This window comes from Oncorhynchus mykiss, chromosome 13 (genome assembly GCF_013265735.2).
Source record: "Oncorhynchus mykiss isolate Arlee chromosome 13, USDA_OmykA_1.1, whole genome shotgun sequence".
In the NCBI taxonomy this organism is placed as follows: Eukaryota; Metazoa; Chordata; class Actinopteri; order Salmoniformes; family Salmonidae; genus Oncorhynchus; species Oncorhynchus mykiss.
Window position 1 is genome coordinate 27222360 of NC_048577.1, and position 144179 is coordinate 27366538.

General features: G+C 41.5%; 4 protein-coding genes across 9 annotated transcripts; 2 read left to right on the forward strand and 2 right to left on the reverse strand.

Annotated features, from left to right (window-relative positions):
* Positions 1 to 23316: 23316 nt before the first annotated feature.
* LOC110487391 (zinc finger protein 189) lies at positions 23317 to 35421 on the forward strand. The gene is made up of 2 exons (XM_021559321.2): positions 23317 to 23951; positions 34753 to 35421. Exons 1-2 carry the CDS (start codon positions 23567 to 23569, stop codon positions 35217 to 35219), a joined length of 852 nt encoding a protein of 283 aa, XP_021414996.2. The 5' UTR covers positions 23317 to 23566; the 3' UTR covers positions 35220 to 35421.
* A 27651-nt stretch (positions 35422 to 63072) lies between these two features.
* On the forward strand, positions 63073 to 69045 carry LOC110485126 (zinc finger protein 883-like). Its single transcript, XM_021556197.2, has 2 exons — positions 63073 to 64403; positions 67645 to 69045. Exons 1-2 carry the CDS (start codon positions 64073 to 64075, stop codon positions 68883 to 68885), a joined length of 1572 nt encoding a protein of 523 aa, XP_021411872.2. The 5' UTR covers positions 63073 to 64072; the 3' UTR covers positions 68886 to 69045.
* A 30675-nt stretch (positions 69046 to 99720) lies between these two features.
* On the reverse strand, positions 99721 to 115936 carry LOC110487353 (zinc finger protein 2 homolog). 5 transcript variants are annotated; one of them, XM_036942377.1, is made up of 3 exons: positions 115253 to 115936; positions 113048 to 113098; positions 111873 to 112883 (listed from the first exon to the last, which is right to left on the reverse strand). In XM_036942377.1, the coding sequence occupies exons 1-3, from the start codon at positions 115623 to 115625 to the stop codon at positions 112828 to 112830; spliced, it is 480 nt and encodes a 159-aa protein (XP_036798272.1). In that variant the 5' UTR covers positions 115626 to 115936; the 3' UTR covers positions 111873 to 112827. The 5 variants fall into 5 exon arrangements, with proteins under 5 accessions (XP_021414953.1, XP_021414954.1, XP_036798272.1 ...); XM_021559278.2 differs by lacking the exons at positions 111873 to 112883; positions 113048 to 113098 and adding an exon at positions 99721 to 101800 and having other exon boundaries at positions 115244 to 115910; XM_021559279.2 differs by lacking the exons at positions 111873 to 112883; positions 113048 to 113098 and adding an exon at positions 99721 to 101800 and having other exon boundaries at positions 115253 to 115907.
* Positions 115937 to 127993: 12057 nt separating this feature from the next.
* On the reverse strand, positions 127994 to 137993 carry LOC118938437 (zinc finger protein 239-like). Of its 2 annotated transcripts, none has more exons than XM_036942394.1 (2): positions 137451 to 137993; positions 127994 to 131146 (listed from the first exon to the last, which is right to left on the reverse strand). In XM_036942394.1, exons 1-2 carry the CDS (start codon positions 137752 to 137754, stop codon positions 130074 to 130076), a joined length of 1377 nt encoding a protein of 458 aa, XP_036798289.1. In that variant the 5' UTR covers positions 137755 to 137993; the 3' UTR covers positions 127994 to 130073. The 2 variants fall into 2 exon arrangements, with proteins under 2 accessions (XP_036798289.1, XP_036798290.1); XM_036942395.1 differs by lacking the exon at positions 137451 to 137993 and adding an exon at positions 136605 to 137440.
* Between the last annotated feature and the right edge of the window lie 6186 nt (positions 137994 to 144179).

Sequence of the window (144179 nt, forward strand, 5' to 3'; positions counted from 1 at the left end):
ACATGATTGGTTATGTATTTAGAAATGATCATTGATTACAGGGTTTTAAAAAAATACTGTTGTAATTCACTTTCAAATTCTGTATACTGATTATTTCCATTCAAAAATGTGTACCTGATGTAGAATGTAACAGGTATATTTAATTCTGAAAGGACTCCAATCTAGCTTGGGGCCCTCTTTCTTTTTGGCATTCTGATAAGTATGGAGATGACACATAGGACAAGTTTTCCAGACAGTTACAGGCTAATACCAAAAAGAAAGAGGGCCCCAACTTTTGATGACATTGCCTCAGTTGTTAAAAGGCTAGGCCTCTCACCAGACAAAGTTAGAGCAGCGTGCTACCATCAGGAAAATTATTATTTTCTGTGCTGGTCATTGAACTGGAAAGGTCTAACACCCTCAGCTATCATCGTCACCTCTACGACGTGTGGAGGAAGGGAAGGATAGCCAATGCACAACCCCCCTCCGTCTCCCAGATTGCCCCTATACTACGCCAGGTCCCTTAATCAATACCTTAATCAATGCCCCTGTCTGGTAGAGTAGTGGTTATGGTGTTTTCTCCCCAAACCAGATTTTGAGAGTTCAAATCTGAGGAGAGCAAATTTTAGAAAGACATTTTTGATGGTGCCTTTTGTTGGCATGAAAAAGCTAACTTGAGGTGTGTTAGGGGGGTAGGGGCTAGTTCCCATCAAATAGAAGGGCTGAAGTGACACCTTGTATAGAATATCCTTTTAATAGAGTTGTGATAACATACTATGTTGTGGAGTAACAATAAAATCCTTGTCTGCAAAAAGCCAACTTTGACCTGGGGGCATGCTTTGTAGACCATTCAAAAGTGTTCCGATACCTTGTCCCCAAGAAAAAACCCACATGTTATGATAGCTTATAGACAGTAGTAGGCAAATGAAGGGACAAAGTTCCAATATTAAGATGATGGAATAACATTTCTAGGGTCTATTTGCTGGTAATTGGAAACACGTCCCTTTCGAATTTCGTCCCCCGTTCCTAAACACATCCATTCTATAGTGTAGGTTTTGAAGATTCATAATCTATGCTTGTAGTCATCAGAAGAAGATTGAGGAACGGTTGGTGGATCCAAGAAGTACAAGCCCCCACACCATTCTCCAACCTCTGAAATGTTGTCTTTGAAATGTGCATTTTCAAGTACCCCTTAATGGTTATTCTCTGTCTGTCTGGTAGAGTAGTGGTTATGGTGGTTGCTCCCCAAAACAGAGTTTGAGAGTTCAAATCCCAGAGAAACAGTTAATGTAGCAACTTCTTTTTTGTTGCCTTTGTGGACTCTGAAAGAGCAAACAAGAGGTATGTTGGGGAAAAGGGGCTAGTTCCCGCGAAATAGCAAGAATGAAGTGACACCTTGTTTCAAATGTCATTTCAATAGAGTTGTGATAACATACTATGCTGTGGAGTAACACTACAACCATACTCTGCAACAGCCAACTTTTACCTGGGGCCATTCTTTGTAGACCATTCAAAGGTGTTCCTAGTCTTGGTCCCCCTGAAGAAAGCCACATGTTAAGATAGTTTATAAATAGTTGTTGTAGTAGTTATGGTGGTGAATTCCCAAAGGAGAGGTTGTGAGTTAAATTCCTTTCAAGAGCATGCCAACTTGCTTTTGTTGCCTTGACAGAAACAATGTTGAGGTGGGGTTCCGGAAGGACATAGACAGCAAGGGAAATTGGATTATAAAATGTTAGGGTACAGCAACTGGTGTTAAGTAAAAGTGGTGAGCTACGATCAAACCCACCCCTGTCCATATAATCTTATTCCAGAGACAACTGATTCAGAATGATCTAGGCAAAGCTGATTGTAGAAAAGTACTCCTCTGTACGCATTTATGAAATGTCTCAGGCTAAGAATGCTGACCCCCCCCCCCCCCCCCCCCGTCAAAGTAATGTTATTCATTCTACTCACAAATGCTAAACAGATCCTAGTTCAGCACTCCTACTTCAAGCCACCAAGTGAATGTTGGGTATTGGGTGCTAAACGTCTTGAACAGTGGTTGAAAAAGTACCCAATTGTCATACTTTAGTAAAAGTAAAGATATGTTAATAGAAAATGTGTCAAGTAAAAGTGAACCAGTAAAATACTAAGTAAACCGCATTGCTAAAAGATACTTAAGTATCAGTGGTAAAAGTATAAATTATTTGACCTTCCATATATTAAGCAAACCAGACAGCACAATTCTCTTGTATTTTTATTTATGAAATAGCCATGGGAACACTCAGACATAAGTTACACACGAAGCATGTGTTTAGTGAGTCTGCTGGATCAGAGGCAGTAGGGAGGACCAGGGATGTTCTCTGTCATTGCAAACAAAGGGTATATAACAAAGTATTGAGATAAACTTTTGTTTTTGACCAAATACTTATTTTCCACCATAATTTGCAAATAAATTCATTAAAAATCCTACAATATGATTTTCTGGATTTTTTTTCTCATTTTGTCTGTCATAGTTGAAGTGTACCTATGATGAAAATGATATCTTTTTAAGTGGGAGAACTTGCACAATTGGTGGCTAACTAAATACTTTTTTGCCCCACTGTATATAATGAACGAACTAGGTCTATACTACTCCTACATGGTGTAACAATACATCATGTAGATGTATATAATGAACAGACTAGGTCTATACTGCTCCTACATGGTGTAACAATACATCATGTAGATGTATATAATGAACGGACTAGGTCTATACTGCTCCTACATGGTGTAACAATACATTACTGTTCAAAAGTTTGGGGTCACTTAGAAATGTCCTTGTTTTTGAAAGAAAAACACATTTTTCGTAAACAGTATGCAGGCCTTCTTGTTCTTTAACAAAGCTTTTGTAAACAGTGTTTTTGCATGCAGCAATTCAACCAACCATGAAGGCCTGATTCACGCAGCCTCTGAACAGTTAATGTTGAGATGTGTCTGTTAATCTGTGAAGCATTTATTTGGGCTGCAATCTGAGGTGCAGTTAACTCTAATGAACGTATCTTCTGCAGCAGAGGTATCTCTGGGTCTTCCTTTCCTGTGGCAATCCTCATGAGAGCCACCCATACCTTTGTCACAACACAACTGATTGTCTCAAACTCAAACTTAAGAAGGAAAGAAATTCCACAAGTTAACATTTCACTAGGCACACCTGTTACTTGAAATTAATTCCAGGTGACTACCTCATGAAGCTGGTAGAGAGAATGCCAAGAGTGTGCAAAGCTGTCATCAAGGCAAAGGGTGACTACTTTGAGGAATCTCAAATCTCAAATATATTTTGATTTTTTTAACCTTTTATCGTTACTACACGATTCAATATGTGTCATTACATAGTTTTGATGTCTTCACTATTATTCTACAATGTAGAAAATAGTAAAATAAAAACCCTTGAATGAGTAGGTGTGTCCAAACTTTTGACTGGTACTGTATGTAAATGTAATGGAGATGGAGGTGTGTTCTAGTGGGTCTGGGCAGGTGTGATGTAGTTGATGGAGATGGGGGTGTGTTCTAGTGGTTCTGGGCAGGTGTGATGTAGTTATTGGAGATGGGGGTGTGTTCTAGTGCGTCTGGGCAGGTGTGATGTAGTTAATGGAGATGGAGGTGTGTTCTAGTGGTTCTGGGCAGGTGTGATGTAGTTAATGGAGATGGAGGTGTGTGCTAGTGGGTCTGGGCAGGTGTGATGTAGTTAATGTTTTTATGATGGTGTCATTTGTATGTGTATGTTTTGTATTGTTTATAAAATATCAAATTAAATATAGGTTTTAAGTCCCAATGCAAAGTTACACCTTATTACATAAAACCATGTTATATGGTGATGTAATATAGATGACCAGCCTATTCCCTATGATGTAAACTACAACAGAAATAACTTAACATGTATGACATCAAATCCATGCTGCATTGTGGGTAAATGGTGACTGGCTGACTGATTTATAAATAATAACGAGTAGTTATTTATGATGCAAGGTGATTTGTAGATCATTCCGTGGCAGTCGCCTGCAATGTCGAACAAGCCCAATGCCAAATACCACAGCAAGTCACCAGAGTCTACCGTGCTAACAGGTTCCCTCTAGATAACACAACCACACAGTATATGAAAGCATGAGGTGTGGTTAACGTTTGCAAGCTTGAGCTAGATACCGAGTTAACACACAAACTCTGTAGCACAGAGTTGATCATCCATATGACGTTGAGAAATAGTGCATTGTGGGTAGTTTAGAAGATATCTGGAAATAAGTAAAATATGTAACAACGCAAAAACATAACTGTTTGTACTCATAGGTAACCAGATCATGACTACAGCTAAGTTACAAAGTCTTTAACCACACTGTGTTGTTACACTGGTGAGTAAAAACTCATGCTTCCTACACTTTCACTTTTTTCTCTGAAAATTAGATATACATTTTACTCAACTGCGTTACCCACTCCAGTCAACAGATGACGATGTGGGACTTTAAGGCAATGCTGCTAGTTTGACGTATAATGTAGTGGTCGGAACGCTTCTTTCAACAGCAGCAACAGTTAGTCAGCCACTTCGGTAGCTTGTTAGACAAAATAGCCAAACCAATAAAGCTCTTTAGACGCTTTAGTGTTTATTAGCCACTGTGTTTCTGCCGTCTAGTTAGTTATCTGATTTAATTTCATATTTACTGTGTTGTTATTAGTCAGCTAGCGGGCTGGTTAAGTTAGCTTTAGCCTAGCTAGCTAACATCTCTGACCATGCGGTCACTAAGCTACTCTCCTCCTGCTAAAGAAGAAGAGGCCTGCTGGACGAAGGACATCACAGTAAAACAAGAAGTAGAGGGTGAGGCTGTTACTGTGAAAGAAGAAGAGAAATACGTTACAGTTAAAGAAGAAAATGACGCGTACAGAGTGAAAGAAGAGGAAGATGTTACTGTAAAAGGATTCTGTTTTTGGAGTGAAAGAGGAGGAGGGGGAGATGACTGCCACATCGAAAAAGGAAGGGGAGGAATCTGGATATCTGGGCCCGTTTTCCCAAACGCATCTTAAGGCATCCAATGGTTCTAACAATGAACTTAGCCATAAGATGGTTTTGAGAAACCGTTCCCTGATTAACACTAGTAAGTATTGTCTTAAAAACAGAGGCACAAACTCTGCAGTTGTTGAACTGATGTTTGGTGTTAAAGCGGAAATCTGCAATTGCTACATCCATATTGTGACTTTTAAATTATTTATTTATAGCCATTGATTCTTGAAGAATATAACACATGCCTCATAGTTCAACTGTTGTACCCCATCAGAACCCAAAATAAGCTTTTTTTTACTCCAATGTTTAGAAACAATGTAAATCAACACTGTATAGCCTCAACATGGTTAAAATTATAATGTTGATATCATGGATGGTCAGTCCTTGCATCCATAGGTCTGTCAATGAATTTGAGAGTAGTTACATTTCTCCAGCCCCATCATCATCTTATTACCAAAACAGTGGTGGAATGACAGCTTTGTTACTGTTTCAACTGCAGATTAGTTGTGTGTTTTTTTTAATCAGCAACAAAATGACTGCCCAGAGACTTGGTTTGGTAAACAGCTGAGGGTTGGGGGCTGGAGAAGTGTAACCACTCTCAAATTCATAGAGAAAGCTATTGTAGCAACCGTAACCCAACACCTAGCGACCTCGTCAAGAAGTTCAGACATCTTGGCGTAACAGTTATAAGGTGTTGGCTTGACAGTCACTGGACCCAGGTTTGAGTTCAGTTCAGGGCTACCCCCTGAATTCACCAAACTATAAATACAAAGACTGGCCATCCATGAGGTCAAAATTATAGTTTTAAACAGATTGAGGCTATATAGCATATATAGTATAGTAACACAAAGTTACACATGGAGTAAAAAATAAACAAGTCAATAGCACAGTAGAAAAAAGGAAAAAGAGTCTATATACATTGTGTGCAAAAGGCATGAGGAGGTAGGCGAATAATTACAATTTAGCTGATTAACACTGGAGTGATAAATTATCAAATGGTCATGTGCAGGTAGAGATACTGGTGTTCAAAAGAGCAGAAAAGTAAATAAATAAAAACAGAATGGGGATGAGGTAGGGAAATTGGGTGGGCTATTTACCGATGGACTAATACAGTAGAACAAAATAAATAAAAAGTCTATATACAGTGACTGCAAATGAGATAAGTTAAGGAAATAAATAGGCCATGGTGGCGAAGTAATTACAATATACAGTGCCTTGCGAAAGTATTCGGCCCCCTTGAACTTTGCGACCTTTTGCCACATTTCAGGCTTCAAACATAAAGATATAAAACTGTATTTTTTTGTGAAGAATCAACAACAAGTGGGACACAATCATGAAGTGGAACGACATTTATTGGATATTTCAAACTTTTTTAACAAATCAAAAACTGAAAAATTGGGCGTGCAAAATTATTCAGCCCCTTTACTTTCAGTGCAGCAAACTCTCTCCAGAAGTTCAGTGAGGATCTCTGAATGATCCAATGTTGACCTAAATGACTAATGATGATAAATACAATCCACCTGTGTGTAATCAAGTCTCCTTATAAATGCACCTGCACTGTGATAGTCTCAGAGGTCCGTTAAAAGCGCAGAGAGCATCATGAAGAACAAGGAACACACCAGGCAGGTCCGAGATACTGTTGTGAAGAAGTTTAAAGACTGATTTGGATACAAAAAGATTTCCCAAGCTTTAAACATCCCAAGGAGCACTGTGCAAGCGATAATATTGAAATGGAAGGAGTATCAGACCACTGCAAATCTACCAAGACCTGGCCGTCCCTCTAAACTTTCAGCTCATACAAGGAGAAGACTGATCAGAGATGCAGCCAAGAGGCCCATGATCACTCTGGATGAACTGCAGAGATCTACAGCTGAGGTGGGAGACTCTGTCCATAGGACAACAATCAGTCGTATATTGCACAAATCTGGCCTTTATGGAAGAGTGGCAAGAAAGCCATTTCTTAAAGATATCCATAAAAAGTGTCGTTTAAAGTTTGCCACAAGCCACCTGGGAGACACACCAAACATGTGGAAGAAGGTGCTCTGGTCAGATGAAACCAAAATTGAACTTTTTGGCAACAATGCAAAACGTTATGTTTGGCGTAAAAGCAACACAGCTGAACACACCATCCCCACTGTCAAACATGGTGGTGGCAGCATCATGGTTTGGGCCTGCTTTTCTTCAGCAGGGACAGGGAAGATGGTTAAAATTGATGGGAAGATGGATGGAGCCAAATACAGGACCATTCTGGAAAAACCTGATGGAGTCTGCAAAAGACCTGAGACTGGGACGGAGATTTGTCTTCCAACAAGACAATGATCCAAAACATAAAGCAAAATCTACAATGGAATGGTTCAAAAATAAACATATCCAGGTGTTAGAATGGCCAAGTCAAAGTCCAGACCTGAATCCAATCGAGAATCTGTGGAAAGAACTGAAAACTGCTGTTCACAAATGCTCTCCATCCAACCTCACTGAGCTCGAGCTGTTTTGCAAGGAGGAATGGGAAAAAATTTCAGTCTCTCGATGTGCAAAACTGATAGAGACATACCCCAAGCGACTTACAGCTGTAATCGCAGCAAAAGGTGGCGCTACAAAGTATTAACTTAAAGGGGCTGAATAATTTTGCACGCCCAATTTTTCAGTTTTTGATTTGTTAAAAAAGTTTGAAATATCCAATAAATGTCGTTTCACTTCATGATTGTGTCCCACTTGTTGTTGATTCTTCACAAAAAAATACAGTTTCATGTCTTTATGTTTGAAGCCTGAAATGTGGCAAAAGCTCGCAAAGTTCAAGGGGGCCGAATACTTTCGCAAGGCACTGTAGCTATGGTGACCAGTGAGCTGAGATAAGGCGGGGCTTTACCTAGCAGAGACTTGTATATAACCTGTAGCCAGTGGGTTTGGTGACGAGTATGAAGCGAGGGCCAACCAACGAGAGCGTACACGTCGCAATGGTGGGTAGTGTATGGGGATTTGGTGACAAAGAGGATGGCACTGTGATAGACTGCATCCAGTTTGTTGAGTAGAGTATTGGAGGCTATTTTATAGATGACATCACCGAAGTCGAGGATCGGTAGGATGGTCAGTTTAACGAGGGTATGTTTGGCAGCATGCTTTGTTGCAATATAGTTTTGGATTGGAAATGCTTTTAGTTTTACTTGCGTTTAAAAGCAGTTGGAGGCCACAGAAGGAGAGTTGTATGGCATTGAAGCTCGTCTGGAGGTAAGTTAACAGTGGCCAAATAGGGGCCAGAATTACACAGAATGGTGTCATCTGCGTAGAGGTGGTTCAGAGAATCACCAGCAGCAAGAGCAACATCATTGATGTATACAGAAAAGAGAGTCGGCCCGAGAATTGAACCCTGTGGCACACCCATAGAGACTGTCAGAGGTCCAGAAAACAGGCCCTCCGATTTGACACACTGAACTCTATCAGAGAAGTAGTTGGTAAACCAGGCGAGGCAATCATTTGAGAAACCAAGGCTGTCGAGTCTGCCAAACCCCCTTGGGTTGTGCCGTGGCGGAGGTCTTTGTGGGCTATACTCGGCCTTGTCTCAGGATGGTAAGTTGGTGGTTGAAGATATCCCTCTAGTGGTGTGGGGGCTGTGTTTTGACAAAGTGGGTGGGATTATATCCTTCCTGTTTGGCCCTGTCCGGGGGTATCATCGGATGGGGCCACAGTGTCTCCTGACCCCTCCTGTCTCAGCCTCCAGTATTTATGTTGCAGTAGTTTATGTGTCGCGGGGCTAGGGTCAGTTTGTTATATCTGGAGTACTTCTCCTGTCTTATCCGATGTCCTGTGTGAATTTAAGTATGCTCTCTCTAATTCTCTCTTTCTCTCTTTCTTTCTCTCTCTCGGAGGACCTGAGCCCTAGGACCATGCCTCAGGACTACCTGGCATGATGACTCCTTGCTGTCCCCAGTCCACCTGGCCGTGCTGCTGCTCCAGTTTCAACTGTTCTGCCTGCAGCTATGGAATCCTGACCAGTTCACCGGACGTGCTACCTGTCCCAGACCTATGATTTGACCATGCTGGTCATTTATGAACATTTGAACATCTTGGCCATGTTCTGTTGTAATCTCCACCCGGCACAGCCAGAAGAGGACTGGCCACCCTTCATAGCCTGGTTCCTCTCTAGGTTTCTTCCTAGGTTTTGGCCTTTCTAGGGAGTTTTTCCAAGCCAACGTGCTTCAACACCTACATTGCTTGCTGTTTGGGGTTTTAGGCTGGGTTTCTGTACAGCACTTTGAGATATCAACTGATGTACGAAGGGCTATATAAATACATTTGATTTGATTTGAATAAGAATGTTGTGATTGACAGAGTCGAAAGCCTTGGCCAGGTCGATGAATACGGCTGCACAGGAATGTCTCTTATCGATGGCGGTTATGATGTCGTTTAGGACCTTGAGCGTGGCTGAGGTGCACCTATGACCAGCTCTGAAACATGATTGCATAGCGGAGAAGGTACAGTGGGATTCGAAATTATCAGTAATCTGTTTGTTAACTTGGCTTTCGAAGATCTTAGAAAGACAGGGTAGGATAGATCTGTTGCAGTTTGGGTCTAGAGTGTCACCCCCTTTACAGGCTAGTAATAGGGGTAGCAACAATTTCGGCAGATAATTTTAGAAAGAGGGGGTCCAGATTGATCCATGATGTCATAATGATAGTTTAACCAGGTTTCTAGGCTATATAGTATATTCTAGAATTCATCTATGATGTCATAGTGATAGTTTAACCAGGTTTCTAGGTTATATAGTATATTCTAGAATTCATCCATGATGTCATAATGATAGTTTAACCAGGTTTCTAGGATATATAGTATATTCTATAATTACCAGTGTAGATTTCCTGTGGAGGTCGAATTGTTACAGCTGTTGATAAGTCATTGTATAATATATTATATATAATATTTTCTTGCTATTACATTAAAGGCGAAACATACCTAGATTCAATTACATTTATGATTTGGTTTCAAACTTTTGTTTTAAAATCTTCTCAAAGTTGGTGCCTTGATTGATTTGTAGAAAATGGTTTGTCAGAAAACTATTTTTTATTTACATGTAACCTTTATTTAACTAGGCAAGTCATTTAAGAACAATGTGTCTAGTGATGCCTCAAGCACTGAGATGCAGTGTCTTAGACCACTGTGCCACTCGGGAGCCTCAAAATCATGTTCCAGTGCTGTCACCAACTAAAATAAATATTGGTCAACCAAGAGTCATCTGTTCTTTCTACCAATCACCCCATGTTTAAAATAAATCAACTATATGTGCATAACTTGTCTGATGCTTTAAGCACGCTGTTTGATTAAATAATTACAGATACACAAATTACTCAAGGGAGCCATTCATCAATATAACCTAACCAGAAGTAGAAAAACTCTCCTCCTCCCTCTGCTGCTGGACTTCGTAAATTCTGTCGTTATGCTCCTGAAGTTTTCAGTAATACACGACACCAGCGGTCGTCAAACTTTTTCCATTTGGAGTGCCAATTTATCTTACAATTTCTACCAATCTGCATGCAAGTTATGATTTTCATATGCTCATTTTTGTGGAACAGATTAATTTAATTTATAATAGTATCTCAAAATCATTGTCTGTGATTAATCTATATTCTATCTAAATCTAAATGAAAATTATACAAATCTAAAAGTAACTTTTATTGCCACTGCCAACTATGTAAAAATAGCCGACATAAAGCCAACAAATAAAAACATTGCAGCCTGTAGGTAGAAAATATCCTGATAAAAATAAATATCCTATAAATCACATTGGCTGCACATGATCTGTCTACAACGAACTTTAAACATTGTATCAACTGGGTTGGCCCGAAACTCATGATAGCAAGCTTGCAACATTGTATAAAATATTCTGGGCCCTCAGAGTTTCCCGGCCAGTGAGTTTGGGACCGACACAGCTGTCGGCTATTTGTGTAAAGGATAAGAAGTAATCAGGTATTTTATGACATTTCCACTGGATCAGAGCATTACATTTTTCCCTTTTATGCCGAGTGGTTATCGAAGGGGCGAGACCTGGGAATATTTTACGAAAATACTTTGAGGAACTATTGTCCTTCACAACTGATTTTGATTAGACTTTGTTTACTTGCTGTTTGAGATTAAGAAAAAAATACTTTGAGAAGCTCCAACTCATTAGTGGTGGTGCGTTAAGACAATCAGAAATACTATCAGACATCCCCAAATGTAACTTTGACTATAATTACTCTTCCCTGAAGGAGGGAAATGAGGTACAACACCTGTTTGAATCCACCCTTTCCTGGGATGGTGAAGAGCGGTATTAAATTTAAGGAATAAATCAGAGCCTCATGCTCATTACCTGTGGAAGGCGTGGCTTTCAGCGAGGCATGGATTTAATAGTATGTTGTACCTAGTTTCCCTCTTTCAGGGAACAGTAGTTATAGTCATAACGTGTGGATTTAATAGTATGTTGTACCTAGTTTCCCTCTTTCAGGGAACAGTAGTTATAGTCATAACGTTAAGCTTGTCAAATGATGAACTTCAACTTAAATACTGGATCTTGCTATGGGACAGTTTTTTTGTATTCAGATCTCTGAAATGCACTCTAACTACGAAACATTTAGTGTCTCCTTATGTTACGCTGTCAAAACAGTTTTCATGGGCACAGAAATCCTAAATCATTTCAGAGTTTGCTAAATCCAATGGTTCTAACCAAGAGTCACCTTAACTTTATTGACAACACCCAAATGGATACTGTCATTAACGCGGTTCTTCAATAATTACACATCAGTCTTAATACTGTAGCAATTTAGTTACAGTCACATGTTCAACTATCATCAGCTGATCCAGGAAATAATTTTCTGAATGACAAACATCACGACATGCAACAATAACCAAAGTGCTTCTTCATTCATTACTCGGGTAAATACAGTTATGCCGTGCTCCACGTTGGATCCAACATCCCTAACAAATTGATGTTTATAGTTTATTGTCTGCTTGATTTACAGTAGAGGCTCGTTAGTCAGTTTGCACACAGAGATACTTAGCTCTTAATGTCTGGAGAACTGTTCCTTGATGGATAGGCTATTGTTTAACACACAGAGCTATTTTCCTTTTTTCAGGACATTTAGAATGACAACACATTACAGAGTAGCCTAGTGGGATTATTCACAAAATTATCTGGTGATCAGGTTATGAAATGTCATGACAAAGACATTTTAGTTTCCATGTTTCACCTGAAATATTAAATGATTTATAGTCCTCGGTCTATGTTGTTGTTAGGTGAAGTTATTGGTCCTACAGTAGGTCTATGCTGCTGTTAGGTGAAGTTATGGGCAAATTTGGCAAACACTTAGTGTACAAACCCTTTTTGTCAGGCTGATGGAAAATCTAGCAAAAAGAGCATTTTACTGGTTGAAGTGTTTTTTAAATACAAAGTGGTTGATTTGTGATGATGACACAAACATTATATTAAGCAGAACATTCAAATGAGCCTTACAATTATAATCCAAAGTAGTGTGAAATACTCTCATAAGCAACCTGGAAATGGAGGTTACTCCCCTGAGTTTTCCCCAATTCACATTCAGAATACATTGTGAAAAACTCAAATCTTTGATCACCATTTTTGCTCCAGGCATATATACTACATCCATAACTATCGGTTCCCCTTTAACCATCTGCCTGACTTTGGTGTTCACGTAGAAGTGACTATCGTGGATCCTCTGGGGAGCCTCAACAACCTCATGATTGTGACGAGGCAGAGAAAAGTCTCTCCACATTAGAACACTTCAATAAACACCAGCAGAGACCCATAGGGAAAGTATCCCACTGCTGTTCTGACTGTGGGAAGAGTTTTGTTTCTTCAGGACATTTAAAAGCACACCAGAGAATACACACTTTCTTTCTCTCTCTCGGAGGACCTGAGCCCTAGGACCATGCCTCAGGACTACCTGGCATGATGACTCCTTACTGTCCCCAGTCCACCTGGCCGTGCTGCTGCTCCAGTTTCAACTGTTCCGCCTGCAGCTATGGAACCCTGACCTGTTTACCGGACATGCTACCTGTCCCAGACCTATGATTTGACCATGCTGGTCATTTATGAACATTTGAACATCTTGGCCATGTTCTGTTGTAATCTCCACCCGGCACAGCCAGAAGAGGACTGGCCACCCTTCATAGCCTGGTTCCTCTCTAGGTTTCTTCCTAGGTTTTGGCCTTTCTAGGGAGTTTTTCCAAGCCAACGTGCTTCAACACCTACATTGCTTGCTGTTTGGGGTTTTAGGCTGGGTTTCTGTACAGCACTTTGAGATATCAACTGATGTACGAAGGGCTATATAAATACATTTGATTTGATTTGAATAAGAATGTTGTGATTGACAGAGTCGAAAGCCTTGGCCAGGTCGATGAATACGGCTGCACAGGAATGTCTCTTATCGATGGCGGTTATGATGTCGTTTAGGACCTTGAGCGTGGCTGAGGTGCACCTATGACCAGCTCTGAAACATGATTGCATAGCGGAGAAGGTACAGTGGGATTCGAAATTATCAGTAATCTGTTTGTTAACTTGGCTTTCGAAGATCTTAGAAAGACAGGGTAGGATAGATCTGTTGCAGTTTGGGTCTAGAGTGTCACCCCCTTTAGAGGCTAGTAATAGGGGTAGCAACAATTTCGGCAGATAATTTTAGAAAGAGGGGGTCCAGATTGATCCATGATGTCATAATGATAGTTTAACCAGGTTTCTAGGCTATATAGTATATTCTAGAATTCATCTATGATGTCATAGTGATAGTTTAACCAGGTTTCTAGGTTATATAGTATATTCTAGAATTCATCCATGATGTCATAATGATAGTTTAACCAGGTTTCTAGGATATATAGTATATTCTATAATTACCAGTGTAGATTTCCTGTGGAGGTCGAATTGTTACAGCTGTTGATAAGTCATTGTATAATATATTATATATAATATTTTCTTGCTATTACATTAAAGGCGAAACATACCTAGATTCAATTACATTTATGATTTGGTTTCAAACTTTTGTTTTAAAATCTTCTCAAAGTTGGTGCCTTGATTGATTTGTAGAAAATGGTTTGTCAGAAAACTATTTTTTATTTACATGTAACCTTTATTTAACTAGGCAAGTCATTTAAGAACAATGTGTCTAGTGATGCCTCAAGCACTGAGATGCAGTGTCTTAGACCACTGTGCCACTCGGGAGCCTCAAAATCATGTTCCAGTGCTGTCACCAACTAAAATAAATATTGGTCAACCAAGAGTCATCTGTTCTTTCTACCAATCACCCCATGTTTAAAATACATCAACTATATGTGCATAACTTGTCTGATGCTTTAAGCACGCTGTTTGATTAAATAATTACAGATACACAAATTACTCAAGGGAGCCATTCATCAATATAACCTAACCAGAAGTAGAAAAACTCTCCTCCTCCCTCTGCTGCTGGACTTCGTAAATTCTGTCGTTATGCTCCTGAAGTTTTCAGTAATACACGACACCAGCGGTCGTCAAACTTTTTCCATTTGGAGTGCCAATTTATCTTACAATTTCTACCAATCTGCATGCAAGTTATGATTTTCATATGCTCATTTTTGTGGAACAGATTAATTTAATTTATAATAGTATCTCAAAATCATTGTCTGTGATTAATCTATATTCTATCTAAATCTAAATGAAAATTATACAAATCTAAAAGTAACTTTTATTGCCACTGCCAACTATGTAAAAATAGCCGACATAAAGCCAACAAATAAAAACATTGCAGCCTGTAGGTAGAAAATATCCTGATAAAAATAAATATCCTATAAATCACATTGGCTGCACATGATCTGTCTACAACTAACTTTAAACATTGTATCAACTGGGTTGGCCCGAAACTCATGATAGCAAGCTTGCAACATTGTATAAAATATTCTGGGCCCTCAGAGTTTCCCGGCCAGTGAGTTTGGGACCGACACAGCTGTCGGCTATTTGTGTAAAGGATAAGAAGTAATCAGGTATTTTATGACATTTCCACTGGATCAGAGCATTACATTTTTCCCTTTTATGCCGAGTGGTTATCGAAGGGGCGAGACCTGGGAATATTTTACGAAAATACTTTGAGGAACTATTGTCCTTCACAACTGATTTTGATTAGACTTTGTTTACTTGCTGTTTGAGATTAAGAAAAAAATACTTTGAGAAGCTCCAACTCATTAGTGGTGGTGCGTTAAGACAATCAGAAATACTATCAGACATCCCCAAATGTAACTTTGACTATAATTACTCTTCCCTGAAGGAGGGAAATGAGGTACAACACCTGTTTGAATCCACCCTTTCCTGGGATGGTGAAGAGCGGTATTAAATTTAAGGAATAAATCAGAGCCTCATGCTCATTACCTGTGGAAGGCGTGGCTTTCAGCGAGGCATGGATTTAATAGTATGTTGTACCTAGTTTCCCTCTTTCAGGGAACAGTAGTTATAGTCATAACGTGTGGATTTAATAGTATGTTGTACCTAGTTTCCCTCTTTCAGGGAACAGTAGTTATAGTCATAACGTTAAGCTTGTCAAATGATGAACTTCAACTTAAATACTGGATCTTGCTATGGGACAGTTTTTTTTGTATTCAGATCTCTGAAATGCACTCTAACTACGAAACATTTAGTGTCTCCTTATGTTACGCTGTCAAAACAGTTTTCATGGGCACAGAAATCCTAAATCATTTCAAAATTTGCTAAATCCAATGGTTCTAACCAAGAGTCACCTTAACTTTATTGACAACACCCAAATGGATACTGTCATTAACGCGGTTCTTCAATAATTACACATCAGTCTTAATACTGTAGCAATTTAGTTACAGTCACATGTTCAACTATCATCAGCTGATCCAGGAAATAATTTTCTGAATGACAAACATCACGACATGCAACAATAACCAAAGTGCTTCTTCATTCATTACTCGGGTAAATACAGTTATGCTGTGCTCCACGTTGGATCCAACATCCCTAACAAATTGATGTTTATAGTTTATTGTCTGCTTGATTTACAGTAGAGGCTCGTTAGTCAGTTTGCACACAGAGATACTTAGCTCTTAATGTCTGGAGAACTGTTCCTTGATGGATAGGCTATTGTTTAACACACAGAGCTATTTTCCTTTTTTCAGGACATTTAGAATGACAACACATTACAGAGTAGCCTAGTGGGATTATTCACAAAATGATCTGGTGATCAGGTTATGAAATGTCATGACAAAGACATTTTAGTTTCCATGTTTCACCTGAAATATTAAATGATTTATAGTCCTCGGTCTATGTTGTTGTTAGGTGAAGTTATTGGTCCTACAGTAAGTCTATGCTGCTGTTAGGTGAAGTTATGGGCAAATTTGGCAAACACTTAGTGTACAAACCCTTTTTGTCAGGCTGATGGAAAATCTAGCAAAAAGAGCATTTTACTGGTTGAAGTGTTTTTTAAATACAAAGTGGTTGATTTGTGATGATGACACAAACATTATATTAAGCAGAACATTCAAATGAGCCTTACAATTATAATCCAAAGTAGTGTGAAATACTCTCATAAGCAACCTGGAAATGGAGGTTACTCCCCTGAGTTTTCCCCCATTTCACATTCAGAATACATTGTGAAAAACTAAAATCTTTGATCACCATTTTTGCTCCAGGCATATATACTACATCCATAACTAGTGGTTTCCTCATTAGCAGATATACTACATCCATAACTATCGGTTCCCCTTTAACCATCTGCCTGACTTTGGTGTTCACGTAGAAGTGACTATCGTGGATCCTCTGGGGAGCCTCAACAACCTCATGATTGTGACGAGGCAGAGAAAAGTCTCTCCACATTAGAACACTTCAAGAAACACCAGCAGAGACCCATAGGGAAAATATCCCACTGCTGTTCTGACTGTGGGAAGAGTTTTGTTTCTTCAGGACATTTAAAAGCACACCAGAGAATACACACAGGAGAGAAACCTTTTAGCTTTTAGTTTTTCTCAGTCAGCCACCCTGATATCACACCAGGGAACACACACAGAAGAGAAACCTTTTAGCTGTACTCAATGTGGGAAGAGTTTTACTCATTCAACCGACCTGATATCACACCAGAGAACACACACAGGAGAGAAGTCTTATAGCTGTACTCAGTGTAGGAAGAGTTTTACTCATTGAATCTTGAATCAAAATGCAACACTTCAAAATGTAGCTAGCTGTTTTCTTCAAATTGTCCTCTAACCAGTGATGTACACATTTTTCCCAAATTCCATGTGATTTTTGAGCTGTTAGTTTTAACAGAACGTGCACCCTCATCTCCCTCCTCTTGCACACCTGATATCAACATGATATCGATGAGTTATGACAAATAAGTGTTGTGTTCCTTTGTTTAGCGACCCCTACATTTAAATGCATCACTCCAAAATGTAGCTGACTGTCTTCTGCAGGTTGTCCTCTAATCAGTGAGGTAAGAGATCTCCACTTTCCATGTGTTTTTTAAAGTTAGGTTGTCCGTGCTGTTGAAACTAATCCCCCCCCCCCCCCCCCCCCCCCCCCATCGATATCAGTGATTTATTGCTACTTGTCAAAACAACAGTGTTTTTGGTGTTGTGCAGTTTATAAGGAGCTTGTTTGAAATATCCAAGTAATATGATTATTGTGGCAGATGTTTGTGTACATAGCCCATTTTATGTTTAGGTTTTCAATTTTCCCCAAAAATGTTTTAAGTCCAATTGCAAAGTTACTGTTACGGTGCGTGAATGAGGACCCAAAAGCGAATTAACTTAGACAGAGCTTCTTTAATTACCAAACATAGGTAGGCTCAGACGGACCGGCAGATTCCGACAGGACAAGACAAGGTTACAGCAAACATGACGACAGTCTGGTTCAGGCATGAAACACAACAAACAAGAATCCGACAAGGACAGGAACAAAAACAGAGAGAGATATAGGGACCTAATCAGAGGGAAAAAAGGGAACAGGTGGGAAACGGGGTGAATGGGTAGTTAGGAGGAGACAAGGCACAGCTGGGGGAAAGAGGAGGAGAAAAGGTAACCTAACAACGACCAGCAGAGGGAGACAGGGTGAAGGGAAAGGACAGAGACAAGACACAACATGACAGTACATGACAGTACCCCCCCACTCACCGAGCGCCTCCTGGCGCACTCGAGGAGGAAACCTGGCGGCAACGGAGGAAATCCTCGATCAGCGCACGGTCCAGCACGTCCCGAGAGGGAACCCAACTCCTCTCCTCAGGACCGTACCCCTCCCAATCTACGAGGTACTGGTGACCACGGCCCCGAGGACGCATGTCCAAAATTCTACGGACCCTGTAGATGGGTGCGCCCTCGACAAGGATGGGGGGGGGGGGGGAAAGACGAGCGGGGGCGCGAAGGACGGGCTTGATGCAGGAGACATGGAAGACCGGGTGGACGCGACGAAGGTATCGCGGAAGAAGAAGTCGAACTGCGACAGGATTAATGACCCGAGAAATACGGAACGGACCAATGAACCGCGGTGTCAACTTGCGAGAAGCCGTCTTAAGGGGAAGGTTCTGAGTGGAGAGCCAAACTCTCTGACCGCGACAATATCTAGGACTCTTAGTTCTACGCTTATTAGCAGCCCTCACAGTCTGCGTCCTATAACGGCAAAGTGCAGACCTGACCCTCTTCCAGGTGCGCTCGCAACGTTGGACAAAAGCCTGAGCGGAGGGGACGCTGGACTCGGCGAACTGAGATGAGAACAGCGGAGGCTGGTACCCGAGGCTACTCTGAAAAGGAGATAGCCCGGTCGCAGACGAAGGAAGCGAGTTGTGGGCGTATTCTGCCCAGGGGAGCTGTTCTGACCAAGACGCAGGGTTACGAAAAGAAAGACTGCGTAAGATGCGACCGATAGTCTGATTGGCCCGTTCTGCTTGACCGTTAGACTGGGGGTGAAAGCCGGAAGAGAGACTGACGGAAGCCCCAATCAAACGGCAAAACTCCCTCCAAAATTGAGACGTGAATTGCGGACCTCTGTCCGAAACGACGTCTGACGGAAGGCCATGAATTCTGAAAACATTCTCGATGATGATTTGTGCCGTCTCTTTAGCAGAAGGAAGCTTAGCAAGGGGAATGAAATGAGCCGCCTTAGAGAACCTATCGACAACCGTAAGAATAACAGTCTTCCCCGCTGACGAAGGCAGTCCGGTGACAAAATCTAAGGCGATGTGAGACCACGGTCGAGAGGGAATAGGAAGCGGCCTGAGACGGCCGGCAGGAGGAGAGTTACCGGACTTAGTCTGCGCGCAGACCGAACAAGCAGCCACGAAACGACGCGTGTCATGCTCCCGGGTGGACCACCAAAAACGCTGGCGAATGGAAGCAAGCGTACCCCGAACGCCAGGGTGGCCGGCTAACTTGGCAGAGTGAGCCCACTGAAGAACGGCCAGACGAGTAGGAACGGGAACGAAAAGAAGGTTCCTAGGACAAGCGCGCGGCGACGGAGTGTGAGTGAGCGCTTGTTTTACCTGCCTCTCAATTCCCCAGACAGTCAACCCGACAACACGCCCCTCAGGGAGAATCCCCTCGGGGTCAGTGGAGGCTACTGAAGAACTGAAGAGACGAGACAAAGCATCAGGCTTGGTGTTCTTAGAGCCCGGACGATAAGAAATCACGAACTCGAAACGAGCGAAAAACAGCGCCCAACGCGCCTGACGCGCATTAAGTCGTTTGGCAGAACGGATGTACTCAAGGTTCCTATGGTCAGTCCAAACGACAAAAGGAACGGTCGCCCCCTCCAACCACTGTCGCCATTCGCCTAGGGCTAACCGGATGGCGAGCAGTTCGCGGTTACCCACATCATAGTTACGTTCCGACGGCGACAGGCGATGAGAAAAATACGCGCATGGGTGGACCTTGTCGTCAGAGAGGGAGCGCTGAGAAAGAATGGCTCCCACGCCCACCTCTGACGCGTCAACCTCGACAACGAACTGTCTAGAGACGTCAGGTGTAACAAGGATAGGAGCGGATGTAAAACGATTCTTGAGGAGATCAAAAGCTCCCTGGGCGGAAACGGACCACTTAAAGCACGTCTTGACAGAAGTAAGGGCTGTGAGAGGAGCTGCCACCTGACCGAAATTACGGATGAAACGACGATAGAAGTTCGCGAAGCCGAGAAAGCGCTGCAGCTCGACGCGTGACTTAGGGACGGGCCAATCAATGACAGCTTGGACCTTAGCGGGATCCATCTTAATGCCTTCAGCGGAAATAACAGAACCGAGAAATGTGACGGAGGAGGCATGAAAAGTGCACTTCTCAGCCTTCACAAAAAGACAATTCTCTAAAAGGCGCTGGAGGACACGTCGAACGTGCTGAACATGAATCTGGAGTGACGGTGAAAAAATCAGGATATCGTCAAGGTAAACGAAAACAAAGATGTTCAGCATGTCTCTCAGGACATCATTGACTAATGCCTGAAAGACAGCTGGAGCGTTAGCGAGGCCGAAAGGAAGAACCCGGTATTCAAAGTGCCCTAACGGAGTGTTAAACGCCGTCTTCCACTCGTCCCCCTCCCTGATGCGCACGAGATGGTAAGCGTTACGAAGGTCCAACTTAGTGAAAAACCTGGCTCCCTGCAGGATCTCGAAGGCTGAAGACATAAGAGGAAGCGGATAACGATTCTTCACTGTTATGTCATTCAGCCCTCGATAATCTATGCAGGGGCGCAGAGACCCGTCCTTCTTCTTGACAAAAAAAACCCCCGCTCCGGCGGGAGAGGAGGAGGGGACTATGGTACCGGCGTCAAGAGCTACAGACAAATAATCTTCGAGAGCCTTACGTTCGGGAGCCGACAGAGAGTATAGTCTACCCCGGGGGGGGGTGGTTCCCGGAAGGAGATCAATACTACAATCATACGACCGGTGTGGAGGAAGAGAGGTGGCCCTGGACCGACTGAACACCGTGCGCAGATCGTGATATTCCTCCGGCACCCCTGTCAAATCACCAGGCTCCTCCTGTGAAGAAGAGACAGAGGAAACAGGAGGGATAGCAGACATTAAACATTTCACATGACAAGAGACGTTCCAGGAGAGGATAGAATTACTAGACCAATTAATGGAAGGATTATGACAAACTAGCCAGGGATGGCCCAAAACAACAGGTGTAAAAGGTGAACGAAAAATTAAAAAAGAAATGGTTTCACTATGATTACCAGAAACAGTGAGGGTTAAAGGTAGCGTCTCACGCTGAATCCTGGGGAGAGGACTACCATCCAGGGCGAACAAGGCCGTGGGCTCCTTTAACTGTCTGAGAGGAATGTCATGTTCCCGAGCCCAGGTCTCGTCCATAAAACAGCCCTCCGCCCCAGAGTCTATTAAGGCACTGCAGGAAGCTGACGAACCGGTCCAGCGTAGATGGACCGACAAGGTAGTGCAGGATCTTGAAGGAGAGACAGGAGTAGTAGCGCTCACCAGTAGCCCTCCGCTTACTGACGAGCTCTGGCCTTTTACTGGACATGAAGTGACAAAATGACCAGCGGAACCGCAATAGAGACAGAGGCGGTTGGTGATTCTCCGTTCCCTCTCCTTAGTCGAGATGCGGATACCTCCCAGCTGCATGGGCTCAGCACCCGAGCCGGCAGAGGAAGATGGTAGTGATGCGGAGAGGGGGGCGACGGAGAGCGCGAGCTCCTTTCCACGAGCTCGGTGACGAAGATCAACCCGTCGCTCAATGCGAATAGCGAGTTCAATCAAGGAATCCACGCTGGAAGGAACCTCCCGGGAGAGAATCTCATCCTTTACCTCTGCGCGGAGACCCTCCAGAAGACGAGCGAGCAAGGCCGGCTCGTTCCAGCCACTGGAGACAGCAAGAGTGCGAAACTCAATAGAGTAGTCTGTTATGGATCGATTGCCTTGACATAGGGAAGACAGGGCCCTGGAAGCCTCCTCCCCAAAAACAGATCGATCAAAAACCCGTATCATCTCCTCCTTAAAGTCCTGATACTGGTTAGTACACTCAGCCCTTGCCTCCCAGATTGCCGTGCCCCACTCACGAGCCCGTCCAATAAGGAGAGATATGACGTAGGCGACACGAGCAGTGCTCCTGGAGTAAGTGTTGGGCTGGAGAGAAAACACAATATCACACTGGGTGAGGAACGAGCGGCATTCAGTGGGCTCCCCAGAGTAACACGGCGGGTTATTGATTCTGGGCTCCGGAGATTCGAAAGCCCTGGAAGTGGCCGGTGGATCGAGGCGGAGATGGTGAACCTGTTCTGTGAGGTTGGAGACTTGGGTGGCCAGGGTCTCAACGGCATGTCGAGCAGCAGACACTTCCTGCTCGTGTCTGCCTAGCATCGCTCCCTGGATCCCGACGGCTGAGTGGAGAGGATCCGAAGTGAATTAACTTAGACAGAGCTTCTTTAATTACCAAACATAGGTAGGCTCAGACGGACCGGCAGATTCCGACAGGACAAGACAAGGTTACAGCAAACATGACGACAGTCTGGTTCAGGCATGAAACACAACAAACAAGAATCCGACAAGGACAGGAACAAAAACAGAGAGAGATATAGGGACCTAATCAGAGGGAAAAAAGGGAACAGGTGGGAAACGGGGTGAATGGGTAGTTAGGAGGAGACAAGGCACAGCTGGGGGAAAGAGGAGGAGAAAAGGTAACCTAACAACGACCAGCAGAGGGAGACAGGGTGAAGGGAAAGGACAGAGACAAGACACAACATGACAGTACATGACAGTTACACCTCACAGTTCTATTTTTGGAGTTGTTACATAAAACCAATCAGAATTCAGAAGAATGATAATGTCAGGTGTGAAGTAATATGGAGGACCAGCCTATAGTTTACCTTTGATGTAAACTACAACAGAAATAACTTCAAATGTAGAGCTTCAAATTAAACCAATCGTTTCCACTCATGACTTGAGTGATTGAAGTAAAACAATGTTTTGGAAATACATAACGCCATCTAACCAAATATCAAAGAATGTTAGCTATATGCAGTTATCTTAGCCAGCCAGCTAACATTAGCTATTTAGCCAACTAGCTATGGTCAGTGAGCTGGAGCCCAACTAATGGAGACCAGTTAGAACCCAACTAAAACATGACTGCAGATGAAAAGAGCAGAGACATAGAATCATGGCAAAATCCCCCAAATCTATAATAGATTCCAGATGTCAGTCAGAATGACTACAATTCAGTTACTAAGTCTTTAACCACACTGTGTTGTTACACTGGTGAGTAAAAAACTCACTTTAACTTTTTGTCTGAAAATTAGACATACATTTTACTCAACTGCGTTACCCACTCCAGTCAGCAGATGGCGAAGTGTGACTTTAAGGCAATGCTGCTGGTGTGACGTATAATCTAGTGGACGGAACGCTTTTTTCAACATCAGCAACAGTTAGTCAGACACCTCGGTAGCTAGCTAGACAAAATAGCCGAACCAATAAAGCTCTTTAGATGCTTTCGTGAATATTAACAACTGTGTTTTAAACCCTCTTCTGTTGTCTAGTTAGTTATCCGATTTAATTTCATATTTACGGTGTTGTTATTAGTCAGCTAGCGGGCTGGTTAAGTTAGCATTAGCATAGCTAGCTAACATTCCCGACCATGAGCTCACTAAACTACTCTCGTCCTGCAAAAGAAGAGGACGTCTGCTGGACGGAGAAAGAGGGTCTGTGGCTAAACGTTGTCGTGAAAGAGGAGGAAGAGGATGTCACAATACAAAAACAAGTAGAGGATGAGGATGTTACAGTGAAAGAAGAAGAGAAAGACGTTTCAGTGAAAGAAGAGGAAGACGCTTTCAGAGTGAAAGAAGAGGATGTTACAGTAAAAGAAGAGGAGGAAGCCATTTTTGGAATGGAGGAGGGGGAGATGACTGTCACATTGGAAGAAGAATATGAAGAGGAGGACACTGGATATCTGGGCTCGGTTTCCCAAAGGCATGTTAAGGCATCCTATGGTTCTAACGATGAACGGACCCTGGTTAACACTAGTAAGTACTGTCTTTTTTTAAATGTATTTGATTTATTTCACCTTTATTTAACCAGGTAGGCCAGTTGAGACCAAGTTCTCATTTACAACTGCAATCTGGTCAAGATAAAGCAAAGCTGTGCGACACAAACAACACAGAGTTACACATAAACAAACGTACAGTCAATAACACAATAGAAAAATGTATGTACAGTGTGTGCAAATGTAGAAGAGTAGGGAGGTAAGGCAATACATAGGCCAACAGGGGCAAAATAATAATGTATATAATAATTACTATTTAGCATTTTAACGCTGGAGTGACAGATGTGCAGATGATGATTTGCAAGTAGAGCTACTGGGGTGCAAGAGGATAAATAACAATATGGGGATGAGGTTGGGTGTGCTGTTTACAGATTGGTTTTGTACAGTGATCAGTAAGCTGTTCTGACAGCTGATGCTTAAAGTTACAGAGGGAGATGTAAAACTCCAGCTTCATTGATTTTTGCAATTCGTTCCAGTCATTGGCAGCAGAGGGCTGGAAGGCAAGGCGGCCAAAGTAAATGTTGGCTTTGGGGATGACCTGTGAAATATACCTGCTGGAGCGTGTGCTACGGGTGGGTGTTGCTATGGTGACCAGTGAGCTGAGATAAGGCGGGGCTTTACCTAGCAAGGACTTATAGATGACCTGGAGCCAGTGGGTTTGGCAACGAATATGTAGTGAGGGCCAGGCAACAAGAGCATACAGGTCGCAATGGTGGGTGGTACATGGGGCTTTGGTGACAAAACGGATGGCACTGTGATAGACTGCATCCAGTTTGCTGAGTGTTGGAGGCTATTTTGTAAATTACATCGCCAAAGTCAAGGATTGGTTGGATAGTCGGTTTTACGAGGGTATGTTTGGCAGCATGAGTGAAGGAGGCTTTGTTGCGAAATCGGTAACCGATTGTGGATTTAATTTTGGATTGTAGATGCTTAATGTGAGTCTGGAAGGAGAGTTTACAGTCTAATCAGACACCTAGGTATTTGCAGTTGTCAGAACTGTCTAGAGTAGTGATGCTGGGCGGGTGCGGGCAACAATCAGTTGAAGAGCATGCATTTAGTTTTACTAGCATTTAAAAGCAGTTGGAGGGAATTGATGTAAAATATATCACTAGCCACTTTAAACAATGCTTAATATAATTATAATTATAACTTAATATAATGTTTACATACCCTACATGATTTATCTCATATGTATACGTATATACTGTACTCTATATCATCTACTGCATCTTTATGTAATACATGTATCAATAGCCACTTTAAACTTTGCCACTTTGTTTACATACTCATCTCATATGTATATACTGTACTCTCGATACCATTACTGCATCTTGCCTATGCCGCTCTGTACCATCACTCATTCAATAATCTTTATGTACATATTCTTTATTCCTTTACACTTGTGTGTATAAGGTAGTAGTTTTGGAATTGTTAGTTAGATTACTCGTTGGTTATTACTGCATTGTCGGAACTTGAAGCACAAGCATTTCGCTACACTCGCATTAACATGTGCTAACCATGTGTATGTGACGAATAACATTTGATTTGATTTGGGGCTACAAGGGGGTGTTGTATGGCATTGAAGCTCGTTTGGAGGATTGTTAACTAGAGGTCGACAGATTATGATTTTTCAATACCGATACCAATTATTGGAGGACCAAAAAAGCCGATACCGCTAAAAATTTTTTTTGTGTTTTTGTAATAATGACAATTACAACAATACTGAATTAACACTTATTTGAACTTAATATAATACATCAATAAAATCAAGTAGATAAAAATCAAAATCAAGCCTCAAGTAGATAATGGATAATGAAACATGTTCAATTTGGTTTAAATAATGCAAAAACAGTGTTGGAGAAGAACGTAAAAGTGCAATATGTGCTATGTAAGAAAGCTAACGTTTCAGTTCCTTGCTCAGAACATGACAACATATGAAAGCTGGTGGTTCCTTTTAACATGAGTCTTCAATATTCCCAGGTAAGACGTTTTAGGTTGTAGTTATTATATAACTATTTCCTTCTATACCATTTGTATTTCATTAACCTTTGACTATTGGATGTTCTTATAGGCACTTTAATATTGCCAGTGTAACAGTATAGCTTCCGTCCCTCTCCTCGCTCCTCCCTGGGCTCGAACCAGCAACACAACGACAACAGCCACCACATCGAATTACCCATGCAGAGCAAGGGAAACAACCACGCCAAGGCTTGCGAGTGAAGTTTGAAACGCTATTAGCTAACTAGCCAGCCTTTCACTTCGGTCACACCAGCCTCATCTCGGGAGTTGATAGGTTTGAAGTCATAAACAGCGCAATGCTTGACGCACAACGAAGAGCTGCTGGCAAAACGCACGAAAGTGCTGTTTGAATTAATGTTTACACGCCTGCTTCTGCCTACCACCGCTCAGTCAGATACTTAGATACTTGTATGCTCAGTCAGATTATATGCAACACAGGACACGCTAGATAATATCTAGTAATATCATCAACCATGTGTAGTTAACTATTGATTATGATTGATTGTTTTTTTAAGATAAGTTTAATGCTAGCTAGCAACTTACCTTGGCTTACTGCATTTACGTAACAGGCAGTCTCCTTGTGGAGTGCATCGAGAGAGAGGCAGGTCGTTTTTGCGTTGGACTAGTTAACTGTAAGGTTGCAAGATTGGATCCCCCGAGCTGACAAGGTGAAAATCTGTCTGTCTTCCCCTGAACGAGGCAGTTAACCCAACGTTCCTAGGCCGTCATTGAAAATATGAATGTGTTCTTAACTGACTTGCCTAGTTAAATAAAGATTAAATAAAGGTGTTTAAAAAACGGCAAATCGGCGCCCAAAAATACCGATTTCCGATTGTTATGAAAACTTGAAATCGGCCCTAATTAATCGGCCATTCCGATTAATCGGTCGACCTCTATTGTTAACACAGTGTCCAAAGAAGGGCTAGATGTATACAGAATAGTGTCGTCTGCGTAGAGGTGGATCAGAGAATCACCAGCAGCAAGAGCGACATCATTGATATATACAGAGAAAAGTGTCGGCCCGAGAATTAAACCCTGTGGCACTCCCATAGAGACAGGCCCTCCGATTTGACACACTGAACTCTATCAGAGAAGGCGAGGAAGTAATTTGGAAACCAAGGCTATTGAGTCTGCCGATAAGAATGTGGTGATTATCAAATCAAATGTATTTATATAGCTCTTCTTACATCAGCTGATATCTCAAAGTGCTGTACAGAAACCCAGCCGAAAACCCCAAACAGCAAGCAATGCAGGTGTAGAAGCATGGTGACTAGGAAAAACACGGTGGCTAGCTAAAACCTAGGAAGAAACCTAGAGAGGAACCAGGGTATCCCCTTCTGGCTGTGCAGGGTGAAGATTATAACAGAACATGGCCAAGATGTTCAAATGTTCATAAATGGCCAACATGGTCAAATAATAATAATCACAGTAGTTGTCGAGGGTGCAACACAAGTCAGCACCTCAGGAGGAAATGTCAGTTGGCTGTTCATAGCCGATCATTAAGAGTATCTCTACCACTCCTGCTGTCTCTAGAGAGTTGGAAAACAGCAGGTCTGGGACAGGTAGCACGTCTGGTGAACAGGTCAGGTTTCCATAGCCGCAGGCAGAACAGCCAGATGGACTGGGGACAGCAAGGAGGTCCATTGCCAGGTAGTCCTGAGGCATGGTCCTAGGGCTTAGGTCCTCCGAGAGAGAAAGAGAGAATTAGAGAGAGCATACTTAAATTCACACAGGGCACCGGATAAGACAGGAGAAGTACTCCAAATATAACAAACTGACCCTAGCCCCCCGACAAAGAAACTACTGCAGCATAAATACTGGAGGCTGAGACAGGAGGGGTCAGGAGACACTGTGGCCCCATCCAATGATACCCCCGGACAGGGCCAAATAGGAGGAATATAACCCCTCCCACTTTGCCAAAGCACAGCCCCCACACCACTCGACAGAGTCGAAAGCCTTGGCCAGATCGATGAATACGGCTGCACAGTACTGTCTTTTATCGATGGCGGTTATGATATCATTTAGGACCTTGAGCGTGGCTGAGGTGCACTCATGACCAGCTCGGAAACCAGATTGGAGAAGTGGAAAAGGTACGGTGGGATTAGAAATAGTTGGTGAATTGTTTGTTAACTTGGCTTTTGAAGATTTTAGAAAAGCAGGGCAGGATGGATATAGCTCTGTAACAGTTTGGGTCTAGAGTGTCTCCCCCTTTGAAGAGGGGGATGACCGCGGCAGCTTTCCAATCTTTGGGGATCTCAGACGATACAAAAGAGAGGTTGAACAGGCTAGTAATAGGGGTTGCAACGATTTCGGAGTATAATTTTAGAAAGAGAGGGTCCAGATTGTCTTGCCCAGCTGATTTGTAGGGATCCAGATTTTGCAACTCTTTCAGAGCATCAGCTGTCTGGATTTGGGTGAAGGAGAAGCGGGGGGGGGGGGGGGGGGGGGGGGGGGGGGCTTGGGCAGGTTGCTGCAGGGGGTCCTGAGCTGTTGGCCGGGGTAGGGGTAGCCAGGTGGAAAGCATGGCCAGCCGTAGAAAAATGCTTATTGAAATGATCGATTATCGTAGATTTATCGGTGGGGACAGTGTTTCCTAACCTCAATGCAGTGGGCAGCTGGGAGGAGGTGCTCTTATTCTCCATGGACTTTACAGTGTCCCAAAACCTTTTGGAATTAGTGCTACAAGATGCAAATTTCTGTTTGAAAAAACTAGCCTTAGCTTTCCTAACTGACTGAGCATATTGGTTCATGACTTCCATGAAAAGTTGCATATCGCGGGAGCTATTCGATGCTAATACAGAACGCAGTCAAGTCTGGGGTGAACCAAGGGTTAAATCTGTTATTAGTTCTACATTTTTTGAATGGGGCATGCTTATTTAAGATGGCATGGAAAGCACTTTTGAAGAGCAACCAGGCATCCTCTACTGACAGGATGAGGTAATGTCCTCCCAGGATCCCCGGGCCAGATTGATTAGAAAGGCCTGTTCGTTGAAGTGTTTTAGGGAGCGTTTGCCAGTGATGAGGTGTGTTCGTTTAACTGCGGACCCATCACACATTCAGGCAGTGAGGCAGTGATTGCTAAGATCCTGGTTGAAGACAGCAGAGGTGTATTTAGAGGGCAACAAGTTGGTCAGGATGATATCTAAGAGGGTGCCCATGGTTACGGATTTAGGGTTGTACCTGGTAGGTCCCTTAATAATTTGTGTGAGATTGAGGGCATCTAGCTTAGATTGTAGGACGGCCGGGGTGTTAAGCACATCTCAGTTTAGGTCACCTAACAGTACTAACTCTGAAGATAGATGGGGGACAATCAATTCACGTATTGTTTCCAGGGCACAGATCGGGGCTGAAGGGGGTCAATAACAAGCGGCAATGGTGAGAGACTTGTTTCTGGAAAGGTGGATTATTAAAAGTAGAAGCTCGAATTGTTTGGGTACAGACCTGGATAGTATGACAGAACTCTTCAGGCTATCTCTGCAGTAGATTGCAACTTCGCCCCCTTTGGCAGTTCTATCTTGTCGGAAGATGTTGTAGTTGGGGATGGAAATTTCAGGAATTTGGTGGTCTTCGTAATTAATGATTCAGACACGACTAGGACATCAGGGTTGGTGGAGTGTGCTAAAGCAGTGAATAAAACAAACTTAGGGAGGAGGCTTTAAAAATAGAGGAGTCTTAAAAACAGAGGCACAAACTCTGCATATGGTGAACTAATGTGTGGTGTTAAAGGGGAAATCTGCAATAGCTACATTCATATTTACACTTTTTGTTTATTTATAGCCATCAATTCTTGAAGAATTGAACACATGCCTCATGAGCTTAGTTCAACTGTTCAACCCCCCCCCCCCCCCCCCCCCCGTTCAGCTGAAAAGGTGGCGCAGGGAATTCAAAAATATTATTTAGAAATATTTAACTTTCACACATTAACAAGTCCAATACCTCAAATGAAAGATAAACATCTTGTTCATCTATCCATCATGTCAGTTTTACAGCGAAAACACAACATATATATTTATGTTAGACCACCACCAAATCAAAGAAAAAACGTAGCCATTTTTTCCAGCCAAAGATAGTCACAAAAGCAGGATTAGAGATAAAAATGAATGAATGAATCACTAACCTTCTTCATCAGAAGACAGTCATATGACATGTTACATTTATGTTTTGTTCGATAATATGCATTTTTATATCCACAAATCTCGGTTTACATTGATGCCATGTTCAAAAATTCCTCCAAAATATCCGGAGGAATTATAGAAAGCTACTCCAGACAACAGAAATACTCATCATAAACTTTGACTAAAGATACATGTTCTACATATAATTAAAGATACACTGGTTCTTAATGCAAACGCTGTGTCAGATTTTTTTTAAACGTTACGGAAAAAGCCTAACATTGCAATAATCTGAGACGGCGCTCAGACGTAACCGCCATGTTGGAGTCAACAGAAATACGAAATTACAACTTAAATATTCCCTTACCTTTGATGATCTTTCATCAGAATGTAGTGCAAGGAGTCCTAGTTCCACAATAAATCGTTGTTTTGTTTCATATTGTCCAATACTAGTGTCCAAGTAGCTGCATTTGCTAGCACTTTCAGCTCACGTGTCCAAAAATTGACTGCTGGTCCAAGATAACTCGCACGAAAACTTCCAAAAGATATATTCCAGGTCGAATAAACTGGTCAAACTAAGTAGAGAATCAATCTTCAGGATGTTATTATCATATATATCCAATAACCTTCCAACCGGATCATACGTTTTCATCTGGAGCTAAATGGAACAGTGGTAGCACTCACAGCAAATGCTCCATTCCACTTTCTACTGAATGAGGACATCTAGTGGAAGGCGTAGGAAGTGCTTCCAGATCCATATCTTGTTGGGAAAGGAGGGGGCGATGACGTCAAAGTTGCCCCAATTTTCAGAATTTCACTTCTTGTTTGGAAGATTGCCTGCCCTATGAGTTATGTTATACTCACATACATAATTCAAACAGTTTTAGAAACTTCAGAGTGTTTTCTAATAATAATATGCATATATTAGCAATCTAGGACAGAGTTTGATGCAGTTCACTATGGGCACGCAATTCATCCAAAGTGAAAATACTGCCCCCTATCCTCAACAAGTTAAAACTATAATGTTGATATCATGGATGGTCAGTCCTTGCATCCATATGTCTGTCTATGAATTTGAGAGTAGTTACATTTCTCCAGCCCCATCATCGTTTTATGACCAAAACAGTGGTGGAATTACATCTTTGTTATTGTTTCAACTGCAGATTTTTCTGGGGAACTGTTACCGTTCTCAAATTCATAGAGAAAGCTATTGTAGCAACCGTAACCCAAAATCTAGCGACCTCGTCAAGAGGTTCAGACATCTTGGAGTAACAGTTTTAAGGTGTTGGCTTGACAGTCGCTGGACCCAGGTTTGAGTTCAGCTCTAAGGCTACCCCCTGAATTCACTACACTATGAATACAAGGACTGGCCATCCATAATGTCAAAATGATAGTTTAACTTCTTCGGTATAGGGGGCGCTCTTTTAATTTTTGGATGAAAAACGTTCCCGTTTTAAACAAGATATTTTGTCACGAAAAGATGCTAAACTATGCATATAATTGACAGCTTTGGAAAGAAAACACTCTGACGTTTCCAAAACTGCAAAGATATTATCTGTGAGTGCCACAGAACTGATGTTACAGAAAAAACCCAGATAAAAATACAATGAGGAAGTGACGCATTTTTTGAAACCGCCTCATGGCAATGACTCCTTATATGGCTGTGGAGGAGCTAGGAGTCAGCTTACCTTTTCCACATTTTCCCCAAGGTGTCTGCAGCATTGTGATGTATTTGTAGGCATATCATTGGAAGATTGACCATAAGAGACTACATTTACCAGGTGGTCGCTTGGTGTCCTCCGTCGCAATTATTGCGTAATCTCCAGCTACAGTATTTTTCCGTTTGGCTCTGATGAGAAACCGACTGCCAGGAATGATTTTTCATCGAATAGAATTGTGAAAAACACCTTGAGGATTGATTCTAAACAACGTTTGCCATGTTTCTGTCGATATTATGGAGCTAATTTGGAAAAAAGTTAGGCGTTGTAAGTGACTGCATTTTCGTTTTTTTTTTCTTAGCCAAACGTGATGAACAAAACGGAGCTATTTCTCTTACACAAATAATATTTTTGGAAAAAATGAACATTTGCTATCTAACTGAGAGTCTCGTCATTGAAAACATCCGAAGTTCTCGGCAGGGTAGCCTAGTGGTTAGAGCGTTGGACTAGTAACCGGAAGGTTGCAAGTTCAAACCCCCGAGCTGACAAGGTAGAAATCTGTCGTTCTGCCCCTGAACAGGCAGTTAACCCACTGTTCCTAGGCCGTCATTGAAAATAAGAATTTGTTCTTAACTGACTTGCCTAGTTAAATAAAGGTAAAATCATTTACCTTTTTTTTTTTTTTTGAAAGCTTTTCTTGTTTTTGTGAAAATGTTGCCTGCTGAATGTTAGGCTTAATGCTAGGCTATCAATACTCTTACACAAATGCTTGTGTAGCTTTGGTTAAAACATATTTTGAAAATCTGAGATGACAGTGTTGTTAACAAAAGGCTAAGCTTGTGTTTCAATATATTTATTTCATTTCATTTGCGATTTTCATGAATAGGAAACGTTGCGTTATGGTAATGAGCTTGAGGCTATGATTACGCTCCCGGATACGGGATTGCTCGATGCTAGAGGTTAACCAGGTTTCGAGGCTATACAGTGGAGTTATGCAATGTTTTGGTTTCTGATGGGGTAATACCGTTGAATATTTGAGGCATTTATAAGTTACACTACCGTTCAAAAGTTTGGCGTCACTTAGAAATGTCCTTGTTTTTGAAAGAAAAGTGCTCAACTGACAGCTTCATTAAATAGTACCCTCAAAACACCAGTCTCAACGTCAACAGTGAAGAGGCGACTCCGAGATGCTGCAAAGAAAAAGCCATATCTCAGACTGGCCAATAAAAATAAAAGATTAAGATGGGCAAAACAACACAGACACTGGACAGAAATATGTATTTTTCTTTGCAACTCTGCCTAGAAGGCCAGCATCCCTGAGTCTCCTCTTCACTGTTGACGTTGAGACTGGTGTTTTGCAAGTACTATTTGATAAAGCTGCCAGTTGATGACTTGAGGTGTCTGTTTCTCAAACTAGACACTCTAATGTACTTGTCCTCTTGCTCAGTTGTGCACCGGGGCCTCCCACTCCTCTTTCTATTCTGATGTTAGGTTCAAATGTTTCAGAGTAAATACCTCACGGACACCAGAAAAGCTTAACCAAGTTTAATTCTTCCCAAAGGGTCTTTACAGCTGTTATTCAGACAAAAAGTATATATACCCCACTTTGGACACTCCTCCTTCTCTCCAATCCTTACATCTTCTGGTTCCACAGGAAGAAGGTAATAGGATAATAAACCATTATTTCTCCCTTCAGGGGATCTGACCTCAACCCCTCTTTCGCCTAATCCACAGATGTCCTCTCGTATCATTTATCACACTCCTGTGACTCTCTCCTGTCCACCCAGCACATTCAACAGCCACTCTGTCTTTCTACAGATCTCACTCCTTTATATACTCTGTGTCTGATCTATCATGTCTTTAATATCTCAATGTTCAAAGTTTATCCTGAATACAACACTTCTTAGAGCTCGTTTGTGCTGTTCTCTGAAGGGAGTAGTTCACAGCGTTGTACAAGATCTTCAGCTTCTTGGCAATTTCTCCCATGGAATAGCCTTAATTTCTCAGAACAAGAATTGACTGACGAGTTCCAGAAGAAAGTTATTTGTTTCTGGACATTTTGAGCCTGTAATTGAACCCACTAATGCGGATGCTCCAGATACTCAACTAGGATTTTCTAATGATCAATTAGTCTTTTAAAATGATAAACTTGGATTAGCTAACACAACATGCCATTGGAACACAGGAGTGATGGTTGCTGATAATGGGCCTTTGTACGCCTATGTAGATATTCCATTTAAAAAAACAGCAGTTTCCAGCTACAATATTCATTTACAACATTAACAATGTCTACACTGTATCAATGGTTATATAGAAAATGGGTCTTTCTATAACTGCAGTGTAGATTTCCTGTGGGGTTCAAATTATTACAGCTGTTGATAAGTCGTTGTATTCAAAGACCTCAATGTCTTGCCAGGAGAGTGCAAGGTGCTGTGTTGTTGTCTGCTGCCAGGACTTGTGTGACGGCCTTTTCCTGCTCCAGGACTGTTTCCATTATCTGCAGTGGAGATCCCCACCTTGTCAGGGATTCTGTGATGAGCTTGTTGAGGTGCAGGCCCACCTTGTCGAGGATTCTGTGATGAGCTTGCTAAGGGGCAGGCCCACCTTGTCAGGGATTCTGTGATGAGCTTGTTGAGGGGCAGGCCCACCTTGTCAGGGATTCTGTGATGAGCTTGTTGAAGGGGCAGGCCCACCTTGTCAGGGATTCTGTGATGAGCGTGTTGAGGGGCAGGCTCAGTTTATCCTGTGCACTTGTCAGGGCCTTCTGCTTCTTCCAACTATAGGAACATGTGCTGACCACTTCCTTGCAATTAATCCATCTATATATTTACATACTACTGTTGTGATTAAGATAGCTATATTGCATTAGAAAACAGGATCATTTATATAGTAGGATGTATTCCACTTTAGGCATCACTTTTACCTTAAATAAACAGTGGATTTCTGCTGTTGTGGTCCTTTAACCATCTGTCTGACTTTGTATTTCACACAGGAGAGAGACGGGACTATCGTGGAACCTCTGGGGAGCCTCAACAACCTCATGATGCTGACGAGGCAGAGAAGAGTCTCTCCAGATCAGAACACGTCAAGAAACACCAGCGGAGATCCACAGGGAAGAGAACTCACTGCTGCTCTGACTGTGGGAAGAGATTCACCTCCTCATCAGGCATTAAAATTCATCAGAAAATCCACACCGGAGAGAAATCTTACGGCTGTGATCAATGTGGGAAGAGTTTTGTAAAATATAGACATCTGAAGATACACCAGAGAACACACACAGGAGAGAAATCATATAGCTGTGATCAATGTGGGAAGAGTTTTACTCAGCTAAGCAGCCTGATATCACACCAGAGAACACACACAGGCGAGAAACCTTATAGCTGTACTCAATGTGGGAAGAGTTTTACTCAGCTAGGCATCCTGATATCACACCAGAGAACTGTCGTGACGTTGCATTAGTTAATGTGACACCTGTTGCTCATCGAATGATTAAATGTTTCTAATTGTGTGATTAAATGAATCAAGCAATTATTAACTAATTAGCCTGGGGCACCATGGGAAAATAAGTTTTATTGAGTTTCTATTTCCCAAATTAACTCAAAGAACATCATAATATCGATTTTACAACAGTCGCTAATTAATTAATTAATTTCCTTTACAATCTCATTCTGAACGTTGTATAATCCGGGAATCTGCACGGACCCGGGTCTCACCAATGAGTTCGTACCACACCAATCTTAGTTGAGTATTTATTTACTAGAAAGCTAAAATGATGATAAAAGATACACATACACCAAAAACACATTCTAGGCTATTGATTAGAACTTAGTATAACGGGCCAACACACTATGGCACGTGTTACCCAAAATGGGCATTTAAAAGAGAGAGAAAAAAAGAAAGTACACGAGAGAAATATACATTTGGGTGCATTTGTCAGCTGTGCTTATTTTAACCCTAGCCTTGCCCCAAACTGCCGCTCTTATGGGTCAGAATATAATGATGTAATTACCTGTGGGGGGTCTCAGATGCGAAGCTCCGCGTGGGTCGTTTAGGCTTCTAAATGACGCACTTCTCCGGCGCAACTCTGGTCGTCCTCACGATGTCAGTGTCCATTTGGTCTGATTCCTCGCCATTGCTCTGGGAGGAGTCTTCTGAGGACAGACAGATCTGTAGCTCAGGGCTCACAGTGAAACAGTGTAGATACCACGATTTGATGGAGAGTGGAGGTTAGGTGGTCCGGCTTGAATTCACCCGCTGAGACACAGCTACTCATTAGTAGCATGGGTAGGAAAAGAACTTGGCTGCAGCTTGGGTCACTTAGTCTGATCTGTTCATTCTGCCTCACAGGTCTTATACCCTCGGGTCAGAAGTGGGCGTAACCGCCTTTAGGGCTATTCTCTGGGCGTACCAAGTCAAGAGGCATGGTCTAGATTTTACTCAAATCCAATTTTAGACAACTAACTTCACATTTCGTCTTTACCAAAACATTCTCTTTGATTTGGACATTTTCCACACTACGTCCAATGTATAAACATCAAGAGTATCCTAGGAAAACTCTTCCAGTTACAATGTTTTTGTAATAACGTAATCTATTAGCCTATAATAACAAAACAAAAATGACATATTTCCATATTCCATCTATCGTCATGACCACCATTGTGGCTGACGGAAATCATTGTTCCAAAGTCTTTTTATTGCATGTTTAATGTTCTGAGGCTGGTTCTCCATAGTGAGAGGACAAAGGAATGTTGTCTGTGGCCTAAGATTTACCATCGGCGTGAGGGGTCATAATACCCCCACATCTTCAGACCCCTAGATCTCTCCTCCTCTGTTGGGGGGTGAGAGATAAACTGTAGGGTTGTGGTCTCCTGTAACCTGACCACACCAGAGAACACACACAGGAGTGAAATCCTATAGCTGTGATCAATGTGGGAAGAGTTTTGTTCAATCTAGCCATCTGAAGATACACACAGGAGAGAAACCTTTTTTGCTGTACTCAATGTGGGAGGAGTTTTGTTCAATCTGGTGATCTGACAGTACACCAGAGAACACACACAGGAGAGAAATCGTACAGCTCTAATCTATGTGGGAAGAGTTTTACTCAGTCAAACAGCCTGGTACAACAACAGAGAACACACACAGGAGAGAAATCGTACAGCTCTAATCAATGTGGGAAGAGTTTTGTTTCATCTACGGGTCTGACAGTACACCAGAGAACACACACAGAAAGAAATCGTATAGCTCTAATCTATGTGGGAAGAGTTTTACTCAGTCAAACAGCCTGGTACAACAACAGAGAACACATACAGGAGAGAAATATCTTAGCTGTGACCAGAGATAATCTGATAAAAGATCACAGATCAAATATCAGAAAGTACATACATGAAGGAGTTGTTTCATGATATCAATGAATTAATGTCACAATGTAAAATGTTTGAACATTGTAGAAGATTTTAATATTGTCACAATGTTGAAGCATAAATGTTTGCCCCTTTATCAATTGATTACAACATGATATGGATATTAGCCTCAGGGGAAAATCCAGACTCTGATTTGATAGTTGTGTTGTGTTACACTTACCACGTTGGTGACCCACTGGAATCAAAATGTATCACTTCAAAATGTAGCTAGCTGTTTTCTACAAATTGTCCTCTAACCAGTGATGTTTACATTATTCCCAAATTCCGTGTGGTTTTTGAGCTGTTAGTTTTAACAGGACGTGCAACCTCATCTCCCTCCTTTTGCAGAGTTGATTTCAACGTGATATCGATGAGTGATGACAAATAAGTGTTGTTCCTTTGTTTAGTGACCCCTAAATTGAAATGCATCACTCCAAAATGTAGCTGATGGTCTTCTGCAGGTTGTCCTCTAACCAGTGAGGTTAAAGATATCTCCCATTTCCATGTGTTTTTTTAAGTTGTTAGTTTCAAGAACACATACAACCTAATCGACATCATTGATTTATTGCTACTTGTGCAGTTTGTACGGTGCTTGTTTAAACAAATACAAGTAATATGATTATTGTGGCAGATGTTTGTGTACATAGTACATTTTATGTTTAAGTTTTCAATTCATCCCAAACTGTTTCTGCATATTGGTTATTGATTTGGACACGTTAACACTGTGTTTTGATATTGCGCTATCCCACCTAGCAAAATGTAACTGAAAAAATGTTGAAAAGAAGACTATGCCCGACGTCCAATATACGTTCAGTGGAAAATATGTATTTTCTGGTAGTTTTTTCAGTGACTTGAAAATAACTTAATTTCAACTTACTTGCAGGTAGCCTAGTGGTTAGAGCGTTGGGCCGTCATTGTAAGCCAGAAGTTGTTCTTAACTGACTTATTTACAATGATGATCTACCGGGGAACAGTGGGTTAACTGACTTATTAACAATGATGATCTACCGGGGAACAGTGGGTTAACTGCCTTGTTCAGGTGCAGAATGACAGATTTTTACCTTGTCAGCTCGGGATTCAATCCAGCAACCTTTCGGTTCCTGTTAAATGAAGGTTAAAATAAATAAATAAATACACATGGATGCAGTATAATAAATTGGTCTATAATCAATTTTATTAACCATCATTCAAGTATTTCTTGACAACATTCAAGTGCTAATTGTCTTTATTCCACTACTGAAGAAGCATGTCTCAAATCACCTCATATTTCAAACATTCAGCCTGACAAAAGATACATGTTTTATTATTCCATGCCTCACCATTAAGTTAATTATTGCCAACACATATTAACAAAGGGGTGTATATTTGGTTTTGATAATTCATATTTACAGTTCATGTAACATGCAACAGAGTTCATGTAACATTTAGTAATTATTTATGCAACCAACTGACAATTTTTGGGTACAATTATATTGACATTGTTACCCTGCTTTTAGAATATCAGGGTTCATTCTCAGATGTACCAACCCAAATGTACTAGAGCATGACATTGGGGACTGGGCCCAGATCCAACAACATGCCTATCCAGTGAACCCTGAAAAGAGAGAGAAGCTCTGCAGTGATGTGGAAAGTTACTATGGATATCGCAGGAGTTTCCTCTTGAAATCAGACATGTCCGTGGTAAGGACAACTTGGTTGCTGATTTTCTCAAGGGTGGGCAGTCAAATAGTTTTGCGTTTAGCCAGTGGGTTGCCATGGATCACAATTTATTTTGACTGCATGTTTTTCTGTATTGGAGATGAGTTTTGTTTGGGCTCGTTCCAAGGGGAAGAGAGTTCCAGGAGCTAGTGAGTTTTAAGCTCGTGGGGGAATTTTTTTCTTCATGTTTTTAATTTTTGACAGCCAGTGGAAACCATGTTTATAATTGATTATAATGTGAAATATAGGATATATTTGTTGTCCTAAGGGGGAAGGTGTTACAGGCGTTTGGTTTTTAGCACGTATAGGACGCACTGATTGGTGTCACCTCATTAGTCAGTATGTGTTACACCTGTGCTCGCTTGTCCATCTCGTTAGTGGGAAGGTGTTTCACCTGAGCTGGTCCAGGTTCTATTTAAGAGTGTCTGGCCCAGTGTTCCAGTTGTTTTGATAGATATGGAGAGTCAACACCTTTTTGGTTTTCTTCCGGTCTTTAAGTTTGGTGTGGGTTTTTCTTTTGTTTGACTCTTCTTGGGCAGACTTGGTGGGTGTATTTTATGTCCCAGTTGTTGTTACTAGTCAACTTTCAGTGTACACCCCCATAGTCTTTCAGAACCCCTCCTAAAACCACACCTGTAGTTTTGGTTGTTGTCAATGACTCTTTGTTAGATCCCTCTTCTATGTAAAGGACATTTTTGGTTTTCTTGCTGAGAAACACAAACAATGGAGTAAAACAAGCTTCAAGATTGCATCCAATTCTTACTATTTTAATCAATGGTATTTCCATAGAATGCTCAGTCTTTCAGTTGTTAATCTTCTGTTTTTTTATCCACTTATGTTTAATTGGTAAATAATTGTTTATTTTCATTTTTTCCTGTGAAGCCATTGCATTGCATCCATGTCTGAAATGTGCTGTATAAATAAAGCTTGTTTTGATAACATATTACAGAACAAATTAACCCAATGACCGACCAACAGACTCTTGCTAAACCAATTTACAAATACGAAGAACAGTATATCTTCCACTTTGTCAATATAGTGCATGGTATGTACGTTAAGTATCACTTTTCAACCAACCCAGTTCATTTGTTGAAAAAAGTTTAAATCAACAATACGTCCAAAGGATTCAACTACTGAAAACAGAAACAAACAAATGGATCAACACCACCCCCGGCTCTACCAGGGGCTTGAGGTGGTCTCCCACAGCTCTGCTTATGTCATGTTCTGTGGCCTTGCTAATCCATGTCTTGACTGCCCCTGCAACACAGAAAGAAACACATTCAGTCATATTATATAAAACTCTCAAAGTAATGGATATGGAGCATCTATGGCCTCAGTTGCACCTGTCATCCGATCACTCTAAGCTGCATTAGGTTCAGATCTACCAGGATGGGCCTATGACAGTCTGGATGCAGTCAGGCCACTGAATATAAATATTCAATGTAAAGAGATGGGGTGAAAAGTACACTTGACACAAATTACCTTCATATCAAAGAACAAATGTTTGTGTCTGAGGGGAAATTAATTTTCATACAGCCAAAAGGGGTGAGAAATTACACCAATATCAGTGGATAATTTGCACTAATGTAAATAAACATAGATGATGGAACATATTCCCTTTTGCTGATGTGATGAACCGCTAAGGGGACATACAGTATATCGCAAAAGTGAGTACACCCCTCACATTTTTGTAAATATTTGAGTATATCTTATCATGTGACAACACTAAAGAAATGACACTTTGCTACAATGTAAAGTAGTGAGTGTACAGCTTGTATAACAGTGTAAATTTGCTGTGCCCTCAATAACTCAACACACAGCCATTAATGTCTCAATCGCTTGCAACAAAAGTGAGTACACCCCCTAAGTGAAAATGTCCAAATTGGGCCCAATTAGCCATTTTCTCTCCCCGGTGTCATGTGACTCGTTAGTGTTACAAGGTCTCAGGTGTGAATGGGGAGCAGGTGTGTTAAATTTGGTGTCATCTTTCTCACACTCCCTCATACTGACTGGTCACTGGAAGTTCAACATGGCACCTCATGGCAAAGAACTCTCTGAGGATCTGAAAAAAAGAATTGTTGCTCTACATAAAGATGGCCTGGGCTATAAGAAGATTGCCAAGACCCTGAAACTGAGCTGTAGCACGGTGGCCAAGACCATACAGCGGTTTAACTGGACAGGTTCCACTCAGAACAGGCCTCGCCATGGTCGACTAAAGAAGTTGAGTGCACGTGCTCAGCGTCATATCCAGAGGTTGTCTTTGGGAAATAGACATATGAGTACTGCCAGCATTGTTGAAGGGGTGGGGGGTCAGCCTGTCAGTGCTCAGACCATACGCCGTACCCTGCATCAAATTGGTCTGCATGGCTGTCATTCCAGAAGGAAGCCTCTTCTAAAGATGATACACAAGAAAGCCCGCAAACAGTTTGCTGAAGACAAGCAAGCAGACAACTATTACTGGAACCATGTCCTGTGGTCTGATGAGACCAAGAAACTTATTTGGTTCAGATGGTGTCAAGCGTGTGTGGCAGCAACCAGGTGAGGAGTATGTAACAGTATAAGTTTAAACCGTCCCCTCGCGCGAACCAGGGACCTTCTGCACACATCAACAACTGACACCTACGAAGCGTCGTTACCCATCGCACCACAAAAGCCGCGGCCCTTGCAGAGCAAGGGGAACTACTACTTCAAGGTCTCAGAGCAAGTGACGTCACTGATTGAAACGCTATTTAGCGCCCACGCTAACTAAGCTAGCCGTTTCACATCCGTTACACTCACCCCCCTTTTGACCTTCCTCCTTTTTCCGCAGCAACCAGTAATCCGGGTCAACAGCATCAATGTAACAGTACAAGTTTAAACCGTCCCCTCGCCCATACCCGGGCGCGAACCAGGGACCTTCTGCACACATCAACAACTGACGCCTACGAAGCGTCGTTACCCATCGCTCCACAAAAGCCGCGGCCCTTGCAGAGCAAGGGGAACTACTACTTCAAGGTCTCAGAGCAAGTGACGTCACTGATTGAAACGCTATTTAGCGCCCACGCTAACTAAGCTAGCCGTTTCACATCCGTTACAAGTACAAAGACAAGTTTCTTGCCTACAGTCAAGCATGGTGGTGGAAGTGTCATGGTCTGGGGCTGCATGAGTGCTGCCGGCACTGGGGAGCTACAGTTCATTGAGGGAACCATGAATGCCAACATGTACTGTGACATACTGAAGCAGAGCATGATCCCCTCTCTTCGGAGACTAGGCCGCAGGGCAGTATTCCAACATGATAACGACCCCAAACACACCTCCAAGACAACCACTGCCTTGCTAAAGAAGCTGAGGGTAAAGGTGATGGACTGGCCAAGCATGTCTCCAGACCTAAACCCTGTTGAGCATCTGTGGGGCATCTTCAAACAGAAGGTGGAGGAGTGCAAGGTCATCCAGACATTAATGGCTGTGTGTTGAGTTATTTTGAGGGGACAGCAAATTTACACTTATGCAAGCTGTACACTCACTACTTTACATTGTAGCAAAGTGTCATTTCTTCAGTGTTGTCACATGCAAAGGTATACTCAAATATTTACAAACATGTGAGGGGTGTACTCACTTTTGTGATATACTGTAAATATTTACCATCTTAACCATGTGTGACCTCTCACCTCTCTGGCTGTAGAAGTGTTCTTCCTCACCAGTCCCTCAACAGCTCTCTGACTGAGCTCCACCCTCACTGGGTCTTCAGAGGAAAGGAAGGCTGAGGGGGGATGAATGGATCAGTCAAAGTATAGAGCTGCTGTCTGACAAAATCACTATTTTAATAGTTTATTAAAGTAAATTAGGCTTTATGACCGCTGAATACCAACGATCAATCACTTAGATCATGTATTTTCAGGTAGAGATACATCCTTGGGATGTCCCTAGCCCGTCAAAATTGACATTCAAAAATGGTTACGGTAGGGGTTAGGGTAGGGATGTCCCAAGGATCCCAGATAGCATTGACCGTTGTGCATTCTTCTGTTTCTTTTACATAGCAGGTGATGGGTTCTGACTTCTGAAATTGAAAATATGAAATATCCTTATTTATGTCACTGTTTGAGAGAGGGGAATGTAGAACGTTTACATTCTGTCAAAGTGTCTGTCAGCCACAGTCTGGAACAAGTCAACAGGACTTGGGGGGAGGAATTTAGGCCACAACAGTTCTGCCTAGCAACAGAGGTGTAAGGAGGAGACTCAACATAAAGGGTTAAATAGCAGTAAGGAGGAGACTCAGCATAAAGGGTTAAATACCAGTAAGGAGGAGACTCAGCATAAAGGGTTAAATACCAGTAAGGAGGAGACTCAGCATAAAGGGTTAAATACCAGTAAGGAGGAGACTCATCATAAAGGGTTAAATACCAGTAAGGAGGAGACTCAGCATAAAGGGTTAAATACCAGTAAGGAGGAGACTCAGCATAAAGGGTTAAATACCAGTAAGGAGGAGACTCAGCATAAAGGGTTAAATACCAGTAAGGAGGAGACTCAGCATAAAGGGTTAAATACCAGTAAGGAGGAGACTCAGCATAAAGGGTTAAATACCAGTAAGGAGGAGACTCAGCATAAAGGGTTAAATACCAGTAAGGAGGAGACTCAGCATAAAGGGTTAAATACCAGTAAGGAGGAGACTCGGCATAAAGGGTTAAATACCAGTAGGGAGGAGACTCAGCATAAAGAGTTAAATACCAGTAAGGAGGAGACTCAGCATAAAGGGTTAAATAGCAGTAAGGAGGAGACTCAGCATAAAGGGTTAAATACCAGTAAGGAGGAGACTCAGCATAAATGGTTAAATACCAGTAAGGAGGAGACTCAGCATAAATGGTTAAATACCAGTAAAGTGGAGATTCAGCATAAAGGGTTAAATATCAGCGCTTGTGTGAATACGTCTTGGTCTTATGCAGCTGTGTGACCCAGTGGGTGAATAAACTTGGTTTGAGCTTTACTTATCGTCTGAGTTTTTACTCTTTATTTACAACTTAACTCAGGTGTAAAAGAAACACAGACAAGACAAGTAGGCGCGCAGTGGATTTTGGTTATTGTAGTTAATTACAACGACTTATGCGCTAAACTATGTAGAATATTGGCCTGTTGGAAACTACAACTCTACAACATCACACAGTTCATTCTGGGTCTGATTTATCTCTGTGCAATGTTGTGAGGGAAAAATCGATGTTAGCCTCTAAGTTTATATGAATTCTAATGTGTTGTTTGTCTGGGTGTGCAACCACACATCCTCTCGGCAGACAGGCCAAAGGAGCTTGCTTGCCCCAATTCCGGGAACCTTTGATCTACTTCAGAGGAACTGTGTCTAGAGTGATTTCCTGTTGTTTTGACACCTCACAGGTAAACTAGAATAACTAGCTGTTGCTACAGAACGAGACGAACAATTCACAGTTAATCTGTGTCTCGTTCTCCACACACGGACACATACCAAGATCACGTGTTTTCTATATGCACAAGATAGTTTGACTATATAAGACTTCTGAACTCCTTGTGTCATCAAGCTCTCTGCCTTCCACCTCAGAGTGTAGGGCTGACCAGCTACATTATTGAAATTCTTATCAAATAAAGGTAGATTGTTTAAAGAAATGACAAAATCTCTCCTGATTGGTTAGAATTTCCACCACAATGTGCAGTAGGCTTTTTCAATACCAACAACGATAGACCAGACTCGGAAGTACAGAATGAATGACTGACTGCCCAGATCAACATCAGTTCACCGTCTCACCTCATGCTGTATTGGAGCAGCAGCAGCTGACATGATCGTTGATGCTAATCATCATGTTTTGAATCCGAGAGTAAATAGAGCCGACTACAACTCTAAAAATGAAGGGTTCAACTGGAATTGTTCTCAGATCCCCTAAGAACCGTAGGGTTCTTGGTCAATGAAAACAGGCCCAAAAGGTTCTTCAAAGAACTTGTTTGAAGGTGGGTTCATCGAGGAACCTCTGTTGTTGCTGGACTTCTTCCGGGAACTTCGCAATTACAACTGAAAACGATGGTGACAAGTTTGGATGCGACAACAAGTTAAAGAGGTTAAGTTGGGTTAATGTTTGGCTCTGAATATGTCTAGAAATAATTTATATAATAATAATATAACATACTAATAATGAATAACGAAGACAATGATGGTTTTCTGTGAATATCTTCCATAACGTTACTATAGTTAATTACCGTAAATATTAGATTGCCAGGTTTGACCGTCGGCGTTGTATGAGCTACAGTACAGTACCGTTATCTAGCTAGATAACGTTATGTCCTAACTAGAAACAACTAGGTTTGGATTATTTCCCTTAACTATATTCTTTCCCATATATTGTATATCGTTTCCATAAAGCCAACATGGCTTTACACTTCATTAATGTAAGTTCACAATCTAGAGCCGTTCTCACTATTGTGAGAATAAACTAGCTAACATTAACTAACTAACTAACGACGGTGTCCTGTCCAGACGAGATGTTACAACGAACTGAATCGTCAATGGAGGTCTTCCTCTTTATATAGCCTGCTACAGCATGCAATACTATAAACTCACAAGGGGTCATAACGTTACATGGACAATACTATCCCATTTTGGAAACGTTACATGGACAATATTATCCCATTTTGGAAATGTTACATGAACAATACTATCCCATTTTGGAAACGTTACATGGACAATACTATCCCATTTTGGAAACGTTACATGGACAATACTATCCCATTTTGGAAACGTTACATGGACAATACTATCCCATTTTGGAAACGTTACATGGACGTCCCCTTGTGGAGGGAAATTAATATATTAGATGGAAGCTGTAGATGGGATTCAAATGCATGATGGTATTAATACAGTGTCTAGACTACCTCTATTGTATAAATGCCCTTCAGAATCCAAACACAGTATTGCCATGCAGCAAAATGGTGAGTATAAACTTTCAAGTGATAAAATATTGAACAATTTGTGTACAAAGATATCTTGAATTGTGATATTAGGCCTGTATGGCAGTACTGTATTAGCTAGTGCTTTCTACAATATGTTCTTCTATTTTGAATTCAATTGTATGTTGATGCCATTTATCTTTCAATATTTATTTAATATATAACATCAGTTCACCGTCTCACCTCATGCTGTATTGGAGCAGCAGTATATATATATATATATATATATATATATATATATATATATATTAATGCTTGTAAGACTATTCTTTGACACATTTTCTCTTCCTTTGAAATTCTTATAGGACAGAACATGGACACAATGCAATTGGGATCAAGAAGAAGGTACAGATATGTTGTAGGACAGCTGCATTTGAAGTGTACATTTAACCTACATAGTAGTCAATATAAACTGAAATCTATTAGCATACAAATGTGTGCATATTATCTTTTCAGATCTTCTCAGAAATGAATCAAGTCCATGGAATGGATATAGACAAAAAGAGAAATAAAGGACAATCAGAGGGAGAGGCGAGGCTGGGGTGAGGACACCATCCTGCTATTTTGACAGTCCCTGAAGGACAGTACAGAAGAGGTATTTGCTCTTATTTCTTCCCTTTCTCTAATGTTTTTTTAAAAATCAAATTAGCAACTGTAGTAAGATCATTGCTTTACTTTACTAGGACTGGAGACCACAGCAGTGATTCTGCTCTTGCCCAACCTCTTCAATGAGGACCTGCTTGGCCTTTATGTTCGTGACAAGGTATGCCTCTACCCCAATCATCTGTTTCTTCATAAACATAGGTGTGCCTGCTTATATAAAACTACAGCTGAACATTTATGTCCTTTGTTAATTCTATGTGTATTCATCTTTTCTTACTTTTGTTGGCATAGACCGCTCTTCACTCCTTTACTGCACATCGGTGGAAATCCATTTCACCATGAGAGTGAAATCCCGCTGGCCTTTGATGGGGAGAACATCCACGCCTCGAGGACGTCCCCATGGGACTTGGGGCTCTGCTAGGGCTGAATTTTTAATTTTCTCCAAAATGTCAGAAAAACACTTATGTTGATAAGTTACTGTGTTCTGGGGATAAGAGAAGTTGGGGTGAAGTTACCAGGGCCGGTCATAAAGATGGCAAACTTCCTAACACAACTAAGTGGATACGATATACACACTAAAGCTGAAAAATCTGTATTTAGCATCAAGTCTACAATATTGTTAGTTTTACCCACGATTCATTTTTAATGTATGTTGTTTTTATTATACATCATTTATATATATTTATCAAATGAGGAGACAAACTTATCACACAAGTCAGAGTTATTCTGAAACTAAATCTTTATTCACTTATTAATAAGGGAGCAGGTCAATACAACGCACACATATAAAGTTAATCAATTGAGTGTTCTACAATAATGATGATGGCTGGTCGACGAATCACCCCTAAATGATTCGTTGAGAGACACGAGACAAAAGTACAAAGGTCTTGACAAACAACAGATGTATAGAACGGGTCACAAGATTAAGATTTGTATGAAAGATACTTATAATTTTCCGCAGACAGTATCTGCTGTAAAAACAGGACTCTTTGTGTAGAGACCAGGGTCTGGCCCTGCGGTCATCTCCCCCTGGTACCATATAGAACAGAAACATTAACTCATGCTCTGGAATCCGGTCTCGTTAGGTTTTATCACCCAAAAGACATTGTAAATCTCCTGTCAGTGTTTTCTCCCAGAGGCCCATCCTCAGTAGAACACACAGACACAATAGTTATAAGAACCCTCTATTCTGTTGCATAAAACAACCATTTGATGCAATAAAAGTATTATAAATAATCTTGCAATTTTGCTCTCAGTATCCACTGAAAGTTGACTAGTAACAACAACTGAGACATAAAAGACACCCACCATGAGACCCACTAAATCTGCCCAAGAAGCGACAAACAAAAGAAAAACCCACAACAAACTTAAAGACGGGAAGTAAACCAAAAAGGTGGTTAAAATAATTTATTACAATCAATACCATTCATACTATTACAAAATCATAATTCTCATTCATTCTTAATTAATTCTATTTACAAAAACATCAAACAAAAACAAACCTCAGGGGAGCATCGTCCCTCCCCGTCATACCTAACCAATACCTAACCCTTTCCCTATCTCCCCTTCCCTAATCTATCCCCTTACCAAACTCACTCTAACACTCCCAGCCCTAAACCCCCTTTCCACCTCTCCCGTGCCGCATGCTTCCCCCACTTCCTCTCCTCCCTCTTCATCTTCCCCCTCAAATCACCTTCCACCCTTCTCACTATCCCTTCCACCCCCCAATCTCTCCCTGTCTTGACTAAATTCTGCCTGGCTTCCCACAGTCCCTTTTTAAAGAGACTCATGAGAAGCCAGAGCAGAAACCTGTCCCTATCCGTTCCCTTTGCTCTCCCTACGCCTCTCTCTAGCCTAGCCCATGTCAAAACAAAATCACTCCTAACCACACCTAGCATTACCCGTGCCCTAGCCCAGACTAGTCCGGCAAAGGCACAGTCCCAAAAGGCATGGCGCACAGTCTCCTCCCTGCCACAAGAGGATCTTGGACAGATGGGGGATTGCACCAAACTATACCGGTACAAGATGGCACGTACCGGCAAGCGCTTATGGAGGCCCAACCAATTCAGGTCCTTGAGCCTATTGTCCAGGCCCCGCGCCTGCACTCCCTCCCAGACCACTGACGAGATGCCCGCTACAGGCGCAGGACTCCCTGCCTGCCTGACCTCCTCGTACAGGTGCCTGTGGTCTAAACCTACTCGGGCAACTTCAACCTCGGGGTGCGCACGCAGCCACTTGGCCGCATGGCCAAAATGCCACGGCAGCTGTTCCGCCCGAGGACCCGCGTTAGACCACACCATTACGCTTCTCGCCTTATACGAGAAGAACACCCGCAGGAGGTAACCGGACGGGTGTATAACCGGACGAGCAAGCTCCGTCAACAAGAAAGAAACAAAAATGGCGTCCAGCTTGAGGGGGAAATGTGGTACCCCCCTACCTCCCTCCCCGATGGGACAGATCATGCGTGCCCTGGCGACCCACTCGCACCTGCCACTCCACATAAACTGAAACACAAGCCTCACTAGAGGCCTCCTCAGACAAGCCGGCAATGGGTAGATGTATGCCACATACAAAAGAGACGGCAACACATCCACCTTTAGGACCAGGACTTTGCCCATAAAAGACAAATACCTAGCCTTCCACATTGCTAGCTTCCTCTGTACCACTGCGATACGCATGTTCCAGTTTAGCGTCGCTGAGCCGGAGGTCTCAAAATGAACCCCGAGAATCCTCAGGGCCCCTTCACAGAGAGATAACCCCCCAGGCACATCCGTTCTACCGCGCCATCTTCCGAAAAACTTGACGGAAGACTTTGCATGGTTCAGAACTGCTCCCGACGCTCGGGTGAAATCCCCAAAGATGGCAAGGGACCTTGTCAGGCACGAGTCCTTGCACAACAGCAAGGAAGTGTCGTCGGCGTACTGCGTCATCTTAACACGCAGCCCACCGCTTCCAGGGATCAACAAGCCTTCCACCCCTGTGTCTGCCCTAATGGCAGCCCCCAGAGGCTCCATGTACAGAACGAAGAGGAGAGCCGAGAGTGGGCATCCCTGCCTGACCCCAGACGAGAGGTCAAAAACGTCACCTAAGTGACTATTTACACTAACTCGACACCCCGCTCCGACATATAAAGTACGGATCCATCCTATAAACTTCTCCCCAAATCCTAATCTACCTAACACCCTGAATAGAAAAGATCTATTCACGCGATCAAAAGCTTTCGCCTGATCTAGCGCTGCTACCATTAAAGGCAGCCCTCTATCTTCAACCCAAGCGATGGAATCCCTGATCAACTGTAGGTTCCATCTTATAGAGCGGCCCTCTACCCCGCACGTCTAATCCTCGTGGACGACGTAGGGAAGGGCTGTGCGCAACCGGTCTGCTAAAACCTTTGCAAGAATCTTGTAATCTACGCACAGCATGGTCAATGGCCGCCAGTTGCCAAGGTCAGTTGCTTCCCCCTTCTTATAAAGAAGTGACAGCACACCAACAGCCATTGATCCCCCCGGGACCCCCGTCTCAAGGATGGCCTTCAAGACTTCGAGAACCACTGGTCCAAGTATACCCCAAAACTTGAGGTAAAACTCAGCCGGCAGCCCATCCATCCCAGGCACCTTCCCTTTTCCCATCCTCCTAAGAGCGCTCTCAACCTCTTCTAGTGAGATCTGGGCCTCCATCACGTCTCTAATGTCCTCTGGCAACCGCCGGGACAAGTGTTCTAAAAACACGTTTCCCTGCTCTACATCTATTTCCCTTTCCTTAAATAAACCTTGGAAATGATCAGTTGTCACCCTGACCATTTCCTCTGGTTTACTTACTATACTACCATTTTCTTCCCTAACTCCCTTCATTACCTTCCTACTCTGTCTGGCCCTAACCGACTTAAAGAACATAGCGGAACAAGTCTCATTATGTTCTAGAAAGCCACTATGCGCACGCTCCAGGAAAGCTCGAGCCTTCTGCTCCTGCAGCTCCCTGAGCTGCGCCTTTAGGGCTGCGAATCTCTCCCAGTCAATCGACCCGCCGAGGTTGCCTGCCTCGTACTCGAGTTCAATTAACCTTTGGATACGATCCACCTCCCTCCTTTCCTCCCTTTTTTTCCTTCTACAATATCCTATTATAAAAGCCCTTATCCTCCCCTTGACTAAATCCCACCACTCTAACACCCCCTCGCACATGGACCGGAGGCCGTCAAGCCTCCGAAAGAAACAAAAAAATTTGTCAACGAAAGCCTGCTCCTCCAGTATATCCCGATCTAACTTCCAGTACCCCCTACCGAAGAGGCAGACTGGCGACCCCACCTGCAGGAACACCCCGTCGTGATCCGTGAAGAAAACAGGCAACAGCCGCCCAGACAACTGACCCAAAGACCTGGATACAAAAATGTAGTCGAGCCTCCGCGCAACCCCCCTGGAGTTGCGCCATGTAGGACCGACCATTGCCGGAGTAGTGTGCAGGCCACCATCAACCAGACCACGGCAAGCCATTAGCCCAGAGATGGCACCTGCACTGCTATCACCGCCTAACCCTAAATCTATATTAAAGTCTCCTCCTATCACCAAGTGCCTGTTTGTAACACACAGGGGCGCCAGACAGTCCACCATCTCCCTCCTGTCTGCCGCCACCTGTGGCCCATACACCCCAATTAACCTATATCTAGCTTCTCTAAACTTAACATCTATCCCCAAAACTCTACCCTGCATTATTACAAAAGTGTTCTCTATTTTAACCTCTCTATGCCCACACAAAATCCCTACTCCTGTTGAGTGCACCCCTCCTATGCCCCAAAAAGATTCCCCCTTATCCCACTCCCTCTTAAATCTACACACATCCCCACCATCCCTCAGGTGAGCCTCCTGTAAAAAACAGAAATCAAACCCCACACCCTCTAAATAACAAAAAACCGCCCTCCTTTTAACATTATCCCTTAAGCCCCTAACATTTAGACTAAAAAAAGAAACAGAACTATTCATTTAAATATTTACAACAAATAAAAACCCCAAAACCCAAAGAAAAACCAGGAGACTCACCCGATGCTCCCCTGGTCCATCTCCACCGGCAGGGACGTCCTCTCCTCTCCTGACGCCCCCCCGTCCTCCATCCCAACCCATGATCCAGGCAGTGTGTTGGGTCCTCCCTCCCCACCCACCATCCCCCCCTCCCTGTTTGCCTCGGGGCTGCATATAGGGGACCCCATCTCCCCAAACAGGAGTTGGGATCCCTCTAGCAAACAACCCACCGACCCCTCACTGGAGTCATCCACTAAAATGCAAGGGGCTGAGGCAAACCGGGAGGACAAATTACCCTCCCCTCCCCCCCCCCCGCCACTCTCTTAACCCCCCCCTCCCCCTCCACACCCCCCTCCCTCTCACTTCCTGCCAAGCTCCCCCTCTTTATCCCTTTCTTCTTTGGTGAAGGAGGTAGCGGGGAGACACAACGTCCCATCCCCACTAACCCCTCCACCAAATCCCTCATTTCGACCTCGAGGAAGCCTGGCAGGCTGTCCCCCCACTCCTTCCCCCCATCTCCCCCCCTCCCACCCCCACTCCTCCCTCCTTCTCCGTCACTGTCCCCGTTCCCTCTTCCACTCCTTCTCGTACCACTGTCCCCGTTCCCTCTTCCACTCCTTCTCGTACCACTGTCCCCTTCTCCCTCTTCTCAGCTCCTCCACCTTCTTCCGTCCCCTTTTTCTTCTCTCCTTCTGTTCCATTCTTTTCTTCTCCTCGCCTCTTTCTTCCCACCTCATCCTTCTTCCCATCTTCTTCCTGCGCCGTCTTTTCCCCTGTGCCATCCATGCAATCCGCACGCGTCCTTTCTTTCCTCCCCCCATCCCCCGCTCCCCCCCCAGCTGCAGACGCGTATGACCTGTGACGAGCCGGGCAATCACGCCACAGGTGTGCTCTTGAGCCACACCCGTGGCAAGCCTTGGGCTCGTCACATTCCTTGGCCTCGTGCTCTTCCGACCCACAAAATCGACACCTCTTGGCACTGCACGAGGCCAGGATATGGCCGTAGGCCATACAACGCCTGCAGAACGGGGGCTGACGGGCATAGTAGAGTGTTCCCCTGTCAGCCCCCAGGGAGAACATCGCTGGAGGATGGAGGTAGCCATCCACACTCTTCGGGGACTCCCTGAGTAACGCCTGGAACCCTCTTCTCCCGTTCCAGAAACCCAGGGAGTCCCTGAGGTACCTCGCTGAGGAGACATTGTCCATGTACCTCCCCAGAAAGGCCCTCACCTCTTCATCTTTCACGTGCGGATTGTACATGGTTACGGTGACCACTCTGAAGTTGTTCTTCGCCAGGCTGGTCACCGCATAATGGCACAGGGGTCCCGTTTTCTCCGCTTCCTTTGCCATCTTCATTACTTCGTCGTGTTTTTCTTCTTTGTGAAACGTCACATCGAAAGCCTTCTCATTCGGGTTCCCTTGAAGGCAGAGCACTTCCTTCACCTCTATCCTGAGGCATCCCATCAAAATAGTCCTTCCAAATGTCTCTCTACTCCACGGCTCCATCTCATTTTCAGTCCAGGCAAATCGTAAGGTATTTGCCATACCAATCCCCGGAACCGATCTTGTTTGCTTGTATTGATTCATTTAAAAAAATAAGCTCTCTTCAGAAAGAAGCTTCAACTTGGAATGAAAACATATTTTAATCAAAAAGGTGGAGCAACTAAAGGTGTTGACTCTCCACATCTATCAAGACAACTGGAGCACTGGGCCAGACACTCTTAAATAGAACCTGGACCAGTTCAGTTGAAACACCTTCCCACTAACGAGATGGACAAGCCAGCACAGGTGTAACACATACTGACTAACGAGGTGACACCAATCAGTGCTCCCTGCGTGCTAACGAGCAATACGTGCTAAATAAAGTCCAACCTCAAAACATAAATGTAAAAACCAAAGCCTGTAAAACCTTCCCCTTTAAGACAATATATCCTATATTTTTGATAGACAAGTTTGCTCACCACCACCAGAAAACAACTTCCATTTCTCATTATAATCAACTACAATGCTTCACCTTCAAAAATATAAACATGGTGTCTACTGGCTCTCAACAATTAACACGTATTTCTAAATAATAATATACAATATTATTAATTGTCTAAATTTTCTTTACACAATCCGAACTCACTAGCTTCTAGAACTCTAGTGCACTTTTTATAAAAGTGGACTAATGAATGTAAAAAATGAATGTAAAAATAATTTGACAATTGTCTTAAAATGAGCAAGAATAATCATATTGTGTTTTGTTTTCACATGAGTAGTGACATCGATGATTGTAGGCTAGAAATAAGTTATTCATGTTGTTGAAACTCTAAGCAGTGTGCCAGAAGACCTTTGGTCTCCAATACAGGCCCCTTTCTGCGTTTGCTAAAATTGCGGCACGAGGGCGACGCACATGCAATTTAGTTGTAGAAACTCCTCCCTGCTAATGAGGAAACCGATAGATATGGATGTAGTATATCTGCCTGCAGCAAAAATTGTGAAGTTTTTCACCATTAGTTTTTCACACTGTTTTCTGGATGTGAATGGGGGAAAACTCAGGGGAGTAACCTCCATTTCCAGGTTGCTTATGAGTGCATTTCACACTACTTTGGATTATAATTGTAAGGCTCGTTTGAATGTCCTGCTTAATATAATGTTTGTGTCATCCTCGCAAATCAACTGCTTTATATTATAAAACACTTCAACCAGGAAAATACTCTTTGGCTAGCTTTTCCATCAGCCTGACAATGAGGGTTTGTAAACTAAGTGTTTGCCAAATTGGCCCATAACTTCACCTAACAACAACATAGACCTACTGTTGGGCCCATCACTTTACCTAACAACAACAACATAGACCTACTGTAGGACCCCAACGTCACCTATGTCGTGATGTTTGTCATTTGACTGGCATTCAGAAAACGATTTCCTGGATCAGCTGATGATAGTTGAACATGTGACTAACTAAACAGCTACAGTATTAAGAATGAGTAATTATTGAAGAACCACATTAATAACAGTATCCATTTGGGTGTTGTCAATAAAGTAAAGATTATTTTTTACTTCACCAGATAGGCCAGTTGAGAACAAGTTCTCATTTACAACTGCGACCTGGCCAAGATAAAGAAAAGCAGTGTGACACAAACAACAACACAGAGTTACACATGGAATAAACAAATGTAGTCAATAACAACAGAAATATCTATATACAGTGTGTGCAAATGGAATGAGGTAAGGCAAATAGGCCATAGTAACTTAATTTGCTAAATTGTAATTACTAACTTAAATAAAAACATGTGGATGAGGTAGGTAGTTGGATGAGCTATTGGATGAGCTATTTACAGATGGGCTGTGTACAGCTGCAGCGATTGCTAAGCTGCTCAGATAGCTGATGCTTAAAGTTAGTGAGGGAGATATAGGTCTCCAACTTCAGCGATTTTTGCAATTCGTTCCAGTCATTGGCAGCAGAGAACTGGAAGGAAAGGCGGCCAAATTAGGTGTTGGCTTTGGGGATGACCAGTGAGATATACAGTGCCTTGCGAAAGTATTCGGCCCCCTTGAACTTTGCGACCTTTTGCCACATTTCAGGCTTCAAACATAAAGATATAAAACTGTATTTTTTTGTGAAGAATCAACAACAAGTGGGACACAATCATGAAGTGGAACGACATTTATTGGATATTTCAAACTTTCTTAACAAATCAAAAACTGAAAAATTGGGCGTGCAAAATTATTCAGCCCCTTTACTTTCAATGCAGCAAACTCTCTCCAGAAGTTCAGTGAGGATCTCTGAATGATCCAATGTTGACCTAAATGACTAATGATGATAAATACAATCCACCTGTGTGTAATCAAGTCTCCGTATAAATGCACCTGCACTGTGATAGTCTCAGAGGTCCGTTAAAAGCGCAGAGAGCATCATGAAGAACAAGGAACACACCAGGCATGTCCGAGATACTGTTGTGAAGAAGTTTAAAGCCGGATTTGGATACAAAAAGATTTCCCAAGCTTTAAACATCCCAAGGAGCACTGTGCAAGCGATAATATTGAAATGGAAGGAGTATCAGACCACTGCAAATCTACCAAGACCTGGCCGTCCCTCTAAACTTTCAGCTCATACAAGGAGAAGACTGATCAGAGATGCAGCCAAGAGGCCCATGATCACTCTGGATGACCTGCAGCGATCTACAGCTGAGGTGGGAGACTCTGTCCATAGGACAACAATCAGTCGTATATTGCACAAATCTGGCCTTTATGGAAGAGTGGCAAGAAGAAAGCCATTTCTTAAAGATATCCATAAAAAGTGTTGTTTAAAGTTTGCCACAAGCCACCTGGGAGACACACCAAACATGTGGAAGAAGGTGCTCTGGTCAGATGAAACCAAAATTGAACTTTTTGGCAACAATGCAAAACGTTATGCTTGGCGTAAAAGCAACACAGCTGAACACACCATCCCCACTGTCAAACATGGTGGTGGCAGCATCATGGTTTGGGCCTGCTTTTCTTCAGCAGGGACAGGGAAGATGGTTAAAATTGATGGGGAGATGGATGGAGCCAAATACAGGACCATTCTGGAAGAAAACCTGATGGAGTCTGCAAAAGACCTGAGACTGGGACGGAGATTTGTCTTCCAACAAGACAATGATCCAAAACATAAAGCAAAATCTACAATGGAATGGTTCAAAAATAAACATATCCAGGTGTTAGAATGGCCAAGTCAAAGTCCAGACCTGAATCCAATCGAGAATCTGTGGAAAGAACTGAAAACTGCTGTTCCCAAATGCTCTCCATCCAACCTCACTGAGCTCTAGCTGTTTTGCAAGGAGGAATGGGAAAAAAATTCAGTCTCTCGATGTGCAAAACTGATAGAGACATACCCCAAGCGACTTACAGCTGTAATCGCAGCAAAAGGTGGCGCTACAAAGTATTAACTTAAGGGGGCTGAATAATTTTGCATGCCCAATTTTTCAGTTTTTGATTTGTTAAAAAAGTTTGAAATATCCAATAAATGTCTTTCCACTTCATGATTGTGTCCCACTTGTTGTTGATTCTTCACAAAAAAATACAGTTTTATATCTTTATGTTTGAAGCCTGAAATGTGGCAAAAGGTCGCAAAGTTCAAGGGGGCCGAATACTTTCGCAAGGTACCTGCTGGAGCGCGTGATATGGGTGGGTGTTGCTATGGTGACCAGTGAGCTGAGTTAAGGCGGAGCTTTACCTAGCAAAAACTTATAGATGACCTGGAGCCAGTGGAATTGGTGACGAATATGTAGCGAGGGCCAGCCGACAGGAGCATACAGGTCACAGTGGTGGGTGGTATATGGGGCTTTGGTGACAAAACAGACGACACTGTGATAGACTGCATCCAGTTTGCTGTGTAGAGTGTTGGAGGCTATTTTGAAAATAACATCGCCGAAGTCAAGGATCGGTAGGATAGTCAGTTTTACGTGGGTATGTTTGGCAGCGTGAGTGAAGGAGGCTTTGTTGCGAAATAGGAAGCCGATTCTAGATTTCATTTTGGATTGGAGATGCTTAATATGAGTCTGGAAGGAGAGTTTACAGTCTAGCCAGACACCTAGGTATTTGTAGTTGTCCACATATTCTAAGTCAGACCATTTAGGAGATGAATTTAGTTTTACTTGCATTTAAGAGCAGTTGGGGGCCACAGAATAAGTGTTGTATGGCATTGAAGCTCGTTTGGAGGTTTGTTAACAGTGTCCAAAGAAGGGCCAGATGTATACAGAATGGAGTCGTCTGCATAGAGATGGATCAAGGAATCACCCGCAGCAAGAGCGACATCATTGATATATACAGAGAAAAGAGTCTGCACAAAAATTGAACCCTGTGGCACCCCCATAGACTGCCAGAGGTCCGGACAACAGGCCCTCCGATTTGACACACTGAACTCTGAGTTCAGTTGGACTAGGGGCTCCGCAGTAAAATAAAACAATGATAACTACCCTAAACAACAGTATACAAGGCAAATTGACAAAGAAGGACATAAAACGAGGCATAAAGCAATCACAGGTGTTGACTGGGAGATCAGCGGGGCTCCGTGTTGACAAAGGGTCCAGGCCAATTGGCAAAAGAGGTATTGTAGCTGGAGTAATTTTGTTTGCTAGCCGGGAGATGCACCTGGCTCGAGGCTCGCTGGTGCTAGCTTCGGGACAAGGGCGTTAGCCACTATAGCCAATCCATTGTAAAGTTCAGGAGCTTACGGCAGGAATCCGGTGATGTAGTGGATTCTAGTCGTCTTAGTGAAGAGTCTGGGAGGCATCAGCTGTGTAGCCGAGAGATCATAGGGTCCACTGAGCAGGCCGGGAGATGGGCCTGGCTCAAGGCTAGCTTCGGGGCTGGGCCACTCGGTGGCAGCTAGCTAGCTACGATTATCCGGTGTAATGGTCCAGAGCTTACGGCAGGAATAAGATGATGTAGTGGAGAAAAACAGTCCGATATGCTCAGGGTTGATATTGCGCTGTGCAGACTGGCAGGTATTATCCAGGCTAAAAGCGGCTGGTGTCTGAGCTAAAAAGGTAAAGGCCACTAGCAGTGGCTAACAATGACTAAATAGCTAGTAGCTAATTAGCTGGTTAGCTTCTGATGGCTAGCTTCTGATGGAGGTTCTAGCTATAAGGTCTAAAAAATTGCAGATTCGTAGCACATTGGGTGAGGTGTATTGCCGGAAGGTATATTTAATTTAAAAACGAAAAAAGAGATTTAAATATATTGCAATATATACAAAAAAAGACCAAAACAAACATAACATTCACAACAAACACATCTTACTGCTACGCCATCTTGGATTACAAGATGACTCTCAGTTAAAAACCATTGGATTTAGCAAACTCTGAAAATATTTAGTATTTCCGTGCCCACGAATATTCCCAGCGCAACATAAGGAGCCACTAAATGATACATAGTTTAAGTGCATTTCAAAATACAAAAAAAACGTCCGACAGCAAGATCCTGTATTTAAGTTGAAGTTCATCATATGGCAAGCGTAACGTTGTGACTGTAACTACTGTTCCCCGAAGGAGGGAAACTAGGTACAACATACTAATAAATCCACACGTTATGACTATAACTACTGTTTCCTGAAGGAGGGAAACAAGGTACAACATACTATTAAATTCACACCTTGCTGGAAGCTCCACCTTCTACAGGTGATGAGCGTGAGGCTCAGATTTATTCCTTAAATTTAATACCACTCTTCACCGACCCAGGAAGGGGTGGGGCCAAACAGGTGTTGTACCTCGTTTCCCCCCTTCAGGGAACAGTAATTATAGTGTAGAGTAAATAACTCATACTATGGGAAATACATTCATCCCCCTTGCCGACCCAAACGGATACTAAATGAAACGGTCCCTGGCAGACCACCCAGACCTGACCCCGCAAGATGCGCCAGTTGTCAATTTGTCTCTTGTTTGAAACACTCCTGTCAATGTTGAGTAAGGACGCACACAGAAGTAGGACTAGTCTACCTGGCCTGCGTGCAAATGTAGGCCTATAAATGTGCCAATTTGGGGATGTCTGATAGTATTTCTGTTTGTCTTAACGCACCACCACTAATGAGTTGTGGAGCTTCTCAAATACATTTTTTCTTCACCTCAAACAGCAAGTAAACAAAGTCTAATCAAAATCAAATGCGAATGACAACAGTTCCTCAAAGTATTTTCGTAAAACATTTCCAGCTCTCACCATTTCGATAACCACTTGGCATGAAAGGGAAAAATGTAAAGTTCTGATCCAGTGGAATTGTCTTATCTTATCCTTTGCAAAAATAGCCGACAGCTATGTCTGTCCCGAACTCACTGGCGCCTGGAAACTGAGGGCCCAGAATATTTTATACAATGTTTCAAGTTTCGGAGGACCCAGTTGATAGTTGATACAATGTTTCAAGTTTGTTGTAGACAGGCCATGTGCAGCCAAAGTGATTTCTAGGATATTTATTCTTATCAGGATATTTTCTACCTGAAAAATGCAATGTATTTATTTGTTGGCTTTATGACACTATTTTTTTTAACATAGTTGGCAATGGCAATAAAAGTCACTTTTAGATTTATAAAATTTTCATTTAGATTTAGATAGAATGTAGATTAATCACAGACAATAATTTTGATATATTATAAATTAAATTAAACTGTTCCAAAAAAATGTGCATATGAAAATCATAACGGGCACACAGATTGGTAGAAATGGTCAGATAAATTGGCACTCCAACTGGAAAAGGTTGCCGACTGCTGGTGTAGTCTATTACTAGTCTATCTATCTGTAGTTTATTAGTCTATTACTGAAAAATTCAGGAGCAGAACGGCAGAATTTACAAAGTCCAGCAGCGGGGGGTTCTTCTGGTTACGTCGGGGCGGCAGCGTATCCTAGTGGTTAGAGCGTTGGACTAGTAATAGTAACCTAAAGGTTTCTAGATCGAATCCCCGAGGTGACAAGGTACAAATCTGTCGTTTTGCCCCTGAACAAGGCAGTTAACCCACTGTTCCTAGACTGTCATTGAAAATAAGAATTTGTTCTTAACTGACTTGCCTAGTAAAATAAAGGTAAAATACACATTTTAAAAAAGGTTGTTGATGACTGGCTTCCTCTAGTCAGGTAATATTGATTACTTGCTCCCTCTAGTCATTTGTGTGTGTTATTTATTTAATCAAACAGCGTGCTTAAAGCATCAGACAAGTTCAGAACATATAGATTTTATAAAAACACATGGGCCGATTTTTAGAAAGAACAGATGGCTCTTGGTTGATCAAGATGTATTTTAGTTGGGGACAGCACTAGCACATGATTTTTGGGCTCCCGCTTGAGGCATCACTACAGGCACCCGGGTTCAAATCCAGGCTGTATCACAACCGGCCGTGATTGGGAATCCCGTAGGGTGGCGCACAATTGGCCCAGCGCCATCCGGGGTAGGCAGTCATTGTAAATAAGAATTTGTTCTTAACTGACTTGCCTAGTTAAATAAAGGTTACATTTAAATACATTTTAAAAAGTGTTTCATGACAAACCATTTCTTACAAATCCGCCAAGGCACCAACTTTGAGAACGGTTTAAAACAAAGGTTTTAAACCAATTCATGAATGTAATTGAATCTAGGTATGTCTTGCCTTTAATGCAATGGCATGAAAAAAAATTGGCTGACTATTATACAATGACTTATCAACAGCTCTAAACATTTGACCACCACAGGAAATCTACACTGGCAGTTATATAATATACTATATAGCCTAGAAACCTGGTTAAACTATCATTATGACACCATGGATGGGTTATAGAATATACTGTATATCCTAGAAACCTGGTTAAACTATCATTATGACATCATGGATGGCCAGTCTTTGTATTCATAGTGTATTGAATTCTGCGCTGGGGCAGGAGCACCGACTGTCCCACCTGGGCCAGGCTCCTCTCTTTCTCCCTGCACTGCTGTTCTTTGCGTTTCTGAGTGAGGTACTTCTTCTTGATGTTCTGCAGCTCATGGGCCAGTCTCTCAATCTCACCCTGTGTCTGGGACTCATCTTGACACACTGCCTCTTATTAACCCTCATAGGACACTCATTGTTATCGATACAGTTAAGAGATCTTATAAAGGAAAAATATATATATTATTCCATAAATACAGATAACTTCATGTAAACAATAAAATAAAAAAATAGTGTAGTGAATTCAGGGGGTATCCCTGACCTGGACTCAAACCTGTGTCCAGCGACTGTCAAGTCAACACCTTATAACTGTTACGCCAAGATGTCTGAACTTCTTGACGAGGTCGCTAGGTATTGGGTTACGGTTTCTACAATAGCGTTCTCTATGAATTTGAGAGTGGTTACACTTCTCCTTCCCCCATCCCTCAGCTGTTTACCAAACCAAGTCTCTGAGCAGCCATTTTGTTGCTGTTTAAAAAATCCACACAACTAACCAATCTGCAGTTCAAACAATAACAAATCTGTCATCCCACTACTGTTTTGGTAATAAGATGATGATGGGGTTGGAGAAAAGTAACTACTTTCAAAATTCATAGACAGACCTATGGATGCAAGGACTGACCATCCATGATATCAACATTATAGTTTTAACCATGTTCAGTCTATACAGTGTTGATTTACATTGTTTATAAACATTGGATAAAAAAAAGCTTATTTGGGGTTCTGATGGGGTACAACAGTTGAACTAAGCTCATGAGGCATGCGTTATATTCTTCAAGAATCAATGGCTATAAATAAATAATTTAAAAGTCACAATATGGATGTAGCAATTGCAGATTTCCACTTTTACACCACACATCAGTTCAACAACTGCAGAGTTTGTGCCTCTAGTAAGTACTGTCTTAAATACAGTGTAAATCAGTGAACGGTTTCTCAAAACCGTCTTACGGTTAAGTTCACCGTTGGAACCATTGGATGCCTTAAGATGCGTTTGGGAAACCGGGACCAGATATCCAGTTTCCTCTCTTCTTCCTCCTCCTTTTTGGATGTGGCAGTCATCTCCCCTTCCTCCTCTTTCACTCCAAAAACTGCATCCTCCTCCTCTTTCACTCTGAACGTATCTTCCGATTATTTCACAGTAACAGCCTCACCCTCCACTTCTTGTTTGACTGTGATATCCTCCTCTTTCTCCATCCAGCAGACCTCATCTTCTTTAGCAGGAGGAGAGTAGCTTAGTGACCTCATGGTCGAGGATGTTAGCTAGCTAGGCTAATGCTAACTTAACCAGCCCGCTAGCTAACGAATGACAACAACACGGTAAATATGAAATTTAATCGGATAACTAACTAGACGACAGAAGTGGGTTTAAAACACAGTGGCTAATATCAACTAAAGCGTCTAAAGTGCTGTATTGGTTCAGCTATGTTGTCTAGCAAGCGACCGAGGTGGCTGACTAACTGTTGCTGCTGTTGAAAGAAGCGTTCCGTCCACTAGATTATATGTCACACTAACAGCATTGCTTTAAATTCCCAGACCGCCACCTGCTGACTGGAGTGGGTAACGCAGTTGAGTTAAATGTAGATATGAATTATTTTGTAACACCATGTAGGAGCAGTATAGACCTAGTCTGTTCATTATATACATCTACATGATGTATTGTTACACCATGTAGCAGCAGTATGGAGGTACAAATTGGTGGACAAATTGTTGACACCCATGATAAAGATGAGCAAAAATGACTCTATAAAGTACAGAATTCAAATACTGAGCTATATTGTATGTAAAAACAAATAAAGGAAATTATATTATTTTATACTGATACAATTGCTCAGAGACCTGAGCCCAAGGACCATGCCCCAGGACTACCTGACATGATGACTCCTTGCTGTCCCCAGTCCACCTGACCGTGCTGCTGCTCCAGTTTCAACTGTTCTGCCTTATTCAACCATGCTGGTCATTTATGAACATTTGAACATCTTGGCCATGTTCTGTTATAATCTCCACCCGGCACAGCCAGAAGAGGACTGGCCACCCCACATAGCCTGGTTCCTCTCTAGGTTTCTTCCTAGGTTTTGGCCTTTCTAGGGAGTTTTTCCTAGCCACCGTGCTTCTACACCTGCATTGCTTGCTGTTTGGGGTTTTAGGCTGGGTTTCTGTACAGCACTTTGAGATATCAGCTGATGTACGAAGGGCTATATAAATAAATTTGATTTGATTTGATTTGAGAAAGAGATATAGTTTAACATGTAATTCTCAAAAGGTAGGGGTCTGAATTATTGCCACCCATGTTTTCTTTTCAATATTCCAGCACCCTCCCCTTGGGAGGATAACGACACTGAAATGTTTTATGAGATTAGAGAACACATTGGGTGGGATCTTAGACCATTCCAACATACAGAATCTCTCCAGGTCCTTGATTTATTTTGTCTGCGCTTGTAGACTGCCCTGTTCAATTCAAACCACAGGTTTTCAATGGAGTTCAAGTCCGAAGACTGAGATGGCCATTGAAAATGTTGATTTTGTGCCCAATTAACCATTTCTTTGTGGATGTTGATGTGTCCTGCTGGAATATCAACTTGTGGCCAAGTTTCAGCCTCCTAGCAGAGAGGGTACCAGGTTTTGGGGTAAAATATCTGGTAGTGGGTAAAATTGATTAATTTATTTCATACAAACATTTCTGCTCATCTTTATCAAGGGTATCAATAACTAGGTGATACTTTTGATATCTAGTTATTTGACTGAATCAGAAATACAGATGTGGAGTAGATGTAGAGTTTGTTTTAAATTCTCAAAAAACATCTGACCTAATCAAACAACACTTGTTGCTCTTTGTACGTGTTGATATAATATTCTTATTTAATGGAGAGGAAAAAACGTTTCCCTAAACTGATTTATAATATTATACTTAAATGAAAAAGAAAAAAAAGTTTTCCCTCCTCAACTGCGTTTACTCCCCCCAGACAGCAGATGGCGATATGTGTCTTTCAGGCGATGTTTCTAGTGTGACGTTAAATCTAGTGGACGGAACGCTTCTTCAACAACTGCAGCCACCTCGGTTGCTCGCTAGCCAACAAAGTCGGAACATTCAAGTTCTTTAGACCATTTCGTGGTTTAATTGCCACTAGGATTTAAACATACTTATGTGTAAACAACTAGCTACCCCATTTAATTTAATATTTACGTTGTAAGTCAACTAGCTGGCTGGTTAAGTTAGCCCTAGTCTAGTCGCTAATGCTAACTAGCTATTATCCCCGACCATGAGTTCACTAAACTACTCTCCTCCTGCTGAAGAAGAGGTGGTCTGCTGGACGGAGAAAGAAACTCTCGTGAAAGAGGAGGAGGAAGAGGAGGCTGTTACAATACAAAAACAAGTAGAGGGTGAGGCTGTTACCGTGAAAAAAGAAGAGAAAGACGTTACAGTGAAAGAGGAGGAGGATGTTACCGTGAAAGAAAATGAGGATGATGCCGTTTTTGGAGTAGAAGATGAAGAAGTTTTTGGAATAACGGATGAAGAGGGGGAGATTACTGTCACACTTGAGGATGACGAAGAAGAGCAGACTGGAGATCTGATTAACACCAGTAAATACAGTGAGTACTATCTTATAAAACAGGGACATTGATCTGATTAACACCAGTAAATACAGTGAGTACTATCTTAAACAGGGATACAAACTCTGCAATTGTTGAACTAGTGTGCGATTTTTAAAAGGGCGTTCTACACTTGAATATGTTTTTGTACTGTATGAATTGTTCATGACGTCCCCCAGAGATGTTTCACATTTTCTTGTTGAAAAGTTATATATAAATACAGTAAAGTATAAACACACTAAAGGGAAACAAATAAATGTTTTGAGCAAAATAGTGTTGTTTTTTTGACAACTGCAGACTAGAAGGGGAGGCAGGGTAGCCTAGTGGTTAGAGCGTAGGACTAGTAACCAGAAGGTTGCAAGTTCAAATCCCTGAGCTGACAAGGTCGTTCTGCCCCTCCACTGTTCCTAGGCCGTCATTGAAAATAAGAATTTGTTCTTAACTGACTTGCCTAGTTAAATAAAGGTAAAAAAAAAGAGTGAGTGATGTCAAGCCTTCAAGTAGTTGGCTTGATGGGAAGTCGTGATCATGTGAATATTCATTATTGTTTTTTAAATCCTTCCTGTTCTGTCAAGTTGGTTGTTGATCATTGCTAAAAAGCCATTTTCAGGAGACTTTCAAGACGATTTAAGTCCAAACTGTAACTAGGCCACTCAATGTCATCAACGTAAGCTCCTCCAGTGTAGATTTGGCCTTGTGGTTTAGGTTATTGTCCTGTTACAGTTTTTTGTATTCAGATCTCTGAAATGCTCTCTAACTACGTAACATTTAGTGTCTCCTTATATTACGCTGGGAAAACAGTTTTCATTGGCCCAGAAATCCTAAATCATTTCAGTGTTTGCTAAATCCAGTGGTTCTAACTGAGAGTCACCCAAATGGATGCTGTCATCAATGCGGTTCTTCAATACTTACACATCATTCTTAATACTGTAGCTGTTTAGTTAGTCACATGTTCAACTATCATCAGCTGATCCAGGAAATCATTTTCTGAATGCCAGTCAAATGACAAACATCACGACATGCAACAACAACCAAAGTGCTTCTTCATTCATTACTCTGGTAAAGACAGTTATGCCGTGCTCCACGTTGGATTCAACATCCCTAACAAATTGGTGTTAATAATGTGTTATTGTCTGCTTGATTTATAGTAGGGTCTCGTTAGTGGAAACAGAGATACTTTGCTCATAATGTGTAGAGAACTGTTCCTTGATGGATAGGCTATTGAACAACACACACAGCTTTTTTCCTTTATTCAGGACATTGAGAATGACAACACATTACAGAGTAGCCTAGTGGGATTATTCACAAAATGATCTGGTGATCAGGTTATGAAATGTCACGACAAATACATTTTAGATTCCATGTTTCACCTGAAATATTAAATGATTTAAAGTCCTAGGTCTATGTTGTTGTTAGGTGAAGTTATGGGTCCTACAGTAGGTCTATGTTATTGTTAGGTAAAGTTATGGGTCCTACAGTGGGTGTATGTTATTGTTAGATGACGTTATGGTTCCTACAGTAGGTCTATGTTATTGTTAGGGGAAGTTATGGGTCCTGCAGTAGGTCTATGTTGTTGTTAGGTAAAGTTATGGGTCCTACAGTGGGTGTATGTTACTGTTAGGTGACGTTATGAGTCCTACAGTGGGTCTATGTTATTGTTAGGTAAAGTTATGGGTCCTACAGTAGGTCTGTGTCGTTGTTAGTTGAAGTTATGGGTCCTACAGTAGGTCTATGTTATTGTTAGGGGAAGTTATGGGTCCTACAGTAGGTCTATGTTATTGTTTGGTGACGTTATGGGTCCTACAGTAGGTTTATGTTATTGTTAGGTGAAACTATGGGTTAATTTGTTAAAAACTTAGTGTACAAACCCTCATTGTCATGCTGATGGCAAAGCTAGCCAAAGAGTGTTTTACTGGTTGAAGTATTTTTTAAGTGTAAAGCAGTTGATTTGTGACAACACAAACGTATTAAGCAGGAGATTCAAGCGAGCCATATAATTATAATCCAAAAGTAGTGTGAAATGCACTCATAAGCAACCTGAAAATGGAGGCTATTTTTGCAGTCAGCCAATGATGACCCCCTGAGTTTTCCCCCACAGTGGTGAATTAGTGAATAGACACAGAGCTGAATGTGAGTTTCCTTGAGTTGCACTCCTGATCTTGCGCTGATAGTGTGCTGTAATATTCAGAATACATTGTGAAAACTAAGCTCACCATTTTTGGCCCATGCAGATTTACTACATCCATAACTAGCGGTTTCCTCATTAGCAGGGAGGAGTTTCTTCAACCAAATTGCATTTGCATCACCATCGTGCGCCAATTTTAGCAAACACAGAAAGGGGCCTATATCAGAGACCAAAAGTTTTTTGGCGCACTGTTTCACAGAACCCAAACCGGCTGCGCGCTTGCGCCATCGTGCATACCTGTATTTTGTCCCCTCACACCTAACACGATCACGACACGTAGGTTAAAATATCAAAACAAACTCTGAACCAATTATATTAATTTGGGGACACGTCGAAAAGCATTAGACATTTATGACAATTTAGCTAGCTGGCTTGCACTTGCTAGCTAATTTGTCCTATTTAGTTAGCTTGCTGTTGCTAGCTAATTTGTCCTGGGATACATTGAGTTGTTATTTTACCTGAAATGCACAAGGTCCTCTACTCCACCAATTAATCCAAACTTAAATGGTCAACCAAATCGTTTCTTGTCATCTCTCTTCCTTCTAGGCTTTTTCTTCTCTTGACTTTATATTACGATTGGCAACTTTCATAAATTAGGTGCATTACCACCACGTTCGTCTTTCAGTCACCCATGTGGGTATAACCATGTGGGTATAACCAATGAGGAGATGGGAGAGGCAGGACTTGCAGCACGATCTGCGTCACAAATAGAACTGACTTCTATTTTAGCCCTTAGCAACGCAGACGCTCGTTGGCACGTGTAAGCAGTGTGGGTGCAATAATTGAATAATATAGATTTCTAATTTTATTTTGCAACGCGAGCGCACCCGAGCCTGTTAGGATTTCAACAACTTTAATAACTTATTTCCAGTTACTACTAATGTGAAAACAAGACAAAATGACTATTGTTGCTAACTTGACTGTCTTAATTGTCAAATTTAACAGACATCAATTTTTGTTCAACTTCATGGGAATGCTCTGGGCACCTTTTACCTGAAACAGTGGATTTCTGCTGTTGTGGGCATTTAACCATCTGTCTGACTTTGATTCACACAGGATTGAGACGGGACTTTCGTGGATCCTCTGGGGATCCTCAACAACATCATGATGCTGACGAGGCAGAGAAAAGTCTCTCCAGATCAGAACTCCTCAAGAAACACCAGCAGAGACCTACAGGGAAAAAAACTCACTGCTGCTCTGACTGTGGGAAAATATTCAATTCTTCAGTAGACCTTAAAATACATCAAAGAATTCACACTGGAGAGAAACCTTTTGGCTGTGATCACTGTGGGAAGAGTTTTATTCGTCTACAAACCCTGAAATCACACCAGAGAATTCACACTGGAGAGAAACCTTATGGCTGTGATCAATGTGGGAAGAGTTTTACTCAGCTAAATAGCCTGATGGTACACCAGCGGGGACATTCAGGAGAGAAACCGTATAGCTGTAATCGATGTGGGAAGAGTTTTTCTACATCTAGCTATCTAACTATACACCAGAGAACACATACAGGAGAGAAACCATATAGCTGTAATCAATGTGGGAAGAGTTTTATTCGTCTACAAACCCTGAAATCACACCAGAGAATACACACTGGAGAGAAACCTTATAGCTGTGATCAATGTGGAAAGAGTTTTACTCACCTTAACAGCCTCATAGTACACCAGCGGACACACACAGGAGAGAAATCTTATAGCTGTGATCAATGTGGAAAGAGATTTTCTACATCTAGTTATTTAAAGATACACCAAAGAACACACACAGGAGAGAAACCACATAGCTGTAACCAATGTGGGAAGAGTTTCACTCAGCTAAACAGCATGATAGTTCACCAGCGGACACACACAGGAGAGAAAGTTTTTAAATGTGATCAATGTGGGAAGAGTTTTGGTACATCTGGATGTCTGAAGACACACCAGAGAACACACACAGGAGAGAAACCTTATAACTGTAGTCAATGTGGGAAGAGTTTTGGTACATCTGGATGTCTGACAACACACCAGAGAACACACACAGGAGAGAAACCTTATAACTGTAGTCAATGTGGGAAGAGTTTTACTACATCTAGCCAGCTGACTTTACACAAGAGAACACACACTGGAGAGAAACCTTATAGCTGTGATCAATGTGGGAAGAGTTTTTCACGGCCAGACAGCCTGAATATACACAAGCGGACACACACAGGAGAGAAACCTTATAGCTGTAGTAAATGTGGGAAGGGTTTTACTACATCTTGCCAGCTTACTTTGCACCAGAGAAGACACACAGGACAGAATCCTTATAGCTGTACTCAATGAGGGAAGAGTTTTACTTTGCTTAACAGCCTGGTGTCACCCCAGAGAACACACACAGGAGAGAAATCTCTTAGCTGTAATCAATGTGGGAAGAGATAATCTGATAAAAGATCTCTGACTAAACATCAGAAAATACATAAAGGAGTTGTTTCATGATATCAATTAATTAATTTCACAATATAGAATGTTTTAACATTGTAGAAGGAGTATTTTAATGTCACAATGTAGAATGTTTTAACATTGTAGTAGGAGTATTTTAATGATGTCACAATGTAGAATGTTTTAACATTGTAGTAGGAGTATTTTAATGATGTCACAATGTAGAATGTTTTAACATTGTAGTAGGAGTATTTAAATATGTCACAATGTAGAATGTTTTAACATTGTAGTAGGAGTATTTTAATGATGTCACAATGTAGAATGTTTTAACATTGTAGTAGGAGTATTTTAATGATGTCACAATGTAGAATGTTTTAACATTGTAGTAGGAGTATTTAAAGATGTCACAATGTAGAATGTTTTAACATTGTAGTAGGAGTATTTTAATGATGTCACAATGTTGAACCCTAAACGTTTTCCACCTGTTCTATTGATTTTAGCCTCAGGGGAAGAATCCAGGCTCTGAAATGAAACTATTTAGGTGACTTAACAAAGAGTGAGTAACAAAAAGAGTTGTGTTCCACATACCACATTGGTGACCCACTTGAATCAAATTGCAACACTTCAAAATGTAGCTAGCTAATTCTTCAAATTAACGCACTGATTGGTGTCACCTCGTTAGTATGTGTTACACCTGTGCTGGCTTGTCCATCTCGTTAGTGGGAAGGTGTTTCACCTGAGATGGTCCAGATTCTATTTAAGAGTGTCTGGCCCAGTGTTCCAGTTGTTTTGATAGATATGGAGAGTCAGCACCTTTAGTTGCTCCACCTTTTTGGTTTGCTTCCTGTCTTTAAGTTTGTGGGTTTTTCTTTTGTTTGCCTCTTCTTGGGCAGATTTAGTGGGTCTCATGGTGGGTGTCTTTTATGTCCCTAGTCAACTTTCATTGGACACCCCCATCGTGTCTTTCAGAACCCCTCCTAAAAAAACAAGCTTATATTTTGATTTGGATATTTTAACATTTCAATCAATGGCATTTCTTTAGGATGCTCATTAGTCTTTAAGTTGTTAACTTTGTTTTTTATCCTCTTATGTTGTGTACTAAATATTTCTGTATTTTCATTGTTTTTTCTTGTGAAGACATTGTGTTGCATCCATGTCTGAAATGTGCTGTATAAATAAAGCTTGATTTGATTTGAACATATTGCAAAACAAATTAACCCAATGACTGACCAATCAACAGCCTCTTGGTCCATCTTAGTATGTAAAATGGTATCAATTGCACTTTTCCAGCCTGCTGAAGGCGTGGTGGAATGTTAAACACCACCCCCGGCTCTACCAGGGTCTTGAGGTGGTCTCCCCAGTTCTGCTTATGTCATGTTCTGTGGCCTTGCTGTTCCGTTTCTTGACTGCCCCTGCAACACAGAAAGAAACACATTTAGTCATATTATATAAAACACTCAAAAGTAATGTATATGGAGCATCTATGGCCTCAGTTATACCTGCCACCTAAATGTGACGTCTGTCATCTGATCACTCCAAGCTGCATTAGGTTCAGATCTAACAGGATGGGCCTTTGACAGTCTGGATGCTGTCAGGCCACTGAATATAAATAAGCAACGTAAAGAGATGGGGTGAATGAGTGGGGAAAAGTACATTCTACACAAATTACCTTCATAATATCAAAGAACAAATGTGTGCCTGAGGAGAAAATAACTTTCATACAGCCAAAAGGGGTGAGAAACTACACCCACATCAGTGGACAATTTGCACTAATGTAAATAAACATAGATAATGGAACATTTTCCCTTTTGCTGACGTGATGCACTGCTAAGGGGACATAAATATTTACCATCTAAACCATGTGTGACCTCTCACCTCTCTGGCTGTAGAAGTGTTCTTCCTAACCAGTCCCTCAACAGCTCTCTGACTGAGCTCCACCCTCACTGGGTCTTCAGAGGACAGGAAGGCTGAGGAGGGATCAGTCACTCAAAGTTTAGAGCTGCTGTCTATGCTGTCTGACAAAATCACTATTTTAGTAGTTCATTCAAGGAAATAAGGCTTTATGACTGCGGAATACCAACTATCAATCACTTAGATCATGTATTTGCAGGTAGAGATACATCCTTGGGACGTCCCTAGCCCGTTGAAGTTGACTTTTAAAAGGTTTAAGGTAGGGGTTAAGGTTAGGGTTTAGTTTAGGGATGTCCCAAGGATTCCAGATAGCATTGACCATTGTGCATTATTCTGTCTCTTTTACATAGCAGGTGTAAAAGAAAAACAGACAAGACAAGTAGGTCATTATGGTAATTGTAGTTTAAAAAATAGCATCTAATTATGCCAATCTGTATGTGGGGTTGTTTGAGAATGTGATTGTCAGCCCTAACAATCCATTCTAGCACCTCATCAGGCTCTGAAAAAGTCTTAATTGATGACGTGTTCCTTCTATTCCAGGGGACAGCAGAGGAACTTCATCAATTCCACTCCTTCATCAAAACATAGAGTGAACATCTGAAATTCACCCTCACCTTTGATGCGCATGAAACAAGTTATCTGGACATTTTTATTAAGAGGGAGGGGGGTGGCTTTAACACAGACCTATACAGGAAGCCCACTGACAGGAATTCCCTCATACGTGGAGACAGCTTCCACCCTACACCCCTAAAAAACAATTTTAACTTTTTTCAACTTGAGTAAAGAAAAAATTAAAAATGTAAATTTTGTAATTTTAATTTTGTAAATTTAAAACAAAAACATAACTGTTTGTACTTATAGGTAACCAGATTGACTACAACTCAGTTACTAAGTCTTTAACCACACTGTATCGTTACACTGGTGAGTAAAAACTCATGCTTCCTACCCTTTAACTTTTTGTCTGAAAATAAAATCTACATTTTACTCAATTGTGTCCTGTCAGCAGATATGACAAATGTTGTTGCCCTGTTTCCAATTGTCCACATGGCTGGGAGAACCTATTCAAGTAAGTAAATAGATTTTGAAAATATAAAAAAACAAACAATGTATTATTAGCTAACTAGCTACAGTGCAGGCTAACTCAAATGAGCTGCTAAATAAGCTGCTAAATAAGCTATCTAGTTGGCTAGCTATCTATATAACTAACTTCAAATACTGTAAGATAGCTAGCTAAGTGAATGAAATAGCACCATCTACCTAACTTCATATTAACTATCTAGATGTATTTATCACTTTAAAAAACAAACTCCAAATGCATTTGTAGGTAGCTAGCGAACAGCCATGGAGGGTGAAAGGATAGCAGCCCCAACTGTCAGTGAGAGAGGAGGCTATTCTGGATAGGGCAGGTACTTTTGTGTTTTTTCTGTCCCTAGAAGTGAGGATGGAGATAATAGTAACATAATATTCAGTGTGGTGTAATTTGACTATAATGAAGTGTTTCTTGTGATGTTTTCTGTCCTCAGATAAAGAGCGCTATGAAAGCCAGTCTACATATGAAGAGGTCCCAATGAAGAGCAGTGGTTCTCAGTCCTGGGGACTCAAAGAGGAACATTGTTGTTTTTGCCTCAGCACTGCACAGCTGATTCAAATGATCAACTCATTATCAAGCTTCAAGTGGTATTTCTGTATTAATTTGTGATGCTATCCTTGATATGATCCTGTTATTGTCACATGCTACACATGCACATATGTGTGCCCATGCATCTATCAATCCAATGTTATCATGATTTGTTATCAGGGATATTATACTTTAGTAATCCACAATGACCTGGTGATGTAACAGTCTAATAATTACATTGTCTTCCATAGTCCTACAGATACCTTGTAACTGGAGATTCCTTCAAAACGATTGCCTACAGTTACCGTGTAGGGCACTGCAAGGTTGGGTGACCAGGGTCATCTGGGACTGCCTCCTGGAGGAATTCAGGTGTGTGAAGGCTACCTGTGTCCTGCGTAACTTCATGAGGATGGACACGAGGACCATGAGGGGATCTGCAGCTCACCACCGTGTCCCAGAGGAGAAGTCTGCTGCTCTGCAGGATGTTTCAAGGATGGGGTCCAACAACGCAGCAAGAGAGGCAATCTGTGTGCAGGAGATCTTCATCTCCTACTTCTTCAAAGAGGGTGCTGTTCCCTGGCAACACCATAGACTACACTATATTCACAACCAAAGGCTCTTTTAAGATCCATTCACATTGCAATAAGAGTATTCTTCCATTTACTTAGCTGTGTCAACTGCAGTTACTAAATTCACAGTTTCTCTCCCTTTGATTTCTATTTCTCATGTGAGGGTGCTGTTTAAGTAAGGGTGTGATGTCTGTGCAAGAACAAAACAGGCTATTTTAAATCACCCATATTGAAAAAATGTAGAACAATTAGACACCCTATAACCCACACCTACACACTCATGTATCAATCTGATTGATGGATTGTGTTGTGCAGTAAGCAGGTTCAGGTGTATAACTGTGGCTCCTTCCACCTTCAAAGAATAGGCAAGAGGGCCAACCGTGGAGAATAGTAAGACACTTCATTATTTCTATAACTACGCTATATTGTTTGTCCTTGTGTCTCCGTTCATGTTTTTCAGCATAAAGTGCTCTGCAGCCACTTAATGTGGTGTGGACACCAGGTGAGGCCACACACAGATTCCTGTTGAACACTGTCACTTTAACTACCTCATTTTGTCAATAACAGTCTCTCTCCTTCACTTCATCCCTCTCTCCCCTTCTCCCTAAATCCTCTAGGTTATATCAGCTGTGTCGGTGAACCCCTCCTGCATCTGAACTGGCTACATCGAGGGCACAGCATGATCCGATGTGAGCAGTTACATGGTCAGGTCAACAGGAACTATTATTAAAGATATGCTTTACATTGAAATACAGATAGAGATGCACTAGAACACACCTCCATCCCCATTAACTACATCACACCTGCCCAGACCCACTAGAACACACCCCCATCTCCATTAACTACATCACACCTGCCCAGACCCACTAGGACACATCTCCATCTCCATTAACTACATCACACCTGCCCAGACTTACTAGAACACACCTCCCTCTCCATTAACTATATCACACCTGCCCAGACCCATTAGAACACAGCACCATCTCCATTAACTACATCACACCTGCCCAGACCCACTAGAACACCCCCCCCCCCATCTCCATTAACTACATCACACCTGCCCAGACCCACTAGGACACCGCCCCATCTCCAGCGCCCGCATCAGCACCATTTTATTTCTCTCCGTCACTTTCAACTTTTAGATAATAAAGCATTTGACCTTTCTATTGAATTAACAACAGAGGGTCAGTTGATTTCCAGGTTTTAATTAAGTATAGTATTTAAGATGATTGACGAGAAAAGTATCGTCCAACTCTGGGGTATCTCACTGCACACTCAAATGCCATGTCTTGAAATAAACAGACAGATTAAAAGTAATTTTACATTGTATAACAGTACTTCTGACAGCCAACTTTCTAACTCCGCCCATAACTTTTGGACGTTTTAACATTCCCAGAAGGATTATTGAGTCATTGTTAATTTTACACTGAAGACATGACTCTGCCGTTGTGCTGTAGAATTTGTGAATTTTGTCTCTTGTATAATAAGGGACTATCATTTGTCCCAACATCACAGGCCACAGACTTTGATACAGTTAAAGTTTTTTCGCAGTTTAAGATACAACTGAGTTTTTATTAATGGGGTTTCTCCCTGTGCACCTGCCAATATAAATCCATTGAACTAGACAAGTTACCAGACAGGACATATCGCTAGTGTTCTTCCTATTGATAACCTAAATGACTATCAACTTGTGGGAGTTGGTGGTGATGACGGCCTATTGGATGACGTCGTCCATCGGGATTCCCCCAAGAAAGAAGACGCTCTGTATTGATCACTGGAGTCAGATGTGAAGGAGGAGGTTGATCATCAGGAGTCAGATGTGAAGGAGGAAGTTGATCATCAGGAGTCAGATGTGAAGGAGGAGGTTGATTGATCATCAGGAGTCAGATGTGAAGGAGGAGGTTGATCATCAGGAGTCAGATGTGAAGGAGGTTGATCATCAGTGAACCTCTAGGATTGTGGCTGGGCTGGCGTTTACACTTCCAGCTTGGTCAAATAATTTGATACATTGAATGTTGATATTTTGAACCTGTGTTATATATTTGTACCTTCTGTTTCATGAAGTGATGTCACTGAGTACTGCCCCTATATATACAGTGCATTTGGAAAGTATTCAGACCCCTTCACTTTTTCCACATTTTGTTCCGTTATTCTAAAATGGATTAAATCAATATTTTCCCCTCTACACACAATACCCCATAATGACATCACAATACCCCATCAGGACAAAGCAAAAACTGTTTTTTAGAAATGTTTCAAATGTAACAAAAACAACTGAAGTATCACATTTACATACAGTACCAGTCAAAAGTTTGGACACACCTACTCATTCAAGGATTTTTCCTTTATTTGTACTATTTTCTACATTGTAGAATAATAGTGAAGACATCAAAACGATCAAATAACACATGGAATCATGTAGTAACCAAAAAAGGGTTAATCAAATCAAAATATATTTTATATTTGAGACTCTTCAAAGCAGTCACCCTTTGCCTTGATGACAGCTTTGCACACTCTTGGCATTATCTCAACCAGCTTCATGAGGTAGTCACCTGGATTTCATTTAAATTAACAGGTGTGCCTAGTAAAATGTTAATTTGTGGAATTTCTTTCCTTCTTGATGCGTTTGAGCCAATCAGTTGTGTTGTGACAAGGTATGGGTGGCTCTCATGAGGATTGCCACCGGAAAGGAAGACGCAGAGTTACCTCTGCTGCAGAAGATACGTTCATTAGAGTTAACTGCACCTCAGATTGCAGCCCAAATAAACGCTTCACAGAGTTCAAGTAACAGACACATCTCAACATCAACTGTTCAGAGACTGCGTGAATCAAGCCATCATGGTTGAATTGCTGCATGAAAAAACACTGTGTCACGAACGTCATAGTGAGGAGATGTGATGTGAATACATTTTTTAAAATGAAAGACGAAAAAACACGAAGTACACTAACCAATGTCGTGGAAATTTCCTCTATTTACCAAATCATGGGAGCAAACCACACACACAAGTCAGAGTTAGTTATAAAAGTCCATCTTTAATTATATGAGCTCTATCACAACCCTGTGACTCTCAGATCGATTCAGTGTCTAACCATGAATTCTCTGAGAGCCCCTTCCACATTTCAAATGAGGTCCTTTATAGTAAAGACACACACACAGGATAAGACAGCATAGACATAATAAATCGTTCAGCTTTGTCTCCTTACTCAAACCCCAGAACCATAAACCAACCCTCCATATCACCAGGCATATATCAAATTGTCATTTAGATACAACCAACTCTAAATACAACCAATCCTGGACAAGCTCACGGAGAGGAGAATGATTCCAGACACTGCAACCTTCCTTTCCCCACTATGGGAAAGGTAGAGAGTGAAATATATGTTTACACATGATGACACTTTGACCTCTCCCCTCTCAGCGGCCCAGGCAACTTAGTTTTGACATAGAACAGATAACTGCAACCTCACCACAGAATTACACAAAAATACCATTCTGATGAGAATTAACTTACACACATTTGATGAATATAAAACATCTTACATATGTTACCAACAAATTCTGAATCTTCCCTAACACCAAACAAACAAAATAACAAGACGAACGTGACCGCTATCAAAACTGAGTGCTAACATGCAACATCACATAGACAATAACCCACGAAATACCCAAAGAGGATGGCTGCCTAAATATGGCTCCCAATCAGAGACAACGATAAACAGCTGCCTCTAATTGAGAACCAATCTAGGCAACCATAGACATACATAAACACCTAGATGGTAAACAACCCCATAAACCTACAAAAATCCCTAGACAGTACAAAAACACATACATCACCCATGTCACACCCTGACCTAACCAAAATATATAAAGAAAACAAAGAATACTCAGGTCAGGGCGTGACAGTACCCCCACAAAGGTGCGGACTTCGGCCGCAAAAACCTAATCAAAAGGGGAGGGTCCGGGTGGGCCTTTTTCACGGCGGCGGCTCGAGTGCGGAACGTGGACCCCGCTCTACCTCAGTCTTGGCCTACTTAGCTGGCGCCTCTGGAGAGGGGACCCTCACAGCGGGCCCCGAACTGAATATCATCGTAGAGAGTGCCACTGGACGGAAAGGCGCCTCTGGACTGAGGAGCGGCTCTGGCAGCTCCGGACAGGAGGGAGATTTCAGCATCGTCGTGACAGGCAGCTCTGGCAGCTCCTGGTTGGCTGACGGCTCTGGCAGCTCCTGGCTGGCTGACAGCTCTGGCAGCTCCTGGCTGGCTGACGGCTCTGGCAGCTCCTGGCTGGTTGACGGTTCTGGCAGCTCCTGGCTAGTTGACGGCTCTGGCAGCTCCTGGCTAGCAGACGGCTCTGGCAGCTCCTGGCTGACTGGCAGCTCCTGGCTGACTGGCGGCTCTGGCAGCTCCTGGCTGGCTGCCGGCTCAGGACAGACGGGAGACTCTGGCGGCTCAGGACAGGCGGGAGCACCTGTAGGGATGAGACGGAGAGACAGCCTGGTGCGTGGAGGGCTGGCGTGGAAGCTCTGCCACCGGAGGGCTGGTGCGTGGAGGTGGCACCGGATAGACCGGACCGTGAAGGCGCACTGGAGATCTTGAGCACCGAGCCTGCCCAACCTTACCTGGTTGAATGCTCCCAGTAGCCAGACCGGTGCGGCGAGGTGGAATAGCCCGCACTGGGCTGTGCTGGCGAACCGGGGACACCATGCGTAAGGCTGGTGCCATGGATGCCGGCCCAAGGAGACGCACTGGAGACCAGATGCGTAGAGCCGGCTTCATGGCACCTGGCTCGATGCCCACTCTAGCCCGGCCGATACGAGGAGCTGGAATGTACCGAACCGGGCTATGCACACGCACCTGGGACACAGTGCACTCCACCGCATAACACGGTGCCTGCCCGGTTCCTCTCTCTCTCCGGTAAGCACAGGAAGTTGGCGCAGGTCTCCTACCTGGCTTCGCCACACTCCCTGTGTGCCCTCCCCCCCAATACATTTTTGGGGCTGCCTCTCGGCTTCCAGACACGCTGCCTCCTCATACCGGCGCCTCTCTGCTTTCGCTGCCTCCAGCTCTGCTTTGGGACGGCGATATTCCCCTGGCTGTGCCCAGGGTCCTTCGCCGTCCAGATTCTCCTCCCAAGTCCACGAGTCCTGCGTTCTTTGCCGCTGCTGTTGCTGGCCGTTACCACACTGCTTGGTCCATTATTGGTGAGTTATTTTGTCACGATCGTCGTATTGAGGAGACCAAAGCGCAGCGTGATGTGAATACATCCTTTTAATGATAGATGAAAACAAACACGAAGTACACTAAACAAACAAACAACATATCAAAACGAACGTGACCGCTATAAATACTGAGTGCAAACATGCAACATCACATAGACATACATAAACACCTAGATGGTAAACAACCCCATAAACCTATAAAAAACCCTAGACAGTACAAAAACACATACATCACCCATGTCACACCCTGACCTAATCAAAATATATAAAGAAAACAAAGAATACTCAGGTCAGGGCGTGACACACTGTTTACAAAAGCTTTGTTAAAGAACAAGAAGGACCACACAATGTTTACATAAAATTTGCTTTTATTTAAAAAACAAGGACATTTCTAAGTGACCCCAAACTTTTGAACGGTACTATACATCTACAGCTCCCCATCCAACCTGACAAAGCTTGAGAATATCTGCAGAGAAGAATGGTAAAAACTCCCCAAATACAGGTGTGCCAAGTTTGTAGCGTCATACCCAAGAAGACTCAAGGCTGTAATCGCTGCCAAAGGTGTTTCAACAAAGTACGTGGTAAACGGTCTGAATACTTATGTAAATATGATTTTTCAGTATATTTTAATAAATTAGAAAAAAATATCTAAAAAGTTGTTTTTGTTTGTCATTATGGGGTACCGTGTGTAGATTGAGTATTTAAAAAATAAAAATAAAAATAAAACAATTTTAGAATAAGGCTGCCATGGTAATGTCAGAAAAAAATGGAAAAGTGAAGGGGTTTTAATACTTTCCAAATGCTTCACCATTTCAATTCCAATTGTTACACCATGTAGGAGCAGTATAGACCTAGTCTGTTCATTATATACATCTACATGATCTATTGTTACACCATGTAGGAGCAGTATAGACCTAGTCTGTTCATTATATACATCTACATGATGTATTGTTACACCATGTAGGAGCAGTATAGACCTAGTCTGTTCATTATATACATCTACATGATCTATTGTTACACCATGTAGGAGCAGTATAGACCTAGTCTGTTCATTATATACATCTACATGATGTATTGTTACACCATGTAGGAGCAGTATAGACCTAGTCTGTTCATTATATACATCTACATAATGTATTGTTACACCATGTAGGAGCAGTATAGACCTAGTCTGTTCATTATATACATCTACATAATGTATTGTTACACCAACAAAATAAAGGGAAGTTATATTATTTGATCCATTTTACAATGTATTTGTTGATGTGTCTTGCTGGAAGATCCACTTATGGCCAAGTTTCAGCCTCCTAGCAGAGAGGGAACCAGGTTTTGGGCTAAAATATCCTGGTAGTGGGTAAAGTTTATTCATTTATTTTATACAGTAATTTTTGCTCATCTTTATCAAGGGTATCAATAACTAGGTGCTTATTTTGATATGTAGTTATTTGACTGAATACAGATGTGGAGTAGATGTGGAGTTTGTTTTAAATTCTCATAAAATCTGACCTAATCAAACAACACTTGTTGCTCTTTGTACGTGTTGATATAATATTCATATTTAATGGAGAAAAAAAATGTTTCCCTAAACTGCTTTATAATATTATTATTCAATGAAGGAAGAAAAAAACTTTTCCCTTTACTCGCTCCAGACAGCAGATGACGATAGGTGTCTTTTAGGCGATGTTTCTAGTGTGACGTTTAATCTAGTGTACGGAACGCTTCTTCAACAACTGCAGCCACCTCGGTAGCCAACAAAGTCGGAACATTCAAGTTCTTTAGACAATTTCGTGGTTTATTTGCCACTATGATTTAACATACTTATGTGGAAACAACTAGCTGCCCATTTAATTTAATATTTACGTCAACTAGCTGGTTGGTTAAGTTAGCACTAGTCTAGTCGCTAATGCTAACTAGCTATTATTCCCGACCATGAGTTCTCTAAGCTACTCTCCTCCTGCTAAAGAAGAGGAGGTCTGCTGGACGGAGAAAGAAGCTCTCGTGAAAGAGGAGGAGGAAGAGGAGGCTGTTACAATACAAAAACAAGTAGAGGGTGTGGCTGTTACCGTGAAAGACGAAGAGAAAGACGTTACAGTGAAAGACGCCTTCAGAGTAGAGGAGGATGTTACTGTGAGAGAAGATGAAGACATTTTTGGAATGAAGGATGAAGAGGGGGAGATTACTGTCACATTAGAGGAGGACGAAAAAGAGAAGACTGGAGATCTGATTAACACCAGTAAATACAGTGAGTACTATTTTATAAAACAGGGACATTGATCTAATTAACACCAGTAAATACAGTGAGTACTATTTTATAAAACAGGGACATTGATCTGATTAACACCAGTAAATACAGTGAGTACTATTTTATAAAACAGGGACATTGATCTAATTAACACCAGTAAATACAGTGAGTACTATTTTATAAAACAGGGACACAAACTCTGAAGTTGTTGAAGTAATGACATCCTCCAGTGATTTAAAAAATAAAACTTTTCCTGTTGAAAGTGATGTACACTGCTCAAAAAACTAAAGGGAACACTTAAACAACACAATGTAACTCCAAGTCAATCACACTTCTGTGAAATCAAACTGTCCACTTAGGAAGCAACACTGATTGACAATAAATTTCACATGCTGTTGTGCAAATGGAATAGATAACAGGTGGAAATTATAGGCAATTAGCAAGACACCCCCAATAAAGGAGTGGTTCTGCAGGTGGTGACCACAGACCACTTCTCAGTTCCTATGCTTCCTGGCTGATGTTTTGGTCACTTTTGAATGCTGGCGGTGCTTTCACTCTAGTGGTAGCATGAGACGGAGTCTACAACCCACACAAGTGGCTCAGGTAGTGCAGCTCATCTAGGATGGAACATCAATGCAAGCTGTGGCAAGAAGGTTTGCTGTGTCTGTCAGCGTAGTGTCCAGAGCATGGAGGCGCTACCAGGAGACAGGCCAGTACATCAGGAGAAGTGGAGGAGGCCGTAGGAGGGCAACAACCCAGCAGCAGGACCGCTACCCCCGCCTTTGTGCAAGGAGGAGCACTGCCAGAGCCCTGCAAATTACCTCCAGCAGGCCACAGTGTGTATATATATATATATATATATATATATATATATATATATATATATATATACACACACACACACACACACACACACACACACACACACACACATAGGCTATGGGTCATACACATACAAACATACCCACACCCACAATGTATAGCCAATGTGTACTTTACACATTTCATTACTATCTATCTATCTATCTATCTATCTATCTATCTATCTATCTATCTATCTATCTATCTATCTATCTATCTATCTAGCTATCTATATATATAATTATATATAGGAAATAAAATGTTAAAACTCACGAAGAATATTTGATATTATTAATTTCAAACAACGGTATTAAAATGAGAAGAACTTACTGGTCCAAAACGATGTCCTCGCCGTGCAAAAAATAATCCTCCATCTTGCAATCATAGCTATGCTCGCTAACTGAATCTTCATCCAGGAGAAACTCTGTCTCACTTTCCCTATCAATTTCTTCTATAATTTTGTATACATCTGTATATCTAGACTTGGATTTTGCTTTCCCTGACTTAGTCGCCATAATGTTTGATATGAAAATAGCTGAAGATGCGCTTTACCGAAATACTGCTGTGCGTAACACGCGTAGCTCCTTCCAGTATGAATCTTCAATGGCGAATGAACGTCTTTACGCCCGAGTTTACTACATGGGATGGTCTTCCAACAGCTAACCATTACATATTGCCATTTATCTCAGCTCATTGGCTATCTACCAAGCTAGATTTCAAGACGATCAGTGGTCATTGGCTTAAAATACAGTCAATTAACGAAACAGTGGTCATATCATTGGTGCACAATGAGGTCATTACTTGTTGTCTTCAAATCGGTTTCTTTCGGTCAATACGTCCCACGAAAAGAACCATCAAGTTTGGTTGTGTTACACACAACCAGTTGATTGCAATGAAACCAAACATGGCTGGATAAAAGCACGTTTAGTGTGTGTATTTACATCGAATATTTCATCGAAAGTTGAATGAGACAGAATTCATGACACAAGCGGTTCACAAAATGTTTCGTGTTAGGCTATAAAAATGGATTTGATCAAACAAAAGACCATTCATTGTGTAACAATGAGACTTGGGATTGCAAACAGAGGAAGATCTTCAAATGTAAATGATTTATTTTAATGCAATTTGTGATTTTGTTACGCCTGTGTTGGTTGAAATAGTATTTTGGTATGGGGCTCTGTCCTCAGATAATCGCATGTATTCTTTCGCAAGTAAAGCCTTTTTGAAATCTGACAATTGGATTACCAAGATTCTAGGCTTTTGAACCATGTGAGACACTTGTATTTTCAGGAATGTTTAATATTACTATTTATGTAGCGCTCTGCCATTTCACCGGATGTTGTCGAATTTAATCCCGCTAATGGGATCTGTGCGCAGAGAAGATAACCTCTTTAAGCTACACCCCCCCCCCCCCCCCTCAATTTCCACCTGAAGACACACCCAAATCTAACTACCTGTAGCTCAGGCCCAGAAGCAAGGATATGCATATTCTTGGTATCATTTGAAAGAAAACACTTTAGTTTGTGGAAATGTGAAAGGAATGTAAGAGAATACAACACAATAGATCTGGTTTAGATAATACAAGGAAAAAACATATGTTTTTCTTCATTTTATTGTTTTGCAGCATCTTTAACGCTAGCTAGTTCATTCTCACAAAAGTGAGAACTGCTCTAGATTATAAACTTCCATTAATGAATGTAAAGCCATGTTGGCTTTATGGAAACGATATACAATATATGGGAAAGAATATAGTTCAAGGAAATAATCCAAACCTAGTTCTGCCTAGATAGCGGTACTGTACTGTAGCTCATACAACGCCGACGGTCAAACCCGGCTTTCTAATATTTTCGTTAATTAGCTATAGTAACGTTATGGAAGCTATTCACAGAAAACCATAATTGTCTTCGTTATTCATTATTAGTATGTTATTATTATTTTTAAATTATTATTTAGAGACATATTCAGAGCCAAACATCAACCCAACTTAAAAAGGTTAACTGTTGTCGCATCCAAACTTGTAAGTGCGAAGTTCCCGTAAGAAGTCAAGCAACAACGGAGGTTCCTCGATGAACCCACCTTCTAGCAAGTTCTTTGAAGAACCTTTTGGGGCGGTTTTTCATTGACCAAGAACCCTACGGTTCTTAGGGGATCTGAGAACAACTCCAGTTGAACCCTTAATTTTAACTTCACCTAACAACATAGACCTACTGTAGGACCCATAACTTCACCAAACAACAACATAGGAAAATAGGTTATTGTACAACACACAGAGCTATCTATCAAGGAACAGTTCTCTACACATTATGAGCAAAGTATCTGTGTGCAAACAGACGAACGAGACCCTACAGTAAATCAAGCAGACAATAACATTATAAACATCAATTTGTTAGGGATGTTGGATCTAACGTGGAGCACGGCATAGACAGCTGTCTTTACCAGAGTAATGAATGAAGAAGCACTTTGGTTGTTGTTGCATGTGGTGATGTTTGTCATTTGACTGCCATTCAGAAAATGATTTCCTGGATCAGCTAATGATAGTTGAATATGTGTCTGTAACTAAACAGCTACAGTATTAAGAATTATGTGTAATTATTGAAGAACCGCGTTAATGACAGTATCCATTTGGGTGTTGTCAATAAAGTTACGATTTTATAATTTATTTATTTTTATTTCACCTTTATTTAAACAGGTAGGCCAGTTGAGAACAAGTTCTCATTTACAACTGCGACCTGGCCAAGAAAGCAAAGCAGTGCGACAAAAACAACACCACCGAGTTACACGTGGAATAAATAAACGTACAGTCAATAACACAATAGAAAAATCTATATACAGTGTGTTCAAATGGAGTACAAGGCAATAAGGCAATAAATAGGCCATAGTAGCGAAGTAATTACAATTTAGTAAATTAACACTGGAGTGATAGATGTGCAGATGATGATGTGCAAGTAGAAATACTGGTGTGCAAAAGAGCAAAAAAAAGTTAATAAAACATGGGGATAGCTGATGCTTAAAACTAGTGAGGGAGATATGTCTCCAACTTCAGCGATTTTTTGCAATTCGTTCCAGTCATTGGCAGCAGAGAACTGGAAGGAATGGCGGCCAAAGAGGTGTTGGCTTTGGGGATGACCAGTGAGATATACCTGCTGGAGCGTGTGCTATGGATGGGTGTTGCTATGGTGACCAGTGAGCTGAGTTAAGGCGGAGCTTAACATAGCAAAGACTTATAGATGACCTGGAGCGAGTGGATTTGGCAACGAATATGTAGCCAGGGCCAGCCGACAAAAGCATACAGGTCGTAGTGGTCGGTGGTATATGGGGCTTTGGTGACAAAACGGATGAAACTGTGATAGACTGCATCCAGTTTGCTGAGTAGAGAGTTCGAGGCTATTTTGTAAATGACATCGCCGAAGTCAAGGATCGGTAGGAAAGTCAGTTTTACAAGGGTATGTTTGGCAGCGTGAGTAAAGGAGGCTTTGTTGCGAAATACGAAGCCGATTCTAGATTTAATTTTGGATTGGAGATGCTTAATATGAGCCTGGAAGGAGAGTTTACAGTCTAAACAGACACCTAGGCATTTGTAGTTGTCCACATATTCTAAGTCAGATCCGTCCAGAGTAGTGATGCTAGTCGGGTGGGCGGGTGCGGGCAGCGATCGGTTGAAGAGCATGCATTTAGTTCTACTAGCGTTTAATAGCAGTTGGAGGCCACAGAAGGAGTGTTGTATGGCATTGAAGCTCATTTGGAGGTTTGTTAACACAGTGTCCAAAGAAGGGCCAGAAGTATACAGAATGGTGTCATCTGCGTAGAGGTGGATCAAGGAATCACCTGCTGCAAGAGCGACATCGTTGATATATACAGAGAAAAGAGCCGGCCCGAGAATTGAACCCTGTGGTACCCCCATAGAGACTGCCAGAGGTCCGGACAACAAGCCAGGTCAATGAAGACGGCTGCACAGCACTGTCTTTTATCGATGGGGGTTATGATCTCGTTTAGTACCATGAGCGTGGATGAGGTGCACCCATGACCAGCTAGGAAACCGGATTGCACAGAGGTGAAGGTACGGTGGGATTAGAAAAGGTCACTGATCTGTTTGTTAACTTGGCTTTTGAGACTTTAGAAAGGCAGGACAGGATGGATAAACAGTGGGGAGAACAATTATTTGATAACCTGCAAAATCGGCAGTGTTTCCTACTTACAAAGCATGTAGAGGTCTGTCATTTTTATCTTAGGTACACTTCAACTGTGAGAGACGGAAATCCAGAAAATCACATTGTATGATTTTTAAGTAATTAATTTGCATTTTATTGCATGACATAAGTATTTGATCACCTACCAACCAGTAAGAATTCCGGCTCTCACAGACCTGTTTTTCTTTAAGAAGCCCTCCTGTTCTCCACTCATTACCTGTATTAACTGCACCTGTTTGAACTCGTTACCTGTATAAAAAGACATGTCCACACACTCAATCAAACAGACTCCAACCTCTCTACAATGGCCAAGACCAGAGAGCTGTGTAAGGACATCAGGGATAAAATTGTAGACCTGCACAAGGCTGGGATGGGCTACAGGACAATAGGCAAGCAGCTTGGTGAGAAGGCAACAACTGTTGGCGCAATTATTAGAAAATGGAAGAAGTTCAAGATGACGGTCAATCACCCTCGGTCTGGGGCTCCATGCAAGATCTCACCTCGTGGGGCATCAATGATCATGAGGAAGGTGAGGGATCAGCCCAGAACTACACGGCAGGACCTGGTCAATGACCTGAAGAGAGCAGGGACCACTGTCTCAAAGAAAACCATTAGTAACACACTACGCCGTCATGGATTAAAATCCTGCAGCACAAACAAGGTCCCCATGCTCAAGCCAGCGCATGTCCAGGCCCGTCTGAAGTTTGCCAATGACCACCTGGATGATCCAGAGGAGGAATGGGAGAAGGTCATGTGGTCTGATGAGGAAAAATATAGAGCTTTTTGGTCTAAATTCCACTCGCCGTGTTTGGAGGAAGAAGAAGGATGAGTACAACCCCAAGAACACCATCCCAACCGTGAAGCATGGAGGTGGAAACATCATTCTTTGGGGATGCTTTTCTGCAAAGGGGACAGGACGACTGCACCGTATTGAGGGGAGGATAGATGGGGCCATGTATTGCGAAATCTTGGCCAACAACCTCCTTCCCTCATAAAGAGCATTGAAGATGGGTCGTGGCTGGGTCTTCCAGCATGACAACGACCCGAAACACACAGCCAGGGTAACTAAGGAGTGGCTCCGTAAGAAGCATCTCAACGTCCTGGAGTGGCCTAGCCAGTCTCAAGACCTGAACCCAATATAATATCTTTGGGGGGGGGGGGTTGAAAGTCTGTATTGCCCAGCGACAGCCCCGAAACCTGAAGGATCTGGAGAAGGCCTGTATGGAGGAGTGGGCCAAAATCCCTGCTGCAGTGTGTGCAAACCTGGTCAACAACTACAGGAAACGTATGATCTCTGTAATTGCAAACAAAGGTTTCTGTACCAAATATTAAGTTCTGATTTTCTGAAGTATCAAATACTTATGTCATGCAATAAAATGCAAATTAATTACTTAAAAATCATACAATGTGATTTTCTGGATTTTTGTTTTAGATTCCGTCTCTCGCAGTTGAAGTGTACCTATGATAAAAATTACAGACCTCTACATGCTTTGTAAGTAGGAAACCTGCAAAATCGGCAGTGTATCAAATACTTGTTCTCCCCACTGTAGGTCTGTAACAGTTTGGGTCTAGAGTGTCACCCCCTTTGAAGAGGGGGATGACCGCGGATGCTTTCCAATCTTTAGGAATCTCGGACGATAAGAAAGAGAGGTTGAACAGACTAGTAATTGGGTTGCAACAATGGCGGCGGATAATTTTAGAAAGAGGATCCAGATTGTCTAGCCCAGCTGATTTGTACGGGTCCAGGTTGTGCAGCTCTTTCAGAACATCAGCTATATGTATTTGGGTGAAGAAGAAGCTGGGGAGGCTTGGGCAAGTAGCTGCGGGGGTTGCGGAGCTGTTGGCTGGGGTAAAAGCATGAGGAAAGCATGGCCAGCCGTAATGAAATGCTTACTGAAATTCTCAATTATCGTGGATTTTTTGGTGGTGACAGTGTTTCCTAGCCTCAGTGCAGTGGGCGGCTGGGAGGAGGTGCTCTTATTCTCCATGGACTTTAGTGTCCCAAAACCTTTTGGAGTTAGAGCTACAGGATGCTAATTTCTGTTTGAAAAATCTAGCCTACTGACAGGATGAGGTCAATATCCTTCCAGGATACCAGGGCCAGGTTGATTAGAAAGGCCTGCTCGCAGAAGTGTTTTACGGAGCGTTCGACAGTGATGAGGGGTGTTCGTTTGACCGCGGACCCATAACGGATGCAGGCAATGAGGCAGTGATCTCTGAGATCCTGATTGAAAACAGCAGAGGTGTATTTGGAGGGCAAGTTGATCAGGATAATATCTTTGAGGGTGCCCATGTTTACGGATTTAGGGTTGTACCTGGTGGGTTCCTTGATAATTTGTGTGATATTGAGGGCATCTAGCTTGGATTGTAGGACGGCCGGGGTGTTAACCTCACGAGGGTAGGAGGCACTATTTTCACCTACGGATTAAAAGCGTGCCCAAAGTAAACTGCCTGTTTCTCAGGCCCAGAAGCTAGGATATGCATATACAGTAGGGCAAAAAACGTATTTAGTCAGCCACCAATTGTGCAAGTTCTCCCACTTAAAAGATGAGAGGCCTGTAATACTTTTTTGCCCCACTGTAATTGGTATATTTGGATAGAAAACACTCTAAAGTTTCCAAAACTGTTAAAATAATGTCTGAATATAATAGAACTGATATGACAGGCGAAAACCTGAGAAAAATCCATCCAGGAAGTGGGATTTTATTTTTATTTTCGTAGTTTTCCATTGACTGCCTATATAGATTCCATTGATTTAGGACTCAAATTACACTTCCTATGGCTTCCACTAGATGTCAACATTCTTTAGAAATGGTTTCAGGCTTATATTCTGAAAAATGAGAGTCAGACCACTCTGAATGAGTGGACCATTCAGTGTTCCAGAGATGTTTCATGCGCGAGACCGAGAGCGCGCCTTTCTTGTTTACCTTTTATATTGACGTTATTGTCCTGTTGAAATGTTATCTATTATTTAGGCTAAAAACAACCTGAGGATTGATTATAAACATTGTTTGACTTTACTGATACTACTCAGATTTTTCGTCTGGCTGTTGTGATTGCCTTTAAAACATGTTTTATTTTTTTCCTTTATTTATCTAGGCAAGTCAGTTAACACCACTTGGGGCTAGGGGGCAGAATTTTCACTTTTGGATAAACAGCGTGTCCAATTTCAACTTCCTGCTACTCATGCCAAGAATATAGGATATGCATATTATTCATAGATTTGGATAGAAAACACTCTGAAGTTTCTAAAACTGTTTGAATCATGTCTGTGAGTATAACAGAACTTATGTAGCAGGCAAAACCCAGAGGACTAACTGTTCAGATTATTTATTTATTTTTCCCCTTTCTCTGTTCCCTGAGTTGTCATTGCCCAGGGATATTTCTTAGGAACCTGTTTTCAGTTCCTACCGCTTCCACTGGATGTAACCCGTCTTTGGAATTTGGTTGAGGTTATTCCTTTGTGCAATGAAGAAGTACGCCAACGAGGAACTGGGTACACTGTTGAGAGTTGCGCAAGACATAAAAAGTATCGCTGGTTTGTTTTCATTCCTGTATTGAACACAGAAAGACCCGTCTACAATTTGATCGATTTGGGTAAGACAACAACAGCTAAGACAACAACTGGTAAGACAACAACAGTTAATCAGCTAAGACAACAACAACAGGTAAAATGGAGATGAATGGGCAGAGAGGGTCAGTTAACTACACACAGGGCCTGAGTTCGGGGCTGTGGCCGACAGATAAGCAAAATGGAGACCTGTGATTAATTTACAATCCAGCAGGCATCAGCTATGTAGCCAATTGATCATAGGGTCCAGTGAACAGCAATATATGAACCAGGGAAGCCGATATGGTAGTCTTTACTACACTGACCGGGAGATGCGCCTGGCTCGAGGCTAACTGGTGCTAGCTTCGGGACAAGGGTGTTAGCCACTATAGCCAAGCCGGTGCAAAGGTCCAGAGCTTACGGCAGGAATCCAGTGATGTAGTGGCTTCTCGTCGTCTTAGTGGAGAGTCTGGGAGGCATCAGCTGTGTAGCCGAGGGATCATAGGGTCCACTGAGCAGGCCGGGAGATGGGCCTGGCTCAAGGCTAGCTTGAGGCTGGGCCACTCGGTAGCAGCTAGCTAGCTGCGATTATCTGGTGTAATGGTCCAGAGTTTACGGCAGGAATACGGTGATGTAGTGGAGAAAAACAGTCCGATATGCTCAGGGTTGATATCACGCTGTGCAGACTGGCAGGTACTATCCAGGCTAAAAGCGGCTGGTGTCTGAGCTAAAAAGATAAAGGCCGCTAGCAGTGGCTAACAATGACTAAATAGCTAGTAGCTAATCAGCTGGTTAGCTTCTGATGGCTAGCTCCTGATGGAGGTTCTAGCTATAAGGTCTAAAAAATAGCAGATCCTTATCACATTGAGTGAGGCGGGTTGCCGGAAGATATATTTAATTTAAAAATGGAAAAAGAGATTGAAATATCTACAAAAAAGACAAAAAAGTTTTGGAATAGTTATTTTATTTCAGTTTACTAAATAGTGTTGCCCTAATTACTTTTTCTATAATGAGCATGGAGGTTTCCCCCATCAACCAGTCATAGGTACCGGAGACAAAGAGCCTCAGCCTGTATTACTAGACACCTCATAGTGAGCTACAGGTAGGAATCAGCAATGAATCCCAATAATGAGACACTTCTGGGGAGGGGTGTCAGCAACATTTAAAAAAATATATATATAGTGTTTTATGACAAACCGTTTTTTACAAATCCGTCAAGAAACCAACTTAGACTTTACCGGGAAATGCTTTACTTACAAGCCCTTAACCAACAGTGCAGTTCAAGAAGAAGAAAATATTTACCAAGTAGACTAAAATAAAAAGTAATAATAAAACGTAACACAATGATAATAACAATAACGAAGCTATATAGAGGGGGCACAGGTATCGAGTCAGTGTGCAGGGGTACAGGCTAATTGAGGAAATCTGAACATGAAGATGGGGGCGTCGTGACTATGCATAGGTAACAAACAACCAGAGAGTAGTAGCAGTGCACAAAAGGGAAGGGGTTGGGGGGGGTCCGAAACTTGGCCCGCCGGTACCGCTTGCCGTGCGGTAGCAGAGAAAACAGTCTATAACTTGGGTGACTGGAGACTTTGACAATTATGTGGGCTTTCCTATGACACCGACTAGTGTATAGGTCCTGGATAGCAGGAAGCTTGGCCACAGTGATGTACTGGGCGGTTCGCACTACCTTCTGTAGTGCCTTAGGGTCAGATGCTGAGCAGTTGCCATACCAGGCGGTGATGCAACCGGTCAGGATGCTCTCGATGGTGCAGCTGTATTACCTTTTGAGGAGCTGGGGACCCGTGACAAATCTTTTCAGACTCCTGAGGGGAAAAAGGTTTTGTTGTGCCCTCTTCATGACTGTCTTAGTATATACCCGCGTGGGTGATTGAAAGATGAACTTAGGTCCACACTCCAGTCCAGTTGATGGTGGTAATGCACCTTAAAGTTGGTTGCCAACCGCCATATAAAGTCCAAAGAAGAAAAAGAAGTCTGAAGGAAGGAGAAATGACGAGAAACCAATTTGGTTTACCATCGCGACTGGTTACCTATTTTGATGTGATATGAAAGTATTGTGTGAATTTATGTTGATGTGATATGATTTATGTTTCTAGAAACGTATCACAATTGAGAATCGTTTCACATTTACATGGAATATTTGACTATTTTAGCTGCCAGAGCCAGTCTTCCCCTGAAAATAACATACAGTCCTTGGACCTCGAGGAGTAACGTGAGCAGCAATCACATGTAGAAACAATAACAAAGCGTACTCCCTGCCCGTTTCGGTAAATAGCTGAGGGATGGAGCTGGAGAAATGCAACCATCCATGACATCAACACGATAGTTTTAACCATGTTTTGAGGATATACAGTGTTTGTTTATATTAACTGACAAACATTGGAGTAAAAAAAGCGTCTATTTTGGGGTTCTGATGGGGTACGACAGTTGAACTAAGCTCATGAGGCATTTATAAGTGAATTCTTCAAGAAACAGATGGGTACTTACCATTAATGTATACATCCCAAAATGGATGTAACAACTGCTGATTGCCCCTTTAAGACTACATATTGGGCTAATCTAATAGGAGATATTGAGGACTACCGTATTTCAGACATTGTCATTGGATGCATTTAATCAACTGGTAACGTTTTGTTGATGGTCCACTCTTGATGTTCTACACGTTACAGGGTAGCTTCAGCCATTCCTACAGAACAACATTAAAGTTGTCGCCTTTCTATTTGTAGTCTTAGTGGCCTCCATCATACTTAATGGAAGAAGTTTATTATTATTATGTAGTCTGAATCCGTGGAGCTGCAGGGATTTGTAGTCTTAGTGGCCTCTATCATACTTAAATGGAAGAAGTTTGTTATTATTATTATTTGTAGTCTGAATCCGTGGAGCTGCAGGGATTTGTAGTCTTCGTGGCCTCCATCATACTTAATGGAAGTTTATTATTATTATTATTATTTATAGTCTTGCATGTTGTCTACTTTGATGCTAATTAGCATGATCGGATCCGTGAATAAAGGATCCTCATTAGTTCCTGCCAAGGCAGCAGCTACTCTTCCTGGGGTAGAGCAAAATAAAGGCAGTTATACAATATTAAAAACATTACAATACATTCACAACACACGGTGTGCCCTCAGTCACCTTGTCCTAGAGAGATTTACATGGTTGTCAAAACGTCACACCAGGGTAAGCCTAAACAAACACAGCCGTATGGGAAAAATGAATGGTGGAAAAACGATTGGAGCCATTTCCCTGTTTGACCTCTAGTTGTTATGGATATTATGACTCTACAGCGCCCCACAGTGGACGTGTCAAAATATGTTACATTGATAAAGCACACTTTATTTAACCTCAATGTCATTCTCTCACGCTCCTTCAGTCTCCCTAACTGGGTACAACTCTTTCCACAATGGGAACATTAGAAAAGCTTTTCTCCTGTGTGTGTCCTCTCATGCCTTTCCACGCTCCTAAACCACTTAAAACTCTTTCCACACAAGGAGCAGTGGTAAGGCTTCTCTTCTGTGTGTATTCTCTTGTGTGTTTTCAGGCTCCCTAACTGAGTAAAACTCTTTCCACACTGGGAGCAGTGATGTCGTCCTGCTGGTTTGGCCGTCTCAGGGTCTGGTTCCCCTGAAGGACTCTTCCTGCTGTCAGAACGAGAGTCTGGTCTCTCTCCTGTCAAAGACAAACAGATTATTTAAACAGAGACCTGAATGAAACCTCACATGATAAAACTTCCTATGACGTTTAATCTAGACTAGATCCCTCAATCACTTGAACACCACAAGGAGGCGCTAGAGCCCGATGGGACAAGGACGTCCCAGCCGGCCAAACCCTCCCCTAACTTGGATGACACTGGGCCAATTGGGATACAGCCTGGATTAGAACCAGGGATTGTAGGGACTCCTCTTGCACTGAGATGCAGTGCCTTAGAATGCTGGCCCACTTGGGAGGCCCTGCTTAAATATTTATACCCGGAGTCTGACATCGTTCTGATATTTCTTAACTCACAATATTGAACTAACTTGTTATAGTATTTAGTAATTGTTATGGATTACTGGCTCGATCTTCTAGAGTACAGATGTTACCATTTTTACAGATGCACGTGTTGATTAGTGCAGATTTTAATCAGTGAGAATCAAACTTGACATCTGACATCTACATCCACTTGACATTGCATTTTAAGTTTCTGATTAATTCAGTCAAACTAACAGAAAATGATAAATAAGCAGCGACGTTACAATACATCATGTAGATGTACATAATGAACAGACTAGGTCTATACTGCTCATACATGGTGTAACAATACATCATGTGCGGCTTTAAGGCAATGCTGTTAGTGTGAGGTATAATCTAGTGGACGGAACGTTTCTTTCAACATCAGCAACAGTTAGTCAGACACCTCGGTAGCTTGCTAAACAAAATAGCCGACCCAATAAAGCTCTTTAGACGCGTTCGTGTATATTAGCCACTGTGTTTTAAACCCCCTTCTGTCGTCTAGTTAGTTATCCGATTTAATTGAATATTTTTCGTGTTGTTGTCATTAGTCAGCTAGCGGGCTAGTTAAGTTAGCATTAGCCTAGCTAGCTAACATCCCAGACCATGAGCTCACTAAACTACTCTCGTCCTGCTAAAGAAGAGGAGGTCTGCTGGACGGAGGAAGATGGTCTGTGGGTGAACATTGTCGTGAAAGAGGAAGAGGAGGCTGTCACAAAACAAAACAAGTAGAGGGTGAGGCTGTTACAGTGAAAGAAGAGGAGGATGTTACAGTAAAAGGAGAGGAGGATGCAGTTTATGGAGTGAAAGAGGAGGAGGGGGAGATGACTGTTACATCGAAAAAGGAGGAGGAAGAAGAGGAGGAAACTGGATATCTGGGCCCGGTTTCCCAAACGCATCTTAAGGCATCCGATGGTTCTAACGGTGAACTTAGCCATAAGATGGTTTTGAGAAACCGTTCCCTGACTTAGTAACTGTGTTGTAGCCACAATTTGGTTACCTATAAGTACAAACAGTTATGTTTTTGTTTTATATTTACAAAATTAAAATTACATTTTAAATGTTTTCTTTACTCAAGTATGTCAATTGGGTACTTTTTCCACCACTGTATTTTTATAACGATCCCTTGCGTCATGCAGCCATTCCTCTGGGTAACCCTGCTGTCTGAAACACTCATCTAGACATTCCTCTGGGTAACCCTGCTGTCTGAAACACTCATCCAGCCCTTCCTCTGGGTAACCCCGCTGTCTGAAACACTCATCCAGCCATTCCTCTGGGTAACCCCGCTGTCTGAAACACTCATCCAGCCCTTCCTCTGGGTAACCCTGCTGTCTGAAACACTCATCCAGACGTTCCTCTGGGTAACCCCGCTGTCTGAAACACTCATCGAGACAGTCGGCTTGTTTGTCATAGTCACACTGTGTACTACAAATCCTGTGTATGCAACTGTATTGGCTGATGGGGAGGTTATTTTTTAGGGGTGTAGGGTGGAAGCTGTCTCTGCGTAACAGGGAATTCCTGTCAGTCGGCCTCCTGTATAGGTCTGTGCTAAAGCCACTCCCCTCCCTCTTAATCAAAATGTCCAGGTAACTTGTTTCATGCGCATCAAAGGTGAGGGTGAATTTCAGATGTTCACTGCTTGTATTGATGAAGGAGTGGAATCGATGAAGTTCCTCTGCTGTCCCCTGGAATAGAAGGAACACGTCATCAATGAAGCCTTTTTCGGAGCCTGATGTGCTATAATGGATTGTTAGGGCTGTCAATCACATTCTTCTCTAACAAACCCCACATACAGATTGGAATAATTAGATGCTATTTTGAAACTACAATGACCATAATGCACTGCGTGTCTACTTGTCTTTATTTTACACCTGCTATGATTAAGGTTTTACTGCTAACCTACAAAGCATTACATGAGCTTGCTCCTACCTATCTCTCTGATTTGGTCCTGCCGTACATACCTACACGTACGCTACGGTCACAAGACGCAGGCCTCCTAATTGTCCCTAGAATTTCTAAGCAAACAGCTGGAGGCAGGGCTTTTTCCTATAGAGCTCAATTTTTATGTAATGGTCTGCCTACCCACGTGAGAGACGCAAACTCGGTCTCAACCTTTAAGTCTTTACTGAAGACTCATCTCTTCAGTGGGTCATATGATTGAGTGTAGTCTGGCCCAGGAGTGTGAAGGTGAACGGAAAGGCTCTGGAACAACGAACCGCCCTTGCTGTCTCTGCCTGGCCGGTTCCCCTCTTTCCACTGGGATTCTCTGCCTCTAACCCTATTACAGGGGCTGAGTCATTGGCTTACTAGGGCTCTTTCATAGCGTCCCTAGGAGTGGTGCGTCACTTGAATGGGTTGAGTCACTGATGTGATCTTCCTGTCTGGGTTGGCGCCCCCCCTTGGGTTGTACCGTGGCGGAGATCTTTGTGGGCTATACTCGGCCTTGTCTCAGTTTGGTAAGTTGGTGGTTGAAGATATCCCTCTAGTGGTGTGGGGGCTGTGCTTTGGCAAATTGGGTGGGGTTATATCCTTCCTGTTTGGCCCTGTCCGGGGTGTCATCGGATGGGGCCACAGTGTCTCCTGACCCCTCCTGTCTCAGCCTCCAGTATTTATGCTGCAGTAGTTTGTGTCGGGGGCTAGGGTCAGTTTGTTATATCTGGAGTACTTCTCCTGTCCTATCCGGTGTCCTGTGTGAATTTAAGTATGCTCTCTCTCTCTCTCTCTCAAAGGACATGAACTCTAGGACCATGCCTCAGGACTACCTGACATGATGACTTCTTGCTGTCCCCAGTCCACCTGGCCGTGCTGCTGCTCCAGTTTCAACTGTTCTGCCTGTGATTATTATTATTTGACCATGCTGGTCATTTATGAACATTTGAACATCTTGGCCATGTTCTGTTATAATCTCCACCCGGCACAGCCAGAAGAGGACTGGCCACCCCACATAGCCTGGTTCCGCTCTAGGTTTCTTCCTAGGTTTTGGCCTTTCTAGGGAGTTTTTACTAGCCCCCGTGCTTCTACACCTGCATTGCTTGCTGTTTGGGGTTTTAGGCTGGGTTTCTGTACAGGACTTTGAGATATCAGCTGATGTACGAAGGACTATATAAATACATTTGACGATTGGGACGATAACGTCCCACACCCTCTAAAGAGGTTAAGCATATCCCAGTTTAGGTCACCTAACAGAACGAACTCTGAAGATAGATGGGGGCAATCAATTCACATATGGTGTCCAGGGCACAGCTGGGAGCTGAGGGGGGTCTGTAACAGGCGGCAACAGTGAGAGACTTATTTCTGGAGATAATAATTTGTAAAATTATGTACGAAGGACTATATAAATACATTTGATTTCATTTAAAAGAGACAGAAGAATGCACAATGGTCAATGCTATCTGGAATCCTTGGGACATCCCTACCTTAACCCCTACTTTCACCATTTTAAATGTCAACTTAAATGGGCTAGGGACGTCCCAAGGATGTATCTCTACCTGAAAATACATGATCTAAGTGATTGATCGTTGGTATTCAGCAGTCAAAGCCTTATTTACTTTAATGAACTACTAAAATTGTGATTTTGTCACAGCAGCTCTACACTTTGACTGACTGATCCATCCCTCCTCAGCCTTCCTCTCCTCTCCTCTGAAGACCCAGTGAGGGACTGATTAGGAAGAACACTAACAGCCAGAGAGGTGAGAGGTCACAGATGGTAAATATTTATGTCCCCTTAGTGGTTCATCACGAAAGCAAAAGGGAATATGTTCCATCATGTTTATTTACATTAGTGCAAATTGTCCACTGATGTGGGTGTAATTTCTCACTCCTTTTGGCTGTATGAAAGTTAATTTCCCCTCAGACACAAACATTTGTCCTTTGGTAATTTGTGTAGAATGTACTTTTCACCCCATCTTTTTACATTGCTGATGCATATTCAGTGGCCTGACTGCGTCAAAGGCCCATCCTGGTAGATCTGAACCTATTGCAACTTGGAGAGATCAGATAACAGAAGTCACATTTAGGTGCCAGGTGTAACTGACGCCATAGATGCTACATATCCATTACTTTGAGTGTTTTATATAATGTGACTAAATGTGTTGCAGGGACAGTCAAGAAATGGAACGGCAAGGCCACAGAACATGACATAAGCAGAGCTGTGGGAGATCACCTCGAGCCGAGGGTGGTGTTTACCACTCCTTCAACAGGCTTGAAAAGTGGGATTGATCAATTTGTTTGTTTCTGTTTTTTATACTAAAGAGGGACCAAGACTCTTTGGATTGGTCGGTCATTGGGTTCATATATATCTCCCTCACTAACTTTAAGCATCAGCTGTCAGAGCAGCTTAACGATCATTGCGCCTGTACACAGCACATCTGGAAATAGCCACACCCAACTACCTCATCCCCGTATTGTTATTTATTTTTGCTCCTTGGAATCCCAGTATCTCTACTTGCACATCTATCACTCCCGTGTTTAATTGCTAAATTGTAATTATTTCGCCACTATGGCCTTACCTCCTTACTCCATTTGCACACACTGTATATAGATTTTTCTGTTGTGTACTTTTGTTTATCCCACGTAACTGTGTTGTTTTTGTCGCACCGCTTTGCTTTTTCTTGGCCAGGTCACAGTTGTAAATTAGAACTTTAGCTCAAACTGGCCTACCTGGTTATAAAAATAACATTGTTGAAATCAAATCAAGCTTTATTTATACAGCACATTTCAGACATGGATGCAACAATGGTGTTACGAATCCCTTTTGGCCCGACAGTCTAGGGGGATGGTAATGAGACCCGTAACATAACTCATGCAAATTATAATAGTGACAAAGTAAAAGTGAGAACAAAATAACTACAACAACTGAAATCTACCGTCAAACTCAGGGTTTATTAATAAACACACGGTAATGGGGGGAGCAGGAAAAGGGGCTGAGCTGGACCCAAAGAAAGAAACAATAAGTATTCAAAAACACCCCTAAGCTAGACCAGCCTACTTTAACAGCTAACTAACTAACCAAAAATACAGTGGGTGGTCCACCCAGTTCTAACTAGTATATTTAACAAAGTCTATCTACGGGTTAGTGTATGCCCATGGGTGACTTGTCTTGGTTTCCCCTTTTCCCACCAGCAATCAAACAAACACCATAACCAAAAACAATACTCACAGGGGATGACAAAGTGCTATGGAGGTGCTCAAACAAAAGAGAGGTTAATACACAAAGAGAGAGTGAAACACAGAGATCTACAAACATGGCATTTACAGAGAGATTGAGCTCTAGAGCAAACAACTGATGGGGTTTTTAAACCAAGGGAAAGGAACTGTGATTGGGTAGGAAACAGGAGGAGGTGTGTCTTCTGATTGATCATTGGATTGGTGACTGACTGGGGAGTGATGATTCTCACCTGTGAGGGGAGAAGGAGAGAAAAGAACACAGGATACACACACACACAGACACAGGATACCTGTATCCGTAACAAATGGCTTCACAGGAAAAAACGAAAATAAACAAATATTTAGTACACAACAAAAAGAAGACTAATAACTGAAAGACTAATGGGCACCCTAAGGAAATTCCATTGATTAAAATATTAATAGGATGCAATATCCAACCCAAAATACGAGCTTGTTTTTTTTAGGAGGGGTTCTGAAAGACACTATGGGGGTGTCCACTGAAAGTTGACTAGTAACAACAACTGGGACCTAAAAGACAACCACCCTGAGACCCACTAAATCTGGCCAAGAAGAGACAAACAAAAGAAAAACCCACACCAAACTTAGACAGGAAGCAAAACAAAAAGGCGGAGCAACTAAAGGTGTTGACTCTCCACATCTATCAAGACAACTGGAGCACTGGGCCAGACACTCTTAAATAGAACCTGGACCAGCTCAGGTGAAACACCTTCCCACTAACGAGATGGACAAGCCAGCACAGGTGTAACACATACTGACTAACGAGGTGACACCAATCAGTGCACCGAAGACACATTTCAGTTGAATATATTCAGTTGTTCAACTGACTAGGTATCCCCCTTTTCTACGAGCTAAGGTCCAACCTGAAAATATAAATGGAAAAAACCAAAGCCTGTAACATCTTCCCCTTTAAGACAACAAATATATCCTATATTTTTGTTGGACAAGTTTGCTCAAAACCAACTAAAAACAAGAAAAAAAAAACGTATTTCTAAATATTAATATACAATCATATATATTTTTCTCCTTTTCCTAGAATCCTATTTTAGAATCCTAAAATTCACGAGCTTCTAGAACTCATGAGCTTCTATAACACTTGTCTTCCTAAAACTCACTAGCTTCTAGAACTCTCGTCCCCTTGGACAACCAAGTTGTCCTTACCAAAGACATGTCTGGTATCAAGAGGAAACTCCTGCGATATCCGTAGTAACTTTCCACCTCATTGCGAAGCTTCTCTCTTTTCAGGGTTCACTCAATAGGCTTGTTGTTGGATCAGGGCCCAGTCATGCTGTAGTACATTTGGGTTGGCACATCTGAGAATGAACCTTGATAGTCTAAAAGCAGGATAACAATGTCAAAATAATTGTACCCAAAAATTGTCAGTTGGTTGCATAAATAATTATTACTGAATGTTACATGAATTGTAAATATGAAATATCAAAACCAAATATACACCCCTTTGTTAATATGTGTTGACAATAATTTACTTAATGGTGAGGCTTGGAATAATAAAACATGTATCTTTTGTCAGGCTGAATGTTTGAAATATGGGATTATTTGAGACATGCTTCTTCAGTAAGTGGAATAAAGACAAGTAGCATTTGAATGTTGTAAAGAAATACTGGAGTGATGTAGGATTTTTAAGAAAATTGATTATAGACCAATGTATTATACTGCGTCCATGTGTTTATGCTGCAAGTATGTTGAAATTAAGTTGTTTTCCAGTCATTGAAAAAACAACCCGAAAAGACATCTTTTCAACTTTCACTTTCAACTACAACCAAACATAGTCCTATTTTCAACGTATTTCCAATGACATTTTGCTAAATTGGAATAGCGCAATGTCAAAACACAGTTTTAACATGTCGAAATCAATAACCAATATGCAAAAAGTTTGGGATATATTGAAAACCGAAACATGTTGAAGTGTTGCGTTTTGATTCAAGTGGGCCACCAACGTGGTAAGTGTAACACAATTGTCACTTTTTGTTAAATCACATAAATAGTACTCTTTCAATTCAGAGCCTGGATTTTTCCGCTGAGGCTAATATCAACTGAACAGGGGACAAACGTTCAGGGTTCATTCTACATTCTGACATTCATTCAAATATTGCTACGACAATGTTAAAACATTCTACATTGTGACATTGATATCATGAAACAACTTCTTCATGTATGTATTTTCTGATGTTTAATCAGAGACCTTTTATCAGAGTATCTCTTCCCACATTGATCACAGCCATAAGATTTCTCTCCTGTGTGTGTTCTCTGGTGAATAGTTAGATAGCAAGATGTGGAAAAACTCTTCCCACATTGATCACAGCTATAAGGTTTCTCTCCTGTGTGTGTTCTCTGGTGTACTATCAGGCTGCTTGGGTGAGGAAAACTCTTCCCACATTGATCACAGCCAAAAGGTTTCTCTCCAGTATGTGTTCGCTGGTGTTTAGTTAGACAGCTAGCTGTGGTAAAACTCTTCCCACATTGATTACAGCTAAAAGGTTTCTCTCCAGTGTGTGTTCTCTGGTGTGATTTCAGGGTTTGAAGCCCAATAAAAGTCATCCCACAGTGATCACAGCCATAAGGTTTCTCTCCTGTGTGTATTCTCTGGTGTATAGTTAGACAGCTAGATGTAGTAAAACCCTTCCCACAGTGATCACAGCTATAAGGTTTCTCTCCTGTGTGTCCCCGCTGGTGTACTATCAGGTTGCTTAGCTGAGTAAAACTCTTCCCACATTGATCACAGCAATAAGGTTTCTCTCCAGTGTGTGTTCTCTGGTGTATAGTTAGACGGCTAGATGTAGTAAAACCCTTCCCACATTGGTCACAGCTAAAAGGTTTCTCTCCTGTGTGTCCACGCTGGTGTACTATCAGGCTGCTTAGCTGAGAAAAACTTGTCCCACATTGATAACAGCCAAAAGGTTTCTCTCCAGAATGTATTCTCTGGTGTGACTTCAGGGTTTGTAGCAGAATAAATCTCTTCCCACATTGATCACAGGCGTAAGGTTTCTCTCCTGTGTGTGTTCTCTGGTGTATAGTTAGATAGCTAGATGAAGTAAAACTCTTCCCACATTGATCACAGCTATAGGGTTTCTCTCCTGTGTGTGTTCTCTGGTGTATAGTTAGATTGCTAGATGTTGTAAAACTCTTCCCACATTGATCACAGCTATAGGGTTTCTCTCCTGTGTGTGATCTCTGGTGTGATTTTAGGGTGTGTAGCAGAGTAAAACTTTTCCCACATTGATCACAGCTGTAAGGTTTCTCTCCTGTGTGAATTCTTTGATGTATTTTAAGGTTTGATGAAGAGTTGAATCTTTTCCCACAGTCAGAGCAGCAGTGAGTTCTCTTCCCTGTGGTTTTATGTTGGTGTTTCTTGAGGAGTTCTGATCTGGAGAGACTGGTCTTTGCCTTGTCAGCATCATGATGTTGTTGAGGCTCCCCAGAGGATCCACGATTGTCCCGTCTCTCTCCTGTGTGAACGACAAAGTCAGACAGATGCTTAAAGGTCCACAACAGCAGAAATCCACTGTTTACTTGAGGTAAAAGGTGTTGCCCAGAGCTTACCCATGAAGTTGTACAACAATTGACGTCTGTTAAATTTGAAAGTCAAGATAGCAACAATAGTCAGATGTAGTCTTGTTTTCACATTAGTAGTAACATCGATGATTGTAGGCTAGAAATAAGTTATTCAAGTTGTTGAAATCCTAAACAGTGTGCCAGACGACCTTTGGTCTCCAATATAGGCCCCTTTCTGTGTTTGCTAAAATTGCGGCACCAGGGCAATGCGCACACAATTTGGTTGCAGAAACTCCTCCCTGTTAATGAGGAAACTGCTAGCTTTGTATGTAGTATATCTGCCTGGAGCTAAAATGTTGAGCGAATATTTTAGATTTTCACAATGTATTCTGAATATTAGAGTGCTACTCAAGAAAACTCACATAAAGTTCTGTGTCTATTCACTAATTCACCACCGTGGGGGAAAACTCAGAGAGGTCTCATAGGCTGACAGCAAAAATAGCCTCCATTTACAAGTTGCTTATGAGTGCATTTCACACTACTTTTGGATTATAATTGTAAGGCTCGCTTGAAACACCTACTTAATATGTTTATGTTATTGTCACAAATCAACTGCTTTATACTTAAAAAATACTTAAACCAGTAAGATTCTCTTTGGCTAGCTTTTCCATCAGCCTGACAATGAGGATTTGCACACTAAGTGTTTAACAAATTGGCCCATAACTTCAACCAACAACAACATAGACCTACTGTAGGACCCATAACTTCACCTAACAACAACATACACCCACTGTAGGACCCATAACTTCACCTAACAACAACATAGACCTACTGTAGGACCCCATAACTTCACCTAACAACAACATACACCCACTGTAGGACCCATAACTTCACCTAACAACAACATAGACCTAGGACTATAAATCATTTCATTGTTCAGGTGAAACATGGAAACTAAAATGTCTTTGTCATGAAATTTCATAACCAGATAATTTTGGGAATAATCCCACTAGGCTACTCTGTAATGTGTTGTCATTCTAAATTTCCTGAATAAAAGAAAATAGCTCTGTGTGTTGTACAATAGCCTGTCCATCAAGGAAAGGTTCTCTACACATTATGAGAAAAGTATCTCTGTCTCCAAACAGACTAACGAGACCCTACTATAAATCAAGCAGACAATAGCAGACACATTATAAACATAGATTTGTTAGGGATGTTGGATCCAATGTGGAGCACGGCATAACTGTCTTGACCAGAGTAATGAATGAAGAAGCACTTTGATTGTTGCTGCATGTTGTGATGTTTGTCATTTGACTGGCATTCAGAAAATGATTTCCTGGATCAGCTGATGATAGTTGAACATGTGACTAACTAAACAGCTACAGTATTAAAAATGATGTGTAAATATTGAATAACCACATTAATGACAGTATCCATTGGGGTGTTGTCAATACAGTTAAGGTGACTCTCGGTTATAACCATTGGATTTAGCAAACTCTGAAATGATTTAGGATTTATGTGCCCATGAAAAAGGTTTTCCCAGCGTAACAAAAGGAGACACTAAATGTTACGTAGGTAGAGTGCATTTCAGAGATCTGACTACAAAAAAACTGTCCTAACAGGACAATAACCTAAACCACAAGGTGTTATATCAATAATCAAATATCAAGCATTACTAGCTGGCCAACGCTCTGGTTAAACCGGATGTCCTCAGATAACTCTGGGCCCAGTGTCCTCAGTCAAGTTTAGAGCCTACATGCAATAACATGATTATCCGAAGGACACATGGCTGCCATCACTCAAATATACTCCCCGGTAAACTACAAAGAACATCCTGCAACAGTAACGAGCTTAGAGTGCCAAACTATTTCACTGACATTGACCCTTGCATGCACTCCTGAAAAAACAGGAAACACCTGAGCCTAAAGCAGACACTGCCAGTTCCCCTTATCTCACGCTTCCTTGACACACAGACATTTCATGAGCACGCACACTCACACTCCACCCCCCTCTACTGGTCGGGTGCCAAGAGCAGAGGACTCTGCTTTGCACCAATGGGGCTCCTGCTCTGGCTAGAGCAGGCCCGCCTCCAACTCTTCAGGACCAGTCAGAAGACCAACACGACGAGACTCCACCTACATTATTCTGTGTATACATTCTGCTGCAAATTCTGTTTAGGCAGCCTAATTAGCTGACTCCTGACAGAGCCATATGCTTAGGTCCGTGCACGCTTAACTGCAGGACAAGATATCTCTGACTTTAAATAAACTGCCTTTTTGCTACACTTGATTCCACTCTGTCCAGCGTCGTTGTTTTGCGCTCCCTCTCCAGTATGTGAACACCAACAAAGGCCAAATCTACACTGGAGGAGCTTACCAAGATGACATTGAATGTTGAACTTAAATTGCCTTGAAGGTCTATGGCAAGACTTGAACATGGCTTCCTAGCAATGATCAACAACCAACTTGACAGATCAGGAAGGACTTTAAAAAGAATAATGAATATTCACATGAAGATCAGTCGCCTATTGGATGACATAACGACTTCCCATCAAGCAAACTCCTTGAATGTCTTACTATGACATCACTCACTCCTTCTAGTTTGCAGTTGTCTAAAAAAAAAACGATTTTCCTCAAAACATTTATTTGTTTCCCTTTAGTGTGTTTATACTTTACTGTATTTATATATCACTTTTCAACAGGAAAATGTGAAACATCCCTGGAGGACGTCATGAACAATTCATACAGTACAAAAACATATTCAAGTGTAGAATGCCCTTTTAAAAATCACACACTAGTTCAACAACTGCAGAGTTTGTGCCCCTGGTCATCCCTACTGCCTCTGATCTAGCGTACTCACTAAACACATACTTCGTTTGTAACTTATGTCTGAGTGTTCCCATGGCTATTTCTTAAATAGAAATACAAGAGAATTGTGCTGTCTGGTTTGCTTAATATACGGAAGGTCAAATCATTTATACTTTTACCACTGATACTTAAGTATCTTTTAGCAATGACGTTTACTTCGTATTTTACTGGGTGACTTTCACTTTTACTTGAGACATTTTCTATTAACAAATCTTTACTTTTACTCAAGTATGACAATTGGGTACTTTTTCAACCACTGTTCAGGACGTTTAGCACCCAATACCCAACATTCACTTGGTGGCTTGAAATAGGAGTGCTGAACTAGGATCTGTTTAGCATTTGTGAGTAGAATGAAGAACATTACTTTAACACTACTGTCTATAAGCTATCATAACATGTGGGTTTTTTCTTGGGGACAAGGTATCGGAACGCTTTTGAATGGTCTACAAAGCATGCCCCCAGGTCAAAGTTGGTTTTTTGCAGACAAGGATAATATTGTTACTTCACAACATAGTATGTTATCACAACTCTATTAAAAGGACATTCTATACAAGGTGTCAATTCAGCCCTTCTATTTGATGGGAACTAGCCCTTACCCCCCTACACACCTCAAGTTAGCTCTTTCATGCAAACAAAAGGCAACATCAATAATGGCTCTCTCTGGTTTGGGGAGCAAACACCATAACCACTACTCTACCGGAGAGACAGACTCTTTTTTATTTTTAAAATGCAGAGACTCTTTTTTCTTTTTCCCATGCTATTACCTAACAACCTGTTAAGGGAATTTTTATCAATAATGACTAATTATTTATACATTTCAATCAGGACTGATCAGAATACTATTATGTTACTGTATATGTATGAATTTTCTATTTAATCCTAGTACTGAATATAATGTGTGTAAATATAATCAAGAATTAGAACAATGACTGTCTGTTCCTTGGTAGAAATTAATGAACTATATCGCCAGACTGGCTAGAATGCTTATCTACACATGCTGACCTTGGCTCTAGACCACATATGTCAGAGTCAAGGCCCGCGGGCCACATCCGGCCCGCAAGAAGGTTTTTTACGGCCCCTGGGATGATCTTGATTTATTATTAGAACCGGCCCGCAGCAAGCCGGCAGCCCGCAGATCTTTTACACGCACCAATACTACATTTCCCACAATGCAAAGGTGACGCACCGAGCAGTAGGCTGCTTCATTTCAATATTTATTGGCACAGCAGTCGTCAGCATCACAGTAAAATTAACTTTCAGATACCCATCAAAAATGGCAAAACGGAAGGTGGATACTGAGAACCGGGGGTTTCAAACAAGGTGGGAGTCGGAGTATATGTTCACGAAGGTAGCTGGAAAACCTGTGTGCCTTCTGTGTGGAGAAAGTGTGGCGGTACTGAAAGAGTATAATCTGAGACGACATTATGAAACGAAACACGCGGACAAAAACAAGAATATGGACATGGAACAAAGGCTACAAAAGGCAGACGAATTAAAACGAGGCCTCAAATCTCGACAGGCTCTGTTCAAAAAAGCCAAATCACAAGGCCAGGCTGCTGTCAAGGCCAGTTTTATTTTGGCAGAAGAGATCGCTAAATCAGCCCGGCCATTTACGGAGGGGGATTTCATCAAAAACTGCATGATTAAAGTTTGTGACGAAGTTTGCCCAGAAAAAAGGCAACTCTTTTTAAATGTGAGTCTGAGCAGAAACACCATTGCCGAGAGAGTAGACCAGTTGTCCATCAATCTAAAAGAGCAGCTTGTGAAAAAGGGAAAAGATTTTATTGCATATTCCTTGGCTGTGGATGAGAGCACCGACATTTCTGACATTGCCCAGTTGTCAATTTTCATCCGCGGAGTGGACTCCAACCTAAGCGTGACAGAGGAGTTTTTGGCTTTACGTCCTATGCATGGCACAACTACGGGGCATGATTTGTATGAAGAGGTGTCAAGATGTGTAAATGAGATGGAGCTGCCTTGGGAAAAACTCGTGGGTTTGACAACCGACGGAGCACCTGCGATGTGTGGACACAGGAGCGGACTGGTGGCGAAGATACGGGAAAAGATGCAAGAGGAAAACGCGACAGGTGAGCTGACAGCTTATCATTGTATCATACACCAGGAAGCGTTGTGCGGTAAAGCCTTGAAAATGGAGCATGTAATGAGCATCATCACGCGCACAGTTAACTTTATCAGAGCCAAAGGTTTGAATCACCGCCAGTTCAAGGCATTTCTGACGGAGTTAGAAACGGAGCATGGTGATTTGCCTTATCACACAGAGGTGCGATGGCTAAGCCAGGGAAAGGTGCTTCAAAGATGTTTCGAGCTTCGTGAGGAGATTTGTCTGTTCTTGGACAGCAAAGGGAAAGACACAACACAACTCCGAGACGAAATGTTTCTGTGTGAAATGGCTTTTCTGTGTGACATTACGAGTCATCTGAATGCAATAAACTTGCAGCTGCAGGGTCGGGATCGTGTCATCTCTGATATGTACAGTACAGTGAAGGCATTTAAAACCAAACTGACTCTGTGGGAGACGCAGATGCGGAAAGAAAATTTGAGCCACTTTCCCAGCTGCCAGACCATGAAAGAGAAGCTCTCTACCAGTGCGTTCCCGAGCACACAGTTGGCTGATAAAATAGGTATGCTTGCCGCTGACTTTCGACGCCGATTTGCTGACTTTGAAGCACAAAAAAGCAGGTTGGAACTGCTCGGTAACCCATTTGCTGTTGACGTGGAAAGCTCACCACCAAACCTCCAAATGGAGTTGATTGACCTCCAATGCAATGATGCACTGAGGGCAAAATATGCGGCAGTGGGTGCTGCGGAGTTCGCCCGTTTCCTCCCCGGCACAATGCCCCAGCTGCGCATCCAGGCTGCTCAAACGTTGTCTATGTTTGGCAGCACATACCTGTGTGAACAACTGTTTTCTTTGATGAACCTGAACAAAACATCACACAGAAGTCGACTTACTGCTGAACACCTCCACTCAATTCTGAGGATTTCTTCAGCTCAGAGCCTTACCCCGAACATTGATGAACTTGTGGAAAAGATGGGACACCACCAAGTATCACCCTCAACCTCAAACAAGTGAACATTACTGTGCAATCACATATTTAGAGTTTTTACTCAGTTCAAGTTTAAAAGTTAAAATTTAATATTTGTTTTCACTGCATGTTACTTCTCCTTAAACAAAGTGTTGTTTTTGATTAATAGATTTTTGCACTTTATTTTTTTGTATTTCAATCCAATTATATTTTAAAAATATTTCAGTTGAGTGGATGATAGAAAATTGCTATTATTGTTTTTTCTTTGAAGTAAATTTAGCCCACTTTTGCTAAAATAGAAAATATAGTCTACTGATGGTGCCTTGAATACCGGTTTCTTTCATTTAATGTTCATGTTATGGGGATATTTATATAAAGGAAATTTGTCTTGTGTCTGTTGAAAATTAAAGATTACTGACAGAGCCATAAGAAAATATTGCTTTATTTATCTGATCATATTGTAATATATTTGTTAGGTTTTCAGTAGGTTCAATTAGGTTCACTAGACTATATGCGTCATTTAAAAATTTTTCAATGAACATTCGAACAGTCCGGCCCTCGTCTTGTAGCTGATTTTTTTATTTGGCCCTCCGTCCATTTGACTTTGACACCCCTGCTCTAGACGATGTGGGAAGGCTTGAGAACTATACAGCCTTTGTTCCAGTGACAAGAAGAGACGGAACAGTTAGAAAACGCTGACGTCATTTTCAGTTTATAACCTGTGGTAAAATGTATCATGGGCAGTACTTTCGAGAATAAATGATGCTGGTTGATTTTAAAGACGGGTCTCTGTCCATTTTATACAAATAAGAGTCTTACAAATTCTTATGAATTGACAGAGTGTTTAATTTTAATTGGGTATTAAAACATACAGAAATTAAATTCCTCTAACACAACCTTATTCTAACCTTATTCTAAAATCAAGCAAGATTGGAGTCCATTCAGAATTAAATTGATACCTGTTACATTCTACATCAGTTACTTATTTTTGAATGGAAATAATCAGTATACAGAATTTGACATTGAATGTAAAGAACATGGACTGAAAGTGAATTACAATAGTATTTTTTTTTAAACCATATCCCCCCTGTAAGCAATGATCATTTCTAAATACATGACTTGCCCAATCATGTCTAAGCAATGATTACTTCCAGTGAGGAAGGAATTGCGCTATGACGCATAACCACAGTGGGCTGCAGGCATAATCCACATAAGCAGTAGCCAGGGGGCCACCGACCATTATTATCATTATAATTATTTTATCAGCGGTCACTTACTGTTGTGTTACAATAGTAAAATACACAAGGTGACATTTAGAGATTTGGTTGTGAATCAGCAGTTGGTTATCAAATAAAAGTTTGGCACATACACATATGTTATTGTACAGGCAGCAAAATGTTGGTTTCTAGCTCCAACAATGCAGTAATACCTAACAATACAAAACACACAATCCTAAAAATGTATGCAGTAAATATCAGAACAAACATTGACAGTCACTGAGTCACAATTAGCCATGTCAGCTACAAAAATGTAGATTGGTAAGTTAGTCTAGCCAGTTATCTAAACTTCTTGTAATAATGGCCCGATACCGACTGGGCACGCAGGGGCAAGTGCCCAAGGGCCCTGACCTCCAGGAGGCCCCCAATGATTGTGTTAGTCACTCTCACTCAGACATTGCATAAATCTTGGCAAAATGTGTAGAATTGAGGCAAATTCACTGTAATACTGCACCTTTTCTCTGATCCATGGCAAAATGAGTCTAATTGCATGAAATGTATTCAAAATTGTAAACCTTTCCCTGCAAAATTGCCACAATTGAAATTGCTGAATTATTTACATTTCTCTCCACCGTCAAGAGGGGGGAGGGCACTACAACATTTTGCCAGCGAGGTGGGCAGCCCCCAAACCAAATATTGGTTAGGGCCCCCAATAGCCATGTTAAGATCCAAATGAACAACATAACATGGACAGAGGGGGACCTGGGACTTCATCCACAAATCATCTCAGAGTAATTGCTGATCTAGGATGTGTCTATAATCTTATTTTTGTTGTAAACTGCTAAACTGATCACTCCTACTCTGAGACACTTGATACGTAAGGCCCCAGGCTAGATTGAATGTTAACACTTGGCCCCTGGGGTTGAGTGGGGTCATATGGGTATCAAACTTCATGCTAATGTATGGAGTAGGAGTAATGAGTTATTGCTGATGTGGACGAGGCAGAGGCTCAAGTGTTTCCACTGTACAAGATATATGTGGAATGGTTACAGACAATATACAGGTGAGAGGTCAAAAGTATATTATATGCAAATAACAGGATTGGGTTGTGCAGCTGACAGTAGTGGCTCACTCAATCTTTACATATATCCCTCCTTTTGTCCTACCTAGAAGTAATCACTGATTAGAAATGACTAGACAGGTTAAAGCCATGTAGTGGAGCCCTGCCCATTCCTGTCTAAGCAATGATTACTTCAAGGAGGGAGGAAGGAGTTGCTCAGTAATTTGTATCAAACATCTCAGTTCTCCCAAAGTGCCCCCTTTCAAATCTCTGCATGAACAGGAAATACGGTGGAAACTCCTTCTGGGCCAATCTAACGCTTTTACATTTATGGCAAATAGTGAATCATATTATGTACGCCCTTCAGGAGAAGTGTGTTTGATGTCATTACACTAAATTGAAATATTGATCATCATAAGTGATTTCTTACAGACATCCCACCAAATGATGTTAAATATATTTCAAAAGGACAAATTAAGAAAGACTACAAATGAAATGCATCACCCACATATGAAGCATATTCAATGTCTACATGAACAAATATAGCAATGTGCAGAATAAATTAGCAATTTCAATTTCAATGATTGACATTTCCCCTCATCCCAAATCACACATCATGTCTACATCAAGTAGCACCTTTCCATCTAACTGCACCGTAGGTCTGCCCACATGGGACAAGTGAGAGGGGGGAAAAAAATTCACACGCTAGATCAAACAATGAAAGTTCAGCAGGATGTCATCCAGAATGTGGAAATTTAAGGCCCTTTGCAAGGGGTCAAAGGTCACAATAGGGCAGAATGGAAAGTATCACCAATAACCAGAGACTGGATGTATTATTAGTGTATTTGTATACTGTTCTGCATATGCACATAAAGAACCTGGTTAACTTTTCCCCCGTTAGTTGGAATTTCTCTACCCCACACTGTCAGATCGCCAAGTTATAGTTGTCATAGTTCATGAATGTCTTTGACAGGAAAGTTGTGGAAAGTTGTGGTTAGCCCCCATTAACATCGACAGAGCTGAAGTGGAGCGAGTCGAGAGTTCCAAGTTCCTTGGTGTCCACATCACCAACAAACTATCATGGTTGAAACACACCAACACAGTTGTGAAGAGGGCACGACAAAACCTTTCCCCCCTCAGGAGACTGACCATCCCCAGATCCTCAAAAAGTTCTACAGCTGCACCATCGAGAGCATCCTGAGAGGTTGTATGGTATGGCAACTGCTGGGTATCTGGCCATAAGGCGCTACAGAGGGTAGTGCGTATGGCCCAGTACATTACTGGGGCAAAGCTTCCTGACATCAAGGACCTATATACTAAGCGTTGTCACAGGAAGGGCCAAAAAATTGTCAAAGAGCCCCCACCCCCCCAGTGTTTTTACACTGCTGCTACTCACTGTTAATTATAAATGCAAAGTCACTTTACAAATGACCTCAACTAACCTGAACCCCCGCACATTGACTCGGTACCGGTACACCATGTATATAGCCTCGTTATTGTTATGTAATTGTCTTGTTACTTATGGATTTAATTAAAAAAATTTGACTTTAGTTAACTTAGGAGAATTTTAACGAAAATCTTAACGATATTTCTTAACCTGCATTATTGGTTAAGGGCTTGCAAGTAAGACCTTCACGGTAATGTCCACAGCTGTTGTATTCGGCGCATGTGACAAATAAAATGTACTTGATTTGGCTTGGTTTTTGCTCTGACATGCACGGTCAACTGTGGGACCTTTTATAGACAGGCCTGCCTTTCCAAATCATGTCAAATCAATTGAATTTACCATAGCTGTACTCCAATCAAGTTGTAGGAACAGCTCTAGGATGATCAATGGAAACAGGAAGCACCGGAGCTCAATTTGAGACTCATTGCAAAGGGGAAGAATCATTATGTAAATAAGGTATTTCTGCTTTTTATTTGTAAATAATTTGCTCAAATGTATAAACCCGATATTCACTTTATCATCATAGGGTATTGTGTGTAGATTGAGGGAAAATATTAACGTATTTAGAATAGGTAATAGCATGGGAAAAAGGAGTCTCTGCATTTGAAAAATAAAAAAAAGAGTGTCTCTCTGGTGGAGTAGTGGTTATGGTGTTTGCTCCCCAAACCACATTTTGAGAGTTCAAATCTGAGGAGAGCATTTTTTAGAGAGCCATTTTTGACGTTGCCTTTTGTTGGCATGAAAGAGCTAACTTGAGGTGTGTAGGGGGGTAGGGGCTAGTTCCCATATAATAGAAGGACTGAAGTGACACCTTGTATAGAATGTCCTTTTAATAGAGTTGTGATAACATACTATGTTGTGGAGTAACAATATTATCCTTGTCTGCAAAATGCCAACTTTGACCTAGGGGCATGCTTTGCAGACCATTCAAAAGTTTTTCCGATACCTTGTCCCCAAGAAAAAACCCACATGTTATGATAGCTTATTGACAGTAGTCGGTAAATGAAGGGACAAAGTTCCAATATTAAGATGATGGAATAACATTTCTAGGGTCTATTTGCTGGTAATTGGAAACACGCCCTTTTCGAATTTCGTCCCCTGTTCCTAAACATATCCATCCTATAGTGTAGGTTTTGAAGATTCATAATCTATGCTTGTAGTCATCAGAAGAAGATTGAGGAACGGTTGGTGGATCCAAGAAGTACAAGCCCCCACACCATTCTCCGACCTCTGAAATGTTGTCTTTGATGTGTGCATTTTCAAGTACCGCTCAACATTTAGTCTCTGTCTGTCTGGTAGAGTAGTGGTTATGGTGACTGCTCCCCAAACCAGAGTTTGAGAGTTCAAACCCCAGAGAAACAGTTAATATAGCAACTTCTTTCTTGTTGCCTTTGTGGGTCTGAAAGAGCAAACAAGAGGTATGTTGGGGAAAAGGGGCTCGTTCCCATCAAATAGCAAGAATGAAGTGACACCTTGTTTAAAATTTCATTTCAATAGAGATGTGATAACATACTCTGCTGTGGAGTAACAATACAACCATACTCTGCAAAAGCCAACTTTTACCTGGGGGCATTCTTTGTAGACCATTCAAAGGTGTTCCTAGTCTTGGTCCCCCTGAAGAAAGCCACATGTTAAGATAGTTTAAAAATAGGTGTAGTAGTAGTTATGGTGGTGAATTCCCAAAGGAGAGGTTGTGAGTTAAATTCCTTTCAAGAGCATGCCAACTTGCTTTTGTTACCTTGACAGAACCATGTTGAGGTGGGGTTCCGGAAGGACATAGACAGCAAGGGAAATTGGATAATAAAATGTTAGGGTACAGCAACTGGTTTTGAGTAGGAGTGCTGATCTACGATCAAACCCAGCCCTGTCCATATAATCTTATTCCAGAGACAACTGATTCAGAATGATCTAGGCAAAGCTGATCGTAGAAAAGTGCTCCTCTGTACACATTTATGAAATGTCTCAGGCTAAGAATGCTGAACTGGAATCAGCCCCCCCCGTCAAAGTAATGTTATTCATTCTACTCACAAATGCTAAACAGATCCTAGTTCAGCACTCCTACTTCAAGCCACCAAGTGAATGTTGGGTATTGGGTGCTAAACGTCTTGAACAGTGGTTGAAAAAGTACCCAATTGTCATACTTTAGTAAAAGTAAAGATATGTTAATAGAAAATGTCTCAAGTAAAAGTGAAAGTCACCCAGTAAAATACAAAGTAAATGTCATTGCTAAAAGATACTTAAGTATCAGTGGTAAAAGTGTAAATTATTTGACCTTCCATATATTAAGCAAACCAGACAGCACAATTCTCTTGTATTTTTATTTATGAAATAGCCATGGGAACACTCAGACATAAGTTACACACGAAGCATGTGTTTAGTGAGTCTGCTGGATCAGAGGCAGTAGGGATGACCAGGGATGTTCTCTTGATAAGTGTGTGAATTGGACCATTTTCCTGTCTGGCTTAGCAATCAAAATGTAAAAAGTACTTTTGGGTGCCAGGGAAACTGTATGGAGTAAAAAATATATTATTTTCTTTAGAAATGTGGTGAAGTTAAATTTAATGTTGTAAAGAAACAGAAAGAGTAAAAGTACAGATAAAAAAACAGCTATAAACAGAATGTAGTGGAGTAGTTTAAATACATTTGTGTTAAGTAATTTACACCACTGGACTTGAAAGGAACACCTCAATTACAGGTGCCCCCACACATTGACTCTGTACCGGTACCCCATGTTTTCAGGCTCCCTGTTTTTATTTTACTGCTGATCTTTAATTATGTGTTACTTTTATTTCTTATTTTTTACTAAACATTTTTCTTACAGCTAAATTGTTGGTTAAGGGCTTCATTTCAGCATTTCACTGTAAGGTCTACACATGTAGTATTCGGCACATGTGACAAATTTAACTTGATTTGTAACACATGAAAACATGTTGTGAACCTGGTGTGACATGATTGAAGCTGTGCTGACACCTAGTGGACATCAAGAGGACCTACACTACACACACATATATATACACACACTATAACCTTACATAAGTTGCTCTTTTTTATTAGACACTAATATATATGTCCAATGACGTTCAAAAGTCGGAATGTAAAGCAAAAACGACTGGAAAGTTATTCAAAAGCAGCTGTAGTGAATCAAACATCTTGGGGTTACCTGAAATAGGTCAAAGTATATATTTTACATGTTCTAATTTATTTAATATTTATTTAACTAGGCAAGATGAACTCAAAAACATCGACACAAGTTACCTGCTATATTTGGGAAACAGGATTAACAGAGAGAACTTGGCAAAATACAATGCATGTTTCTGTAGTACGAGTAGGTATATACAGTTAAATCGGTAAAAAAAATTGTGTACAAGCCACCTAGCAAATAAAATACTGGAGCTTTCGGTCATTGGTTACATTTCAACCACAGCGATTCCCTAATTGAGGCGCAACAGAGTTCACCGGCAAATGCAGGAACACCGGAAATAATTACTAAACCAACGAACGAGAAATGGTAGAGGCTACCAGAATGAAGAGACATTTTTCCGAATAAACGTTGTGAGGGAAAAACGTAATTACATAGCTCACTTCCTTATACGACTCTGTATGCGTTGTTTGTTGGCAACCTTGATATTTACGAAGTTTTTGGAACGGATTCCTGTTGGAACGTACCTCAAATTATACCCACCCTTTTATAAGATAGTACTCACTGTATTTACTGGTGTTAATCAGATCAATGTCCCTGTTTTATAAGATGGTACTCACTGTATTTACTGGTGTTAATCAGATCTCCAGTCTGCTCTTCTTCGTCCTCCTCTAATGTGACAGTAATCTCCCCCTCTTCATCCTTCATTCCAAAAACGTCTTCATCTTCTTTCACGTCATCCTCCACTCCAAAAACTGCATCTTCCTCTTCTTTTACTGCAACATCTACCTCCTCTTTCACTCTGAACGCGTCTTCCTCTTCTTTCACTGAAACGTCTTTCTCTTCTTCTTTCACTGTAACAGCCTCACCCTCTACTTCTTGTTTCACGGTAACATCCTCTTCTTCCTTCTCCTCTTTCACGACAACGTTCAGCCCCAGAGCTTCTTTCTCCGTCCAGCAGATCTCTTCTTTAACAGGAGGGGGGTAGTTTAGAGAGCTCATGTTCGGGGATGTTAGCTAGCTAGCTATCATTAGCGACTAGGCTAATGCTAACTTAACCAGCCAGCTACTTTAGCTGACTAATACAAAATAACGTAATATTAAATTAAATAGGTTAACAAGTAGATACGACAGACGTGTGTTTAAAACACAGTAGCTAATATAGACCGAAAGCGTATAAAGAGCTTGAATCTTTCGGCTATGTTGGCTACCGAGGTGACGAGCTGTTTCTGAAGAACCGTCCACTAGATTATACGTCACGCTGGGAGCGTCGCCTGGAAGACGCACATCCGCCGTCTGCTGACTGGAGGGAAACGCAGTTGAGGATCATATTTTATTTTCAGACAAAGATTATTTTAAATGGTTTTAATTAAATAATACTATTGTACTGAGACATACAAAGATATGAATGTGTTGATTGATTAGTGCAAATAAAAAAATGTTTACTACAGTACATTTAAGGCAGTTTAATTAAGTCTTACTAAATCTAAATAAGTAGCCAGCTACTGTAGGTCTATTCTGCTGCAACATGGTGTAACAATACATCATGTAGATGTATATAATGAACAGACTAGGTCTATATTGCTCCTACATGGTGTAACAATACATCATGTAGATGTATACAATGAACAGACTGGTCTATACTGCTCCTACAAGGTGTAACAATATATAATGGAGATGTATATAACGAACAGACTAGGTCTATACTGCTCCTACATGGTGTAACCACCGTCCAAAAGTTTGGGGTCACTTAGAAATGTCCTTGTTTTTGAAAGAAAATCAAATGTTTTAATTTATCATTTATAAAAACCTGTTTTTGCTTTGTCATTATGGGGTATTGTGATGGGGTATTGGGATGTCATTATGGGGTATTGTGTGTACATTGATGAGGGGGAAAAATATATTTAATCCATGTCAGAATAAGGCTGTAACGTAACAAAATGTGGAAAAAGTGAAAGGGTCTGAATACTTTCCAAATGCACTGTATATATAGGGGCAGTACTCAGTGACATCACTTCATGAAACAGGAGGTACAAATATATAACATAGGTTCACAATATCAACATTCAAAGTATCAAAATATATGACCAAGCTAGAGGTTCACTGATGATCAACCTCCTCCTTCACATATGACTCCTGATGATCAACCTCCTCCTTCACATCTGACTCCTGATGATGAACCTCCTCCTTCACATCTGACTCCTGATGATCAACCTCCTCCTTCACATGTGACTCCTGATGATCAACCTCCTCCTTCTCATCTGACTCCTGATGATCAACCTCCTCCTTCACATCTGACTCCAGTGATCAATCATGAGCGTCTTCCTTTTTAGGGGATTCCGATGGACGACGTCATCGAATAGGCCGTCATCACCACCACAAGTTAATTGTCATTCAGGTTATCAATGGGAAGAGCATCAGCAAGATCTCCTGTCTGGTAACTTGTCTCATTTAATGGATTTACATTGGCAGGTGAACATGGAGAAACCCCATTAAAAAAACTTTGTCAATCTCAAACTGCAGAAACACTGTTAGAATTCCTTATCAAAGTCTGTGGCCTGTGATGTTGGGACAAATGATAGTCGCTTATTATACAAGAGACCATATTCTACAGCACAACGGCAGAGTCATGTTTTCAGTGTAAAACTAACAATGACTCAATAATCCTTTTGGGAATGTTATGATGTCATAAAGTTATGGGCGAACTTAGAAAGTTGGCTGTCAGAAGTACAATTATACAATGTAAAATTACTTTTAATCTGTCTGTCTGCATATTTCAAGACATGGCATTTGAGGGTGCAGTGAGATACCCCAGAGTTGGACGATACTTTTCTCATCAATCATCTTAAAAATTATACTTAATTAAAACCTGGAAATCAACCAATCCTCTGTTGTTAATTCAATAGAAAGGTAAAATGCTTTATTATCTAAAAGTTGAAATTGACAGAGAGAAATAAAATGGTGCTCATGCGGGCGCAGAGAGTGTTCTTGTGGGTCTGGGCAGGTGTGATGTAGTTAATGGAGATGGGGGGGTGTTCTAGTGGGTCTGGGCAGGTGTGATGAGGTTAATGGAGATGGGGCTGTGTTCTAGTGGGTCTGGGCAGGTGTGATGGAGTTAATGGAGATGGGGGTGTGTTCTAGTGGGTCTGGGCAGGTGTGATGTAGTTAATGGAGATGGAGGTGTGTTCTAGTGGGTCTGGTCAGGAGTGATGTAGTTAATGTTTGTATGATGTCGTCGTTTGTATGTGTATGTTTTGTATTGTTTATAAAATATCAACAATTCAAAGTTACACCTCACTGTTCTATTTTTGGAGTTATTACATTAAACCAATCAGATTTCAGAAGAATGCCAAAGTCAGATGTGAAGGTGTTAGGAATATTATGAATAAATGACTAAACAATATTCTCATTTTAAATAGAACTGCAACTAAGTAAACTTATACTCTGTTTTATTATATCTGTTTAACAATATGAGTTCATAAGAAGGGATTATGTGACACGGACAAGGAGTAATTAAAGTTAATGAACAACTAGGCAGGGGAGGAATGGGTTGTGGATAAAGTAAGCAGATAGGGTCGTTAACCTATGGTTGAACCGACAAAACTTAGCTCTGGGGTGTTTTAGATAAGGCAGTGAGTGCATTCCTAGGTTTTCTGTTAATTAGAGCTGTCAGCTAAGTGGTGGTCGATAATGGTGAGGGATCAAGAGTTAATTCAGTTATGTTGTGTGACCTGTGAGTGTGTTAGTGAGTTGGAATGAACTTTTAAACTCACTTAATTCTAGGTCGGGAGGAGGGGATTCATTAAGCAAATAAATTACGTCATGCTATTGTATATAAACTGTTGCTCGTGGTAACGTGGCAGCGCGTTCAGAGAATAAATTCTGTTACCTATTATTGATAAGACTGGTCTCCGTCTATTTTATGCAAACAAGAATCTTACAAATTCTCAAAATAGATTAAGGGAATTCAATTCATGAAAACATATTGGAATAACTAAATTACAGTAACAGAAGTAATGTGGAGGACCAGCCTATTCCCTATGATGTAAACTACAGCAGAAATAACTTCAAATGTGTAACTTCATATTAAACCAATCGTTTTCAGTCATGACTTGAGTGATTAAAGTAAACCACAGTTTTGGAAATACATAACACCATCTAACCATATATCAAAGAATGTTAGCTATATGCAGTTATCTTAGCCAGCCAGCTAACGTTAGCTATTTAGCCAACTAGCTATTAGCCTAACGAGCATAGCCAACCAGCACGGTTATGGTCAGCGAGCTGGAGCACCAACTACCGGAGACCATTTAGAGCCCAACTAAAACATAACTGCAGATAAAAAGAGACAGAATGATGGACGAAATGAAGCTTCAGACGTCATTGATCACTGCTGATAAAAGTGACATACTGCTTTGAAGTATACTGCTTAGCGATTTCGGCGCATGCCTCAAAGCTCCGGTATTAAATGTAACACGCGTGCTACAGGTGAGTGTTGTTATCGTGACCAGTGAGCTGAGTAACATCCATATCGAAAAGTTGACAAAACAAAAAGGAGCAACCATGTTAATTTCCTCTGTCGTCTTGGGCCCACAGCAAGAAGGCACCAGAGCCTACCGTGCTAACGAGTTCCCACTAGATTATATATTTGGTTAAACATATTTAAAAAATTTAACTTCATTACACCTTTACACTGGCATACAAACTCAGTAGCACAGAGTAGATCATCCATATGACCTTGGGAAATAGTGCATTGTGGGTAGTTTAGAAGATTTCCCAAAATAAGTTAATAAATATGTAATAACGCAAAAACATAACTGTTTGTACTTATAGGAAACCATATTGTGACGACAACTAGCTTACTAAGTCTTTAACCACACTGTATTGTCACACTGGTGAGTAAAAACTAATTCTTCCTCCACTTTAACTTGTTGTCTGAAGATAAAATATACATTTTACTCAACAGCGTTACCCACTCCAGTCAGCAGATGGAGGTCTGCGACTTTAAGGCGATGCTGTTAGTGTGACCTATAATCTAGTGGATGGAACGCTTCTTTCAACAGCAGCAACAGTTAGTCAGCCACCTCGGTAGCTTGCTAGACAAAATAGCCGAACCAATAAAGCTCTTTAGACGCTTCAGTGTATATTATCCACTGTGTTTTAAACCCCCTTCTGTCGTCTAGTTAGTTATCCGATCTAATTTCATATTTACGATGTGGTTATTAGTCAGCTAGCGGGCTGGTTAAGTTAGCATTAGCCTAGCTAACATCCCCGACCATGCGGTCACTAAGCTACTCTCCTTCTGCTAAAGAAGAGGAGGATATCACAGTAAAACAAGAAGTAGAGGGTGAGGCCGTTACTGTGAAAGAAGAGGGAAAAGGAGGAGGGTGTTACAGTAAAAGGAGAGGAGGATGCAGTTTATGGAGTGAAAGAGGAGGAGATGACTGTTACATCGAAAAAGGAGGAGGAACTGGATATCTGGGCCGGGTTTCCCAAACGCATCTTAAAACCTCTTAGAGCTACCCCCCTACTTTTTTAAATTTCCACCTGAAGACATACCCAAATCTAACTGCCTGTAGCTCAGGCCCAGAACCAAGGATATGCATATTATTGGTTTCATTTGAAAGAAAACAGTATGAGGTTTGTGTAATTGTGAATTGAATGTAGGAGAATATAACACAATAGATTTGGTTTAGATAAGACAATGAAACAACCATACGTTTTTATTTTTTATTGTTGTATCATCATCTTTAAAATGAACAAGACAAAACAAACATTCAGATAGGATGATGGGGACAATTTCAGTGAAAACATAAGAGGGCAACAGTACTTGTGCAAAGTTTCAGAATGATAACTTCCAAAATGAGTGTGCTACATGACATTTATCATGAAGTCACCCAAATGTACCCAAGTAGCCCAAATGTACCCAAGTGGCCAAATTGGTGAAGTTATTAATTTTGAATGGAATAACTATATACAAAATACCAAAATGGTATTCTAACCCCCCCCCCCCCAAAGAAATGGAGAAAAAACATGAAAAAATTAATAAATAAATGTACAAAATAACACTTAATAACACTCAATATTTGGAAGACCCTCAGTCCTCTACACAATATTGTGCTGCTGATGCCAGGTGCAATAACAGTCTCTTTCTGCTGTAAAGCAGAGGGTCACCAAGCATGTGGTGCAGGTGATGGGGGACTTCATTTTGCAAAGAACACAGCGACGCCTCCATGCTGTGACCTTTGGTCCCTGAGGCACATTCATGCCTGCAGAAATAAATTGGGGCAGATGAACACCACTTGTGGCAGGAGCAGAAGGGACAAAGGTAGAGGGGCCAGAACATGGTGCAGTGGTGCTGTAGCCAGCAAGCTCCTTGATGAGCAGCTCTCTGAAGGCAAGCTGTGAATTGGGGGGCTTTCCACAGCTCTTAGCCATTTCCTTGTGTAGGATGAATGCATTCACCACAGCAATGTCGATGAAATGATAGAAGAAGGTCTTGTACCATTTCATCGTCTTATGGAGAACATTGTAATAGCCTATCAGCGCATCTGACAGTTCCACACCTCCCGTCCTCTTGTTGTAGTCCTTTATTGCAGTTGGAATGGGGACATTTTTTGTGGTCCATGCCCCAGTAGCGCTGAGACAACAGGTGTCCGGCTGGATGAACCAGCTTCAGTGAGGGATGGACACCTTGGCACTGGGGTCTCCCATTCGGAGTCAGTGTCACTGTGAAAGAAAATGTTCAGTTAGAATAGTTTCACATATGAGCCCTGTATCAACAGGTATAATAAACTGATATATATAGAGTACAGGGAACATAAGGTTGAATATATTATTATAGACCTGCTAGATCTACTGTCTCATTTAAATTATGACAGACCAGCTAGATCTACTGTCTATTTCATATTATGACATACCAGCTAGATCTACTGTCTCTATTATATTATGACAGACCAGCTATATCTACTGTCTTTATTATATTACAACAGACCAGCTGCATCTACTGTCTCCATTTCACTTTGGCAATTGTTGTGGGCCTGCCCTCCCCTCAACAGCCTCAAATAGGCTATTTCATGTGGGGGTGGGGTGGGGTGGAGCAGCAGACACACGCATCTCGGCCATGCTCCCTCTAATCCACAATATGTATATATACATACACAAACATAGGCTATGGGTCATATACATACATACAAACATACCCCCACCCACAATGTATAGCCAACGTGTACTTTACACCTTTCATTACATTTTTATATATTCCTCCTACAATGTAAAAAAAATCACAAATAATATTTTATATTATTAATTTCAAACAACGGCATTAGCATGAGAAGAACGTACCAGTCCAAAACGATATCCTCTCCGTTCAAAAAATATTCCTCCATTTGGGAATCAAAGCTATGCTAGCTAAATGAATCGTTCTCCAACAATCTCTGTCTCACTTTCCCGATCAATTTCTTCTAAAATTGTGTGTACATCTGTAATACTAGACTTAGATTTTGCTTTCCCTGACTTAGTCACCATACTGATTGATATATAAACAGCTGAAGATGCGCTTTACCATAATAGTGCTGTGCGTAACATCCTTCCAGTATGAATCTTCAATGGCGAATGACCCTTTTTACGCCGGAGTTTACTACATGGGATGGTCTTCCAACACATAACCATTACATATTGCCATTTACCTCAGCTCATTGGCTATCGACCAAGCTAGATTTCAAGACGATCAGTGGTCATTGGGTTAAAATACAGTCAATCAACGAAACAGAGACTTGAAGACTTGTTGTCTTCAAATCGGTTTCTTTCAGTCAATACGTCCCGTGAAATGACCCTTCACGTTTGGTTGTGTTACAAACAACCAGTTGATTGCAATGAAACCAAACATGACTGGAAAAGTCACGTTTAGTGTGTGTATTTACATCGAATGTGTCGTCGAAAATTGAATGAGACGGACTTCATGACACAAGCAGTACACAAAATTTTTCGTGTTAGGCTATAAAAATTCATTATGTAACAATGAGCATTGGGATTGCAAACAGAGGAAGATCGTCAAAGGTAAACAATTTATTTTATTGCAATTTGTGATTTTATTACGCCTGTGCTGTTGAATCAGTTTTTTTTATGGGGCTCTGTCCTCAGATAATCGCATTGCATTATTTCGCATTAAATCCTTTTTTAAATCTGACAACGCAGTTTGATTAGCAAGATTATAGGCTTTCGAAACATGTGAGACACGTGTATTTTCATGAATGTTTAATATGACTATTTATGTAGCGATCACCGTATGTTGTCGAATTTAATCCCGATAACGGGTTCGGTGCGCAGAGAGGTTAACGGCTGGTTTTGGGGGGTGTGGGATGCTGAAGATGTCGGGCTCTCATTCATCTGATTAATTAGGGATATGAGGGCTTCGGGAATCTGTGATAACAGGTTTTCATCTGGCATCCCTGACTCGTTCATACAATTAATAATTTCTAGGAGTTCAGCTGGAATCTGTGATAATATGCTTTCATCTATCGGTATTATGTCTGTTACCCCCACCTCATTCATACGATTAGTAATTTCTAGGAGTTCTGGCTATATCTGTGATAAGAGGCTTTCAACTGTCTCAATTAGGTCTGTTGGCTCTGCCATTTGGATAATTAATGATGTGTGTTCTTGGGTTATTCTGGAAGGATCCGTGTTACATATATGATTTTAGCACCTGTATTTACGTTTTTTAATCGGAGTGCTGTTTAACATACGTGGTTCTATGCCAGAATGATAGATCCTGGCGGTATTGTCGCTCAAGTAAAACCCCCATTCGTTTGTGTAGCAAAACCTTTTGGGATTTTAGAGCCCTGGAAAAGGCTGTGAAAAACCTAGCTTGTTCTATTTCAGATCCAGATGTTGCCACCAACAATCATTGGGAATGTTCGGTGAGCCGGAATCCTCCGCATGCTCTAGATGTGTGTGGTCTTCTGTGCCGTTATACGCCGGAGAGGAGTCTGAAAGAAAATAATACATACAAAATAGGTTATTAAAAAAAAATATTTTAGATACAAAAATATCAAACACATTTCAGGTATAATACTATATATTAACAATACATAATTAAAATACCTCTGCCTTTTTGGCGAGGGCTGTTCTGGCGAAAACCGGGGGGCGTGACTTTTTTTCATCAAACGTTCCCGATTCTGCATGGCCGGTCTCGTTGGAGCCTGAAAAAATATTATTTGTCCTTGTTTTAACATATTCAAGCCTAAAAAATGTATAAATAATAAACTAGGTAAAACTAATAATATATACAGTGGGGAAAAAAAGTATTTAGTCAGCCACCAATTGTGCAAGTTCTCCCACTTAAAAAGATGAGAGAGGCCTGTAATTTTCATCATAGGTACACTTCAACTATGACAGTCAAAATGAGGAAAAAGAATCCAGAAAATCACATTGTAGGATTTTTTATGATTTTATTTGAAAATTATGGTGGAAAATAAGTATTTGGTCACCTACAAACAAGCAAGATTTCTGGCTCTCACAGACCTGTAACTTCTTCTTTAAGAGGCTCCTCTGTCCTCCACTCGTTACCTGTATTAATGGCACCTGTTTGAACTTGTTATCAGTATAAAAGACACCTGTCCACAACCTCAAACAGTCACACTCCAAACTCCACTATGGCCAAGACCAAAGAGCTGTCAAAGGACACCAGAAACAAAATTGTAGACCTGCACCAGGCTGGGAAGACTGAATCTGCAATAGGTAAGCAGCTTGGTTTGAAGAAATCAACTGTGGGAGCAATTATTAGGAAACGGAAGACATACAAGACCACTGATAATCTCCCTCGATCTGGGGCTCCACGCAAGATCTCCCCCCGTGGGGTCAAAATGATCACAAGAACGGTGAGCAAAAATCCCAGAACCACACGGTGGGACCTAGTGAATGACCTGCAGAGAGCTGGGACCAAAGTAACAAAGCCTACCACTACGCCACCAGGGACTCAAATCCTGCAGTGCCAGACGTGTCCCCCTGCTTAAGCCAGTACATGTCCAGGCCCGTCTGAAGTTTGCTAGAGAGCATTTGGATGATCCAGAAGAAGATTGGGAGAATGTCATATGGTCAGATGAAACCAAAATATAACTTTTTGGTAAAAACTCAACGTGTTGTGTTTGGAGGACAAAGGATGCTGAGTTGCATCCAAAGAACACCATACCTACTGTGAAACATGGGGGTGGAAACATCATGCTATGGGGCTGTTTTTCTGCAAAGGGACCAGGACGACTGATCCGTGTAAAGGAAAGAATGAATGGGGCCATGTATCGTGAGATTTTGAGTGAAAACCTCCTTCCATCAGCAAGGGCATTGAAGATGGCTGGGTCTGGGTCTTTCAGCATGACAATGATCCCAAACACACCGCCCGTGCAACGAAGGTGTGGCTTCGTAAGAAGCATTTCAAGGTCCTGGAGTGGCCTAGCCAGTCTCCAGATCTCAACCCCATAGAAAATCTTTGGAGGGAGTTGAAAGTCCGTGTTTCCCAGCAACAGCCCCAAAACATAATGGCTCTAGAGGAGATCTGCATGGAGGAATGGGCCAAAATACCAGCAACAGTGTGTGAAAACCTTGTGAAGACTTACAGAAAACATTTGACCTCTGTCATTGCCAACAAAGGGTATATAACAAAGTATTGAGATAAACTTTTGTTATTGACCAAATACTTATTTTCCACCATAATTTGCAAATAAATTCATTAAAAATCCTACAATGTGATTTTCTGGATTTTTTTTCTAATTTTGTCTGTCATAGTTGAAGTGTACCTATGATGAAAATTACAGGCCTCTCATCTTTTTAAGTGGGAGAACTTGCACAATTGGTGGCTGACTAAATACTGTTTTGCCCCACTGTATATAATGGCTTCATACCGTGTCCATGGAGCGCCGGCTCGTGAAGCCGCAAGTTCCCTGCCCAGTAGTACTTTTCTGGAGGGGAGGATTCTGAGCAATGTACTAGAGCCCATGTTGTGCGTTGCTTGTTTGGGTCTGGAATATGGAGCAAGCGGGTGGAGGTTCCCGGGGGAGTTGGCGGGACGATTAAATCCTCTGTTCTCGGTGTGTTTGAAAAAACGTTCGTACAGAAAGGGGGGATGTGTCATCGGATGTGTCATCTGCTCCGACGAAGTCGTTCAGGGTCCATAAGGAGCCCGTTATCCTTCTTGGCTGTATGTCGGCTGTAAACACAAAAATAGCTTTTAATATAGGGTGCACACTTTTTGTTTTTTAATGTATAAATATTCTTGTGTATGTGATTATTGGATTTACATCGAAAATAGTGTGATGGGGATTGGCTGCATGCGTTTTGCGCCTGAGAATCCCTGTCTAACGCGGTCTGTTCCAGATCATTTAAACCTCTGAGCAGCTGCGTAAAGGATGGAGAACCTACAAACGTTAGATAATATTAAGTTATTTATCCTATATACATTTTTTTTAAAGAATACGTGCATTGCCCCCCCGTTTAAAACACATAATTTAATATTCCAATAACATTCAAACAATTCCCAGACTCCAAATCTTAAAATATATTATTTTCACTAACTCACCTTCAGAAAGCGTCATTAGGAGGGATTCACGGATGATCTTTTATCTGTCCTGGGCTGTTGGCCTGGTGTTTGAAATTAGGGTACGGCCGTGCGAACAGAGTGGAAAGTATCTGTTTTCCCTAGACTCGTTCCGCGGTCGTGTCCCTGACGAGAGATAGTACGGAATGAGTTTACAGAGCATGGGGTGACGTTTTTTCGGGCGATATCCTGTATGCCATAAAATGGGTCTGGAGTACCCCCCAGAATGTTTTAGAGAGGCAGTGAACTAAAGCAACAGGAGGTGATGTCGAGACATTATGTCTGCAGGTATTGCATTTATGTTTCATTGCACCTCAGGGGCAGCAGCTTGGTGGGGTGTCCGATGTAAATTTATAGACCGGGGTGGGGGGACCGTTAGTATATGCGCTGATTAGAAATAACATTGTTTTAACCCCAAGGGTTGGTCTAGACATATTGTATTATTTCTGGGGTGTTTGACTTTTTATCCCCCACGTCCTCTGGGGTGAGAAATTCGGATTTGAAAGACATGCGTGTTAATGAATCGAAAGTGCTTAAGGTATAGGGGGCAGCATTTTCACTTTCGGATAAATAGCGTGCCCAATTTCAACTTCCTGCTACTCATGCCAGGAATATAAGATATGCATATTATTAGTAGATGTGGATAGAAAACACTGTTTGAATCATGTCTGTGAGTATAACAGAACTTATGTAGCAGGCAAAACCCCGAGGACTAACTGTTCAGATTTTTTTTTTTTGCCTCTGACTGTTCCGAGTTATCTTTTCCCTGAGATATTTCATAGGAACCTGTTATCAGTTCCTACCGCTTCCACTGGATGTCACAAGTCTTTGGAATTTGGTTGAGGTTATTAATTTGTGCAACGAAGAAGAACATCCTGGAACAACGTTACACTATTGAGAGTTGCGCAAGACGTAAAAAGGAGCATGGTTTGTTTACTTGCTGTATTGAACACAGGTAGCCCCGTCTACAATTTGATTAAAAATACCTAAAGTTGTATTACAAAAGTAGTTTGAAATATTATGGCAAAGTTTATAGGCAACTTTTGAAATGTTTTGTAGTGACATTGCGTTTTTTGGCAGCTGTTTTTTTCTGGATCAAAAGTGTCAAATAAATTGACATTTGGATATATATGGACGGAATTAATCGAACAAAAGGACCAATTGTGATGTTTATGGGACATATTGGAGTGCCAACAAAAGAAGCTCGTCAAAGGTAATGCATGCTTTATATTTTATTTATGCGTTCTGTGTAGCGCCTGCAGGGTTGAAATATGCTACTCTCTTTGTTGACATTGTGCTATCATCAGATAATAGCTTCTTATGCTTTTGCCGAAAAGCTTTTTAAAATCTGACACGTTGGCTGGATTCACAACGAGCGTAGCTTTAATTGAGTATCTTACACGTGTGATTTAATGAATGTTTGATTTTGATATCATTATTTGAATTTGCCGCGCTGCATTTTCCCTGTTTTTTTTTCTCCAAGTGGGATGCAAGCGTCCCCTATACCATAAGAAGTTAAGAGATGCCGACAAACTTTTTGATGGGGGGTAGGCAGATATCTGTACATACAGTTTGCATGACATTGCAAACCTTGGTTTCAAACGACCCCTACAGAGACACACACCCCCACCCCTTTTGTTTTTGAAACACACACTCCTCCTGGCCCGGCACACGCACACCCGTGCACGCACACGGCTTTTCAGAAATTATTTTTCTCAGAGACATGCATGATGATAGAGCGAAAAGACAGAGCCCCTTCGTTAAAAGGTGAGATACAATTTTAAAAGCATTTATTTAATTCAAAATATTTAGTACATACAGTTTAAAACCTGTTATAATTAATTAACCATTTTACTATTCTTTTCTTACAGATATAGGGCTTGGTTAGCCCTGACCTGCATCCGTTTCCAATTCACCAATGCCAAGACAGGCTCTCTTACATGCTCCATCAAAGCTCCATCAAAGCTCCGTAAGTTTTCACTCCAGGGGTAGATCATCAGTCGGGCATGTGGATCCTGGGAATGTCTTAAGGATAGACGCGGCCAGCGCCATAATTGTTCACTATTTTGGAAAAGACTGTCCAGCTTATTCATAAGGGTTATGAATATGGGATAATCAATCCATTTAAAGCTAAACACTGGCATAAAAAGTTTACATCCTTGAATGCTTTGGAAAATACATATGAAATGACAGATTTCGTCGCATTTGCACTATCAAATTGTTCACATGCTAAAATTGTCACTTTGGACTCTATATGCCATTGAAGCGATTCTTAGGGCCTTCAGATCACTGCGTCCGCAGACCAGTTCTTCCACTGCATATCCGGGGAGAGTTGTACCACTCAGGGCCTGTTCAATTTGACAGAGTGCAAGCCTTTTCTTAAGCCATTCTCTCATCCGCAGCGCAGGAGAAAAACTCTCGGGTTTTGCCTGATAAAGGGGTTTGGGGCCGCTGTCTGTGAATATCTTAACCGTAGATTCCTCAGGTTGGAATATGTAAGACATATGCCCCTCACTCCTAACCAAAACTCCTTTGAAACATTCTGGAGTCTCACACAAAACTTCCTCAAGGCTTTTGTCATTGGGTGCATGACAAGAGATGCATAGCACCCCGAGAATTGGCCTATTCGACATAATTTTCTGTTTAATATTCAGGGTTTTATTTTTAAAATCTTGTTTAGTGTTCGGGCCGCATGTCTTGTTCTGGGCTTTATTTATAATGCGTCTGCCACACCCAATACCCCCAGACATTCCTGTTTCATAGACAATAGGTCGACAGGTCAATAAAATAGGGGGTGGGGGGGCCATACTCTTTGAAATGTTCAAACACATCCCCACCCCCCCCCCCCCCCCCCAGTTCAAAGAGGTCCCTAGACATCAATCATCATGACAACTTCAAAGGAATAGATGCAATATATGCATAAATTAGCACACCCTCTAACGCGTGAGAACCGGAACAGGATGCCCACATATGGGCATAAGCACGTGATAAGTTCCCACCCGGATGTCCTTACAGGATGCCCAAATATGGGCATGCACACGTCATCCGGACATCGGGTCATAAATCAAACGTTTGACGTGTGCCGCCTACTTTATTCTCTCTGACTTGTATTTGTTAAACAAGCACCTTATTAACTGCACAAGCACCACAAACCCTGTTGTTTTGACAATAAGCAATAAATCACTGATATTGATTTGGGGGGGAAATCAGGTTGTATGTGCTGTTGAAACGAACACAACTAAACAAAAACACATGGAAATGGGAGATATCTTTTACCTCACTGGTTAGAGGACAACCTGCAGAAGTCAGTCAGCTACATTTTGGAGTGATGCATTTAAATGTAGGGGTCGCTAAACAAAGGAACACAACAGTTATTTGTCATCACTCATCGATATCATATTGAAATAAATTATGCGAGAGGGGGGAGATGAGGTTGCACATCCTGTTAAAACCAACACAGCAAAAACCACACGGAATCTGGGAATAATCTATACATCACTGGTTAGAAGACAATTTGTAGAAAACAACCAGCTACATTTTGAATGGTTTCATTTTGATTCTAGTGGGTCACCAACGTGGTAAGTGTAACAACTCTTTTTTAGTTAGTCACTTTTTGTTAAATCTCATAAATAGTACTCTTTCAATTCAGAACCTGGAATTTTCCCCTGAGGCTAAAATCAATAGAACAGAAGGCAAACATTTAGGGTTCTACATTCTGACATTCATTAAAATACTCATACTACAATGTTAAAAACATTCTACATTGAGACATTATTTCATTGATATCATGAAAAACTCCATGTATTTTCTGATGTTTAATCAGAGATCTTATATCAGAGTATTTCAGAGTATTTCTTCCCCTATTGAGCACAGCTATGAGATTTCTCTACTGTGTGTGTTCTCTGGTGTGATACTAGGCTGTTTAGCCAAGCAAATCTGGTCACACAATGGCTACAGCTGTATTGTTTCTCTCCTGTGTGTATTCTCTGGTGTATAGTGAGATAGCTAGATGTAGAAAAACTCTTCCCACATTGTTCACAGCTATAAGGTTTCTCTCCTGTGTGTGTTCTCTGGTGTGTCTTCAGACAGCCAGATGTACCAAAACTCTTTCCACATTGATCACAGCCATAAGGTTTCTCTCCTGTGTGTGTCCGCTGGTGTACTATCAGGCTGTTTAGCTGAGTAAAACTCTTCCCACATTGATTACAGCTATATGGTTTCTCTCCTGTGTGTGTTCTCTGGTGTATAGTTAGATAGCTAGATGTAGAAAAACTCTTCCCACATTGAGTACAGCTATATGGTTTCTCTCCTGTGTGTGTTCTCTGGTGTATAGTGAGAACGCTAGATGTAGAAAAACTCTTCCCACATTGATCACAGCTATAAGGTTTCTCTCCTGTGTGTGTTCTCTGGTGTAATATCAGGCTGTCTGGCTGAGTAAAACTCTTCCCACAATGAGTACAGCTGTATGGTTTCTCTCCTGTGTGTGTCCTTTGGTGTATAGTTAGATAGCTAGATGTAGTAAAACTTTTCCCACAATGATCACAGCTATATGGTTTCTCTCCTGTGTGTGTTCTCTGGTGTATAGTTAGATAGCTAGATGTTGTAAAACTCTTCCCACATTGATTACAGCTATAAGGTTTCTCTCCAGTGTGTATTCTCTGGTGTGATTTCAGGGTTTGTAGCCGAGTAAAACTCTTCCCACATTGATCACAGGCAAAAGGTTTCTCTCCTGTGTGAATTCTCAGGTGTATTTTAAGTTCTGATAAAGATTTGCAACTTTTCCCACAGTGAGAGCAGTGGTGAGATTTCTTCCCTGTGGATCTCTGCTGGTGTTTATTGAGATGTTCTGAACTGGAGAGACTCTTCTCTGCCTCGTCAGTATCATGAGGTTGTTGAGGCTCCCAAGAGGATGCAAGATCGTCACGTCTCTCTCCTGTGTGAACAACAAAGTCAGACAGATGGTTAAAGCCCCACAACAGCAGAAATCCATTGTTTATTTGAGGTAAAAGGTGATGCCCAGAGCATACCCATGCAGTTTCACATGATTAGTAACATTGATGATTGTAGGCTAGAAATAAGTTGTCGAAATCCTAAGCAGTGTGCCAGACGACTTTTGGTCTCCAATATAGGCCCCTTTCTGTGTTTGCTAAAATTGGCGCACAAGGGTAATGCGCACACAATTTGCTTGTAGAAACTCCTCCCTGCTAATGAGGAAACTGATAGTTATGGATGTAGTATATCTGCCTGGAGCAAAAATGGTGAGCGAAGATTTTAGTTTTTCACAAGGTATTCTGAATATTACAGCGCACCATCAGCGCAAGATCAGGAGTGCTACTCAAGGAGACTCACATTAACTTCTTATGGCTGGGGGCAGTATTGAGTAGCTTGGATGAATAAGAGTAAAATGCCTGCTACTCAGTACCAGAAGCTAAGCTATGCATATTATTAGTATATTTGGATAGAGAACACTGACGTTTCTAAAACTGTTTGAATGATGTCTGTGAGTATAACAGAACTAATATAGCAGGCAAAAACCTGAGAAAAACTCCAACCAGGAAGTGGGAAATCTGAGGTTTGTAGTTTTTCAACTCTTTTCCTATCGAATACACAGTGTCTTTGGGGTCATATTGCACTTCCTAAGGCTTCCACTAGATGGTAACAGTCTTTAGAACCTTGTTTGATGCTTCTACTGTGAAGTTGGGGTGAATGAGAGGGGATTGAGTCAGAGGTCTGGCAGAGTTTCATTAGTTGATGACCACGCACGTTCACGTGAAAGTTAGCTTGCTTTCCATTGCATTTCTACAGACAAAGGAATTCTCCGGTTGGAACATTATTGAAGATTTATGATAAAAACATCCTAAAGATTGATCCTATACATTGTTTGACAGGTTTCTACGGACTGTAACGGACATTTTTGACTTTGTCTGCTCGCGTGTCATGAATTTGGATTACTGTGCTGAACGCGCGAACAAAATGGAGGTAAGGGGACATAAATTATGAACTTTATCGAACAAATCAAACGTTTATTGTGGAACTGGGATTCCTGGGAGTGCATTCTGATGAAGATCATCAAAGGTAAGTGAATATTTATAATGCTATTTCTGACTTCTGTTGACTACACAACATGGCAGATATCTGTTTGGCTTGTTTTGGTCTCTGAGCGTTGTACTCAGATCATTGCATGGTGTGCTTTTTCGGGTAAAGCTTTTTTGAAATCTGACACAGCGGTTGCATTAAAGAGAAGTTTATCTTCAGTTCCATGTATAACACTTGTATTTTTATCAACATTTACGATGAGTATTTCTGTAAATTGATGTGGCTCTCTGCAAAATCACTGGATGTTTTTGGAACTACTGAACATAACGTGCCAATGTATACTGAATGTTTTTTTATATAAATATGAACTTTATCGAACAAAACATACATGTATTGTGTAACATGAAGTCCTATGAGTGTCATCTGATGAAGATCAAAGGTTAGTGATTCATTTCTCCATTTCTGTTTTTTGTGACTACTCTTTGGCTGGAAAAATGGCTGTGTTTTATCTGTGACTAGGCACTCACCTAACATAATTGTTTGTGGTGCTTTCGCCGTAAAGCCTATTTGAAATCGGACAATGTGGTGAGATTAACAACATGTTTATCTTTAAAATGGTGTAAAATACTGGTGGAGTTTGAGGGTCACAGGGTTTGAGAATACTGGGATACTGTAATGTGTTGTCATTCTAAATGTCCCGAATAAAGGAAAATAGCTCTGTGTGTTGTACAATAGCCTATCCATCAAGGAACAGTTCTCTACACATTATGAATAATGTGTAATTATTTTAGAACCATGACCTTATCCATTTGGGTGTTGTCAATAAAGGTGACTCTCAGTTTGGATTTAAACGTAATGTAGCAAATCAACTACTTTACAGTTGGGTTTTTTCCACTTAATTTTATTTGTATTATTTATTTATTTAACCAGGTAGGCCAGTTGAGAACAAGTTCTCATTTACACCTGCGACCTGGCCAAGATAAACATACAAACAACAACACAGAGTTACACATGCAATTAACAAACGTACAGTCAATAACACAATAGAAAATAACAAATCTATATACAGTGTGAGCAAACGAGGTAAGATTAGGGAGGTAAGGCAATAAATAGGCCATAGTGGCAAAGTAATCACAATATACCAATTAGACACTGGAATGATAGATGTGCAGAAGATGAATGTGCAAGTAGAGATACTGGGGTGCAAAGGAGGAAGAAATAAATAAATACAGTATGGGGATGAGGTAGTTGGATGGGCTATTTACAGATGAGCTATGTACATGTGCGGTGATCTGTGAGCTGCTCTGACAGCTGGTGCTTAAAGTTAGTGAGAGAGATATGAGTCTCCAGCTTCAGTGATTTTTGCAGTTCGTTCCAGTCATTGGCAGCTTTACCTAGCAGAGACTTGTAGATGACCTGGAGCCAGTGGGTTTAGCGATGAGTATGAAGCGATGGCCAGCCAACGAGAATGTACAGGTTGCAGTGGTGGGTAATATATGGGGCTTTGGTGACAAAACGGATTGCACTGTGATAGACCGCATGCAATTTGTTGAGTAGAGTGTTGGAGGCTATTTTGTAAATGACATCGCCAAAGTCAAGGATCGGTAGGAAAGTCAGTTTTACGAGGGTAAGTTTAGCAGCATGAGTGAAGGATGCTTTGTTGCGAAATAGGAAGCAGATTCTAGATTTAATTTTGGCTTGGAGATGCTTAATGTGAGTCTGGAAGGAGAGTTTACAGTCTAACCAGACACCTAGGTATTTGTAGTTGTCAACATATTCTAAGTCAGAACCGTCCAGGGTAGTGATGCTGGACGGGCGGGCAGGTGCGGGCAGCGAGCGGTTGAAGAGCATGCATTTAGTTTTACTTGCATTTAAGAGCAGTTGGAGGCCACGGAAGGAGAGTTGTATGGCATTGAAGCTCGTCTGGAGGTAAGTTAACACAGTGTCCAAAGAAGGGCCAGAGGTATACAGAATGGTGTCGTCTGTGTAGTGGTGGATCAGAGAATCACCAGCAGCGGATCAGAGAATCACCAGCAGCAAGAGCGACATCATTGATGTATACAGAGAAGAGAGTCTGCCCGAGAATTGAACCCTGTCATGGCTCACATCACCACCATCATCCCAGAAACCCTGGACCCACTCCAATTTGCATACAACCCTAACAGATCCACAGATGATGCAATCTCTATTGCGCTCCATACTGGCCTTTCCCACCTGGACAAAAGGAACACCTATGTGAGAATGCTATTCATTGACTACAGCTCAACATTCAACACCATAGTTTGGATTTATGGTTCCATAGTTCCCTCAAAGCTCATCAATAAACTAAGGACCCTGGGACTAAACACCTCCCTCTGCAACTGGATCCTGACCTTCCTGACGGGCTGCTCCTGGTGATGAGGGTAGGTAACAACACATGCACCACGCTGATCCTCAACACAGGGTCCCCTCAGGGGTGCGTGCTCAGTCCAGTCCTGTACTTCCTGTTCACTCATGACTGCATGGCCAGGAACAACTCCAACATCATCATTAAATTTCCGATGACACAACAGTGGTAGGCCTGACCACCGACAACGATGAGACAGCCTATAGGGAGGTTAGAAACCTGGCTGTGTATTTTAGCGCCTGGCAACGCAGACGCTTGTTGGCACGCTCGAGCAGTGTGGATGCAATGATTGATTAACATGTATGTGTAAATAGATTGTGCAATGTTCGCGCAAATGACACATCTGGTTTCGGCAGCATGTAAGTGGACGAGGGTGTGTCTTATGAGTGTTTGGACCGCTGCCAATATGTAGCCGCCTAACCTCAGAAAAGAAGAAGACATGGTAGGAACCAAAGTGTTGGTAAGTGTTTCCAGGTGACCCTAATTAGATCTTGCATTGCATGTTCTTACTTCATGTAGCTGGCTAGCTAGCCAACATATTCATACTTGGCCTATTCTTCTCTGACAAGATACCGCTGCACAAACATGCTTATCTAGGCCTACACCAGCACTGGTACCAGGCAGTGTTAGTTAGCTACGTTTGAGCTGACTCTTAATACATTTAGCAAGCTAGCTAGCCCGCTAACTAGAAATTAGTCAAGTCAATAAACATTGGGTAGTTAGTTAGATAGAATATAGTTAACATACTGGCAAGTTTGATGTATAAGTAACCAAGTAACGTTAGGTAGCTAGCTAACATACCAGTACATACTGCTGTAATGTTATGCTATGTGGTTCGTAAGGACAGCGTAGCTAACAAACTATCAGCCAACATAACGTGTAAGGTAACTTATTTGAAAAGTCATTACTTTATTACATTGCTCAACATTTTCTTAACATTTGTCATAATTAGTTAAAGCAATGAATTTGTATCGGCTCTCGTCGGAGTTTGGCTGCATATTTTCGCCATTTTCTTCAAATTTGAAAAAGTTGTGAAGCCACGCCCATTTCTGAAGAACTGCATTATGGGCCCTAAAAGTACAGAAATAGTGTCCACTGCATGTATAGTACTAGTATAGTATCTATAGTACTGCATGTATACGTCGTATTTTGGCGAATGACATCCAGGAACATTTGGCATTCTAACTGTATCCATATTTTGACAAATAAGGGAAAGAGAATAAGGGGATATCTAGTCAGTTGTCCAACTGAATGTTTTCAACTGAAAGATGTCTTCCGCATTTAACCCAAACCCTCTGAGTTGCTTAATCGACATCCACGTCTTCGGCGCCCGGGGAACAGTTGGCTAACAGCCTTGTTCAGGAGCAGAACGACAGATTTTTACCTCGTCAGCTTGGGGATTCGATCCAGCAACCTTCCGGTTACTGGCGTAAAGCTCTAACCACTAGGCTACCTGCCGCCTTAATAAGCATACATAATCAATTTACGTCAAAAATAGTGCGGTTAGTATGAGTATTCAAACACAGCTCAGGTCTCTGGGCTGCCATTTTGTTTCTGTTTAAATCCTAGATTGGCCCTTTAGCAAAGCCACAACAATAAACCAATCTGCAGTTCAAACAATAACTAAACTAATTCCACCACAGGTTTGGTAATAAGATGATAGTGGGGCTGGAGAAATGTAACTACTCTCAAATTCATAGACAGACCTGTGGATGGAAGGGACTGACCATCCATGATATCAACATTATAGTTTTAACCATGTTGAGGCTATACAGTGTTGATTTACATTGTTTCTAAACATCGGAGTAAAAAAAGCTTATTTGGTGTTCTGATAACAGTTGAACTAAGCTCATGAGGCATGTGTTATATTATTCAAGAATCAATGGAAAGAAAGAAATAATTTAAATGTAGCAATTGCATATTTCCCCTTTAACACCACAACTGCCTCTGTTTTTAAGACAGTACTTACTAGTGTTAATCAGGGCCCGGTTTCCCAAAACCATCTTACGGCTAAGTTTACTGTTAGAACAATTGGATGCCTTAAGATGCGTTTGAAAAACAGGGCCCAGATATTCAGTTTCCTCCTCCTCGTTTTTTGATGTGACAGTCGTCTCCCCCTCCTCCTCTTTCACTCCAAAAACTGCATCCTCCTCTCTCTCTGCCTCCTCTTCTTTTACTGTAACTTCCTCCTCCTCTTTCACTCTGAACTAGTCTTCCTCTTCTTTCACTGAAACGTCTTTCTCTTCTTCTTTCACTGTAACAGCCTCGTCCTCTACTTGTTTTTGTATTGTAACAGCCTCCTTTTCCTCAAGACCTTCTTTCGCCGTCCAGCAGGCCTCCTCTTCTTTAGCAAGAGAAGAGTAGCTTAGTGACCTCATGGTCAGAGATGTTAGCTAGCTAGGCTAGTGCTAACTTAACCAGCACACTAGCTGACTAATAACAGAAAAATATATATATATTTGGGGTTCTGATGGGGTACGACAGTTGAACTAAGCTCATGAAGCATTTATAAGTGAATTCTTCAAGAAACCGATGGGTACATATCATTAATGTATACGTCCCAAAATGGATGTAACAACTGCTGATTGCCCCTTTAAGAGTACATATTGGGCTAATCTAATAGGAGATATTGAGGACAACAGTATTTCAGGCATTGTCATTGGATGCATTTGATCAATTGTTAACGTTTTGTTGATGGTCCACTCTTGATGTTCTACACGTTACAGTGAAGCTTCAGCCATTCCTACAGAACAACATCAAAGTGTAGAACCCCTTTCCTGCATATTGGTTCAACGACTGCAGAGACGGTACTTACTGGTGTTAAACATATCTCCAACCTCCTCTTCTTCCTCCAATGTGACAGTCATCTCCCCCTCCTCCTCTTTCACTCGAGAAACTGAATCATCCTCTTCTTTTACTATAACATCCTCCTCCTCTTTCACTCTGAACGCGTCTTCCTCTTCTTTCACTGAAACGTCTTTCTCTTCTTCTTTCACGGTAACAGCCTCACCCTCTACTTGTTTTTGTATTGAAACAGCCCCCTCTTTCACGAGAGTTTCTTTCTCCGTCCAGCAGACCTCATCTTCTTTATCAGGAGGAGAGTAGCTTAGTGAGCTCATGGTCGGGGATGTTAGCTAGCTAGCATTAGCGACTAGCCTAGTTCTAAGCTAACTTAGCAAACCAGCTAGCTGACAAACAACGTAAATATATAATTGCATACGCCAACAAGTACATACGAGAGAAGTATGTTTAATACAGAGCGACTAATATACACCAAAACAGTGTAAAGAGCGTGAATGTTGTAGCTATGTTTTCTAGAAAGCTACCGAGGTGTCTGACTAGCTGTTGTTGTTGAGGAGCGTCCCGTCCACTAGATTATACGTCACACTGGTAGCGTCGCCTGAACGTAAAAGACGCACATCGCCATTTGCTGACTGGAGTGGGCAACGCAGCTGAGGAACCAAAAGTTTATTTTTTATTTATTTCATAAAGGTTTAATATTATATTATGTCGTTCAAAGAAAAGCATGTGTTGATTGATTCGTGTTTAATGAGTGAGAATTTAAAACAAACTTTACACCCACTAAATATTTGCATTGAACCATACTTCTGACATGCATCATTTTGACCCCAGAGGCATATCTTTATCATAGCCAAAATGTGGTTTATTCAATTCTTCCAATTTTTCATGACTTTGTCAATCAACTTGTTCTTAATAAATCTAAATCATGGTTTAGTGTTTCTGTATCAATATGGACTTTTAACAAATTCAAATCCTTTGGAGTCATGTGGACCTCAACCAAAAGCACCTTTGATAAATAGGTTGTTTATTTCAAATCAAAATCAAATTTTATTGGTCACATACACGTGTTTAGCAGATGTTTTTGCGGGTGTAGTGAAATGCTTGTGTTTCTAGCTCCGACAGTGCAGTAATATCTAACAATTTCACAATATATACCCAATACACACAAATCTAAGTATTTGAATCTAGGTTTCTCTGTAGACATGATCCATCCCACCAGAGGGTGGAGGGGCTCCTGTATCAGTGGTTTTGACCAGATAGACACCTGCAGACACACAGTATAGTGCCTCACATGTACTCTCCTAAGATTGGACTTTTCTATACCACGTATCACGTGACTGTATACAAAACTGCCAATGGTAGAAAACTCTGCCAGTGGTATACAGTGCATTCGTTAGCACTCCACCAATCAGTCCTTTATTGTAGAGAGGCCAGACGGAAGCCACTCCTCAGTAAAAGGCATATGACAGCCAGCTTGGAGTTTGCCAAAAGGCACCTAAAGGAACCTCAGATCATGAGAAACAAGATTCTCTGGTCTTATTAAACCAAGATTGAACCCTTTGGCCTGAATGCCAAGCGTCACATCTGGTGTAAAACTCCCACTTAAAAAGATGAGAGAGGCCTGTAATTTTCATCATAGGTACACTTCAACTATGACAGACAAAATGAGAAAGAAATTCCAGAAAATCACATTTTAGGATTTTTAATGAATTTATTTGCAAATAATGGTGGAAAATAAGTATTTGGTCACCTACAAACAAGCAAGATTTCTGGCTCTCACAGACCTGTAACTTCTTCTTTAAGAGGCTCCTCTGGCCTCCACTCGTTACCTGTATTAATGGCACCTGTTAGAACTTTTATCAGTATAAAAGACACCTGTCCACAACCTCAAACAGTCACACTCCAAACTCCACTATGGCCAAGACCAAAGAGCTGTCAAAGGACACCAGAAACAAAATTGTAGACCTGCACCAGGCTGGGAAGACTGAATCTGCAATAGGTAAGCAGCTTGGTTTGAAGAAATCAACTGTGGGAGCAATTATTAGGAAATGGAACACATACAAGACCACTGATAATCTCCCTCGATCTGGGGCTCCCGCAAGATCTCACCCCGTGGGGTCAAAATGATCACAAGAACGGTGAGCAAAAATCCCAGAACCACACGGGGGGATCTAGTGAATGACCTGCAGAGAGCTGGGACCAAAGTAACAAAGCCTACCATAAGTAACACACTACGCCGCCAGGGACTCAAATCCTGCAGTGCCAGATGTTTCCCCCTGCTTAAGCCAGTACATGTCCAGGCCCGTCTGAAGTTTGCTAGAAAGCATTTGGATGATCCAGAAGAAGATTGGGAGAATGTCATATGGTCAGATGAAACCAAAATATAACTTTTTGGTAAAAACTCAACGTGTTGTGTTTGGAGGACAAAGAATGCTGATTTGCATCCAAAGAACACCATACCTACTGTGAAGCATGGGGGTGGAAACATCATGCTTTGGGGCTGTTTTTCTGCAAAGGGACCAGGACGACTGATCCGTGTAAAGGAAAGAATGAATGGGGCCATGTATCGTGAGATTTTGAGTGAAAACCTCCTTCCATCAGCAAGGGCATTGAAGATGAAATGTGGCTGGGTCTTTCAGCATGACAATGATCCCAAACACACCACCCGTTGCCCACCCGGGCAACGAAGGAGTGGCTTCGTAAGAAGCATTTCAAGGTCCTGTAGTGGCCTAGCCAGTCTCCAGATCTCAACCCCATAGAAAATCTTTGGAGGGAGTTGAAAGTCCATGTTGCCCAGCAACAGCCCCAAAACATCACTGCTCTAGAGGAGATCTGCATGGAGGAATGGGCCAAAATACCAGCAACAGTGTGTGAAAACCTTGTGAAGACTTACAGAAAATGTTTGACCTCTGTCATTGCCATTAAAGGGTATATAACAAAGTATTGAGATAAACTTTTGTTATTGACCAATTGCTTATTTTCCACCATAATTTGCAAATAAATTCATTAAAAATCCTACAATCTACAAATGTTTTCTCATTTTGACTGTCATAGTTGAAGTGTACCTATGATGAAAATTACAGGCCTCTCTAATCTTTTTAAGTGGGAGAACTTGCATAATTGGTGGCTGACTAAATACTTTTTTGCCCCACTGTATGTGTATGTTTTGTATTGTTTATAAAATATAAAATAAAATAAAATAAAAATTCCAATGCAAAGTAACACCTCACAGTTCAATTTTTGGAGTTATTACATAAAACCAATCAGAATTCAGAAGAATGCTAAAGTCAGGTGTGATGTAATATGGAGGACCAGCCTATCCCTATGATGTAAAACTACAACAGAAATAACTTAAAATGTAGAACTTTAAATTAAACCAATAATTTGTGCTCATGACTTGAGTGATTAAAGTAAACCACAGTTGTGGAAACACATAACGCCATCTAACCAAAAATCAAATAATGTTAGCTATATGCAGTTATCTTAGCCAGCCAGCTAACGTTAGCTATTTAGCCAACTAGCTATTAGCCTAACCAGCGTAGCCAACCAGCACGTTTATGGTCAGCGAGACCAACTACCGGAGACCAGTTAGAACCCAACTAACAGTAAACCAAGGTGGAAAAAGTTAAACTACTCCCGTAGTCTAATTCACAGAAAACATGCTGAAAAGTAGTGATGGGGAAACAAAGCTTCCTGAAGCACTGGCTCTTTCCAGCCAATTGTGTCACAATATGTTCATTACTCAAGGCTTTGAGCGACACAGAATTTAGAACAGCCACATTATTATAGATGAAGTCCCGCAGCGTAGCCTTTATGTCATCTACTAAACCACTGGCCGTGTTCGAGAGCATCAAATCCATGCTGCGTTGTGGGTAAACGGTGACCGGCTGACTGATTTATAAATAATAATGAGTAGTTATTTATGATGCAAGGTGATTTGTAAATTAGTCAGTCAGCAGCCACCTGCAGTGTCGAACGAGCCCAATACCAAACCACTCAGGTGTTCGACTAAATGATTATTCAGATGTCATTGATCACGTGCTGCTGATATAGTGACACTGCTTTGAATTATACCGCTTAGCGACTTCAGTACGTGCCTCATAGCTCCAGTCTCAAACTTAACCCCGTTCCTGCTGAGGTCTGCTGGATGGAGAAAGAAGCTCTCCTGAAAGAGGAGGAGGAAGAGGAGGCTGTTACAATACAAAAACAAGTAGAGGGTGAGGCTATTACAGTGAAAGAAGAAGAGAAAGACGTTTCAGTTAAAGAGGAGGATGACGATGTTTCGGTGAAGGAAGAGGAGGGGGAGATGACTGTCACATCGAAAAATGAAGAAGAGAAGGGAACTGGATATGTGGGCCCGGTTTCCCAAACTCATCTTAAGGTATCCAGTGGTTCTAATGATGAACGGGCCCTGATTAACACTAGTAAGTACTGTCTTAAAAACAGATGCACAAACTCTGCGGTTGTTAAACTGATGTGTGATGTTAAAGGGGAAATTTGCAATTGCTACAACCATATTTTGACTTTTAAATTCTTTATTTATAGGCATGGATTCTTGAAGAATATACCACATGCCTCATGAGCTTAGTTCAACTGTTTACCCCATCAGAACCCCAAATAAGCTTTTTTTACTCCAATGTTTAGAAACAATGTAAACCAACACTGTATAATGTTGATATCATGGATGGTCAGTCCTTTCATCTATAGGTCTGTCTATGTATTTGAGAGTATTTACATTTCTCAAGCCCCATCCATCATTATTACCAAAACAGTGGTGGAATTACAGCTTTGTTGTTGGTTGAATTGCAGATTTGTTGATTGATTGTTGTGTGGCTTTTTTAAAAGGGCAACCTAGTTTTTAAACAGCAACAAAATGGCTGCCTAGAGTCCTGAGCTGTGTTAGAATACTCATACTAACCGCACTATTTGTGATGTTAATTGAGTATATAGTATGCTTATTGGTATGATGTAGTTAGTATACCAAAAGTTCCCGGATGTCGTACTAAATTCACCAAAATATGACGCAGTACTTTAGGGCCCATAATGCAATTCTTCAAGAAACGGGCGTGGCTTCACATCGTTTTCAGATTTGAAGAAAATGGAGGAAAATATGCAGCCGAAGTCCAACGAGAGCCAATACAAATTAACTGCTTTAAGTAATTATGACAAATGTTGAACAATGTGTAATAACATATTAAAACATGTAATGACGCATTCACTGACTGTTGTCTGCCTGGGCTTAACCATGCAATTTTGGCTTGTACTCTGTGTTATACCTTCCTCATCTCTCTGTTTCTCAATATACCAACTGCACGGGAAACCCCCACAGGGTGGCGGAATAAGATGAACACACTGAAAACTCATAAATATACACACACTCAAAACCCTTTGGGATGGGCTCCAAAGACAAAGAACTCTGTCAAGAACCAATGGGATACTGACACCAGGCTGGAGAGGACTGTCTATCACCTACGAACAACCTACCAGGAGCCAGGACTACCAGAATCTACCTACGTCATTTCAATGTATAAATGAATTGCACAAATATGTTTTAGCCCTCTTTTTCCGAAAGCTCCCTAAGGGTTGGACGAATAGGAGCCGTGCAGCACGTTTTGCCAGATATTATTACGCTTGAATAAACGGCCTTTAATATACCGTATCCGCCTTGTCCAGAGTCTCATCTTGGTCTCGTTTCTCCAATAACTAATCATTAACTAATCATTAACAATGGTAGCCAGAGGATGGTTGAAACCCATGAATTCGGTCCATAGATTTGATGAGAGAAAAGACAAGTTGACGACAGATTCTAGAAGGACGGGCGACCTGTCTACAGGAGCCATCGGGGATTCAACTCGCCTCAGGAAACTGATCAAAGAGCTCGACACTATAAAGGTAAGCAGAACCTGTTTAATCGAAATCTGCATATTATATTATAGTCAGTATCCAAATCATGATCAGAAGTACTGAGAGCGTGAGTATGAATTGCCGTTAAATTTATGAAACATTTTCCGATAACCAAAGGCATTTGCATAATGATATCTGTGTAAATATATTGTTCAAATCTAATTCAAATAGTCCAGCAACAGTTGATATGTAAATCTACTGGGTGTAATGGTGAGGAATTGGAGGACAGAATGTGATATGATGTGATATATTGTTTAAAATAAGGATTTGATAACAGAATTTGATGGAATGTGATGCACTGTTTTAATCGGGTCCAAATAGTCTGGCAATTTTCGATGTGGCAATCGTTTAGGTGTTACGGTGAGGGATTCGATAACTCAGTGAAATGAAATATGAATGAGATGATGAAATGTTTTGTTAATTGATCGAGACGTATATTTAAGACTGGAACTAGTGGAGTAGGTATCCCACTAGGAGCATCAGTTAATAAGCTAAATAATTGGACTAGGAGTGAAGGAATTAAACCTGATCTCTCCAGATTAATGTCACTGATTCACCGTTCCATGAGACCGAGGGATACTGACCACCGGCTCTAAATTTGACCACCGAGTCAAAAGTTTGGGCGGGGTTGTGCGGCCGCCGTGCCGTGTAACGAATTGATTTCTGTTCTCTTTGTGCTGTTGGGGTTGCCTAGAATTAATTTGACAAATATTATAGAAGGCATCTGAATGCATTGACATTGACCCAAAAGTAGGCGTTTGGGACACTAACATTTCGCCAGGCAGTAGAAATGTGTGAACCTGTAAAATTACTCCAGTAAAATACCCTAGACGCATAA

What these genes read in the sequence shown, in the direction of transcription:
- LOC110487391 (XM_021559321.2), top strand. Translation starts at nt 23,567, where the DNA reads ATGAGCTCACTAAACTACTCTCGTCCTGCAAAAGAAGAGGACGTCTGC. An exon ending in ACGGACCCTGGTTAACACTA is followed by an intron (nt 23,952 to 34,752) that starts GTAAGTACTGTC and finishes TATTTCACACAG; the next exon opens with GAGAGAGACGGGACTATCGT.
- LOC118938437 (XM_036942394.1), bottom strand. Translation starts at nt 137,754, where the DNA reads ATGAGCTCACTAAGCTACTCTCCTCCTGATAAAGAAGATGAGGTCTGC. An exon ending in TGGAGATATGTTTAACACCA is followed by an intron (nt 131,147 to 137,450) that starts GTAAGTACCGTC and finishes TTGTTCACACAG; the next exon opens with GAGAGAGACGTGACGATCTT.
- LOC110485126 (XM_021556197.2), top strand. Translation starts at nt 64,073, where the DNA reads ATGAGTTCACTAAACTACTCTCCTCCTGCTGAAGAAGAGGTGGTCTGC. An exon ending in GATTAACACCAGTAAATACA is followed by an intron (nt 64,404 to 67,644) that starts GTGAGTACTATC and finishes TGATTCACACAG; the next exon opens with GATTGAGACGGGACTTTCGT.
- LOC110487353 (XM_021559278.2), bottom strand. Translation starts at nt 115,625, where the DNA reads ATGAGCTCTCTAAACTACCCCCCTCCTGTTAAAGAAGAGATCTGCTGG. An exon ending in GATTAACACCAGTAAATACA is followed by an intron (nt 101,801 to 115,243) that starts GTGAGTACCATC and finishes TCGTTCACACAG; the next exon opens with GAGAGAGACGGGACAATCGT.